Consider the following 130,544-nt stretch of genomic DNA (forward strand, 5'->3'; position numbering starts at 1 on the left):
CGAGTGTGTCCACAGGCCCTCCTTTCCAAAGCTAAAGAGGCAGTTTGAGCCTCGGCAGGCCTGCCCGTGGTTTAAATGGCGCTTTGAATAAGTCACAAGGCCTTCACCGACAACCCTCTCTCCGGCGAGCGGGTCCCCGCCACTCCGGGTTAGCGCTTCCAGGTAGAGGTGACCGACTCAGCACCCTCCTTCGGTACCTGGGTTGGTCAGCGGTTACTCGCTTCCTTGACCGAATTTCGTCAAATTATTACGCGATCTCGACCTCCGTCGCGGGGCTCGGCTTCCATCCCCCGGCTGCAGTGGCTGCAGGCGACGCCATTCCGTCGCGCTGCCCTCGCATTGCCCGCAGGCACAATGCAGCCAATATGGCCGAGGAGTCGGCAGTATCGGAATAGCTGGCCTCGTTTCCGCAGCCTCATGGAAAAGTGGAGAGGCGTTGCAGTCGATGCAGTGGGAAACTGCCGACTTGCCCTGAGTACCAAGTTTCAGATGCCGTGAGCGCCGCGCGCCTCAGTTCAGGTGTCCGAATGGGCAGCCAAGATGGCTGCATGTCAGGATGGGTAGTTCTTACTACTGACGCGCCGACTTGAGTGACAGCCTCCGCGGGAGTGCAGCGACCACACACAGGTGAAGAGGTGGATTCTTGTGAAGTTTACCCCGCTTGCGCGCAATTCTTTCGACAGCTGAGGACTTGGACTCTCAAGGGATTCGTCTTTATCTACAATCATACATCCACATAAATCAGGGAAACAACTTGGAGGGCGAGACGTGGTCCCGCCTTACCTGCACTAGCAGGGCCTTGCTGGCCCGGTTCGAGGGAGGAGGGTGTTTGAAGCGGAGAGGGACTTTTCCCCCAATTCATTTCCGGAGAGCGTCCAGTCCAGTGCCGGCAGCAGTGGGTCAGTGGGAGGAGCGGGCGGCAGGTGCAAGAGGTGCGAATGCCTTTATTTTTATGCCGAGGGGGAACTTTGGGAACACGGAAGTAAGAGACCGAAGTACCGCGAATACGAAAACACGCACCGGGACAGCCAACCTGACGTAGCGCAGACGAACGCCCTTTCCGATCGGCGAATGAAACCGATGCTGGCATTGCTGGCCGCGTGGGCGCCAATTTATCGCACAAAGTGTAATTTACGGCGCGCAGGTTGGCAGCACCGAAAGGGTTGAGGAGGAGATAGCGCCCCTTTTTGCTGCTGCACGCGCTGCCAACCTAATCACGGAAACGTTAAAACAGCTGGACACGGCATGGCGAGGCAGGGTGCGTTCGCGGTGCGGGTCCCGCATACAAAGTCCGACTAGCGCACTGTTGTAACGCGTGCGCCAGCTATATCGGGCTGCACCGGCTTATTTGTGTCGACCGCTTCCGTGTCGCACCTCTGCTTCCCCCTTGCCTATGTAGGGTGGCTCTCTCGCCGTCTTCCTCCTGAATACCTGCAGTGTTGTTCCACCCTGACGCATCCCCGCACTCGAGCTGCTCTTCATCGCATCCTTCGCGCACTTTTTCCTCCCTCCCAGTCGCTCTCTCTCCTTCTCTTTGTTTTTCAATTACCGTTCACTCTCTCGGCCTCCGCGCTCCGTATTGACTCTCCCTGTTTTCCCTGGCGGGCTGGCGGGCGGCGGGGCGGAGAGTCAAAATAATAACCGAATGCGCGCGGCGCTCGCACCGTCTCATCCAGCGGGCAAAAAGGGGTTCCTGCAGGGAAAGGAAGCCGGAATGGATACGGTGCACTGCATTGCCATGCAGGCCGCCCCACCTCGGTGTGTACCGTCGGCGGAACGCTCAGCGACACAGTAAAACGCAGAGCGAACGCAGAGCGAACGCAGCAGGTGTGTGCAGCAGCAGTGCGTCGGCTCTGCGAATCCACTGCGCGCTGCTGCGCCCTCGTTGAAATCAGGATGCAAACGGCGGCGGCAGGGACGCCGCAGGAAATTGCAGAGCCCGCTGTAAATTCACAAATTTTACTCCAAACCCTCACGCAGTCAAGAGAGTGAGCAATCCCGGGCGTGAAATGAAGCAGAGTGGCTGCGTTGCGAGGCGTCGTCTGCTTAGTCGGCCGGGCGATTCCTTTCCGGACAAAGAGAGGAAAGTGAACGGAGCGCTGCTGGCGGCGGTTTGGTTAGCAGCGCCTTACAATGTAGCGCCGTGCGGGTAGCCCCGCTGCCGGGCACTGCACCCCCGAGCGATTTCTTTCAATTGGAACTGTCTCCGCTGAGATGGAGCGCAACCCAGCTGTTTGAGGAATAGCGAGAAAAGTGCACTTCAAAGTCGTCAGAACTTTTTTCTAGACCAAGTTGCAACGACAAAATTTGAAAATTATTGAACAGGAGGAAGAATTTGAAACGGCTCGGATTTGTTGCCTCGAGTGCCGTCTCGCAGAGTGGAAGAATGGCGTTACTGTCGCTAATGCGAAAGACGTCCTTGGCTGGGATTCCCTTCGTCACTCCGACCGAGCAGCCCCCGGCCTGGAGCCTCCAGCTCCAAAACAACGGCAGCGTTTAGGCGGCGTGCCTCACATAGCTCAGCACGGCTGCGCGCAGGCCGGGCCCGCCGGCCCGGCCCGACATGCATCGTTTTATGAGATGATTCGGCCAGACAGACGACCTATATTCAGTGTCTCGGAGCGGCGGCCCTAAATCTCACCACATGACACTCCCTCATCGCGCCGCAAATATGGCCGAGCCAGCCATGGGCCCACTTCCTGCTTGCTCGTCATTCCCGCGAAAAATGCCTCGTTACAAATCTCTGCCGAGGGTTGGTGTCCTCGGTTCGCTATCTTCGCAGGCTGCCGCAGGCCTTCAACCCCTTTCCCGGCAACTTGCTCCGAATAAGGTCACCACAAAGGCGTCAAGTTTTTCGCCGAGGGCGGCGCTGCTCTCTTATTTCAGCGCCTCGCCACTTTACGCGAAAAGTTTCTGCGAATAGGAAGCATTTAGTGCGCGCATTGTATACGAGCCGCGTGCATGTGTGTGCGTCCCACCGCGTCTTGCCTCGCTCCGCAAATCAAGTCCGGAGTGAATTTTGACTCGCTGCGACTGATTGCGGGAGTCGTTTTCGTCGCTCTGTCTCTCTCGCACCCGTACGAGAATCCTCAAGAGTGCGAGAGAGACAGAGACAATCGGCCTGGCGCGCTATCTCGCACGTGTGGCCAGTGGGATGCGCTTAGCGTGCCGCCAACGTCTCGTGCATAAACATGTGCACTAATGGCGGGCAGGCCAGTCAGGCCGCCGGGCTGGGCCACCTTCCACAGGTGTGCCAGTGCCTCAATGGCCAGATTGTTTTTGTTGCCCGGGGGAGGGGGTAACCTACCTGCCCCACATTTGCGGCAAAAATAAAGCAGCCTCGGCTTTTTTTGCAGCTCACGCCGTGTGTGCCCTGGCGATCATTTTCCAGCGCGTGATGTGCAAGATTGTAAACACCGTGTATGTAAACTGGCCATAATTCGCGCCATTCGTCAGTTTCGCGTCGGCCGGGAAACAGCGAAGCTTCTTTTGGCCGGAAATGGCCGCCGACCACGCGGCGCGGCTTACCAACAGCGGCCCCCGGCGTGAGCAATTATTTTGCTGGGTAAGTATCGGAAATACAACTGTCGATGCGGCGTCAATGCAGCCCGTCACTCAACTTTCACGCCGCCAAACTTTTTATGCTTTTACACACGCTCACTACCCCTTTTTTATGGAGTTGTGCGCGAAAAGCACGGAAACCCGGCCAGTGCAGCCATTCGCCTGCTTTGATTGTGTTGCGGGTATTGTGAGTTGACTAGCACGCGCCGAAAGTGACTGGATTTTTTTCTCTCTCTCTCTCTCTCTCTCTCTCTCTCTTTGCGTCTCGGAAGAGTACGAGCAGGAAGCAAAATACAGGACAACGGGTTCCAGGATGTCCCCCGGGAAATTTCTGAATGAGCGTGGAGGGCACATTAGAGCGCGTAGTTGTACACGATAATTAGTCTCGGAGTGTGTGCCTGCAGCAAATTCTGCAGCAATCTCAAATTTGTGCAACCACATTGTGCAATCTTTGAAATTGGTGTGTTACAGCTTTGGAAATACCAGTAACGGCTAATGAAAGAAACGAAAATAAAAGTTCAATGGCACCCGAAAAAGTCGACTCAAATGTAAATTTATGCAGTCATGCTTTATGGACCGACCCTGCGGCCCTCTCCCCGGTCCCCTGGCGTCCAGGGTCACCCCACCCCCTCCCTGTTTCCCGAAACAACACTGCGACTCTTTTACCCCATTCCAGCAAGGTTCCAGCCAGCCCACACGTCTCTCCTGTCGACTCCAGTTTTCGCCCTCATATTCTAAAGCTTTCTCCCGCACCGCCATAACGCGCATTTCCTCCTCTAGGCCCCCTTTCCTGTCGCCAGCCCACGCCGCCACCACTTGGCGTGCAACTTGGCCCCCGCACCACGATACCCAACGCACTTCCGGAATACAGGCTGATTCAAGCAACGATGCTCTGTCTTTCTCGCGCTTCTACAGGACTCCCCACGCGTGCGAGAGAGGCAGACAGTAGTTTGGCTTGGAATCGGTCAGTAAGTAGGGGGACCCAAAGAAACCCAGTGTCTGATCCAAAGTCTCCAGCTCTGACCCAGACAAGATTTGAAGACATTTGGCTGTTTCTCCAGTAGAAGGTTTTAGGATGGAGCGTTCTGAAAGAAAAAAATACGAAATAAACAGGAGCCGAGGCCTCAAGGTCATTGATACACCTACAAGGTTGTTTATGGACGTGCCAAAGTCGTTGATCGAAACAGACCAAGAAAGAAATTGAGTAATGTGCGTAACAGCCGTCACCACGCACTGCGGCGCGGCGCGGCTCGGCACGGCTCGGCACGGTGCGCTCGGTCACGGCCCCCTAACGACACCGCCAAGGCCATCCAGAGACGGTCGTACGCCACCCTTGTAGCGATTCAGAATTCATCAGACGGTCATGAATATGCATCACTCTCCCTCCGAATTCATCAAGGTCAATAGCTCTCCTGTGGAGCGGTGGAGGCTGTAGTGTTGCCGTGCAGTGGAGAGGTTTCCATGTTCAATCAATATTAATGAAAGAAGTGGGGTGGTTACGCGGTGAGGGTGGGAGAGAGAGGGAGATGGGGATGAAATTAGGCGGGATTGAAAACCGCTCGGACTAATTGCAGGCCGCATTGATCAACCTTGGCCTTGGGCAGATACCAGCAACATTGTTTACAAATTGAACGCAAGAACATAACCTCAACCGCTTTTATTTTACCTGAAATGAGACTGATTAGTAAACAATGCCAAACATGTTGATTGAGTCTGTGAAATGAATAGATAAAGTCTGCATCTCACGTAAAGGTTTGTCAAGGTGGCTTCAAAGGAAAGTCCCATTCCACTTGGGTAGGTCAAGAAGGGTCCAATCGAGTATCGAGAGAACCAAGTCGAGTGCATTAAAATTGAAACCCGCTTTCGCCGGCTGCTTTGTTGACGATGTGATGAGCTCGGGCGAAGGCGGCGGCGCCCTTCACACGCTTTCGGGTTCCCTCCCTTGACGTGCCGTTCAAGTTTACCCCGCGGTGCAGCGAACCATTAAGACGGGGCGCCCCAACCAATCTGCTGTTCGAGAAGCCAACGCCGGCCCCAACAGCAGCAGTAGCAGCAGCAGTAGCAGCAGCAGTCAGCAGTAGCAGCAGCGGCAGCAGCATGTCCTGCGGACTCTCGCACATCATTAGCGCCACAGCAAGGGACCGCGGCACGGCCGGGACGTCCACTGGACACTCTCCTGCGTAACATCAAGGAGTGCGCGAGGCGACCGAGACGAATCAAAATAAACTCTTTTGAAAATAACCTCGCGTCCCGCCGACCTGTCTAATTGCCCGCGCTAGTTGGGTGTGGCGCGTGATGTAGTGCACATGATGTAGTGCCGGCCGCAAGCACCGGCAGCTGCAGCCTGCAGCCGCGTACCAACGCCAAACTTCCCTAATGCACATTTCCACCGCGGGGTGGGGCGGGGAGGGGGACCGGGTCGGCGTCAGGACTTGTGACAAGTCCCGCCGCAGGGCCGCGGGGCCGCGCAGGGGGTGAGAATGGGTGGACGTAATAGCCCTCGCAGGGCTGATTGGATCCTTCCACGCTCATTTCGTCAGTCAAATGTTCCTGGCCTCAGCTTGTGGGAAGTGCAGTCACAGACGGTGCGAGGCAGCTAACGATGACGCTGTGACTTGGCGACAAAAACGAAACGGATACCTTTCGGTTGAGTAACGACCCAGCGGGAAAGGTAGAGAGCTGTGGCACAACGTTGATACAAGCCTTGTCGTTCGAGGCTTGTGCGAGCCCCACTAAATCCGGTCACCGCCGCAGCCTGACCCATTTGTACTGCAACCTCCTCTCCCTTAGAACTGCTTCCTACATGCAACACAACCCGACCCCCTCAACGAGACATTTTCTTCTATGGGCGGCCAGTTACGACCGGGCCGGGCCGCACGACACTGGCAGGGAGTCCACCCTCCTCCGTCTCTCTCGCCCGTCGATTCCACGCCAGAAAAACGCGGGGCAGAGAGAGACGGCAACACCGATAAGGGAAGAGAGGGCGCCGCCCAGAACACATCTTCAGCCACCCACGCAATGCAGCCAAGTGCCCTCGACAACGACACCTGTACTAGCTCGACGCCGGGCCGTGCCGAGGCAGTGGCGTGGCAGAGGCAACGACCGGGGCAGACAGATCAATAGTGTACTTAAAACACTCCTCCAAGCAAAACGGCCAAAACTTGGCGAGAGCGGCGAAGGCGAGAGCAGAAATACAGAAAGTGTGACGACCCAGAGGTGCTCATGCGACAGATATTTTCTCTTCCGGACGTTGATGCTTATTGGCCCTGGCCGAATCGAACCCAACCACTCCACCTCCTCCACCCCAACTCCAACCGTCCCACAAATTAAATCAATTCAAACTTATCAAGACACCTTCAGCGAAAGGCGTCGGCAGATCTGGAAATAATACCTTCCCCGGCCCCTCAGCCTCGCAGGGCAGCCGTCATCCCACCTGACCTCTCGAGTGGAGGAGAAGGAGGGTGTGGGGAAGGAGACGAAACCGGGGAGGCATCGGGAATCGACGTCGAAGTCGACTTCTTCTTGGCCAAGAATGGTGATAAGTCGGCAGAAAGGAGTGGCAGCGCTTCCGCCGGCCTCGAGGCCCGGTGACTCGGCTCCTAATTTCATCAGACATGGCAGCAACTTGGGTTATTCGGGAGAAAAATATCCGCTGTCGCAGACCAAGAGGCTCGTCAACGGCCTGTATACAAATATAAAAGAAAGTCCGGCGTCGAGCCACTCGTTTTTCGGGACAACCCTTATGAGATTTACTCCGTCGCAGCCACGCACGCGGCACCGGGCGCCCTTGGGCGAAATGAAGCAAGAAAGGGCGTTAACTTTGCAGCGCGAATTTTGACCCCCTTGTCGCGTTCTGTTTACGTCGCGAGGCCTTTTCTTTCACGTCTGGCCCGCCATATTGCCGCGTGGTCGCGCAGCAAGACGCGAAAAAAGGAAAAAAAGAGCGCGAAAAAAGGTTGCAAGGGTGGCGGCCGAGTGTCGTGTTACTTTTGATACCGTTGAACCCCTCCCGCGCGCGCCCCTCCCACGGCAAAAAAGGAGGCGGCTGGAAAACGTTGCAAAATATCGACAAAAACGGAGAGTCTTGATAAGAAAGGCCGCCAATCTCGTCAGCATGGCGAAGCAGGCGCCGCGGCAGGCTCATTCCGAAGTCCACCGTCTCTCTCCTGCACCCCAGCGGAACACACCGTGAGTGCGAGAGAGGCAGCGCGACGAGACGGGCCGCAGGACCGCGCATAGGCCGTCGACAGGGCGGTACGGCGGGGCGGTACGGCGGGGCGCCGAGTGGGTCGCTAACCGCTCGGGCCGGCCGGCTGCCACGGTAATTTATGACTTCGCAATAATCCATCTCTCTCTCTCCCGCGCAGGGGATGATGGTGACAGGCCGGGCGTAGGCATCGGACGACATACTGCCAAATGTGATCATCATATTGGTCCGGCGCCGCGCGGCCCCCACCACCAGTTCCCAGGCAAAGCAGCCTAGGCCATGTTTTTCCATGGGCCAACGGACCAAGGCACCCCTCACTGCAATTCCGTCAGCACCCCCACCCCCTCCCACACCCCCTTTGTCCGGCGTGGAGGGCTTGGCCGGGCAGGGGGAATTCTCGTTGACCTTGGCGCGACGCACCCCTTTCGCTCCTCTGATCACCCCCCCCCCCCTCCCGTCGTTCCTCAACGTCGGTCCTCCTCAGCAGTAAAGGAGCAGCCACACACATCAAGCGCGCCGATAACTGCTCCATAACCTCCCTGGGAGCCACCTTTCGTCCTCTAGGAGTAACTCGAGGTAACGGTTGTGTTTACGCCTCGCCAATATGTCATCACGCGGGGAATATAACAACATTTGAGCCACTACGCCAGGCATGTGCATTTTTTTTCTTGCCAAAATCCAGCCCCTGATGCGAAACCCCATTTTTCCTCAAGCTGAGAGGAGCATTGCGTCTATAAGTACCGATTTGCAGCGGTCGAATCGTGACAGTCGCCAACCCGGGCCGGTGACACTTTTGGTCGAGAAAGCAGCTTTGGCCGTCCAGTGGCCGCGTCGCCGCGTCGCGTCACGGAGGCGATGCGCGATGCGATATGCGCGGCGCGTCTTGGACGTCTTGGACGCGCTGCCAAGTGCCTCCCGGTGACGCCCTTCCGCGTGCCGTCATCGCACGCACCACACTGTTAAAATTTGTTGTCACTTTATGACTAAATCGCGGATGATATTTTCATCACTTTCAAATGATGACAATCTCATCACAAATTGATGACATTTTCGTCAACGTGGACCCTTGTGTCCCACCAGTGCAGGTGCGCACTGCGTAGAAGCCTGCCGCCGTGCACACTGGGTCATTTGAGGTGGCATTAACCGTTGACGGGGAAAGGGGGAGGGGTGTGGGGGTAGTAACAGTGCGCCTGGGTGAGCATGGATTTTACGGCGGCAGACAATTTTGTACGAGTTTAGATCGCGCGCCACTTAAACGGAGCGCAACGCCCCGTGTGAAAGCACGGGTGCAACGGACGCAGCGACTGCACCGCGCGGGCGGACACACACACACAGGCGCAGGCACACACGCACACACACACAGGTTACGGCCCGGTGCAGTGCAGTGTGGCGCTAGCCAACCAGCCCATTGGCTTAGCCCAACCGTAGTGCACACAAAGAAACAAGAGAAGATCTCCCAATTGAGAGATAAAAGAACAAAACCAAAAAGAACCAGTCCGTTGTTTTTGGTTTTCTTTGCGTCTGGGACCACGTGAGCCGCAGAGCTGGACTGCCGGGACGCAGATTTCCAGCGGGGAGTTGAAGGCAGCCAGACTGGGCCGAGTTTGACACAGTTTACGATCCATCGGCTCCCCTTCTGCCCCGCCCCCCGAGCTTCCTGAAACCGATGCCGCCGCCCCCGCCCCTTCCTGACTGGCACACTGCACTTTCGGCGGGGCTGCGGCAGCGAAACGCTAACGCACACACACTGCCCGAAAACCGGTACGGCCATGAAGAAGGACTGACCTGTGTGGCTGATGTGGATGGTGAACTTGACGCTCGCGGGCCCCTGCATGACGGGCCAGGCCAACTGCAGTCCGTGTCCCAGGAGGTGCACCACGACGGAGCAGGTGATGACCACCCAGCCCCAGCCGCCCTCGGGGTAGTAGTGGCGCCCCAGGGTCGTCTTCTTGCGCGAGTCCAGGGCCAGCACCGGCGACCCGGCCCGCCGACGACGCCCGGCCGCCCCCGCCGCCGTGGCCCCGGACACCAGGTCGGCGGCGCGCTCCACCGCCGCCTCGCCGCCGCCGTTGGCCAGCACCAGCACCGGCAGCACGGCGGCGGCGGTCGTCTGCAGGGGGATCTGCGTCCGGATGGTCTTGTCGGAGGCCGCGCCGCTGCGGTGCCGGCCGTTGTGGTGGCGATGGCGATGACGTCGGTGGTGGCGGTAGTGGTGGTTGCTCTGCGCGTGCAGCTGCTGGATCTGCGACACCTGCTGCCGGATGATGTCCGCGTCCAGCGGTGCCAGCACCTCCTCCTCGTTGGTGCCAGAGTCTTCCTCGCTGGAGGCGGACTTGCGGGCCGCCGGCAGGGCCATGGGCTGGGCCATAGGCAGGGCGGCGGCGCCATGGCTTGGCCATGTGTGGCAGCGCGTCAGGGGCATGTCCGTCAGCGCACGTCCAGGTCCACGCCGGGGTCCACGCCGGGGTCCTCGCCGGCACTGCAGCAGCGCCAGCCACCGCCGCCACCGCCACCGGCGGGCGCCGTCGCCGACCTCATGGCGGCTTCAGTCACGGCTGCAAAACGAGAACAAAGAAACCATGAAGACACAAAAAATACGTAGTCCCTGTCTACTCGCTGAAGTTCCAACTCCAGAACACACTGCAATATTTATAAACTGGACCGACAGAGTGGCTACGCGCGGGTGCGTGAGTGCACGCCTTGCGTAACACCGCAGTGGCCGTCTCGTACGAAGTTCGCTACCGGAACTCCTTCAGCAAGAGCTTTCCCTCCTACTTCCGGTTCAAATTTGCCGGCATCCCCTGTTCGCCCGGAAACATTCCTTCGGGGAAGCGGCTTTCCGAAGGGGATGAGCGACCTCCGCGGTCTTGGCAGCACTGTTAATGGCCCCCGACGAGTTCCCTCCGGACCCTCACGCAGCTTTCGCTCAGGCCCCGTCCGCACTCGACGCCAAACGAGCTCCACTGACCGCGTCTCGGCCGCCATGCCGCTCAAACTGACTGACCCCGGTTCGTCCAGGTCCGCCGGTCGGTCCAGGACCCCGGCCGGCCAGGTTACTGCGGCGGGGCCCGGCCCTCGGCCCGGCCGGCAGGGCGCACCCCAGGGGGCTGTAACGAGACGCCGGTTTGCGTTGATTTCAGCAGGGCGGTGGAATCGATAGCGCGTCGGCTGGCCTTTGGCTGGCCTCGCTGTCCAACGACCCCGGTACCCGGCAGGACCCGGGCCGGCAGGGCGGATACTGCGCGGGGCCGCCCAACCCGGCCGCAGGCGTCATTCTGCAGAGTCAATCGTTTCGTCCCGAAGTTAATCACGTTTTCGATTAGAGAGTCCGTTCCTTCCGGGAATTCCTCGCCATCGCCGTGCCGGGGTGCATTTCATTCGCCGGCGGCGAGGCGACCGAAAGTCGAGGCAGTGCAAACAAAGCCAACTTGCCCAGCTGGGCAAGCTGCGAGATGGAAGGAGAGGAGCGGCGCACTGGCCGCCGGCAGAATGATTCTAACCTAGAAATGAACGTCGGAAACGAGGGGTCTTGAAGCAGCCTGGATTGGGTGGCGGGAAAAGAGGTCTGTGTGTGTCGAATAGACGCCTTTGGAAACCTCGAACGAAGAGGAGGATGAAGCACCGGAAACAGCGAGGAGACGTGCCAGCAGGCTGCATTGGTCCGTGATTCGCTCCGAGATCGCGAGAAACGAACAATCAGGCAATTGTGGCAATCATTAGAAATTCTACCGCTTAGACCAATCATAGCACGTCTTGATCTCATGTGGCTCCATGTTTACATTCACAAATATGTGAAATTGTTATAGTGCGAAGAATTTCTCAAGTTTAGCATGATTGAGTGATTGCTAGTTGCTCGCGATCTCTTGGCGTAACACGGCCTTGCAAAGAGGGGCCGAGGGTTTTTAGTCGGTGAGTACCAGCCCTCTGCGAGAGAACACTTCCCGGAGCCAAACGCAGCTACAGGCCTGTTACGCAGGAGTTGATTGGTCGTACCTGAGCCTCCACCTGTTGTTTCCAGTGCCGGCACTTGGAGGTCCAGGCTAACGTGTCTGCTCGGCTAATCAGGCTGATGCACCAATTATGCAAATGACTACAAGTGCGCCGTGTCTGCTGCACGCCCGTGGCGACACACCCTACGACGTGACGTACTCATTCGCTGCCAGGGGCGCTTTGGCTTAGCATAGGACACGCTGGGACACGTCCGGGCTTTTCGACTGTCACAATAACGTCACGCGTGACATGTCTACGGCACTGGGAACACGAGCCCCGCCGAGAATGCTTTCGCAAACACCTTCCGCTGGGAGCGCACAGACACTCGTCCGCGTTCTTTTTTTCTTGTTATTTCCGCTGCCCGTAAAGAGCAAAAATGTAAAGAGAAATAGAAAAATAGCAGAAAGACCTGCCTTTGTTTGTTATCCTGGGATGTCCCCACCACCCCGCTCCGCGTGGCTCCGCGAAAGCGACCCACATTTTGGCGCGCGGCGAGCCCTCGCGCCCAGCGAAATAGGAAATCCGTCTTTCTCTTCTTTTTTTCTTTTTTTCGTATCGAGGCCACAGTCCTCCAGTGAGGACGGCGTCAGGTGGCTCCATTCTGGCCCCACTGAGCGGCCCGCCCGCAAAGAAACCCCAAATGGAGCCCCGCTTCGCCTCGCAAAGTGACGCAGTGGCTGAGATACCCCCGAAGTAGCGCCACAACGTCTCGCCGCGATACCAAGTACGAAGAAGGGACTTACCGAAGTGACACGGGGACGACGGGGGTGGGTCCAGGGGGGTAATCCGAGCGCGAGGCCGCATTACGCCAAGACATGCTCATTTGCACTGCACCGCATGCACTCACTCCGTATCACTTCACTCACACACACTCACACACACACACACACACATCCTTGACTGCAGACAGATACAAATCACGCGCGCACCGATTGAAACGCGGCGAGCGGAACGACGACGGTGCGACACACACACGGAGCCATCTTTTGCAAAATCTCGTTGAACGCGCTGCAGTTGTGACGGGCCGGGCGGGAAAAGCGATTTATCACACAACTTTTGGAACAACTGCGAGTTTGTCGGGGCGAAGATGAACGCGATTCGTGCGATTCGCGCGAGCGGCCGACCGGCAGACGGACGGACGGACGGAGCCGAGGGCGAGGCGAGCCGAAGCAGCCGAAGGCAGCCGGCACGTCGGGCGCGCGGAACGCGCCAAACGGAACTAACCGACGCGCCCACTGCCTGCCTGGCTGCCTGCCTGGCCGCCTGACTGGCTGGCCGGCGCGGCGAAGGTGGGGTAGGGCAGGGCTGCAGCGCGCCGCCTTCAAAACACACCCCGCCGCATCAAAAGGCACAGTGCTGCCAACCGCGGGCGGGGAAAATGGCCGCGCTGCACGGATGCGTTGCGATTCGTCTTGTCTACTTAATGCCTATGGTACCTGGCCCACCTCGATGTTCACATACCTACAAGGATTTCGTCTGCCCTGTTGGCAACCCTGCAGCTGACTAAAGGCCGCGTAGCAACTCGCCCCCGGTTTTCCAATGCATGAGTTCCGGCCGGCGGAGCGCCTGGAACGGGCTGGCCAACACCGCGCTGGTGCGCCGAAATTGGGCCGAAACCACTTACTCTTGATATTTTTGACGCCGTCAGCCCCGCCCGCGAACGCGGAAGCCTGACCTTGGACCCCGTGGTATAGCCCGCGTAACACACACTGGGCCAAAGGGGCAGGGGGGGGGGCGCTTTCACACGCTGTCGGGCGCAACGCGACGTGAATGGATCATGTCTATGGAATTCCTGTCTCGCGCGCACCAGGTGGTGCCAACCCAGGGCCTGCCCATAGTCCCGTGTGCATGAGACGAAAGACCAGCACCGCGGTTTCTTGTTTGTGTTCTGCGAAGGCGAAACATTTTGAGGGATCCTTTATACGCGTCTTCTCCTCGTCGCGGTCTGCCCTTCCACTACACTGCATATTTGGCAGGACAACGTGTTTGAGTGGCTTGTTTACAGTTCGTGACGCCGTGCCCGGCCCGGCGCCCTGGCTGCCAGCCCCGTCAGCCCGGGCCGCGCCACTCTGCATTCCATTACACGGCAAGCTGGGGAATGAAAAGGACATCACGGGATGCAGCGCCTGGCAGCCCCCCTCCCCCCCTCCCTCTTATCACTTTCCGGGCATCGGAATCCCATCCCGGTTCACGCCAAGCCGATGGACGTGGCTGCACTGCGGCGAGGCTGCAAGGCGGTGACTTGCGACGCAGCCAGCCTCGTCCCGAAAGGGTGCACCAAGTCCCCGGGGCACATAAGCGGTCGGTGAGGAGGCAGTGTGGTGAACTATGGCGGCGCCGTAACAGATGGCTGTCCTGGAACCGAACGGGGATTCTACGGCCGGCAGCGACCCGCAAACGCCTGTCCGTCTTCCTCCGGGACGTTCGGGCAGGACACACCGATGCAGTTGCCCGCCAGGTCGCTCGCCCCGCTCAACCGCAATCAGAGAGAGAGAGAGAGAGAGAGAGAGAGAGAGCTGCGCCCGATGCAGCACGCGGTCACTGCGGGAGTCGTTCCCGCACGTTATAAATCCAACACTCGAAACTCCCGCAGTCGGCCAAATCGAAGCCATCACCCCGCGGCGGTGCTACTCTTTCCTCGACCCTCACGCCCTCTCCGTCTTTCTTGCCGTCATCCACTTCGTTGCCGTCCGTCGGGGACCCGTCCAGGACCCGCCCCGGGGCTGGGTTAGCAGAGGTGAAGCCTTGATGAGCCTTGGTGAAGCCTCGCGACGTTCATGACCACCGTCAAGTGCAGCTGGCTTTCGGTCATTTGGTTGGAATGATCAACCGATGACCCTTGGCATTGAAAATCCCTTGGTAGGTTCGTTCAGATACCAGCGTTACCTCGATCTATATCCAGAACTACGATTTTTCGTTTCCGGCCGGGGACGTCAAGTATGAAACATTTAAATATTAAGTTGGCAGCCCTGAGATACGGTTTGTCTTTGGCCTGACTTTGAATGCGACTTCCTTTGCGCCAACCTAACCCCCGCAGACGCTTTATTTTTTCCCCTTCGGCGTCTTGGATCTGAATATGGAACGGCCTGCCATTGCCGGATGTTTTCATGTTTTCGTTTCGGTGGGTTGGCAGTATTCATGGCCGTGCCGCCATGTGAAGAAGAATCGGACGCGCTTTCCCTCTTTCTCGCCATTCCACGGCCGACTAAATGTTGTTTCCAATACTTGTCTGTCCGTGATTGGGGCTGCGGGAGAGAGAAAGAGAGAGAAAGAGAGAAAGAAAGAAGGTTTCGTCAGTCAACACGGAGAGCTCTCCGCAGGGCCGGGGTCGTGGGAATGACAGCACTTTGGCGAAACCAATTAAATACCAGCACTCTACTCTTTATGGTTCGCTTCTGAGTACTTTTCGGGCAGCCACTGGCCACGAAAATGCAGGCGGTGAAGTTGGCAGGGGTGCGTGCATAGGCAGTTTGCCTGTGTATCTCCGAGTTGATCTTGTTAGGTGACTTTTCCCTTAAGGAATTAACGCCGATTAACGTTTTAAGGGCCCCGTCTTGTTTCTATTGAGGAACCGAACAACTGCTAGTTTGTCCCTTGGGGTGGCTCGACCACTGCCCTTCGGGAAGTCGCGCCACCAGAAAGCCTCAAACAAACCGAATGCCGTTCGTGCCTGGCCGCCCCCGCCATTGTGAATTAATAGTGTGGGGGCAGCGGCGCCGCGGGGTGCATTGGTCGTGTACGTGCGGGTCGGGCACGGTGCGGGCACCACGGTGTGCGAGAGAGACAGCGCACAGGCCTCCATAATTCACGCACCTCGAACGTGTCCCGGCCGCCCTCTCGCCCGCTCGGGCAGACCCCGACCTAGTCCCACATCAACCTGTGGCTGGGCTGCGTGTGCACAGTTTGCACAGTGTGCACGCCGCCTTCATCTGCACACCCAGCCCATGGGCCTGCCTGGGCTGCCTGCGTGCGCGCCGAGATACGCCCCCGCGCCCCTGGAAACCGTTTAAACTGCGTCCGAATATGCTGTTCCGAGTGAGACATTTGGCTGGCCTTTTCAGAGGCGGCCCGCCATGCTGCCGGCGTCGCTCTGTTTCACAGCGTTATTTCATCCGGCTGCTGCGCCACCCGGGACCCTGACGCCGCCTCACACCCTCGCACTCAAATCGTCACTCGCCCGGCAGCGTGGACAACAATGTCGCGCTGTCTCTCTCGCGCTCGTGCAGCGTGCCGCGGCGGTGCGAGAGAGACAGCGCCACGACGCACTACTGCCCTCGATCATCCCCGAATGGCCACCGTGTTGTAGCGGGCGTTACTGTCGCCGCGGAGTAATGCGACTACACTGATGGCCGAAAAGAACTTCCCTGTCGCATGTTCCGCGCTGCGGTCGGGCTGCCCGCAAAATTGAGGGGAAACTAATTTCAACTATTCGGGGCGCGACCGGTGGTTTCGCTAGCGCACTGCTTTTTTTCGCCGCTTGTCACGGCGAAGTTAAGTGGCGAAGGGAGGGACAGACGGGCGGACGGCGCGCCGAGAGATGAGCCACCGACCTGGCGCGGGATTTAACCAAATTATTCCCTTCTGCTTCCCTGTTCCTTCTTCGGCCGCGGGCGAGAGGTGGCTCCTCCCGGCGAGTTAAACGGAGCAGAGACTTGGTGCCGGTTTTAATATGCATTGTCGGCAACGCGTCCTCATCTTGCTGGGGCCATAACAATTACTCAGGCAGGGGTGTGTCAGTGGGAATTACCTCCAGTCACTGTATCAGTTCGTAATTCAAACCCAGCGGAGTTTGACTTAAGATGCCTTGAGTTAAGACTTCAAAACAATTAAGAAAATCCCAACCAAATATCGGACATTTATTTGCGAATTTTAAATCCAGCTAGCCAAGCAGCCAGCTCTTTAAATAATTTTTTTTCTCCATATTTTTTGCCTGTATTTTTTGTTAGTTTCACTGCTTTTGTCTTGAGATTCCGGGTAACCCGCGGCATTTTCCCTTTCGCGGCAGGGCCAGGCCCAGGTCCAGGACTCCCTGTGTCGCTGAGGCTCGGTCAGGTTCGCGCTCAGGGATGCAAATCCCTGCAGATGTGGGCCAGCCTGGCAAGCCGGGCCAGCGTGACAGTCCGAGCAAGGCAGGAAGGCAAGCCGAGGTGGGCCTGCCTTTTTGTTGTGAAACGGCCAAAGTTGCCGCGTCCTCTTTGCTCATCTTACTTTCCTTCCTGATTCCCCTTTGCCTCCTTGTCCAACACATTCACCTGGTGGCGTTGTGCCCCGCGTGGTGTTCGAAACAAAAGCGGAAGTTTCTGCGGGGCTGCCGCCTCGGCTGCTGCGGCGACGCTGAGAACCTCGCCGAGAACGTCGCGCTGACACGGGATGTGACACTCTGACCCACTCGCAAAAGTAGCGTCGTATCTTTGTGCCTCCTTGTCCTGCGGAAAGGGTTGGTTCTTGAGGCGCTCTTGTTTGGACCAGGTATGAAATAACCATGAGCGGAAATAGACGCGTTGTCTTTCATAAGGATTCCAGACAAAAATAGTGAGTCACAGAAAGTACTTTTGAAGCATTCCAATCAAAGTCGTATTCTGTTTTAACTGCGCTTCACTGCGTTTTGTTTCGCACTTCAGCTCTTAATTTTAAATCATTGTGAAGTGTCATTTACTCGGCCATTCATTTCTTCATAACTTGCAAAACATGATTTATTTTGATTTTTAAAATGAAATTAGGCAGTTGAATGATTTTAAAGTTCCATGGGCAAATGCTGGAGCCGTCGACTCTCAAACAATCAAATTCGATCGAAATGAACCTCCTTATTTGGTTTCATTCGTTAGGATACGGTTAAAACTCTACTCGACCTTCACCATTTTTATTTTACTTTTATCTTTTTGTGAGAGTGTGGTCACTTACCCAATTGACTTGACGCTGTGTTGCGTGACGGCGGCGGAATCTCACTGCACCATAAATCAGACGCACTATCACCCCGACGAGCAGGGAACGCGGCGGAACAATAAATGTGCAAATGGCGTTGCAATCCTCGGCCAGCCCTCGGCCCGCCCTGCCTGGGCCCTGACGGCTTGGCTTGGCGCGCCGGGTCGTATCGCGGCGTACTGGCGCTCGGCCGGCGCTCGGCGAGGCAGGTCAGGACGTCGCGACGGTGAACGAACGAGGCGCAGCGCTCCACCAGGCTGCACAGCAGCCAGTGCGGCGTCCCGGACGCCACTGGAGCCGCGCGGCCGCGTCCACCCCCACCCCCACCCCGACACCCCGACCCCCACTCTCTCGGTAAATACTCGTGCAGGCACTGAGCGAATGCAACGGGCAAGATAAGCTTTCGGACGGAAAGAAACACAAGGTGGACTCGTTCAGGGAAGCGCTGCTCTCACTCTGTCTTTTTTTTATTGGACTTATTTTCAAATTATTCTTTTTTAGTAAATGCTTACAAAACAACCAAGTTCGACACGAAGAGTAATACTAATCTATCACAATTGTATAGCTCATTATCAACCGGGTAGTTAGACAAAGCATACTGAACCCCAAGGCATTACGTAATAAGCAAACGGGAGCAGCAAGTATCAGTACAAAGGCTCCTTCTGGTTCTGGCTATTCTGCGCAGTACTGTTCAATGCACTCTTGCCGTTGCCATTACTCTCCCCAGAGCCCTCGAAGCCGATCGCATACGGACTCAGCGGCTGAAACTCTTTTAAAGCGTCCTCTAGCTTTTCCTCGTCGGTCTTGGCCTTCTTTACAGGTTTGGTCGACCCACTGCACTTGAAGATGAACTTGAGTTCCTCCCAGAGTTCCCTCTTGAATGAGACCTGGAACAGATTTGGCACGGGGAGTTAGCAACGTTTCCTCCTGAGAATGTTTGGCGTTCGTGTTGACCCGCTTACTTCTCCGGCGTGTGCTCTGACGGCCAGGTCCCAAAGCAGCTCCCCGAACGCCACGACCACGGCGATGCCCACGCCCACGCCCAGGACGAGGAACACGCCGCCCACGTTGGCGAGGCCCAGCTCCCCGGCCGAACTTTCTTCCGATTGCTGGAACAAATAATCCATTTTTGTAATGATTCATAAGTTGGGCCCGGCCGTCGAGGAAGTGAAACAACAATCTTTAAGCGACAGCCTCACCCCGGAACACTTTCCTCCGCCTCTTCTCTGTTCCCACCAGCGCGTCCTCAGTTCGGACAGTTTGCCGCTCTCTTGCAGTTTGACAACAGCAGCTGACAAAGCCGTCAAGTAAGGTGCGTCTGAAAGAAACAAAAAGCGTTACATTGGTCCAACAGCCTTTGCCAGCGAAAATATCCAAGAGCAGGCTCACTTTTCCTCATTGCAATTCCATATCCCTTTTCGTCAAGATTCAGACCGACTTTTCTCACGTCGCACTCGCGTTGCGCTTGGTAGTCGATTGAAGAAGACTCCATGAAAAAAGCGTAGTCTCCCCCGGACTCAATCACACGCCTCACGCCATAACTGTTTTCCGCCATGTTGTCCATTTTGGAATACATTTTTTGGAAAATGGGGTCCTTTGAGTCCTGTTTCAAAATGACACATTTGTTATGTTACAGAAACCAAAAGCTAATATTTCATATTCTACTTAAAATTACATACCCTGAAAAAGTTCAAAGTGGATCCACCTTCCTTTGCACCGTATTTGACTCTTGGGTGGTCAGCGAGTTGCTTTGGGTCTGAGATAATTTCTTGAGTTGGCTCCACAGTCAAGAAGGCAGCCAGGTTAGCAGTGTAGGATGAGACCATAATTAAAGTAAAGAACCACCACATTCCGGCCACCATTCTCGTCGAAGGAGCAATGGGTGCTATTTCAGAACCTTGCTGCATAAGGGCTCCGATAGTAAACCAGAATGCATTCAGCACGGTAAATTGATTTTCGAGCTCCTCTGGTTCCTCAATACAGGGGTACGGGTTCGTCCATTCTCCGGGAGTAATTCGGGCCATCACGTAGAGCTCGAGAGACACGACAACATACGCAGCAAGCAAATACACCCAAACCTCTCCAGAGAAGGGGTCCAAGAACGAGAACAGACTTGGCTGAAGTTTCGATGGTGTTGTATGCAACAGTGCAATGCCTAAGTTCATAAAGGGCTTGGTGAAGTCTACTCCAGCGGCTCGATCGTAGGTAATTGTTAAATCTGTTATTGCCAAATCTGCTTCCTAAAAAAACCAGAAAGTAGTAAATGCAATACACTTTTAAATCCATAAAAAAGAACTCGGTCTTGAAAATACATACGTCTGTTTGTACTTTGCCCAGCATTCCGTTGCATTTTTCCGTGACAATGTCACAAGAGCCGTATTTGTTATCTGGCTGTTGAATGAATGTATAATTAAATCCAAGCATTTGTGCCAATTCTTTGATGAGATCAATGCAGAACCCTTCGTAACGGTCGTTTCCACTCAGCTTTTGGGCAGAGTCCTGAAGCATGTTGTACGGTTCTGCCTGCAAAACAAAGCAAGATCCGTTTTTGGGACACTGGATGATAAAAATTTGTCCGGTCCTTTAGACAATAAACTTACGAGAGCTATCATAACTCTGAAGGTTTTGTTTCGAACGGACTCAAGTTCCTTCCTAAACTCTTCCTTTGCGCGCTCAACACGAGTAAGGTTAAAGGTGTTGACATCAACGTTACCGATGGTTTGAGTGCTTTCGCCTTCAGCACTCAGCTCCACGATGTCCAAAGAGTAATCCGTGCGGAAACCCTGGTTGTCGAATCTTATCGGCCCGGTAAGACCTTCGATCTCCGTCTTAATTTTAAAAAAAGATGAATTAATAATGTGCGTAATATCATTGTGCCTTTACTTTTCATAAGAGGTAAACATACAGTTTTCATAAAGTTGAGCAAACTGAATCCATGTTCCCAGCCTTTCTGCTCTTCGCACTGAAGCCCAGGCAGCTCCACCTGACGACTTTCGTCAAGTCGCTCCAGGGCACGAGCAAACAGGTGGACAGCATCCCACATGAGCGCTGGGGCTACCTGAACAGAAAAAAATGCCATTTTGCTGGTGCCATTTTTCATAGCAGTTCAGTTTGCCATTTCGGATACGTACTCTCAGATTTCCTGGTTCCAATACAGATGTCTCGCCTGCCATGGCTGCAGCCGAGGCCCACAACTCTACTGTGGACTGGACCATGGCACTACCTGGTCGAACAATCCTCAAGCCTGTCATGTTCGTTCCGGAGTAACGATATGGTTCCAAATCTAGTGTATGGAAGTCCTGACAGTTAAACAAAATATTTGCAATATGAAGCAGTGAATGTCAAACCTGGAAGAATACTCGTTCCCCACGCTCGACCGTTTGTCAACTCACCAGATTTGTTATCAAGAAATTGAAGGCATTTCCCATGACACCGATCTGCTGAGCCTGCTTAAGTGCTTCAGCAAGCGTGTCAATACTGCAGTCTATAATAATGTTTTTCACTTTGTCGGTGATTATCTCTCGGAATATCGGCCTGAAAACAATGTAGGTTCTTAAATTGCTTAAAACAAGAATAAGAATCAATTTGCGGTACTCACTTCATGTCTTCTTCCGGAAGCTGACGCACCGTCACAGTGTAGCCCTTTGGATCGTACTTCTCCAGTAGCTGGCTTACTCGAACGAGGCTGTCATCATCTTCGTATAGAATCGTGAAATCTTTCCAGCCGTACTCGTCAACAAGGCGCAGTAAAATTTGCGACAAGGTGCTGTAGTGCGGGTACAGGTTGATCGAACATGTCTCTCGATTGAGGTAGGGGTTGAAGTGTGTTGTATGTGCGGCACTTCCATTGTGTCACACACTGCCTGAATGTGGCTACTGGTGGCTTTTGAAGATGGCCCAAATATGCCAGCCATGCCAGAAGTCATCAACTCGCACACTGGAATGAAATTAGCACGTATTAAAACGTTTTATTCAGAGAAATAGCACTAATATTTTGTCACTAAAATGTTACCTGTGCGTGCAGTGCCAAAGCTGTCAAACATTGAAACCGACATGGGATTTGCAGTGACTTCTACTTCTGCCAGTAAATTCGGGTCTGCGTTAACGGCTCCGACTGCCCTCAAAAATGCGGTCTGCACTTCATCTTCCTTTGCATTTTCAAACAAACCACCTTTAGCAACAAAAATAATTTCTCTATATTCTGTGCCTTCAACTTGCGTCATAAATAGTGGATTTTCTTTTGACAACAGTACAAGTAAAATATGACACTTTACAGAGTATACTCAGTAGTCATTCATTTGTCATGTATCTGCACTGTCCAAAACTTACCGATGTTTACTTGTTGTGGGAGTGCATCTGATTTGGGGAAAGCCACTATGAAGGCGGCAACAAGCGCCAGGGCTAGGCTGCCTCTTCTAGGCTCCATTATTTTCCCCTCAAATTTATCGCACTGCCCGCGATACAACTTTCCTCTGCGAAACAAATGGGCGAGATAGACCTACAGGTATGGCGTCTCACATCACTGGCGTGTCCTCTTCGCCGCCTGCCTACGCCGTCCAGGCTCCCGCTTGCTGGCTCTGCCTCATGACCCACTGCGCCCCGCTGGACCGTCAAACCGTGTGTTAAAGTCGCGCGGCGGCCATGGTGACCCGACGCATTCCGTGTGTGCGCAGGCTGAACTGAGGCTTGGCTTTTGACTTGGCTGCAGTGAGAGGCTGACCAGCCGGCGGGGCCGCGCGGCCGCACGGCGACGCGTGGGACACAAATAGCACGCGACCTGGTGCCGCGTGCCGTGAGGGGAGGTTGGCGGGGAGGGCCCCGTGGAGGGGTGTGGTGCAGGCCCCGCGAGTCAACGCTCGTTTCCCGCGACTCGCCGCGACTCGCCGTGCAGGCACGCAAGCGTCATCCGCAACGTGCGCGGGCCAAATAGTGTACAATGATTACAAACTGAACGCAGCAGCAACGCCCGCCTAGTTTTGCGGTTTTAGTTGCCAGAGGCTTGGCATGGCTCAGAGTGAGACGGAAGAACGGGAAACTTTCGAATATGCAAATTCAGATATGCGCGTCAACGGCCTCAGCAGAGGATTCATACTGTAATCACTTGACCCTTTCTTTGTGATTTATAGTTTTCTTTCAGTGTCAGGGTGTTGTTCTTTTGAGAGGACCAAGGGCGATGAGTAAGCACACACGGCAGGAATACTCCACGGCCCGGGCGGCAGTGTCTCTGCCTGCTCACAGTAGCGCCGCATGCGGCCGCTAGTTTGCGGGGGGGGGTAGACTCTTTGATCGGAGCAATGAAATGGTGCTCATTCTATTGCTAGTTTGAATTTTTGTGGTTTAAAATAACACCAACTATACCCCGCGATTTTTGTATTTGCTTTGTATTTACTTTTAGTCGTAAAGTGTTGAAAAGTGTAAAGTGGGGTTTATAAATAAGGTTGAAAAGACGCATCCTTTAAAAAAACAGGTTTTTATTTAGAACCACATTGGCACAAGAAATTGAGTATTTATTATGTTCAATGTTTATTCTTTGACAAATTTTTCACCAATGACTTATTTTATTTATAAACAGTAGATTCCAGATGAATACAAATAATTAAAGATAACACAGGAGCATAAGTGTCTCGCAGGTGATTAATTGAGAGACGCGTCTTCGGTGTTTTGAAGAACTGGCCTGTCTTACCCTATTGCCTAGAGGATACCAACATACGAATATAAAGTTTTACTTACATTATTTTGTTAAATCTACGGATTTGAATGGGCTAAAATGACATATTTTTGTTTAAATAAACAAACTGGTCTTGGAACAAACGACTCCTCAAGGAAGTGACAAGGTTTTCCGCAAGGGTTCTCTGGAATTTCTGACATAAAGCAAACCATTGGAGGAGACTGGAGTACAATGGTAACAAAATGTAAGGATATGTGACGCCACAAACCCATATTTTACTAAAACTATTGAAACGTGTTACACTAAAACGTTGTTCTAAGAAAATAAAGGAAGGCAGTGTGTTTTCGTCAGATTCCCAGAGGGACACAATTTTTGTAATACCTCACGATGGTTACACTTATCAGTAACAAACATTAACATGGCATTCGTGCTCAATGAAGGCTATGAGAGACATGCGTGGCAGTCTTTTTCCCAACATTCGAGGGAATAAAGCCCTTGAATAAAGGCGGTCTATGAAAACCAAGTCCAATTGAAAGTCCACCGTACCGACAGCTTATTCCTACTTTTACAAAGACTAACATAAACGAGTGTGGCAGTCCAATCCATACAAATCTACAGAAAAAAATGGGCTGACAGTTTGAAATTCCTAAAAAGTCTCATATGAATCACAAAAATCACAATTGAATTTATTTTGGGCCACGACACAAACCCAACCTCACGGTTTTTAATCCACTAACAATAACTCAAACGTTCAACGGGACACACAATAATTGAGATTCTGTCTTTGATCCGTACGCTTTATCTTCTGACACGTGTACAGCTGACACTGCATTCTCTCCCATTTTATTGTCTAAAACGGTTACTCGGCTCGTGAGAGGGCGTGTTTGTCTGAGTACGGCTTGTACGTGGGGACCTGCTCTGTGCTTTGAGAAGTGCAGGCTTGTCCGTCCAAGGCACCGCGAGCTTGCCCTTGGCTGCCGTGGGGTCCGTGAGCATTAGTCAGCACCATACACGGTGGGGAAAAGTGCAAGTGGTCCAGCGAAACTTTCGTCTCCAGCGACTCCTGTGAACACATCACGCCGGCTGTAGCAGTGTGCCGCACTTCCGGTCGACGGGCGTGGCACTTCCGGTGACGCAAAGCGGCAGAAGAACAGTGGCAGTGGGGGTCACATTCCGTGCGGGTGCATCCCCACCGTTTACGGGTTCAAAGAAATGTGGAAACTGTTTACTGCCAGGAAAGGAAAACGTTATTGTCTGAGTGATTTGTTGGCGCTGCATTCATGCAATGGAGCTGCGGTCCTTGACTATCTCCGAAATGATGTGAGGAGGCGGCAGCGATCCAACAGGAGTACTCACTTTCTATCGTGCCAACACGACGCAGGCATGGGCAGTGGACGGGAGCAGGCGTGGAAAAGAAAAAACAGGTGTAAGTTTTCGTTGCACTACTAACGTCCACTAAGATGCGTTTTCCGGTCAGTTCGTTGAGCAAAAGGCTTCATTGTTGAGGTTGTATCATCATGCTGCCTAAACCAATTCTACAAGCGACATGGTAATAAACTAATATGAGATTTGAACCAACCTCACGCTATGAAACGGGTGGCAGTCTGCTAGCAGCGCAATTCTGGAGGCAATTCTATATCCCGCATCAGTGTTTGTTGCTGCTTTTCCTTGGAATCGCACAGCTGGCAACAAAGCCACCAGTACATGTCAGTCGGACAGGCTCAGATCCCATGCCACTAGGCTATTTCATTTAGTCACAAAAAATTGAGGTAAGATTCCGGTAAGGGGTGCCAACGCATTTAAATGTGCGTTTTGGTAAACAAGGTCAGGTTAAACTCAAGTCTCACTCTTTGTGAAAGCAGTGCATTGTTATGTTAGAAAGGATGTGCACAAACACCAAAACTAATTCAAAGTCAGTCAGTAGCAACGATACAAAACGCACCATGGCAGAGTTCGCACAGGATCCCCACATGCATTTGCGGTCCACCCGAGACACCTGGTGCTGATGACGCTGACTTTGGCTATTTCACGCTGAGCAAACATGCACTTGGGCCTCACGCTGATGACATTCACATGTCGCATGCATTTTTCTGAAGGCTTGTACCATGCAAGAAGCTTCAAACCGAAACTGGGTTCGAACTGAGTTTTCCCCTCACCCGCTCTTCCACGGCCACTTTGCGCGCCTTCCACACGAACTCGGCCACGGCGATGACGCATGCCACACCCATGCCGCCCAGCAACACCACAAAGACGCCGCCGACGTTGGCCAGGCCGAGCTCGTTCGCGGCAGAGCTGCTCTTGCTGGGGTCGTCCTGGAACACGGCAGCGTTGAGTTTAGGACAGGCAGAACGGGCGAGACTTGGAGCGCTTTCCCGCCATTAGGTTGGCAATGAGTTCTAGAATAATTACCCTGCACGAGCCACCGCCCCGCTTCTCCTTCCACCACTTTGTCTTGAGGATGTGCAGTTTTCCTTCTTCTTGGAGTTTGAGCACCGCGCCACTGATGGCAGTCCGGTACGGCGAGTCTGTAAAGGGACGGTATTTTACATGCGTTCGAACCTAAAAGTGAAGTTTGAAAACTCGTTGCGACTTACTGGGGGGCATGGCGATGCCGTAGCCCTTGGAGTCGAGAAGGCCTCCGATCTGCGTCAACTCGCAGTTCCGTTCGATGACGTACTCAATGGACGTGGACTCCATGAGGAAGGCGTAGTTGCCCTTGCCCTTCACCACGCGGTCCACGCCCTCCCCGTTGGATGACGTGAAGACGGACGGCCGGGCCGACTCCATGAAGGACCACATTCGCTGGTACGTCGAGAAGTTGGAATCCTGCAGCGGGGTTTGAGGGCTGAGTTTGCGGTGGGTGAGTTGAAAGGCTAGCTCAGGAACGCAGTGGTAGTTACCCTGAAGAAGGCTGCGGTTGAGCCCCCGCGAAGAGCGCCGTACTTGATCTTGGTCTGCTTGGCGAGGTCCTCTGCGCTCTCGATCGGCGAATCCATTCGCTCCACCGTAAGGAAAGCGGCCAGGTTGGCAGTGTAGGAGGAGATCATGATGAGGGTGAAGAACCACCACATGCCAGCCACCATTCGAGTCGACACGGCCCTGCACAGACAAAACGGAGGTTAAACACTTTCCGTAAGCACTGTACTTGTATTAGTGAGTCAATTCGCGGGCGAAAATAAAGACTGGGTCGAAAAAAGTTCCAATTATTCCATTAATGTAATAAATTTTATGAATACAGAGATTTTGTTGGGACAACCAACTGTTCGAGAAAATTAGTGCAAACCTTTTATTAAAATCATTCCGCCTCTCACTTACTTGGGGGCTATGCCTGAGCCCTGTTTGAGGATCGAGGCCACGTTGAACCACAGAGAGTTGACCAAGCCAAACTCTCTGTCTACTGAGTCTTTGGAGTTGTTGGGGTAACGCAACATGCTGCAACACAAGGAGAGAGACACGCAACACTTACTTGGGGGCAATGTCCGAACCCTGCTGCATGAGTGAACCAATGGTGAACCAAAGCGAGTTCATGAGGCTGAACTGGTTCTCTAGGATCTCCGGTTCGTCGTTGCAGGGGTGGGGGTTGTCCCATTCGTACGGGCTGAACCTGGGAACACACAGAGACAGCCCACATGCCAGCTATGCTCGCTAAGGAAGGACCTTGTTGGACCTCGTCTCAACAGTTCCACTGAAACGGCTGCGTTTCTGCGAAGACGAAGAAAACAATGCCTACGCAGTACTTCCAAAGGGGTGGCAAGGACGTCTACCTTTGACAGATGTAAAAATAGTCTTTTTGACAAAACTGCATTTTGAATGAACTCAAAAGTGAAATCCAACTTTCAACGAGTGGCAAGAGTAAAGCTGAGGGTGACCGCGAGCCGACCAATAACAAACAAAAAACGAGTCGGTAAGCAAAGGGTGGCGGTAGAATTTGAAAAATTTAGTGGGCTGTCTCCATTAACCCCCTAAGCCTGCTTCATGCAGCATTGAATGCACGGAGCAAAGAAGTTGAGATAGAGAGAGAGGAAGAAAACATGAAGAGTAAGAAAAATAAGAAAGTTCAACAATAACTTTGAATTGTGTGCAGAAAACAAAAGTGGTTTGAATATGTTCTGTGAAAATGTAAACTGCATCATTGTATTCTGTATTGGGGTATACGTGTTTGCTTTGACGCTCGTTAGATTCCTCGGCCATGTGGAAATGTCAAATATTTTTTCCACTGAAGCCATCAGAAGTAAAGAGCGTTATTTAGTGTTAACAAAAGTAAAAAGAGCCCTGGTCTGCCCTCAGCAAAGCAGGCCACTTGCAATTAAGAATTTTGGAAGGCAAAAAGAGTGTGCAGTCTATCAAGAGTAGAGAGTTCACCTTTCTGTGGAGAGTATCTTGTGAGATGCTTACCTGGCCAAGATGAAGAGGAGGACGGATACGCCCAGGTAAGCCGTTGCCATGTAGATCCACACATCCAGGGACAATGGGGACAGGAAGGAGAATAGGTTGGGAGGCTGTTTGATTGGCTTGCGGTACAAAATGCTAATTCCTGATGACAAAAGTTGATAAGTTTTAGTAAAACAATCGCGCATGTTTTTACTTTGTTTTTGTAAATAGGAAAATAACCACTTCGTACCCAAGTTCATGAATGGCATAGTAAAGTCCACTGCCTGCTCCCTGTCGTAGGTTATGGTTAAATCTGCTATGGCCACGTCAGCACGCTACAAAAAAGTAAACACATTGCTAAAAAAGAAGGCTAAGGCAAAATTATGTTGAAAAAGTGTTCCAAACACCAACCTGGTCAAGTAGCTCTCTCATCATGCCGTCCCACTCCTTTGTCTCCCTATTGAGCGACCCGTAGCGCCCATCTGGGACCAATTTGAACGTGTAATTGAAACCTAGTATCTTCGAGATCTCGTGGATCAAGTCGATTCCGTAGCCCTCGAACTGAGCATTGCCAGTCAGCATCGCACTTGAGTCTTTTCGCATACAATATGGGGAACTCTGCAAAAAATAAGCGATGATTGTAAGTCAAATTCCTCAAGAGAACAGGTCGGAAAACCAGGACCAGGTGCTTTACAAACCAGAATAGTTGTGACGATCATGGTTTTGTTGTGCAGGCTCTCCACGATCTGCGTGTACTCCTCCCCGTAGGTGCGGGTGAAGTTGACGCCCGACGTGGAGTTCCAGGTGCCGATCTTGCGCAGCCCCTCCCTGGAGAGGTCGATGATGTCCAGGACGAAGTTAGTGCGGAAGCCCTGGTTGTCGAACTTGATGGTGCCGGTGAGTCCCCGCATCTCCACCTGCAACCGCATGGTTACCACGCCACCGTCAGGAGGGGGAAGTGTGGAATAATGATAAAACACAATTGAGGTCAAGTCCATCGGCCTCTAAAAGGGCGCCTAAAAGGGCTGGAAGGGGGGTGCTCGGGGCGGGCCGCCCACGAGGGCCCGAAGGGCGGCGTTCGACGCGGCGCGGGGCGGCCTGGACCGTCCTGGCGGAGAGGGTGGTGGCGGCCCGCTTCGGACGCCCTCGCCCCAATCTATTCCCCCGGAGGCCCGCCGCGCCACGCCACGCCGTGCCGCGTCACGGGCGCCATCTTTCTCAAGTTGCCTCCGCTTGAAAGAGTCCCACTAACGATGTGACCGTAGGGCGCTGCAGCGAGAGCGATGCACAGCGGAGCGAATGCAGGTGCACAAAGCTCTTTCTGTCTCTCTCGCTCGAGAAAGGGGGCAGCACCGCACTCCGTGATTAACTCCCCAAAGCCGGCGAGTTCTCGCAGGGATGCCGCTCCGCGTTCCCTCCGCGAAGGGAAGAGAGAGAGAGAGAGAGAGAGAGAGAGAGAGAGAGAGAGAGAGAGAGAGAGAGAGAGAGAGAGAGAGAGAGAGAGACGCACCGCGTGCAGAGATCCGCCAGACATTTGATTAGAGCGAAGCACGAACCCGCCTCCCACTTACGCACTACCCTGCGCCCTCGTCGGCGCGCGAGAGAGACAACGCCTCCCTTTCCCTGCGTGCGAGAGAGACGGCGCGACGCACGTCATCCGACTGCATAATTAAGCAAGGCTGGTTGCGCTCCGCGCGAGTGGGCGTCTGTGTGCGCGTGTAAGGGTGTGTGTGCACATCCTGGCCAGATTTCTTTACTACAGCGGTACACAACGTCATGTGTTGCGTGTTCGCTCCAGGGGTTGCCATCACAGAGACAAGTTTCCCCACGTGTGTTTTTGGTGTTTTTTTTGGTTTCCCAAAGGGCGCCGAGGGTACGTACGATCTTCATGTAGTTGATGAGCGAGTAGCCGTGCGGCCAGGTGTCGTCCGAGTTGCAGGACAGGGGCTTGATGTCGATGCGCTGGCTGCTGTCCAGGTCGTGCAGCGCCTTCGCGAACAGGTGCACCGCGTCGTACATCAGCGCCGTCTCCGTCTGGAAAAAAGGACTCCATTTTGAAAGGCACTGCGCCATAACACAGTGAGCCAGTAGACCGGTGAAGGAAGTCAAAATTCCGGACGCGTGTTGAGCTCCAGAGCCACTGAATTAGACTCGAACCACGTGTGGCCCCACCACTGGATTGCACTCCAAATGAGGAATCCAGTGGTGGGGTCACACGTTCAGTTACAGTCCTGATTAGGGACTCTGGAGCTCAAAACGCGTCTAGGATTTTGGCCGACGGCGTCGGTCCTCTGGCCCACTGTGCGTTGAGCACTGAGAGCGTCAGCACAGTGCACCCACCTTGACCTTGGCGGCGTCCATGTCCAGCTTGCGGCCGTGCCGCGCCTCGCCCTGGATCCAGTCCTTGACGGCCTGCTGCACCTCGGGCTTCTCCGGGTCCACCAGGCGGAAGGCCGTGATGTTGGTGCCGCCGTACTTGAACTCCTCCAGGTCCACGCTGTGCAGGTCCTGGGCACAGTCACACAAGTCCATGACGTCGCGATTTGGATGTAAATAGGCCCAAACAAAAAGCCACTATGACAGGGCCAAATTTCCTGTCTTTGAACTATTTCAACTAAATGCAAAAGTAATGAAACAGTACTCAAGGAGTAAAGCAGGGAGGCCACTGTCGAAGTCTCACCAGCGAAGTGATGAGGTACGAGTGGTAGTCGCTCATCATGCCGATCTGCTGCGCCTGCTTGAGGACGTCGTAGAGCCGCTCGGTGGAGCAGTCCAGCACAATGTGGGACTCGGCCGAGTTCTTGATCTGCTTCAGCAGCGGCCTGCGACACCAGACAAACACTGTAGCAACAATCTTGCCGCGCCGCACTGTTTGTGGGAAGTATTACTCCGGCCGTCCCGAGGTCTGCAGGCCAAATATTAGCCAGGGCGGCGGGGTGGCGGGTGGCGGGGCGGGACCGCAGGCGTGCGGGGAGCCCCCGGTCTCTCTCTTCGAGTCAAACTGGCGAATCTGCCAGCGGACTCGCCGAAGCGGGCCGCTCCGCCGCCTCCGAGCGCCTGTCAACCAGAGGATAGGCACCCCGCCACGCGGCTGAGTCCACTCCAGCGCGGCTGGCCTACCGCCCGGGCGCTAGCTTCCAGCGTTCCAGTGTGCCTCGCAGGCTTCCAGGCGGGCGCCATAACCCGATTTGGCCGCCATTACCGCCGAGGTAAAAGGGAAATGACCGAGGCGGCGAAGGTCAACTCATTTCCGAAAAAGAATCTCTCCTCTCTCTTTTTTACCCCTCGCTTGACCTTTTTTTTCCCCCGTCTCAACGGCTGAATTCATCTCACGAAGGGAAATTGTCGTCCAAATGAGGGGAGTCGGCCGGACAAACTCCGTCAGCCCGGCAGACGTTGCCTGTCAAAAGTTTCTTCTCCGACGGCGACCGGACCGTCCAGGGGTCCCTCCTCGGGTCCCTCCCTCTCGGATGCCACGCCGGGTGATGTATGACAGCGAAAGCAAAGTCTGGCCGCAGTCTGGCCAAACATTACCGGCGCTGCCAAAGCAGGGGACCAAACAAAAAATATCCCGGGTCCAATTACTTCAAAAATTTCTGGCGTTTTTGTTGTTGTTTTTTAATCAGTCCCGCTGTTGCCTCTTTTGATTTCATGGTTTTGTTTCCAGTCGCAAAGTCGAGTAGCTCCAAGCACCTCCCCCGGGGCTCGGCTTGTTCTGCCTCATTTGGGTGCCGGCTGGAAAGCAACTCGTTTGTCCTTTGAGCTGCCGCCGTCTGTGTGGAGGGTTCTCAAACGCGCGCCCCGGCTCGCACCCTTTCCGTTCTTTGCTTTAGACACTGTATGGTGCTTGCGACCTGGGCTCGACAACCACCCTCCTTCGTTTTTTCCCGTTAGCGGTGGCTCTATGGTCCTTACGTTACTTACCGCCAGCCCCGCCCCACCGGCGTCCCCCAGGACCCTTGACCCGGGCGGGGGCGAGCGGGCACGTCCTGTGTAAGCACGTTACACGGAGCGGGGGCACGGAGTGGGGGCTCGGCTTCGGGGAGCAATGTTATGATGGAAGCTGGCAGATGGAAGTGGGCCGAAAGTTGCCGCCAGCAAGAACCGCGCGGCAAGTCGCAGGCCAAGGGGATGTTGACTCGAAGCACGGCGAAGCACGGCGCGGACCAAGTTGGACGCGAAGGTGGAACCGCTCGACTTTGTTCGAGACGCACAACAGACCGTCGCCGAGCAACAGTTTTATTAATGCCGCAGGGCAGTGTAGCGGCGGAGCGGCATCGAATCGAGGGCTGCTCCAATATGGGTGCAGGTGGGTGCCGTATGGCGTGGCCCGCCCAGAAAAAAAGAGACAGCCATTGATTTATGCAAGACCCGCCTGCCTTTGTGCAGCGAGACACAGAGACAGGTGCTGTTCCACTCCACTTGGAATTTTCTGCAAAAATATTATTCCGACTGTTTCGGTGATTTTGCAGGGTGCGGCGGGGGTCTGATGATTCAGATAAACAGACTCGTAAAACTAGTCCCCCCTCCCACGTGCGGACGAGTCCGGGCGACTCGCAGTGTCGTAAACCGGAGACGCGAGCTGCGCGAACACAAACGCGGCCGGATGGATCGGCGAAGGACGCGAAGGAGGCATCGCTTCCGGCGCCCGCTTTGCGTGTGCGGCCATTTCATCAGGCAGGCAAGCATGGACGCGAGCAGTGGGCAGAGGGGGGGGGGGGGGGCATGCAGTTGGCGGTTGCGTTACTTATTTTCAATTCGGGTCGACCGCACATTACACAGACAACGGGTCTCATCGCAATAAACGGCGTGGCGCGCTGCTTCGCGCTGCTTGCCCGGCGGAATCGATACCCGGCGCTACGCGGCTCTCCGGCAGTTTGGCGCGTGGCCAGAGAATGACCCCGCAGGGTGTGGGCGTGCGTGCGAGAGAGAGAGAGAGAGAGAGAGAGAGAGAGAGAGAGAGAGAGAGAGAGAGAGAGAGAGAGAGAGAGAGAGAGAGAGAGAAAAGGTAGGGGAAGGGGCCGTTCTAATGGATGGTGATGACGGCGGTGCGGGACTCGGAGGATTTCATCATGTCCAAAGATGTCGTTCGCGATAATGGAAGTCAAGTGCGACGCTGGAAAGTTGCTGCAAGGGGGGGGGGCGATGGCTTTATTAGAGCCACGGGCGCGTGGGCGCGCACACACTCCTACCCTCCATCTGAAAAATGACCGCACACTTTTTGAATCGGTCGCGTCATCCTCAGCCTTCCCTTCTCTCTCTCTCTCTCTCTCTCTCTCTCTCTCTCTCTCTCTCTCTCTCTCTCTCTCTCTCTCCCCACGCGAGACGGGCGGCTCCTTGCTGCTTCCGATCGATGTGCATGTTGCGCTGGTGGCGTGCTGCCAGGCGTGCTGCCATGCGAATTGAGGGTGATGACAGCGCACAGTGCGACCGGCCGCACTGGCCAGCTCAGCCAGCTCAGCCAGCACAGCGCTGGACTAACTAACTGTCCCTCTGGGAGCAACAGTGCTAGAGCAAGAGTCATGACTTTGCCTTCGTGTTTGGCACGAGACCCCCGAGTGACCCTTAGGGCGTCATTGGACAGACCGCCAGGGCGGCAAAGCAAAACCGAGTAAACTTTCTTTTTTCTGAAGCTGACTCGATTAATTGAATGGTGCGTACCGGTAGTCGTTGCCGTCGCCGAGCTGGCGCACTGCGATGGGGAACTCGGACGGGCCGTGCGCCTTGAGCAGGTCCTGGATGCGCACCAGGCCCTCGTTGTTCTCGTAGATGATGGTGAAGGTCCGCCAACCCCAGGCCCGGACGATGTCCACGTACGCCTGGAGCCATGCATTCATTAGTCTGGTAACTTTTGGAGCGTGATGGATGCGCAAAAGAGTGGCTGCTCACCTTGGACAGGGCGCTGGGGTGGGGGTAGAGGTTCACCAAGCACGACTCCCTCCTGATCCTGAAGTCCCACCGCGTCTCGAGGTGCGGCACCTCCATCGTGTCGCAGATGGACTGCACATGGCTGGCGGTCTGGCCCGACTGCGGGCCGAAGATGGCCGCCACTCCGGACTGCAGCAGGTGGCACACTGCGAGGGCAACAAAGAGTTTCACAGTGTGCACTCATTCTACCTGCCCGGCAAAATACGAGTGGTCCACTTTATGGCGAGACCGCGAAATGAAATTATGAGGAGCGAGGTCCGGGGTTCTGGAGATTGCCCTTGCGGGAGGCGTTGCCGAGCCGCGCCGAGGCGAGGCTGGCTAACAAAGTTACAGTTCACGAGATGCCGCCATGACCCCAGGCCGCCCCAGGCCGCCCCGGCCAGGCCACGCGGGAGGTGTTCGGTGGCTTGTTTAAGGCGTGTCTCGTCGGAAGCTTTCTGCTCCACAAAAAAAAAATCCCGACCTGTTTCCTTGATGAAGAGGAACAGCCTTTATGATAGCAAGTCTCTAAAAGTACCCTTAACCTGCAATACTCGGGTGTGTCTGCTGAGCGAAAGCTTCTCCCCACCGGTTGAACGCGATTTCCCCGCTGCCGACCGCCAATTGCAGCGCGAACTCGAGTAAATTTTGCGGTGCTGTGAATTCTGCCAGACCATCCAGGAATCCCGAGAGGTCTGAGGCTGGCCCTCCGGGCGGCATTGGGTCAAGAGAAGCACTAGATCAAGACTGCCGGTTTTCCGCTTCTGCCGTCTGTCTCCAGACTGATTCCGAGGGTCGTCGCTTTGTCTCTCTCGCACCTCAAAGGGGCGCCCTCGGAGTGCGAGAGAGACGGGGCGGCGAAAACGACTCTCGGAATCAGTCTGCTGTTTCGTTTGGTTGCCAAGTCCTCCTGCCGGAGAGGGCTTCCGCGAAAAAGGACGGAGACGCTCTGCCGGAAGTGGCGAGCGACAAGGACGGAAGCAATTTAAGGGCATGCCGGCGAGGCTGGCTTCATCCCCACCTGCATTCTGCAGGACGAGGGAGAGAGACAGAGGACTCCGTCTGCGCCATCGTTTCCTTTCTCCCCAACCAGGAGTCTGCTCACTTTTATCACGAAAAAAAAATATAAGCGTGCCGGGGGATCTGTCTGAAATTTTTTGCTTGACTTGGGGACTGAAACTGTATCTTTACCCGATCTGACTTGACACCTTTTCGACAGTGCAGGCCGCGCTAGCTGCGCTGGCTGCGCCAGGCCCCCGAGACAGGCACCACTCACCGCTCTTGGACGCTCTGAAGGAGTCCTGCGGGGATATCTTCTCGATCTGCCCCGAGAGGCGGGCCCGGGGCAGCAGCGTCCGATCGGCATTAATGCGCTCCACGGCATAGCGGAAGGCCACCTCCTGGGTGTCGTCGGCCGGATGGAACAGCCCGCCTGCAACAACATTTTGTGAACAATTCCTGTAGAAAAATAAAGCATTGTGGCAGTGGAAGAAAAAAAATTTCGGGCGAAAGTGTATATACGCTCCGTTATTTTCTATTTCTTTTTAAAGTAAAGGCCCTTGAAAAAAGTTGATCATAGGAGGAAAAAGTAAAATGAAAACTAGGTTCTTTTTCTTCCACCCGAAAGCTCCTCTGAACACGGTTAACTTTTCCGAAGATTTAGGCCAACGCTCCCGATTCCGGCCCGTTTGGCCCGGGGGGGCGAAAATTTCCCCGTTTTCCTTTTCCTAAACCCGGGGGTTTTGGCGCTTTGCAGTTTTCCCGGCGGGCGGGAAAGTTGGGGCCCTCGGCCGGAAGGTCCGGGGGGCCCAAACGCCCAATTTTGCCCGTTCGCCCGGAGCTTTCAATGCCCCATTTTCCCCGGGGGAAGGTGGAAACCCCCCCGGCCCTTTCTGGATCGGCAGCCCCGTGGAATCGAAAGCCAAAAGCCCCCCGACAGCTTTTGTTTCCATGGGGCCCACCGGGGCCCTGGGCGCAATTCGACAGAAGGGACTATTGGGGTGGCCCCCAATGGCGCGGTTTTTTTTGGACAGGGGGGCCCGACCCCAAGGTTACCAGAGGGGCACTTGGGGTTTTTAACCCCCCCCCGGTTTTCCACAATAAAATTTTACCCGACCGCTCAGCCCCGAACCGCTTCCGGGAAAGTGCAAATCCCCTTTTGGGGGCCGTTTTGAAACGGCCGAAAAAGGGTATGAGGTCTCGAACCCCCGGGGCCGCCGCTCCCCACAGCTTTAACCCTGGCCAAGGGGAATTTGGGACCCCCCGGGGCGCGGTCCCAAACTTTGTGGGACCCCAAGGCGCCCCAAAAAGGGAACCCCGGGGAAACCCCCGGGGCCCCCCCCGCGACAGCTCACCGGGGGCCCCCGGGACGCCAGGGACCCCCCCTGCCGGCAGGTCCCTCCGTGGAAACCCCCCAACAAGGGAAAAATCGGCCCATGGTGTCCCATGGCGTCATGACTCATGGGATGCTCCATGGTTCTTTTGGCGTTTTGGGCCCGCCGAGATCTTTCCAGGACCGAGAGCCCCAAACATTCCGAACCGTCCTGGAAACGGGTGACAAACGTCGCCAATGACACCCGTTTCCAGGACCAAACGGCAAACTGGTTGAATTTCGCCACTCCCGTCCTGGAAACGGGTGTCCGGCTACCTCAGGGACGCGTTACGGCCCTGAATCTTTCAGGACCAAGTCTAACCGTGAACTGAAGTCCTTTATCAGTTTTGCCGAGGTACACGATCACCATCACGGCCACGCTGCCCCGAATTCCCGCTGTTTGTTTGCCGGAAAAGCGATTCTCTGGCCATCCATCTATCCATCTATCGCGGGCCTTTGTGTCTTTGCATAAAGCTTGGCTGCAGCGTCGTCATGATTCAGCGCGGCCCTCGCAGTGCCGCAGGGCTGCCAACCACAGCGCTCCACTTTTCACGGCCCTGTCAGTCCGAGGCCGACGCGCTGCAGGTTGCCTGCACTGCGGCGGCGGGAGTCATCGGCTGGAAACGCGCCGCCGCCGTCTCTCTCGCACTCGGACGCAGCGCCCCGTGAGTGCGAGAGAGACAGAGCGACGACAGCTTTTGTTTCCGAGTGTGTTGCTCCGCAGCGGAAGCGCGACGTGGAGCGCACTCAGACAGACAGGGCCGCCAACTTGCGCGCAGTTGGCGCCAAAACTTGGGCAGGTGGCATGCAAATGCAGGGCGGGGCGGGGCACGCCCGCAAGTTGGCAACACGACGACGCTACTCGCGCGGTTAAACACGCCTGTTTACATCACACAATGAAAATCAACCACGGCCAAGCTCGTCACGCGGCTAAACGCCCCGGAATGTGTGCGCGCGTCTTTCCGCGCGGCGGCGTAGAACGGGGGCGGAGAGCAGAGGCAGTTTAAAGTTATGATGGAGTCTGCGAACAGCGTCGCGCCGCTGCACGCCAGTTTCACCACCTCGTCGTGCAAGTTGTTGGATTAGGTTCACCTCTCCGGCGAACGCTCGACTCACCTATCCTGATGACGTCGGGCAGGGCCTGCACGGCGGACAGCAGGAAGGCGACCCCGAGGGACCAGAGCGGCGCCCAGCCCGCGCAGCGCATCGCGGAGGCACGCACAGCCACGCACAGCTGCGGCAGTCTTCACGGTCCAGGGTGGCGGCAGGCCCGGGCCCCACGAGTCGCATCACACCGCAGCGCCTCTGCGGGACAGAGAGAGAAAACACTGTTAATGTCATTGCATTAGCGTTGGCAGCGAAAGAGGGAGTCGGCGGCCTTTGAACTGCAGGGCGTGGGACTCGCTTTGCGCCCCCCTCCCCCCCAAAAAAAAATCCACCAGCGACGGACACGTGTCAAAATAATTTTGGTGCAAAACCTTGAAGTTCAGTTTTACGTTTGGATAACTCATGTTTGAGCAGCTAAATGGCCAGAAGAGTCTCCATTTAGAGCTGGCAGAGTCAAATGCTGAGAAAAAAAAAACTGACGGAAATCGGAGTGTGTAGACCAGAATATGACCCCTTGTGTGAGGTGCTTTTTTTCCTGTTCTTCCGCTCCCCTGATTTCATACGGTAGTTCGCAGCACCGACCTGCGTCGACGCCGTCTGCACGCCCGCCGTGCTTACTGGCTTTTCAAACTCAATTATCCCGGCGCAACTCAGCAGGCGCTCTTCGGTTCTCTTTTTCCCGCGGGACGCAGAACTAACTTGGCGCCAAAGTCACGGGGAGCTGCTGCGTGCACGCCGTGCCGTAATGCGCTCTTTTTCCTCGTGTCGTGTTTTTCGCCAGACAGCTCGCGCATTCGTCCCATTAGCGCGGTTTCCGGCGCCTTCTAATGCATTTGCAGAAATTGGGGCGGACGATCAGAATGCAGTCGTCTGCGTGGAGTGGTGTGGAACGGCAGGCACCGTGCCATTAGGAGCTGTCATGGCGAAGTGCACACTGGAAAAATTTCTCTGGGCGTTCCCCAAGGGGATATCACTGTCAATATTTCGGTGTACAGTTCCAATGAATTTCCAGTCAAATTTCGATTAATTTCAGTCGAATTTCGATCAAAATTCAATGAACGGTTGGACATTGAAGAGGAATAGTATTGTGGATCAAACAAAGTGAAAACGGCTGCCCTGCCTCTTTTCTGTGACTGTACGGAAAATCAATCTGCAGGGAGTGACGCAGGGGAGACTCGTTACAGCGATCCTACACTGCTAAACGTGGAGGGTGCTCGTGCCCGGCGGTCGCGGCATTGCCTTGGCATTGCTGTGCGTGCGTTCGCGCGCGTTCGCACCGTCCCAGGGGCATCACACCCCGTCGTGTCACCAGGGCCGGCTGGGCCGGCGAGCACGGGGCAATAGGCCTCCGCCACTGGCCGATGGGAATCGGGCTGATGAAATTGCCGCCCGGCACCGCACCCTAAAAGGATAATGAAGGGCAGAAGGGACGCAATGAAAACACGACGGCGAGGTCATGGAAATGAAAAAGGCAATTCCAGGGAAATTCGATAAAACTAATAAAGTTGACGCGAGTGGACGCATGAGAACAGCGACACAGAAAAATTTCAGCTCTCTTCTTGACGCTTCCGAGAGATTCAGAAAAGTGGTTCTGTCTCTCTCGCACCCACGCGGAGAGCCCCACGAGTGCGACAGAGACAGAGCGACGAAGCGACCTTCGGAATCGCTCGGCAGTCGGGATCACGTCGCGGGAACCCTTGCACGCATTATGCAGGCTCGGCTGCGCCATGGCTGCGCCCCGCGCACACACTACGAGTGGCGCGCTGTCTCTCTCGCACCCGCGGGGCGTCCCGAAGGGGTGGGAGAGAGACGGGGCGTCCCGAAGGGCTGGTGCAGGGGGCGGCTGCTCCGCGCGACTGCGACCGCGGTGGTTCTTGCCGCGCCTCAGGCTTAGTTTGCGCAGACTGGCGCCTGCTCGCCTCGCCTCGCCTGCACTGCCAGACTGGCTGCGGGTCCGGAGAGGATTCCAATCCCACTCGTGATCGCAAAAAGCTTCTGATGCGGTCTGGCGGGAGGGAACAATCTCGCCCGACGTTCGCTCCGTAATTGTCTCGCTCCCCAGACGACTCCCAGCGAGCCAAACTCGAGCGCGGCCTCCATTTTCCCGCCACGTTTGGAATTTGGCCGTTCTGTGCCCAATGCCACTGCACTGGACTGGGGTGTAACGGAGCTTGGACTAATGGCGGCCGGGTGCAATGATAATGAGACAAGGCGGCGGTCGTCTGTTAGATCGATCCATCGACCCATCCATCACTGCTTGACAAACGAAAGGGTTGGCTTGGCGCGCGGCCCACAAAAACACCATGCACGGGAGATTCCGGCGGGAACAACGGCCATTCAAATGAGCGTCGGAAAAACAGGCGGCGGCGCTCTTCGTGGGGGATTGTGGGCGTAACTCCCGCGTCAGTAGATCATCCGGGGGAGCGACCGTCCGAGTGAGGTCCGTCCCGCACTAAACGTCGCCACCACAGCGGCTGTCTGTCCGGAGTTCAGTCCAGAACCGCGACGACAGAAAAAAACCAACCCCTCGATCGCCTGCCCGAGTGCTTGCAAACTTCATTGTTTCGCCGGAAAAGCGTTTTTGATTTTGCCCCGGGTCGAACAGCTGCTGCTGTTGGAGAAATGATTCATAAAGCTTCGCAGAGTGTTTTCGTTTTCCCTCCCATGGCTGGGACAATTAATTTTCCAGTGAGGTCACAAGTTATCCGTGCAGCGCGAAGCGGGAACGGTTGCCCGCTGTTTCACCGTTCCCACTGGATTCGAAGAAAGGGCATCCGACCGGAACGGTTGCTGCACTGTGCTGTGCTGCGCTGTGCTGGAAGGATAGCAGACGATGCTCCGTGTAGCAGGTGCCCACAGGGCCCCGGGATGAAACTTTAATGATCTGATAGCGGCGTTCCCTTCGGAACATATCGAAGTGGTCACGTAGCGAACTAAGTTTCCCTGGCAAGAGGGGGATATCGCATCGCTGCTCTTGGGAGAACCAGACGAAAAGTGTTGCCAGGGCGACACAATTTGTTCCCCTCTATGAAAGAGCTCGCGTGTGGCACCGCGCTGCTTTTGTCCGTCTCCCGTTCGCCGCCGCCTCATAGAACCCTTCCGCAAACTGGAGTAGTGTTTGGCGCAAACCGCAACTCGCGAACTCCCTCCGCATCGTGCGCACTGTGAAGTTGGACCGCACTCCGGGGCGTGATGGAAAGAGGGCTTCGCGAGGACCGGCGCGGCGGGCCAAACTCGAACGGGGCGGGGCTGCCACACTGCATAACCAGGCGGGGCTGAGTGACGGCGTCGACCGTTTCACACCTCCACGGAGCCTTGTCCGCAGCCCGGAAGTTAGTTGGCGAGCCACGCAGCCCCAGGCACAGCCCAGACAGCGCGTCGCACCTCGAAGGCCTCGACGCTTTTCTGGCCCACGACTTTCCCAAGTTAAAACAACTTCCTTTCCAATTTTTAACTCTTGGCGCGCTGTTATGATGGCGCCTTTCCCAGTGCACTGCCCCTGCGGCCTTTGCGGCAAGGCTTTGCCGTGTCTCATTGACTTCTCGATAGAAGTCGCCAAGTTTGCCGCCAACTTCCCTCTCCCTCCACTGCACTGCCAGTACGCGGCACGACGTGGCCGACCGCCCTCTATCCTCTGTCCCTATCGCACTTGGAAGGAAGATGGACCGGGATAGAAACAGAAAACGCTTATTGGGTTCCCGTTTCGGCGTCTGGGGCGGTCTGGGGTGCTGTGGTGTGGAGCACTGGTCAAGACACTGTGAACCCAGCGGAGCGCTTTGCGTTCTTTCCCGGAGCGTGTTTCTGCAGGCTGCTCGCCGTGCAAGGTGTCCCTTCCCAGCTGCTGCCGATCGAATACATGTGCCCAGAGCACTGAACGCAGATGGCCGCGGACAAGGCATTGTCGCACGTAATCCTGGCCTTTGTGCAAATTAGAGTGAGTTATTACCATAACACAACAGCATACTAATGGAATACGTGCTTCCGTTTGCACGCACGACGCGCCCGTTTAAAAAGGCGACAAATTCGCCTTTGTTTGTGCAGCTGCACCTCCACCATAAATCGAAACGCGTTTCGAGACTCGACAACGCCATGCTTAATGGCGCAGTGCCGAGCAAGTCCTGCTCCCAGCGCAAACACCGACCGAATCAAAAGCCGGAGGCGCGAATAGGACGCGGCCCGAAAAGCCCCGAGCGGGGCGCGCCCGGGGGCGGGGCGGGGCGGGGTGGCGCGGCGGGGGCAATGCCTGGTGGGAGGCAGGACGGTGGGCCGGGCCGGGCCGCCGGGCCGTGGCGGGGTGGAGGACCCTGCCCGCCGACTCGGCCGAGTCTGCACCAACAGTGTGGAGCTCTGATATTGAGCGCGGCCGAGCCGGGGACCGGCACGGCGGCACAGCGGCACGGCGACGGGGGGAGAGCGAGCGGCGGAGAGGGGGAGCGGGGCGCACACTGGGGGAGGGAGGACCACGGAGGACCGGGGAGGACGGAGGGAGGCGGGTCCGAGAAGGACAGGGACAGCCTCGCTCTTGCTGGCGGGGAGACGGAGAGGGAGCGAAGCGGGGGAGCGAAATTTACGAATATGATTCGGATGAAGCGAACGGAGGGCGAAGGGGATCACAGTGCGGGCCCCGAACAGTTCGGCAACCCAAGTCTTATCGACGCCTTGGAAACGGACCGCTGCTGATTCAGGTGCGGTACATCGCGCACTGTCTTACGATCGGAGGGCCCTGCCACCGCCAGCCACCTCGGAAGGCTTTTCCGGCTCGCCCCGCCGCCACCAGACTGCTAGCAAATTGTCACTCGTGACAAAAAAAAAATAGTCGTTCTAAAGTCACCTGGCTGTTGAACATCTTTTTTAAACGCCAAGAACTCTCTTAAATGTCGTAAGAAGAGATAAACCGCACTGTAATGCAAATGGGGTGGGAAACTAGGAAACAAAGCTTTCAGCCAGTGGCTGAGTTGATGAAGTGTTGTTTGTGCAAACTGGTACAGGGCTGCTCTCCGGGGGCAAACCTGATCCTGACTGATGATCTCAAACAGTGGCTGGCTCCAGGATCGGTTCACCTCCTGCCCCCGGCGAGGCCTGGAGCCGCCTGGAGTCCTGGAGTCCTGGAGCCGGGTCCCAGGCAGTCTCTCAATAAAGGTAGTTTCGATAAAGGAGAAGCAAAGCACACCGGGAGCGCCAACTCGGGAGCAACAGCTGTGACAACCCCCACCCCCACGCGGTCAGATGCAAACGACCCCCAATATGCAATATGCAGGTGTCTTGATTTGCATGTGGACCGGGCCAGATTACTCCGACACCGCGTTCTCAGCAGTCCAACTTTTCCCTCTGTTGGGGAAAAAGGGGGAAGGGGGCGAGAAACCGACTCGAGACTGCGAGACCAAAAATAACGTCCCGTTGACTCAGTGAGTGGAAAGGGAGGAGAAAAATTGGTGGCAGTGTCGCCGACGGGATTGCCCGGAGGAAATACCCGGAAAGGTTCGAGTCACAGAAGCCGTGAAAGAGGCAGTGCTGTGGGGAGCCTCGCGGGCCGGCCGGATCGGAGGCACGACAAACACCTGGGAGGGACCCAACCCACTTCTCCAGCCCACAGAGGCCGTTGGGGACGGTACCACACTGTGGAGGCTTCCAGCACGGCGTTGTGGTCAGGTACCGTGGTAGCCCTGCCCCCTCGGTTGGGTCCACTGTTGTTGCAACATTTCCGCGTTGCAGACCGTTGGAAAGTGCTCCGGGCTGCGACTGCCGCTTTATGAAGACCGAGGCAAATTGAGTTAAAGGTGAGTTTGGAGGGGGAAAGCACGCATCGTAATCTCTTCCTCGTTCTGACCCGTGTCCGTAATTGAATGCTGAGCGCAACCAGAGGCGAGCTCCTGCTCTCGTCGTTCCACCTAGCCGGCCTTGAACCCATATTTCATTCTTTATCCCGCTTTGTTATGCAAAGTCGAGTGAAGAGGCCAAAGTGGCGCGGCCTGGCAGGTCTGGGCGGTCTGGGCGCACTGCGGCAGCGAACCACAACACAACGAGGAAAAGAGAGATGTTCTAGTGTCCCAGTGGGAGGCGACGGCAGGTTGCTCGCCCTGTTTTTGCGCCACTCCAACGGTCACGCGGAACCAGGGCCGCCAACACCAACACGAGGAATTTTCAACTTCCCCGTAGCAAGAAGGCACAAAGTAATGTTTATTGAGAAGCCAATTTTGCATCGCTTCTTGCACAGCAACCGAGGAAGAACGTAATCCAGTTTCTTGTTTGCAAAAGCCGCGAGACCGAGGAACTTGTTCCAAAAAAAGGACGCGATGGTCAAGGCATGCGCTGTGCGGCTACAAATGACAGGATTTGGCCAAGGAGTCTCCAGATACAAAAGAGATTCCCCCATCCTCCTCCTGCAGCCCGACAGAGATAGATGGAGCGGGCCGAAATGAAAACGAGAGACGCGGTCCGAAACAGCCCGGCCCGGCCGGTGGCCAGGTGTAGGCGGTCCCGGCCCAACAATGGGGTCAAGGAATTCATTTTGCCGCCATTGCAATTGTTAGCGTCCTCTTGGAACAATGGGGGCGTTCTCGGGGCTCCGCGGCCTCCCTTTCCACGCTTACTAGCCAGTATTAATTATGGTTTGAGATACACATCGGGCTTAAGAGACTCAACCCCGCACTTTTCGGGGGAGTGTGGCGAGAATTTGGTAATGCCGCCAGAGGACGCCGCCTGCGAGGTAGGCAGTGCGACGACACAGGTGTCCGCGAGTGGCCTATGCTCCAGGCGTTTGCCACGACTCGCTGACGCTGCCACGCGGCCAGGCAGCCAGGCGGAGAGGCGAGCCGGTGTTCCCCCTTCGCCAGCCCTGCACGGTGGAGCGCCGCCGCATCCTTCTGCCAAGTTGGTCAGAAAGTTAGTTTCACCTCCATAAAGCCCAACTTTATCCAGTTCGTATGGCGCGAAGAGCGACTCGGCGCTTGACAAGGAGATATGCTGTTGCGCGGGGCTGTCGCACCGCCGGTGTCCCGACACTACTGTGTTCCAGCGGGACGGGCTGGCAAGGGCCCGCGCCGACGAAACGGCGCCGGAAAAGCCACCCGCGGGAAAAATCGGAAAAGCAGAAAACGGTACCGGGGAAACGGCATCGGGAAAATGGAACCAGGGAAATCCTCGCCTGCACTATTTCCAGCTACTCCGTGACGGACGCCCAGATTTTCCACTCGACCGCACCCACCAAATCGGCGCTATCGAGGGTCGCGCCGTCCACCGCTCCACCAATGTGTCATGCGCTAAGTGTGCGAGGCGCGCGATGGATTCGGCCGGAAGTCGCTTTTTATAGCTTCCCCGCGCGTGATGGACGGCTGGCGGCAAAAAAAATAAAAATGGAGAGCACTAGCAGCCGACTGGAACGGCGAGAATCGAACCGGGCAACGGCCGCTTTGGGGAGCTCACTGGAGGCTGCGAGAACCGCGGTAGGGTTGTTGGGGTAACGGAGGGGAAACTAGTCATCTTCGACCAGAAACCCTCGCAAGTAGGACTTAAATTAGTGAAAGCTGCGGGGCGGGAACTTCATTAACTGCACCAACGACGTTTCAACAAACGGAAGTAAAAATGGCATGGTGCAAAGTTTGCTGTGCAACTTGAGTTGATGACGTCATTTCCAGTCACCACATTTCCCCTGACAGCCTACCGGCCGCAGCCTCGCGGTTCTCGTCGGGCACGCCGGTCTGCGGAGCGGTTCCGAAGGGTGCCTTTGTCTCTCCGTCTCTCTCGCACCCCTGCGGGACGCCCCGCGAGTGCGACAGAGACAGAGCGGCGGAACGACGCGGCCCCGACTTTGGGAAACTCCACTCCGCTCCACAGCCGGAACAAAATAGTTGGCACCTTGTTAGACATGTTGCGCGGCCGCGTCGCCGCGTCGCCGCGTCACCGGGACGCCAGGCCGAGGCCGGGCCGAGGCCAGGCACCTTGTTAGACATGTTGCGCGGCCGCGTCGCCGCGTCGCCGCGTCACCGGGACGCCAGGCCGAGGCCGGGCCGAGGCCAGGCACCCCGCGCCATTGACGGACGACTCCGCGGAGCTTCACGCCAAACTGTTGCGTGGCGGAGACGCCAGAGCGCGCCACAGTCACCAAACCGACGGCCAAATCGCGCGTCATCGGTTCGCGAAGCATAAATCAGCTCGGCGGCGGTGGCGTGGCGGCCCGGGACAGGACGCCACCGCGGCCGCGCCAACGACCTCGCCGACGGCCACCTTGGAGGCGATGCAATATTTACCGCGGGTACGCAGGGCTGGCCAGGCGGGGCAGGGCGGCGCGGGGGCGCGCAGACAATGGCTTGTTTGGGTCCAGGACTTCCAGGCTGGGCGGGCGGAGCGGAGGGGCCTGCACTGCTCGCCCCGGCTCGGCACACTGAGGGAGCCAGCAGCCCCTCCAGCGAGGCAGCGCGGCAGCGCGGCACCAGCGCCACCCACCGTACCCAGCATCCCCCGCGAGCGCAAAAGGGAGAGAGAGAGAGAGAGAGAGAGAGAGAGAGAGAGAGAGAGAGAGAGAGAGAGAGAGAGAGAGAGAGAGAGAGAGAGCCACCCCCACGGCAGCCCGGCGCGGCCCGCCCGGTCCATCCCTCTACGGCCAAGATGTATCTCGAGCGCCGTCAACGCGCACTGTAACGTAGCAGACTTTTCCACAAAAATACCGCTACCAGCGCTTAGCTTTCTTACCTTCCAATTCAAACTGATCCATTCCGCTGTCGTTTCCCGCTTCTAGAAGTAGTCTTGCTTCCTTGCACCGCAGCTCTCATGCCGTTCCAGCGCGGCGGGCAAGGTTTGGTGCTGTATCTAGGAGGGTGTGCTCGACTACGCGGTGCAGCCTACTTCAGGGCCGAGGGGCCCCCATCCCCACAGTGCACTGCACGCATGCTGCACGCAGGGTCCTGGTGGGCCGCGGGCCGTCTTCAGTAACAGTACACCTTGGTGTCGCGGTGCTCCGTCTTGACCACCTTGTCGCGGCAGCGCACCGTGATGTCCTCGGAGAACTCGAACAAGATGGTAGCTTCGTCGTCGTCCTCGGCGGCCGGTGGCGGCGGCGGCGGTGCCACGACGTCGTCCTCGGGCACGGCGGCGGCGTCCGGGACCGCGGCCACGTCCGGCACGGCCTGCACCTCCTCCTCGAGCGCCGGCATCACCACCACGTCGTCGTCCTGGGTGGCGGCCTCGGCCTCATCGGCGGCGGCCTCGTCCGCGGCGAAGCACAACAGCAGCAGCACGGCGAGCAGGGTCGCGGAGGCCATCCTGTCACAGCCACACGCTCGAGTTGCGGCTCGTCACGAAGACGACGATGGCGTACGTCACGAGGAACAGGAACATGAGGAAGAGGTGGAAGCGCTCGAGGCGCGGCAGCGCCGCGGCCATCGTGGGAACTAACTCAAATGGTGACGGCGTAGGACGCGAAGAGGCGCGCCGCCAGCACGGCGTAGAACAGCACCACCACACAGGTCGTGGCGAACAGCAGCGAGCGCAGCGACACGTTGCACATCGTGGAGGCCCTGACCTCACCCCACCCTATCGGCGCCCTTGCGGTGGCGTGCAGGTACAGCCGCCGCAGACAGTGTGGCGCCTCAAGAGCCTGCCGGGGGACACCGGCTCGGCGGGGAGCTCAGGCGGGTGCGGCGCGGCGGTCAGCGGACGCACTCCTAGGCACTGCGAAGCGCGGTCGCCCAACCAACTGGGTTGAACTGGGTTCAGGTGCGGCCGGACCCGCACCGCGGTGGCGCGGCCTGGGCCGTGGCCTGGGCCTGGGCCTGGGCCTGGGCCCTGCTCGGACTGTCCTGTAATCCGGGAAGCCCCACGACTCGCGCTGTCAATACACTCTGACCCTTGCGGCCCCAGCCGGCTGCAGCCCCAGGCCCTTGCGGTGGAGGAGGACGGGTCGAAGGGAGCGCTCATCTCGGCGGCCGGGGCGGCCAGGACGGCCAGGATGCAATATGCAGGGCTTTGTTCACGACCCGGCTCCTCCCGGCTTTCCCACTGTCCAGCAAGACTCGGTGGCTGGACCAAGCAGCGCGTTCGAGTTTCATTCGTCGACAGGCAACGCTATAGTGGTGAAAGACTGTGTTTTCGGGACAGGCAAAGTAACGCACGCACGCTTCTTTAATTAATTTAGCTTCAGCCAGTGGACAAGCCGCTGAAATCCTCCTGAGTACGCCTTGCGTAACGCCCTATACTCTGACCAGAAAACGAAGAGCCCACCTCACGTCAGGCTACCTGAAATGCAAGCGACGGCGGAGATGGGGGCCATAAAGTCGCGGAAAGGGTGAGGGCCCTTCGTTGCTAATGGCCAAGTTTTCGACCCCCCCACGGAACGGGACGGGAACGATATGCAGGCCCAATCACTGGTTTCCCTGAAATGCAAGGCGCGGCGGAACGGGGGTCAACCGGCGGGGGGATTTTAGAAACGCCGGATCTTTTTGCGTCCTCTGCGGGTTAGGCCGGGACTGGCCCAAATTTGTCGGCCGGTCACCCAATCGCGACTCGGTGTGGGGATTTCGGGAACGATATGCTTGGAAAGGGTGCCGAACAACGCGTCCGGGGGCAACGGCTGGGGGCAAAAAAAGCGGGCCGCACATTTAGAGCCTCCCGATTTTCGGTCCACTGCGGGCAATTTGATCGTGGCACTGCGAACACGGCCGCGGGCTTGCTCGGCTGTAACCAACTTTGGCGGTGTCAAGGGGTGTCGCTAGGAAGGGCGGACGTACCCCTGGTGCCGCGGCCGAGGCCGACGCTGGAGCACAGGGTTCACCAATGTTTTTCGGGCCACTGCATTCCCCTTTCGCTAACGGGGGACATTTGCCCACGGAACCGCGGAAGCCGGTTGGCCAACTGCAGGGGGTGTCAGGGCCGTCCGCACCAGAGAGGGGTGCGAACCTCCCCCTCCGCCGCCCCCGCCGGCCCCCCACCGATGCCCCGCCGGCAATGGACGCAATATTGCGCGTTTCAAACCAATTTTTTTTTTTCCCCCCGGCAGACGTGATTCCTTTTCAAAACATTTCGGGGGGAGAGACCTTCCGGATGAACCCGTTTGGAAGCCGTGTTGGCGCATGAGCTCGCGAGCGTGTCGTATCAGGCGCCGCCCACACCAGTGCACTGGCTGCCTGCGCCAAGCCTCCCCCCCCCCCCCCCCCCCGACTTTGCAACCCCACCACCGTATGCCTCAGCAGCGTCCTGGCGTGGTAATGGTAGGCAAATACTTTCTGTTTGAGAAAAGAAAAAAGTTTTTTATTTACATTCTCACACCCGGCAGAGCGTCAGATTGTTTTCAAATGCATTTCCGGGGGCTTGACGACGACCTCCAGGATGAAGGCTGCGGTCGATATGGCAAGGCCGTACAGGAGGATGGCGAATGCACTCCACAGCTGCGACACTTTGAGCACCTAGAGACCAGAAAATGGTTTTACGGCGATTGTTTGAAATTTTTCAGTGTGGCTTCGCGGAAAAGCTCTGACCTGCGGGCCGTCCCGATTGATGGTGTCGATGAAAAGGGACCGGACGGCGGCCCTGCCCTTCCGCCGCACCACGAGGCGCTGCCAGTATTCTATCAGGCCAGCTTCCTGGCAGGGAAAAACAATTAGATACCGGCTGCACCGAGTCACAGTGGGCCAGAAGACCATCACTGGAGGCAGCCAAAACTCTAGACGCGTTTTGAGCTGCAGAGTCGCTTGACAGGACTCGAATCGTTCGGAGAGCAATCCATTGGTGGGGTCACACGTTCGGTTCGAGTCCCATTTAGCGACGCGAGCTCAAAACACGTCTAGAATTTCGGCTGCCTCCACTGATGGTCTTCTGGGCCACTGTACGAGTTGTTGCAACATGTGGCTCACCCTGATCCTCTCGATGGCCCTGCTGAAGGGCTCCAGGAGGGGCGAGTTCTTGGCCACGGCGATGGCGACGGGGTACTGCGCCAGGCACGACCTCATGAGCCTCATCTTGCCCAGCGTCTCCGCGCCGAGGTTGCCGCCGACCCAGAAGAAGTAGAACGAGTCCATCTTCTGTCCGTGCACCACGAACCTGCCCGAGGCCACCGTCGGCTCCCAGGACTGCGGGTCCACCAGCCGCATCCCGTCGGCCAGCCTTTTCTCGGATGCGTTCTGCAAGACGTCCCCGACGGAGTCTAGTTTGGTGTGTCACAAAGAGGCTTCGGGGGTAACCGAGGAAAAACCACCTCCAAGTTCAACATGACGTGGAAGTTGGGGACGTAGGTGGAGGCCCACGTCAGGCCGTGGTCCACGATCTCCTTGGCGGAGTTGATGGGTGGCTCGAATGACAGCATGGTGAGGTGCGCGATGAGCCCCGAGGAGAAGGCCGTGGTCATGAGCACCGAGTACACGACCCACCAGGTGATGAGGTGGCGCTGAGGGCCGAGGGATGCCTTGGACGGCGGCACGTACGCCACCAGGGCCAGGCCCAGCAGCACCAGGAAGCTGTCCAGCAGCGAGCCGAAGCCTGCAGCACCGCCACGCACAGCGCGCCAGAAGACCGGTGGAGGCGGTCAAAACCCCGGACGCGTTTTGAGCTCCGGAGTCGCTAAATGACACTCGAACCGAACGTGTGACCCCATCAATGGGTTGCTCTCCCGACGAGGAATCGATTGGTGGGGTCACAGGCCCCGTTCGAGTGCCACTTAGCGACTCTAGAGTTCAAAACGCGTTTAAGTCGCAAAAAGTCGCGTCGCCTGACCCTCAAAACGCAGGGCACCTCACCTCCGGCCGTGACGGCGCCCACGCGCCTCGCCGTGCGGTCCAGCAGGCGGGCGGCCACGGTCACCACCACGATGGACAGCAGCCAGGCCGACCAGACCAGCTTGTCCAGCGGCTGGAACACGGCGTCGGCCGTGCTGCCCAGGATGTGCGGCCGTGGCACCATGAACGTCAGGCAGGATATCTGCGGCACGGCAAACACTCAGATGGCCGGCTCGCGTGCGCAGAGCCATCGACCCGCCAAATGGTGTGGATTAACAGGGCCTAGTTGGCGACGGAGGGTGGGCACAGTGACACCGGGCCCGGTTGATGAAGTTTGCAAGTCGTCTGTTTAGTTCGATCTCTCGAAAATCAAACCCCATCGCATGACGTTGACCGCTCACCCGGGTGGGCGTGGTAAAGTCCACGACGCGCGACTGGTCCAGCTGCACCCACACGTTGAGGCTGAGGTCCGCGTCGCCCTTGGCCACCGCACCCAGAGTGCCGCCCCTCCACGACGAGTTGCCATCCGGCTTGCCGAAGTGGTCCCTGCTGTCCAGATGCACCACGGCCCACGTGAAGTTGAGGTGCTCGGCGATCATCTCCAGCACGGCCCACTCCGTGCCGTACACGTTCGCTGCCAAGTACAAATTTGTTTGGAGTCCTCGACGCGTGCCGGAGTTTTCCTCGTTGTCGAGGACTCACTCAGATTTCTCGGGTCCTCGATGTAAACAAGCGGAGGCTGGTGGAAAGCCGCGACCTTGAGAGTGCGACCGCGGAAGTCGTGGTTGGTGCTCTCCTCCCGGAGTGCCGGCAGGTCGCTCCTGATTGGCTGCCACAGTCGCGGGCGGCGATAGGCCGCCGTGAGCCGCCAGCACTGCCTCGAGGGCCACAGCAGCAGCACGGCGTCCGCGCCGCCCAGGTCCTGTCAACCACTACGGGGATTCAGAAAACATTGAAAAAGAAGCGAGAGGAAGAGGCAATTTTTAAAAGCGCGCAGACTCGCCTGAATCCCATTACTGGGCGACAGGGCTGCGTCGTCCGTGGTCCCCGTCACGCTCCCCGTCACGAGCAACACGCTCTGTGACGAGGTAAGCCCCGCGTGCCTGCCGCGTGATGACGTAATCTGGCCGCCAACCACGGCGGCAGCCTCGGCCGCCTCCTGGTAGGCCTCGGCCAGAACGAGGATGCCACCGCATTTCAGATCCGCAGAGCCGCAATCACTGGGGCCCTGCGCACGGGACGGAGTCAAAGTTAGCGCGCATGGAGGGCCTAGCAGCGTGCCAGCAGGCCATCCTGTGCTTATAATAAGGTGCTTATAATTTCCCCCGTTACAATTTCTCTACGATTTTCAAAGAATTTGTTTGCAGTGTAGCCAAACCGAGGACAATAATAAGAACGCTTTGCTGTTTCCCACGCAATGCCAGGAAAGGTTTTGCGCTTGGCTGGGCAGCGTATTGACTTATCGCTCACCTCTCCGGTTCCCGTTGGCAGATTACAACGGGAAGGACGGACGCCTCCACCAATCTGGCTAATGGCGCTCCCGGGAACGTCAAGTAGATGACGAAAATGCACTTGTGCCTGGGCTTGAAAGCAATGTGCAAGGCTTCCTCCAACTCCCTCTGCCTGTCGCTTTGGCCCTGCGGCACGGCCTCGAACAGGGTCTTCGTGTGTCGCGGACGACCCTTTTCGATTCTCCCTCATGGTGAAGCCTCTATTTTGGCCGCCACACTGCTCTTCGTGCCCCACGAGCTGTCCCACTGCGAATACCAGCGCCTTCAAAGCAGTACAGAAAAGAAGGTTAGAATCGCAAGGGGCATGCTTTTAGTGATTTTACTTTGAAACGTTTGTCATCGCTGTGATCATGCATGTTAACCATTTATCGAAACAATAAAAGAGTTTTTATTGACATGTCACTGCGTCAATATGTGGGAAATTCGCAACAACTTTTTTTCCCTGATGTAAGGGAACGCTACGCCCTTTCCCGCTTTGGGTCTTCCTGAACTACTGCCGAAGTCGCGGACTCGGAGGCGACTCCGTGAAAGGGGCTCCACAAAGGAGTTCGTTAGGGGGGACGCAGCGTGAATGGCAATGCAGCCGATCAGCAGACTGAGGGTCGCCCTGTCCCTCACGCACTCGCGGCCCGTGGCGTCGAGGTGCGACAGAGACGAGACGACGCTTGGAAGTCGCTCGGCAGGCGGGTATTGGCGAATCCCGGTCGTGTGGGCGTCCTGATACAGACGAGTCTTACCACCGCCAGCGCGCCTTTGAAGCCGACATGGCCCATCTCAAGGCACGGACAGCGTCCATGCCGCCAGGACGCGTCCACGGAGCAGTGCCACACCACTGCGGAAGAAAAGGCGCTCTCCAAAGGAAACGAAACATCAGCACCACACGAGGGATTCTTCGTGGCGGTGGAACCGTTAAGACGAAACACGAACGGGAAAGAAAGGAGGCTCCGCGGAAGACTTACGTGCGACGAGGTGGGCCCGAGCCGCGGCGGCAGGCAGCCATTCTTTCCGACGCAGTGAAACGCACCTCGGCCGCAGCGGCCTCCAAGTGAGGCAAAAGACCGTGCTCGCAGTGCTCGCCTGACCACACCGCATTAGCGGCCCACCGCTCGCCGTCCCAGCAGGGCCGCGGGGCCCCGCCGCCCTCTGGAGTCCCCCCCCCCCAGAATGCCCCACCAGGGCCCACCAGGGCCCACCAGGGTGCCGCCTCGGTGGCCGTTTGGCCACGCAAGCGTAAGAGCGTCCGGTTGTGTTTGCTGCACACCACACCCGCGTCATGTAGCGACCCTTGGTGGTCTCGGGACTAATAGTCCATTATGAGCAGCATTAGCCGACACTAGCAGTGCAGTGCCAGACCTTCCAGTCCCTTCCAGTCCCTTCCAGGCCGAGGTAGCCGCACTCCGCAGGCAACCCCTGCGTGTGCCTCGTGGCTGCGTTTTGTGTGGAAGTAATGGCGAATGAGTTCAAAGCGGATAGGTAAATAAAACTTTGTAATTCGTTTCACTGGTTAATTTGACTCGTGCAATATTTGCACGTCTAACAAGTACATGACTGCGCCGTCTCGGAGACTTACATCGCAACGTTAACTAGACTAAGAGACTACACGTCCAATGACATTTTGCGCTGAGAAGAACACATTGTTTCGTCACATTGTAACTGGCAGTTCGATCACAAAAGTAAACGAGGAATCTTACAATTAGACAGGACAGTCAGTTTTATGTTACTATCACAAGAGCATTAGACAAATGCATGCAAAAACACATTAAATGAGTTTTTAGGTACGACATTTCCTATTACTAAATTAAAATCTTACTTGACAACACTGACATTGGGCTTCAGCCAACAGTCATAGTCGGAGTCAACTAACATCGTCTTCTAACTACAGAAAACAAACTACAAACAAGAATTTCACTCTTGCTTGTGTGGATCCACATAGGGCTGTGGAACATGTGTCTCTTCGAACGGAGACTAATGCTTTTTTTATTGATTTGGTCACCGTGAGATCTTGGCTACTTAATCAGTCTTTGAAGCGAGCCCCGGGGGCCGCCATGGCGCGCCAGCGCGTGTCGAGGAGGTAGCCACGTCCTCGACCGGACGCCTCAGGCAAAGTGGAGCTGCACGGAAGCGTCGTTCCACTTCCTGCCGTGCTTGGGACAGTCCTGGTTGTACTCGGCGCTCACTTCCAGCGCCCACTCAGAACTGTCCCCTCCGTGCTATTTGTCCGGGTTCGCCACCAGCCGCTTGAAGTTGTTGAGCTGCACCACCGACTGCGTGTCGGCCGAGCTGGGCGTCGATTCCCTGTTGGGGTGGACAGGCTTCGTGGTGCCTCGGCAGCGCAGCGCGAACTTCAACTCCATCAGCAGCGCTTCCTTCGGTGATATCTGGTAAAAGACTCATTATGAGCAAACGTCAGATCAATTCACGTCAGGTTAAACTATCTGACGTACCTTATACTCGATCGCCACTTTGCGAGTGTTGAGGATAAACTCCAGTACGGCCACGAGGAAGGCGAAGGCACATCCGGAGATGAGAACGACGAAGACACCACCGACGTTGTCCAGCCCGAGCTCGTTTGCCGACGCCTCGCCAGCAGATGCCTCCTTCTGCAACAAATTAAAATGTTTTCAAGCATTTCTGCACGATATTTTAAATTTGAAGCAACCGACCAGTCAAAACGAATCACATATCTATTTTAAAAGTCCAAAAATGTTGACCACCAAAACTCTGTCAAGCCACGTTTTTTTTTATTAAATTCTACGGCACCCTTTAATTGGTTTCAAAAGTCCAGGTGGAATTTGACTTTTAAAAGTATATGATTCGTTTCGCCGCAGAAGGCATGTTTTTCGTTTCCACGAAGTACTCTGTTCAAAATCAACATACACCGTTCCGTCTTCTTACCGTCTTTCCGGTCAGATGCAAACAAAACGAGACAAACACAAGTTAAGCATGTGAATTACGAGAAGTGCTCACTCAATCACCCAAACCACACACAAAATATTCACCTGGCATTTGCCACCACCATGCATTTGTTTCCACCACTTTTCTTTGAGAGCGGCTAATTTTCCAGATTCTTGCAGCTTCAAGACAGCGCCCGAGATGAGCGTTCTGTACCACGAATCTGAAAGTAATTCAAACGGGAACAGTTAAAAGAAACTGGCTTCTCATATTTGGAAGTGACCGCAAAAACGAGTCACTCACGCATGGGCATGGCGATGCCGTAGCCTTTGGAATCCATGTGGTTGCCGATCTGCATCAACTCGCAGTGCCTCTCCACTTCGTACTCGATGGACGACGACTCCATGAGGTAGGCGTAACTCCGCTTGCTCTTGAGGACGCGGTCCACTCCCTCGGCGTTGCTCTTCGGGAACACGGATGGCCTCGCCGCTTCCATGGCGGCCCACATCCGCTGGTAGTCGGAGAAGTTGGAATTCTGAAAAAAAATTAGGGGGAACGTTACAGGAAAGAAACAAAGTGGTGGGTCCAGGATCGCTCCATGCACTGACACGCACCTTGAAGAATGCTTGCGTTGATCCTCCTTCGATGCAGCCGTATTTGATCTTGTTCTGCTGGGCGAGGTCCTTGGCGCTCGTGATCGTGTCGTCCATGCGGTTGACTGTCAGGAAGGCAGCCAGGTTGGCGGTGTACGAGGAGATCATGATGAGCGTGAAGAACCACCACATTCCGGCCACCATGCGCGTTGACACGGCCCTACAAAACGTAGAAGGTTGTGATTTAGGTATTTTTCACAGATGAGCGTTTCGTGCCCCCCCAAAAAATATATGGCTTGTCTACAGGTTTATCTTAACGTAAGCAGCTAATAGGAGTAGGATTGTTAGAGGCTCGAGTCATTTCAGATTCAAAATTCCAGGGGTAAGTTAGATGAAGATGTCAAGGCTTATTAAAAGTTTTGTTAGTTTGATTTTCAACTGCTAAACCACACTGTTACTGATTTGGCACGCAGGTAACAATAGCCTTACTGAGGGGCAATGTCAGAGCCTTGCTGCATAATGGAACCGATATTGTGCCAGATAGAATTGCTCAAGTTTAAAGTATTCTCTAGCTCTGTGGGTTCTTGGTTGCAGGGGTGAGGGTTGCTCCACTCGTACGGGGTAATTCTGGAAGAGGATTTAATCCAGATAACGATTAGATAAGGTAAAGTTTTCCTCCACAGAACGAATGGCAGAGCTCTGTACCAACACATAGATTGATTGACCTGTCCGCCGGAAGTCCCACTACGTCTGGTCAGACAAATGGAACCTGGTAAACTCAACCACATTGTGCTACTGGTAGTATACAGATAGTTTTACTCTACTTTTTTTAAAAGAGCTAAGTGCCAATTTCGTCTGCGGAGGTTTTGCTTACTTGGGCAGGAAGTCACATCCTTGCTGCAGAAAAGAGCCCATAGCGAACCACATACTGTTGAAAAGAGTAAATGTGTTCTGGAGCTCCTCTGGATTCGGATTGCATGGATGGGGGTTATCCCATTCGTATGGAGAAGTCCTGCGAAATATTAGGTCAACGAGACACGTGAATCACACCAATTTAGCCCATGAATGTGATTTCAAAATCCTACTTTTCAATTTGCTTTATGATTATTTCTAGTCAAACAAAATTCAACGACAATGTATGGGTTAGAGCAATTCTGTCGTACCTTGCAAGCACGAAGAGGAGGAGTGAGACACCGACGTACGCTGTGGCCATGTAAATCCATACCTCAAGAGATAATGGAGATAAAAATGAAAACAAATTTGGAGGAGGTTCTTGAGGCTTGCTGAACAAAATCGATATTCCTGCATGAAGAGAGCGCGAAGGTATGAAGGCTGGTTGTAGGCTAACATTTCAGTCTTACTTTCAAATGAATTTATTGATCTAAATACTTACCCAAATTCATAAATGGCATAGTAAAGTCCACTGCTCGTTCTCGGTCATACGTTATCGTAAGATCACAGATTCCAAGATCGGCTTTCTGAAATGATACAAAGATAGATTAGTTTAAGAAAAGGCAAAAATATTATCAAAGTAGAATATTGACAACGTTTCTGACTTACCCTGTCGAGTAAGTCCTTGATTATTCCATCCCATTGTTTGGTTGTTGGATTCAAGCTTCCGTACTTCCCGTCTTTAACCAGGTAAAATTCATACTTAAAATTTAAAATCAATGAGATTTCGTGGATCAAGTCCATAGCATAGCCCTCAAGGCCGTCGTTTCTGCTGTCTTCGGTCCAGTTGTCCAGCTTCATTAAATATGGAGCACCCTGGTAGTAAAATTGTAAAATTTTAATTGAGAAGCGGTGCTTTTGAGGCGCGTTAATCTGTTAATGACACGATGTGGCACTCACAAGGCGCGAAACGACTCGCATCAGCTTCTTGGACAGCTTCTGCTTCTCCGACCGCTCCATCTCCTCCACGCTCCTGAAGAGGTGGATGCCCGTCATGTTCCAGGTGCCCGTCGCGTTGTTGGAGTTGGTCTCCACCAAGGTGAGCGTGAAGTTGGTGCGGCGATACTCCGCGCTGGGGTCCAGCGCGATGAGCCCCGTCATACCCCTCTCCTCGTTCGCCGGGTTGCTGTAAGTCTGCAGAATAACACGAGGATCAAACATTTTTTTTCACACTTAAATTAACGTAAGTACAATTGACGTGTTTACCATTTTCATGAACGTGATGAGCCGCTCGCCGTGTTCCCATTTTTGGAATCCGTCGCACTGCAGCGGGGCTTCGTAAATTTCCGGTGCCGTCTGGTTGAGCCGGTGCAGGGACTTGGCGAACATGTGCACGGCATCATACATCAGCGCGGCGGACGTCTGCAACACAAAGAATGCATGCCGGACCACGTCTTGCGTAACAGACACCGCCCTGTTGTTCGCGGCGTACCTTCACTTCCTCCGGGGTGATGTTGATGGTGTTGCCCCGCAGCCTCTCGCTGAACACCCAGTCCTGCACGGCGTTCTGCACGTCGATGGACGTGGGGTCCACGAGACGCATACCCGTGATGTTGGCGATGTTCCGCTTGTCCGTTATCCAGCTGTTGACCACGGAGAAGTTCAGGGTGTGGGCATCCTAAAGCGGGAAACAAAAACAAAAGTTATGTAGTTTTTGTATCGCGTTTGGCGAAACGCGCCCGGTGACGGTTTTACCAGTGAGGTGACTAGGTAGCTGGTGTAGTCGCCCATCATCTTGACCTGTCTGGCTTGCAGGAACAGGTCCACGATGCGCTCGGTGGACACGTCGAGCACCAGCCGCGACTCGGACGTGTTGTGGATTTCTTTCAGCAGTGGCCTGGTGATAAAGAAATCGACCGTCGGCGTTAGAGGACACTGTTTGAAGGCAGCTAGACCCGCCAAGTCAGTGCGTCACCTGTAGTCGTCGCCCTCCCCGAGCTGGCGCACCGTGATGGGGTTGTCACGCGGCCCGTGCACCTTAAGCACCTCCTGCAGCCGCACCAGCCCGTCGTCGTTCTCGTAGATGATGGTGAAGGTCCTCCAGGCCATGTCGTCCAGCAGCGCCACCAGCGCCTGCGCAGAGCGGCGCAGAGCGGTCAGTCACAACGCGTCGCTACTCCGCGCTCCGCAGCGCGTGAGGTGCGGGACTAACCTGGGACAGGCTCTTGGGGTCCGGGTGGATGTTGATCTGGAACTTGGCGGGCCGCGGCGACGTCTCCCAGTGTGTCAGGATGTGGGGGATCTCCAGGGTCTCGCAGATGGACGTGACGATGCCGAGGGTCTCGGAGCTCTTGGGGCCGAACACGGCGGACACGCCCTGCCGCGTGATGTTGCACACTGTAAGGCAGAACGGGAGTCACGGCGTGCTTGGGGGCCGCTAGTGGAGCCAGCAGTGTACGTACGGCGCTTGCCCGTGCTGAAGCTGTCCACCGGGGACACGATCTCCACGATGGGCACGAGGCGCACGTGGGGCAGCACCAGCTTGTCCATGTTGATGCGGTCCACGGCGGCGCGGAAGGCCAGGATGTCCTGCCAGTCCTCGCGGTGGAACAGCCCCGCTGTGGACAAGGACACAGAGCTAGAGCAGTTCACACCTGGCGGCGCGCCCGGCGTGGCCGCGGCCAGGGATTCGCCCGGAGGAAGGACAAATGGGTTGAACCGCAGCTGTCCCTCGTGACAGGCGCGCACAGTCGCCGAGGAGGTGGCCGGCCAGGGCCGCGCGGCCGCGGACCGCCGCGCACCGGGACTACCCGGCAGCGCAGTGCCTCTGGCAGGGCGTAGCTGCGGACCGGCAATACTCCGCGACCGGCGAGGCCCCTCGGCCCCGGCGATACCCCGCGCGACCCTTTCGCCTCTCTCCTCCGAGGCAGTCGCCTTGTTTGCGTCCGTCACGTGGTGTATCGCGGATGTTTACGTCCGTCTGTCTTTAGAGGGGCGCCCGAAAAAGAACACGGACTGAGTTGCTTTTCTCGCCAGCGTTTCGGCAAATATGATGGTTAGGTATTCAAATATTAAGAGAGGCCGTGTGTGTGTGTGCGAGGGGTGTGTGTTTGTGGGGGGGGGGGCATTTTTATTTCACAGTGTCTGCGACCTCTACCTGCACCCAGCCTGGCCCATGTAACCTCTTCGTTACCATGGGAACGAGTTTGAACCGCGTGCAATCATGGAACCGCGCCGTCTGCGCTTTTCTTTTGCAACCTGATTTTGCTTGCAAAGCGTACGTGCTCCCGATTGTCAGTTCGGAGCGAGTTTCTTGCCTGCCGCTGCGCGCTGCGCGATGCGCAGTCCCCGGCCGACTTCGTTGACAATCCTGGAACCGGCCCAAAGTAGTCCCTGCATGCACTCCAGGTCGCAACTTCCACAATGATTCATGCCATCCCGGGGCCTCGCTGAATGCTCGCGCCGGCGGAAGTACCATAGTCGCCCCATTTTTTCATTCGAAACATTTCTGACTTTGACATGCGTATTTCTGGGCAGTGGCGGCTCTTTTTAATTTGCCCCTATATCCGGTTGGCGCCGGCTGGCGGTCGCGATGGTGGTTACATTTCCCAGTTTACCGACAACGTGGGTAAGGGGGTGCATTGAAGACCAGGAGGGCGGAAATATAAATACCCCCACTACACATTAGCCCCCCCCCCTTCCCCCCCGCGGGTCCACGGCCCCGCACGCCTCGGCGACTCCGCCAAGCTTATTCCGCATGGCTTTTTCATCATGTGGCCACCAAATTGCGCAGAGCGACCGGGAGGGGACGCTTTAAAACACACCGAGTGGTTTGTTGCCCTTTTGGCCCACCTTTTGGCCCTGCCTTTTCCACGGACGGGGCTCGAGAAAAATAAATATGCCTTGTCGCTGAGTATGCTAAACTTGACCCCGCCCCGAAAATTCACGTAAACAGGTCGTCCACGGCGACTCGACAAGATCGCTGAAATTTTAACTCCGAACTTCCCTCAGCGTCGTCAGAAAGACATCGTCTCCAAGGACGCTGTAAGCTAGTCGACCGCGGGAGGAGGAGGCCTTTCAGGTAAGGCCGGATTATAAAGTGTTGACTTTGACTGCAAAGTCCCGCCCTGGTGAAACTGGCCCGGACAGCGCCGTGTCTGCCGTGCCGCGCCCCGCCACGCTCAGGGGTCTTAGCGTTTGCGGCGCGAATTACACAGTGCAGGTGCCACTTCTAATGATCCGACCCCTCACCTTGCCCCGACCTCTCCACGCCGCCCCGCGCCGCCCCGCGCCGCCCGTCGACTCCACTGAATTGAGGGAACAAGCGCTGCCCCTGTCTGGAGCAGGGTTCAGAGTTCCATCGACCAATTCTGGAGCGATAACCATTCCTCGGCGCTGTCTGCTGGGCGTTGATTACTCCCAGGCGAAGAGAGAGACTGCCACACTGTCCTGTCTGCCGAACCATTCTGTTTTTCGGCCTCGACGTTCACATCGAACGACTTCCGTAAAATGGCCCGCCGTCTTCCTCCGTGGTTCTCAACAGTGCGTCAGTCTGCTGACCTCGAATCCAACGGTAAGCGGCCGAACAGATCGGCCGAGCTGACACGGCACGGCGGCGCAGACGGTTTTAGCAGTGTTGGAACTCTTGGCGCCCCTGTCGCAAGATCTCGCTGGCAGCGCTAGGGTCTTCAAAGGATGGGCCGCACCACCCTGCCACCCCGCCACTGTTCTTGTATTGGAGTGTGGCGGAGAGAGAGAGAGAGAGAGAGAGAGAGAAGACCATCCGCGCGGCTTAGAGAGAGACAGCACCACAGTGTGGCCGGCAAGAAGATCCCCGTTCAGGAGGGCAGTCCGGCTTGAGCCGAATTGGCGGAGTGGGGCCATCAGACTTGCGGTGTGCTGGGCACGGCGGTGGCACGGCGCGGCTCGGCCAGGCTCGCCGAGGCACCGTGGCGTTACTGGGGTAATAAAAGGGGGTCCGCAGACGCGGCGATGAAGGGCACGGCCAAAGCCTTCGAGACCGCGTCCCTCGTTCGAGCTCTCGTTCGAGCTCTCGTTCGAGCTCTCGATGGAGCCTGGACTTGGACGCGAGCAGCAGCAGCAGGCAGTTCCAGGGGGAGAGCTTACGGACGTTGCCCGGAGAAGCGGCTCAAGTCACCAGTTGGCGTTTGCCCGGACCTGACAAATACTTGAGCCACGGCGCGCTGGAGGCAACAAAGTGCGCCATCGTTGTGGCAATTCACGAAGCGAGAAGGACGAGAAGCCCACGTCTTGATCCCTCTCTCCATCGGGAGTAAAGTGCTACCCGGCCTTCGCGTTGCGTTTCCGATCTTTCACGAGTTTGTCAATTCCAACTCGTGTGTGGGTGCGGCCAGGTCTCGCACATTTATCATTCCGTTTTCCGGGAAGACTCGAAGCCAACTGGGTCAAGCAGCGTCGCGGTCGAGTTTTTGAAAGCCGCGGTGTTGGCGGTGCACTGGGACAAAAGACCCAATTATGGATCCATGAAGAGGCCGCAGTCATTGGCCGGGGGTTCAAAAGCGCGCGTCAACCGAAAAAAAAATGATCACCCTGTCACGGCCCGCGGGCGTGATTCCTTGCGGGGCCTAACCAATTTACAGTGTGGCCATAAAACGCAGACGAGAGCAAAATGGAAATGTGGCACTCGAATTGACTCGATAATATTTGGCACAGTCGGGAAGGGTAATTTTTGACGCTCTGTCGAATGTTGTAGTATCTACATTCTAGCCCACAACCCATAACCCATATCATCACGAGGTGATTGTGTTGGGTTCGCCTTACTGAACCTAACAAAAACAGGTTGATCTTCCCTAATAGATTGGCGTGTCGGTTTCTGGTCCGTTTGCCAGCATGACAATTAGACAGAAGGGCGGAATCTGTTCTCCAGGCTTGGCCCCCATTTTCGCGCCCATTACCCTAGACGCGACGTGTGCCATCGCGGCTCCATATTGCACGGCTCACTGCCGTTACATTAATGGATGGAATAAGTTTAGCGGAATATTTGCAGGCATCGAACGGTCGGGTGAGCTGGCAAGGCCTTCGGAACGACCCATTACCCGCCGGTCCACTCACTGGAGGCTCGGCGGAGAATCCCTGCTTCACCGCGAGCGTTGAAGATACGTGATAAGGGAAATATTTCGCGTCGGTGAGTACTTAGCATTCCAAAACATTCACCCCCAAAACTGATCTACCTGAGCAGCATTGTGAGGCCAATGCGATCCGTTCCCTTCACAGTGCGTCCCCGCAAGCCGAGCGCTGTTGCAAGGTCGCTCCGCGTCTCTCGCACCCCTAAACGACTCTTCGCACTCAGCCTCCGGGCCGCGCTTCGCTCGAGCCAAAATGCAAATCCGAAGGCCGTGCCGACGGCAGCCGCGCCACACCTGTGAGGCCCAGGCAGCCCCACTGGAAAAGGGAGGCCCTTTCCCTGATCGCTGCCGGACCTTCCAAGAGGCGCAGTCAACACTGAGAAGGGCGGGCTGGGAGTAGTTTGCCCAACAGGGGTTTTCTCATGAATCCCAAAGCAGAATATAGGAAGCGAAAGTAAAGAACGCGCGGAAGGAACAAACACACGGCTCTATGGTTCCTTGCTCTCGTAGCGCCGCGGAGAAAATCCTCTGCTTATTTATGTTCATATCGTGATAAAGTAGTCCGCAACTTCCGTAACTAACATCGTTACCCAGGACAAATCGAACGGCGCAAAGCTTCGTCTTAAAAGGCAGCCATAAACCAGCTGAGCTGTGCAGTGGTTGTCTACGTGCCTCCAATTAGAAGCCTCCTCCAGGTGACAGATGTATCGCACCCCCGGTGCCTCCGAGCTCCCGTTACGTGCCTGGAGTGCACCCTGGAGACAGCCACTCCAGGCGAGGCCGCGGCCTGGAGTCAAGCTAGCACTGACAAAATTGTGGCGAGTTTGAAATAAAGACAGTTTCATTCTGGCGGAGGTTTCTTGGCGCGCTCTGGGATCGGGCCCTGCTGCATCCTCCAGTCACTTCAGCCGTCCTTCAATTGGACCTCTCTCGGATCGGAGACAAGGGCCTGGCCGGGGTAACTTTACAGCTGGTCTGCCTGTCTGTCTGTCTGTCTGTCTGTCTGTCTGTCTGTCTGTCTGTCTGTCTGTCCGTCCGTCTGACTGTCGGTGTCCGTGTCCGTCTGCCGCCAAAACAAAACCCCGGCTGCCCTTGTTAATTCAGACTTGTCGCCACGGCTGACGTCACACCGACCGCGCCAGGCGCTTCAGGGAGCGCGACGCCAGCGGCAGGGCTCGCCACAAGATGCTCCGGTCCGGCTGGCTGATTCCCCGGCAATTAAAAACTTACAGTGACTGTCGTCGACTCGTGTCAGGTTCGGGCGTCATGGTGGCTGTGTTGACGCGGGGACGCGGCGTCACAAAGTTACGGAATCTTGTTAGGACGAAACGGCATTTCGAGTTGTATAATTTAGGCATCGCCGCTGTACAGCCCAAACAATCAGACTGAGACGGGGCGGACCGACGGCCAGGGGGTGGGAAGGTCGAGGCTATGCATTGTTGTCGCTAACAAAGTTTAAGTCCGGCGCCTCTGTGTGTGCGCGTGTGTGATGTATCGTTTGTCGAGTGAATTTCCGCCTGCAACTGCAGCGCTCTGCCTACAGTGTAGGCCCTACACCAAGTTCAACTCACCTATGTGCAGTTCCGGCAGCTCGTCCCGGGGGTCGCTGGTCTGCCTCCACGACTCCGCCATGGAGGCAGCACAGCAACACAGCAGCAGCGTGCGAAGCGACATCTGTGGGCAGGACGAAGCGACAGTCTTGAGGCAGTCGGAGAGAACTCTAAAATAGCCAGACGCTAATTGCAAATTGCGATATCCGCGTACACTGTAGAACGAACAACGCGAAGGCGGTGCGGGGATGTGGCCTGCAGGGGAACGCGGTCCGTGGAGCAATTCATAACAGCGGATCATTAGCAGCACCACCCCTCGCCGCGCCTCGCCGCCACACCGCCTCGCTCGTCCTTTTGGCCCGGCCAATCAGAGCGCTGCGTCTGTTCCAGTCTGTTCCAACGTGTTCCAGGCACTTCCAGGCACCTCCAGGCACTTCCAGGCTATTCCAGGCGGACGGCCACGCGACCACGCGCCCATTCACCGGCATGCAGAACGCTGCGCGCCACGCGCCGCCACGCGGTGGAGTGGCGGTATATCGGTGGCCGCCGACGAGAACCAAACTGAAAAGACGGTGGACCAAACAGGAAAATCGTCCATCAATACGGAGGAATGTGGGGCATGCATGGCTGCGCTTCTGAAGGAGAAAAGGAAAAATCAGCGTGACGTGGACGTGGCCTGTTCATTAGAACCTTGTTAGGCCCCGCAAATTCGCGACGCGAAAATTATTCAAAGGAATTTCTCCGAGCTTGTCGTCAACCGCGCCGTCCTTGCCCACATGTGCGCCTCTCTCTCTGCGTCCTTTGTGGCGATGCATAGGCCCGGAGCACCCTCCAGTGGAGTGGGCCGAGCTGCCGGAGGAAAGGCAAGCCCTCGGATTTTTCTCCTGGCGGATAGAGAGGCGTCGTACAGATAGGACAGCACGGCACAACTGGAGATGACACCAAGATAGAAGGCGGCGGGGTGGGGTAACAGGTCATAAGGCCAGGGCGCTAGCAGTGTGCTTGGCCTCGATACTCTACTACCCCCACCCCCTGCTCTTTCTCGTTAGGAGGAAGAAGTGCAGTCGGTCCGGGCTGCAAGAATTCTGTGTAACACGGCCGTACCCCATTTGCCGTGGAACCCGAAACCGACGCCATGGGGCCAGGCAGCCAGGCAGCCGGGCCTCGAGCCAGGCTGGACTCAGCGCGCGCGATGCGTAACCCCGGTACACACTGCCTCTCTTCTCTCTACCGAAAAAATATAACACATTTTTTTGAAGGGTTGGCGCGGTGTGGGAGGCTTGCACGTCTCTATCCCGACCCGCATGGCGCAGCGCGATAGACGCCCGCCTGTTTACGGTGTCGTGTCGCGCAAAAAGTAAGCAGCATTTGCATGGCCCTGGGCCCGGCGGCCTGGCCCTGGGCGGGGCGGGGCGGGGTAGGGCGGGCAAGGTGGGGTGGGACACCGCGGCGTAGGCTAAGCGTAGGCTAAGCGACGCGCGGGGCGGCAGCTCTGAGAATAAATCCAAAATCCCAACTTCACTGACATTCAAACCGCCACCTCGGTGCAGAGGGACTGACGACGACCTTGGCGCCCTCGAGATGGGAAGGAGGATTTGAACCCCAACGGGACAAAGCTCTCGCCGAAACAGTTTCCAGCCCGTCCGTGATGGAGCGAGCGAATGGAAGCCATTCTTGCACAGGCACCGCACCGCCTGCTCTTCGGCCTCGCTGCGGCCGTTCGCACCCCACGCACCTGCACAGCGCGCAGCCGCGCGCACAGCGCACCCCATTCGGACCGGGCCCTGGTTCCCCCCTGACCAGCCCCGCCCGCTGCCTAGCCCTGCCGGCCGGATGTCGATTTGAGAGGATGTGATGAGTTTCCGGTCGAGAGCGTGGCCGGTGCGAGCTGTTTGTGTGAGTGTGTGTGTGTGCGTGTGTGAGTTGCGTGTGTGTATGTGTGTGTGTGTGTGTCGTGTCCGGTACCAGCGCTGGCAGGCGGGTGACATGGCGTCCCGGTGGCTCAGTGGTTTAGAGCATGACGTGGGCAGCGGCAGGGCCCGGGTTCGGAACTGGTAGAAAATACAATTTTTTCGGCGACCACTTGCTTGGGGAGGTATATCCAGAGAAGATTGAGTACCAGCGCAGGCAGGCGGGTGCCATGGCGTCCCGGTGGCTCAGTGGTTTAGAGCATGACGTGGGAAGTGGCAGGTCCCGGGTTCGGGACTGGTAGTATGTACTAATTTTTTCGGCGACCAATTGCTTGGGGAGGTATGTCCAGAGAAGATTGAGTACCAGCGCAGGCAGGGCGGGTGCCATGGCGTCCCGGTGGCTCAGTGGTTAAGAGCATGACGTGGGAAGTGGCAGGTCCCGGGTTCGGGACTGGTAGTATACACAATTTTTTCGGCGACCAATTGCTTGGGGGAATATATCCAGAGAAGATTGGGTACCAGCGCAGGCAGGGCGGGTGCCATGGCGTCCCGGTGGCTCAGTGGTTAAGAGCATGTTGTGGGAAGCGGCAGGTCCCGGGTTCGAGACCGCTCCAGGTACCCTTTTTTCGGGACCAGATTTCTCGAACGGCAGCTCAAGAGGAGTTGCGACATCGCCGCCGACAAGCTGGTTCGGTGGCTGAGCGGTCAGGGTAGAGGAGTTGACTAGACTCGGCACTCGGGGTCGCGGGTTCAAATACCCAATGTGACCCCTCTGAGGTAAGGCCTCTGAATCTGGACTCTCACTGTACCACAGAAACCGCGCGCACTTCGGGTGGGCCAGCCCAATACGAACTCCACTAATCTGTCGAATTGCGCGGCAGGGATGCGTCGGATGAAGGCCCGGTTCCCATAAGAACACCGAAGCTGATCGGCGGGTCTCCTTGAGACTTTCGTATTGCCACTTTTTGCCGCCGATTTTTTCCATGAAACGCACTGCGGGAATGGCGCATCATTGCCCAGCGGTACTTGTTCAGTGTGCAAGCTACCAGGTGCGAACTACCAGGTCGAGTGGTGCGGCCACTGCCACAAAATTTGATTTCCCCAAATCAGGATGCGTTTCTCGGTATGCGCTGGGTGCACCGTCTAGACTGCTCGTCTCGCCCCTTGTCTGGTCGTGTGCACTGTAACGCGGCCTCGAGGCGGCCCAGGCTGCGCTGCACACTGGGAACCGCACGAGGGCCCCTCTCCCCCAGGCTGCCCAAGCTGCCCCAGGCTGCCCCAGGCCGGCTGGGGGCGAGAGGGTCATGCGTGCAGGCAACCTATGGATCCGCACTTACGCCCCCTGCCCCCCTCCCCCCTTGATGCCTTTCCGGCGGGGCCCTCCGCCTCCAGCATGCTGATTGGTGATCCACACGGAGGCCCCCTTCCCCCTCCCCCCGCCTCCCTAAATTCAAAGCCTGCTGCAAACTCGAGGAGGCGCCAGCCCCTCAAGCTAGGGGGGATACATCTGTGCCGCCCGTCCCGCGCCGCGGGCACACTCTGTGTTTATGTGTGTTGCAGGGTGGGTGGGGGCTCGACATCAAATATCAGGCATTATGTGGTCGCCAAGTTTGTCCAGCGTACTGCGTGCACTGCGTGGCGCCGGCTGAAGTCCGCTGTGTTCAAACAGCGCTCGTGCCGTCATGAATTGAGAATGAAACCGCTTACAGCGCGGCCGCGGTGCTCCGGCTTTGCCAGGTGTTTTTGGCAGTGGGCCGCGCATCCGTCGAGCAGAGCTGGTTATGCCGCGGCCTGGCTTGTTCTGCGGCTCAGCCCGTCAGCGCGGCTGTCGTCGCTCCGTCTCCCTCGCACCCACGCGGCGCCGGGCCGAGTCTGCCGAATCAGACCGGAAGGGAGTCTGGCGGGCTGCGCCACTGGCAGCGCTTCGTTGTCGCGCACCCGTTGTGTGCATCACGCAATTTCCGAAAAACCCTCGTAAAATGGCCTTAATTAAATTTAATAAATGTTATATTAAATCTTTATTAAGTTTTCATTAATATTTAACAAATACCAGTTTTATAAAATTTAATTAACTTTAATGAAGTTTCTTATTAACTTTTGTTAAGGGCCCGTTAATAAGGCCAGATTGGTGAAGCAGCTACCAATAATGCATCCAGGTAGCACGTCATAGGCTCTTTCCGTTAACAAAAACTAGTTAAATATTGTTAAAATTAACAAGTTTTAATTCAATTTTTTGGTTTTAATTAAAATCTTTTAATAAAATCCCTTGTTAAAGTTAAAGTAATTTAATTAAAGAAGTTTTGATTAAAATCGGGCAACGTTTGAACTACTTCGATAATTTCGGATGGATGTTCGACAGAGACCCTCTGGCCGGGTCAGATTCCCCCTAGGCACCTGCCTAGAGGATCCAAGTCAAAAATATGGAGATCGGACTCCTCTGAGCGCGACTGGTTCAGAAGGATCCGCCTGCGCACCTTATACTAGCGGCTATGCTAGTGAACTCCGCGAGCTAAGGGATTGAAGTAGACGGCAGCGCCATCTAGCGGCATACAAGTTTTTATTAAATTTAATTAAATCTTGCATTCATAGGAATGACTTAACATTATCGTATTTATTGCCTTGAAAAGCGCGGGCTTGATGTCGATGCTCAATTAATGGAAGCTAGTCCCTTTCCTCGCTTTTGTCCCGTTCAATTCACGCTGTTCACGAAGACAAGCCTCTAAACTTATTGACATGATTAAATTAGATCGTAACATAATCCGTTAACTTAATCCAGGGCAAGTGTTCACTTTAATCAAAGAAGTCTTTAATTTAGGAACATCCGTAACAAACTCAAATTAAACACCGAACTAAACTTAACAAGACCGTCCAATGTTGTTAAAGTAAATTACAAAGGAGTTTAATAAAGAAATATTTTTAACAAACATTAATGTAAGGTTCAAATTAAATTTTGTTAGATCATTTTTTTAATAAATCCAACTAATAAATTTTTGTTAAACACGGCAATTTAACAAAAGAAGTTTAATTAAAGTAGACGATTTAATTAAAAGTTGATTACTCTTAACAAAACTTTAACAAAAATTTTATAAAATTTAATTTAACGTTTTTACGAGGGAACTTTCCTTTGTTTACCCAGTTCGGCCCGATTCTTCTCCATCGCTCTGCGCCGATCACGGGGGCAGCGGCGACCGCCTCACAGTGGGCCAGAAGACCGGCGGAGGCGGCCAAAACTCTCGACCGTTCTACGGAATCAGTCCGCTTGCTCGGGCCGCTCGGGCTGCAGGAAAGATGAGGGCCTTCCTGACGTCCTATCTGCCAAGAATCAAACGTCGAGCCAAAGGGAACGTAAGCCCCGGCGAAGGATTTCTGGAGGGGGGAGGGGGGTGACAGCTGCGAAGATTACTTAAGTCGGCCTCCTTACTGAGGGCATGCATTCGGGATGATGCTGGGAGCGCGGGCGGCGCGGACCCTCGGCCATACCCATAACTGTCACGCAGTCTGCCACTGAACCCCCTTTTTAAGGCCGCTGGGTCGCTCCGAGCTGCTCGCGGGAGGGAGGCAAGAAAAGGAGGGAAGTGGAGAGAGGGGGAGGGTCGATCAGGATGAAAAATACCGGAACGAATATAGGAAGAGGAGAAAAGGTGGGGTTGTGTCCCATTAGCTTCCGTCGTTGCCGAAACTCAAGTCTGCTTAGGAATCGGGATGGATTTTCGCTGTCCTGTAACTGCAAAGGATTTCATGCGATTCAAACAAGTTGCGCAGAGCAGCTAAATCAGGAACCCAACGTGTGCCCGTCTCTCAAAGGGCTTCAGCAGTGTTTCTTTTCCAGCAGCAGTTCTTTTTCGGGGCGGTTCTTTTGGTGCTGGCTGTTACTGCCGATGTACGTTCACCACGAGGCATCTGATTCGCGTCAAAAAAGAGGGGAACGAAGCGCCAGACCATCCCGGCCGTTCGTTATTTGAATCGTGTTCGGTTCGGTCCGCCCGGCCGGCCTGCCCGGGCGGCGCGGCCCACGGCGCGGCGAGGCAGCCGAGCCGGAATAACAAAATTGGGCGTTGCGATGAGATCGTGCCAAATTCGGGCAGCTCTAATCACGGCTGCAGACGAGTGGCCCCCCAGGGCCCGTCCGGGGCCGATTGGCTGTCTCTGTCGCACCCGCAGGGAAAGCCCCATGAGTGCGAGAGAGACAGAGCGACGGTTCGGAATCAGCCAAACGTCCGCTGACCCGCAAGGGCCGCAAGGGGTGCAGTCCGTGGAGTCAGGTGCGCCCCGCCCCGCCCCGCCCGCCCCGCCCCCCGCCCCCCGCCCCCCGCCCCGCCCCGCCACGCGGCGCGCACGCTCTTGCAATGCTGAGAGGCCACAGTAAACACACGGGCAAGCCAGTGCATCTCTCCGACGGCGCCCTCACGTAGGAGCACAGCAGTAGCCATTGAGGACTTCGATCGAGGAGGAAACAGTAAAAGAGACGCATGGCTTCACCGCACTAAGCTGCATTCCACTTTTCTAGTTACGTCCGTTAAAATTTGTCAATGAAAGACATTCTTAACAAGCGGCGTGTTTTTTACTAAACGGAGCAAAACGGTACAAAACGGAACAAAACGGAGCAAAACGGAACAAAACGGAACGAAACGGACCAAAACGGAACAAAACGGAACAAAACGCGCCGGCGGTACAAAGCGGGCCGCGGCACGCCGTCCGGATGGGTTTAGCGCGCCTGGGCCGCCAGGCCGCCTTGTTCTCGTACTCGTCATCATCATGAATAATGTGGCTCGGACTGGACTGGACGGGGCGAAGCGAGGCCCCGCCGGCTCTGTCTCTGTCGCACTCAGGGCGCGCCCCGTGCGGGTGCGAGAGAGACAGAGCGACGGAACGACGCGGCGGAATAGCCCGGCTGGCCCCCATTGCGTCCCGATCCACCATCCGCCCCGTCCGCTCTGCCGTATCATCGCCCCCCGAACACTAGGGCACATTCGCGGAGAGAAAAGAAGGAAACAGAAAAAACGGCATGACGGCGTACCGAAATATTTTTTTTTTTCAGCCACAGAAGATGGTGATAGCTATTTTTTTAAAAGTGGAACTAGCACTCTCCTTATGGTCGTTCAGTTCGTATTCACTTCACACACATTCACTCACACAACCACACACACACACACACACACACACACACACACACACACACCACACACACACACCGCAGCATGTTCAGTAACGAGTATCGGTCGAGCACTTCCCCCTCCCCCTGCCCCGCTATGCACTTGGGGCAGGCCGCGCCGTTTTACAGTATCGGCACGCTGGCGTTGCTGGCGTGCTGTGTGGCGTGCTGTGTGGCGTGCTGTGTGGCGTGCGCGGGCGTGCCGGGACAGGCAGGAGCGCCTCTCTGCAATGCCTCGCCGCGGCCGACGACGAGGAGAGGAGGCGACCCACTTGCGTAACGGGAAAAGAGGAGTTCGCATTTTTGCTGCAAACTTGGTAAACTAAAAAATAAATAAAATACGATAATTTTCATCGTGGTTATGAAAATCCTGAGTCCCCCAGTAGCTGATACACTGTTCCCAAGTATTAATTCCTGCCCTCAGTTCCTTGCTGGAAAACGCACACCTTGCTTGCAAACGATCTCGGTGTCCCCGACAGTGTGGTGTCGCCCCGCGACGCATGCCGCTTGGACCGACCCGCAGCTCGGCCCTCTCGTCAAAGAAACTCCAGTCAGGTCGAGGGCCGTGGTGCTTGGGCAGAGCGAGGGAGAGTGTTTGCTACACCGGAGTTTGTGGCCAAGCTTTATTCACCCTTATACTTTTAGTGTGATCGGGTAAATGCTGTGTGAGCCTTTGGTGCCGACAACATTGTTGTTACGCTAAGGTATTGTTGTGTTCTTGCACGAGAATCCCTTTAGGTTTTATTTAGCAGAATAAATGTGAGCAAGACTAAAGAGCGCTGGAAATTATTTTTGGTCATTTGGGACGGTGGATTTTTCCAGGGGAAACATTAACGTCGCGATATTATGAATAGCAAGTCGCAAATCGCACGGTTTTTTTCCTCGCTCCCTTCTAACGACCATCCTTGTTCTTTGTCCTTAGCCAAGGAAGGGGTGTCTTTCTGAAATATCGGCTCTTTACGCGTTCGTTGCGGGGATGGTCGGCCTTATATCTTGATGAATGACGGCCATCCACACTGGAGTATCTGCAGGCACTGTACTGGGCGCGAAACAGCTAGAGGGGGGGGGGGGCTGTACGCGCCAGTGCGTCTTTTGTCCTTGTGGTTGGCCATTTAGCAGTGAACTTATGAGTAGCTTTGTCGCAAGCGCGCCAGATAGGATTGTTTTATGGGTATGTAAAATGTTTTTTTAAAACTTGCAAAGCTCATTTTTTAGCAGTTTACAAACGCCTAGCTTGGTAGAAGGGTTCTGGGAAATGTTGAATAGTCCTGAAACTCCATTTTTTTGCCGTGTAGGCGAGGTGGTGGGGGTGGTGAGTGTGGAGTGGCCGAGCCGGGTTCAATCTTTTCAGCGAATCTGTTGTGCCGGCGCGCGGGGCGCGTTTTGGCGCGCTCCAGCCGGAGTGAAAACATCCCCTTCAAAGTCCGTAATCCCTGCGAGCCGATGCCTCGACACGCCGAGCCGGGCCGGGCCGTGGCAGGGCCGCCTTGACCGGGCGGCGGCCAGAAAAAAGCCGGTTTGACGAATGGCCGCGCCTTTCCTAAATTAAGCTCTCGCGCCAAAAAGCTCCCCCTCCACTTTATCGACACCGTAAACTTTTTACGCTGCTCGGACTGGCGCGAAGTACAGAGAGCGCGGCGCGCGCCACGCAAAACAACGTGACCCGACACCACGTGATTCGTGCACAACGCCCCGCCACGCCCCGCCACGCCCCGCCACGCCCCGCGGCGCTGTTCTTGTCTCCCTGTCGGCTCCTTGTCGGCCGCCGCCTGCGGGAGCGAGGCTAGGCAGGCCCGCCGAGCGGCCGTGCGCCGCCGCGGGGTGGCGGCCTACCTCGCAGGCTGCCGCGCCGCCTCACAGTGGGCCAGGAGACCGGTGGAGGCGGACAAAGCTCTAGACGCGTTTGGAGCTCAGAGTCGCTCAACAGGACTCGAACCTAACGTGTGACCCCACCACAGCATTCCTAATTCAGAGAGCAATCCATTGGTGGGGTCACACGTTCGATTCGAGTCCTGTTCAGCGACTCTGGAGCTCAAACCGCGTGCAGAGTTTTGGCCGCCTCCGCCGGTCTTCTGGCCCACTGTGCTGTGCGCCCTGGCAAGCGAAACGAACCGCTTCCGCGGCTCCGCGGTCACAGGGATGACAACCCGACCGGCCGAATTAATCACGGGGCTTCGATAAGAGCCGCTCTCCGGCCATCATTTATTTCCTCCGCAGCTTACGTTGGCGAAAAAAGGAAAAAATTGCCGCGCAGGGCGGCAACTTAGCGGAAAGAATTTTCCCTCGAGAAGACGAGCCAAAAGCCATCTCGTCCCGTCCGGAGGGCCTCGTCCCGTCCTTGTTGCTCAAAGCCGCGCTCACGCCAGCACTTAATGACGGCACTGGAGGAGGCTCCGGGCGCGGCCAACAACAACCAACACGTTCAGAAACAACAACAACCAACACGTAGAGCAGCAACAAAAACATGAGAAATCGGGTGCGGCGACAACGGGGTGCAAATAGAGCCGGAACAGTGTACTTACACACACTGAACGCGAGCGATGTAAAACAAAAATGGTCACGCCACGATAAGTGAAACTCGGCAACAAGAACAACAACAGCGAGGGCAGCAACAAGGACCATGACGCGCGGCGGAAACAATGCGTGAGGGATGAGATGCGGCAGGGCGCGCTATCTCTCGCGCTTCCTGTCTCGGCAGTGCGAGAGAGAGAGAGAGAGAGAGAGAGAGAGAGAGAGAGAGAGAGAGAGAGAGAGAGAGAGAGAGAGGCAGTGCTGCCACCTGGTGGCACGTCGCGGTGTTGCCGCGTTGACGTTCTGAATTATTTCTCGTGCAGAAACGCGTCCCAGCCCCGCCGGTCCGCCTCGCGGAAATATGGGTCACCGACACTCGAGCCGAGCCGAGCCCACCACGGCCTCTGCAGCGCAGGTACCCGGCACGACCCCGAGCCGCCTCTAAACCAAGTCAGTGGGGTTGTGGGGCTGGCCTCAGCTTGACCACTCCGCCTCTGCTCTCAAGCACGTGCGTTTGCGAATGTGTTCGTGTGAGTGCGGCCAGTGTGGTGGCGTTGTCGAGTACCTCATCAAGCGTGCTGTGTCCAGGGCCCTTCCCTTGGCCCTTTTTTAACCAGTGTGTCCTCGAGGGCGCGGCCATCGTTTGTACGCCACATCATCCCCACGCCATGTCAGCCCGGCCTCCTCACAGTGGGCCAGAAGATCGGTCGAGGCGGCCAAAACTCTAGAGACGCGTTTTGAGCGCCAGAGTTGCTGAACAGGACTCAAACCGAACGTGTGACCCCATCAATGGATCCCTCGTTCGGAGAGCAATCCATTGGTGGGTCGTCACAAGTTCGGTTCGAGTCTCATTTAGCGACCCTAGAGCTCACGCGTTCTGGATTTTGACAGCCTCCACTGGCCTTCTGAGGAAGTCTGCCGAGGTATCGGAGTAACGGGGCCCGGCCAGTGCAGTCTTTGCTTTTCTGGGTCAGGCAGGGTGTCTCTTTCGCATTGTTTGCGAGATTTCCCGGGCAGCCTCGCCCTCGCGGCACCGGGCGCGGTACGTCTTTCGCGCCACACCTCATTTTTTATTCCGTCACGGTTCGGTGAGGCCTAAAGGGCGCGCTGCCACGCCACGCCACGCCACCCTCAACCGTCAGCCTCCCTGCTCAGCCTTCAAACCCGTCGCGTCTCGCCCCGCCCCGCCCGGGGGGAGCCCTGGAGGCGGGAATGAAAGCAGCAGCCAGGTTTCCCTTACACCCTGCAGAGCGATTCCGAATACTGCCTTCGCCGCTACGGGACGCCCCATGAGTGCGAGGGAGACAGAAAGCAGCGTTCGGAGCGCTGCCCGTGTATCGGCAGGGCGTGCCGAGGGCGTGCCCAGGGGCGTGCCGGGGCCGGGCCCGCAGGGGGTCGCACTCCCTCATGTCTGCACCGCGCTGTTGGAAGATAGTAGTCTCGCGACGGTTTTCCCAGGAGAAATTTTTCAGGCCACCCCCTTTGTAGTGCCTGTGGCGGATTCTGCTCGTTGGATCTTTTAGCTCTTCCATAACTAAACATGGACGCTGGACGAAAATGGCGAAGGCCGTCTTAAATTCGTTTTCGAGTTAGTGGCGCAGTAAAAATTCATCAAGCCGCCGGAAACTAATGCCTTTCCGCGGTGCCTGCGTCCCCCACACCGATATTTCCTGATCCAACTTTGATTCCCTTTCTTCTGGAAACTCACCCTTCCCTTCCCCGCCGACCTCCGCCGTGGACGTCCTGCCAGTGCCGGTGCCTTGCACACGCCGCGTGTCCAAACTTTTTCAACCTCGCCGACGATGCGCCAGTCCGCCGGCCAGGCGGACGGCCAGCCGGGCAGGCAGGCAGCCAGCAAGCCAGCCAGCAAGCCAGCCAGCAGCCAGGCAGCCAGGCTGTTGCTGCTGGCAAAGTTGTTAGAAAAAGATTAGGACGCGCGAGGAAGGCGATGAAGAGCTGGGAGGAGGCATACATCATTACAGTGCACCTCCTGACCCTGATCCCAGCGCCACCCTCTCACTTCTCCTCTTCCCCCTCCCCTCCCTCCCCTCTCCCTTGATAATAGGGGGCGGGCCTCGGACTTTTGCTCGCTTTCTGCCCGTCCCGGCATGGTCCGGCTCAATGGGATGGCATAATGCGTTTATCGCGTAGGTGTGGATTATTGCCAAGCGGCTAGGCCGGCCAGCGAGCCAGCCTCCCCCGCGTCCATTTCGTCGAGCGGACAGCGGCGCGCCAGCACTCCGGGACTTGTTGTGCTTTCACGTTCTGCTGCAGACTTCACTCGGCATCAACCTTTTTTTTTCGATTTTTTTAGCGCTTTACGCGCATTTGTTGGCGATTTCCCGCGTTTTGCTGACTCTGCATCCCGACGCGGCGTCGCTACGCAGCCGGTGCTTGCTTCTTGTCGCCGAAACGACCGGAACCCTCATCTCTCTGAGTCCTGGGCCGGTACGCCGGGCCGGTCCCGAGCAGGGACCAGGTCACGGAGGGGCGCAGAGCGGCGCAGAGCAGAGCGAGGGTCACGGCTCCGAATCCAGGCGGGCGGACATAAATTTGAATGTCACATTTTGACGGAGAGTCACTCTGTACTGACTCGAAACAGTGTCGCTATTTCGTGCCTCTCTCTCTCTCACTTCTGGTGTGCAAGAGAGAGAGAGAGAGAGAGAGAGAGAGAGAGAGAGAGAGAGAGAGAGAGAGAGAGAGAGACAGCTGACTGGCCCTCCCCCACCCTCCTCCGCCCTTTGAACCCTCGGGGGGCAAGGACCACATCGATCAGACCACTGTATGCAGGGCCGAGCCGGGCGGGGCGTGGATTTTGAGTTGTAGTCGTTGTAGCACGCGCGGACTCTGTCACACACCAACACGCAAGGGGACGAACTCTCTTCCGAGGACGCCGAAAGACACTCATGGCAAAACAGCACCAGTTTGAATCGAAATCACACAGCAAGCAAGCCTTCCATAATTACTGGACAACAATAATTCCCCGAGGGGGGGAGGGGAGGGGGGGGGGTCCAGCGAGTGCCTTTTACAATTAGCTGCACTATTCCTCCCTCGCTCCCCCGGCGGAGATTCTCTTTGTCGACCTTCCCCCTTCTCTCTCTAATTTTCCGCGGGGTGAGGGGGAGGGGTGGGGGGAAATTTGAGCGCGCGCCTCGGCGGCCTAGCGGAGAAGGCGCTTATCAGACTCGGCAGTCCGACGGGCCCGACTCGGGCTGGCTGGGGAGGGAGACTCTATTAGTTACTGACAGCATTTGTCCATCTTGATGCGCTCTTTTTGGCGGGAACCTTCCCAGTGGATGTGCAAGTGCAATTCCGTACGTGGCGTGACGCAATTTTGAGCGAGCAAAGAAAGAGATGAAAAATGTCAAGGTCGCGGAGCCGAAAAAAGGAGTGAGGGTTAGGCTTCGCGCCGGCATCACGCTGTTATTTAATTAACGTCACTCTTCGGCTTGTTCTCCTCTACACTGCAACGCCGCCATTTTGCTTCCGCGGGGCCTCCCCGCAGGATTTGTGGAATTAGAAAAGAAGATAACGGGTCAAAGACGAGAAAACGGCCTTTCCCCTTTCTCCCCCGCGAGCTTCGATAACAGCAATGATGATGAGGCTGCGGTGGCCTTGCGGGGAGGCTGGCTGGCTGCCTGCCTGCCTGCCTGCCTGCGTGGCCGTCCAAAGGGAAGGGGTTAACGGCTGAAGAGGCCGCGAGGAAAACAAGAAGAAAACGCCACTGTACCCCAGTGCCCTGCAGTGCCTCGAGCCAAAGGTGAATGAAATGAAAAGAATGGGCCCTCCTTTTTTTGCTACGCTTTGCAGCCGCTCTGGGAGACAGAGACTCTTGTCAACGGCATGGGAATAAGCAGTGGGACAGACAAAGCTTTTCATTAAAATGAAAATTGGGTAAAACAACAAAGTGGGGTGAAAAGGTGAACCGGTTTTCCGGGTACACCCAAAAAATTCGTTCTGAAATCAAGATAATCTACTTGTTACTTTTCAAGTAATTTCACTTATGGCCAGTACATTTCCTTGGTCCCACGAGCGACTTTTTGGGGAGTAGAGGGGCGGTTCAAAGGTGGCCGTAAGTTCTGCCCGGCGAGACTGGATTGTTGGAATGGATTATGACGGGGCACCGTAAAGCGAAAGCTAATTAAGAAAACTCGGCAACTCTGTAACATGACAGCACCGTAAGTACATCGTCGCTGGGAAACTCTCCGCGCGTGGTGTTGCCGTGTTGCCGTCGGTGGATGCGAGGTAAAGGCAGAGAAACCGCCACCGCGCCACCGCGGCCGGCGCGGAGAGTCGTTTCCGTCGCTCTGTCTCCCTCGCACTCATGGGGCGTCCCCTGCACCGGTGCGAGAGAGACAGAGCGACGAAACCGACCCTCGGAATCAGTCGGCAGGCCCGGACCAAGGCGGTGGAGGGAACTCCGGCAAAGCAGTGCCAACTGCGATCGGCTGAAACTCAAACACTGCGCGCGAACCGCCCCACCGTCCCGCCGCACAGTGGGCCAGAAGACCAGTGGAAGCGGCAAAAACACGCGTTTTGAGCTGCAGAGTCGCTAAATGGGACTCAAATTGATCGTGTGACCCCACCAATGGATTGCTCTCCGAACGAGGAATCCATTGGTGGGGTCACACGCTCAATTCGAGTCCTGTCTAGCGACTCTGCAGCTCAAAACGCGTCTAGAGTTTTGGCCGCCTCAACCGTCGTCGTCTGGCCCACTGTGCGTCCTCCCCCGGCTGGGCCGGCCCCTTGCCTCGCTGACGCGTGACTGCGTGGCGGGGCTGGGCTTGGCCGCCCCGACAGTGGCGTGTCGCGTTGTTCCAGCTTCCAGCCCGCTTCCAGCGACCAGTCCCACAGGACCGGCCAAAACTGCGGTCCACATTTGTCCCGCACTGGCAGGGGGAATCCCCCGTGACTGCACGTCATAGCGTATCGATGGACGACCGCCGCAGGCAGGCCAGCACACCGCGAAAAAAATAAATGGTAACAAAAAGTGCGGCAGCCACAAAGAAGACGTTGAAGATTTTTAAGTTGGCGATCCTGCAGCTCCTTCCCTTTGCAATCTCGGCCGGGGCGTTGAGCTCGCCGATCGGATGGCTGTGTTTTAGTGCGTCGCTGGCTGCGATCAGTTTCCCCCAGGGCATCTTCCATAACAACAAAGTGTACTAACTTCACTGATGCCTCGGCATGCTCGGCATAGGCTAGACGCGCATAAAACGAGCCTCCCTCCAATCCGGTGGAATCGATTACCCAACAAAAGACTGAGGCGGGGGCTCGCCACGTCGGTCATAAACACGAATCCGGCCCGGTAATGGATGGCAGGGAGCAGATTTCGGCTCAAAGCGGCAATAATTTGACAGGAAAAGGGGAGGCGTCAAAAAATGTTCTCAAACATTTGCCTATGCCTCACGGCCGTCCAGGACAACGCCAAACTTCGCCGCAACGCTCCTCTCTCTCTCTCTCTCTCAGGTCGACGTGAGTGTGGAGGCGTTTCAGCCGGGCCTCTTAAACTTTAACAATTTTTTCCCGCGGCCCTTTCCACAACGACTTGATCATACACGGTTCCGCGATTAGAAAGTTCCGCCATTAAAACACAACAGCCGCACCGCGGGCTTAAAAAATAACAGAGAAAAAAGAGAAACTTTGCGGGGCGTGTGGCGTGGCTTGCGGAAGGGTTGATAGAGAGAGAGGAGAGAGAGAGAGAGGAGAGAGAGAGAGAGAGAGAGAGAGAGAGAGAGAGAGAGAGAGAGAGAGAGAGAGTAGCGCCGCCACGCAACGCGCCGTCACAAAGGAACGAGACGGCGGGCGATATTCGGAACGCAGAGCCATGGCAGAGCCTTGCCGTTCCCACGAAGTTCGCCTCGCTGCGGCGCGTCTAGCTCGCAGCAGTCGGCGAGAGAGCGGGGCTGGCGAAGCCGATCCGCGGGGAGCTTTCATCCCTTGGGGAAGGCGGGGCGGGGCGGGGCGGGGCGGGGCGGGGCGGTGGAAACCTTTCACTCGGCGTCTAATTTTTAAGAGGGCTGCGCGGCTGCGCCCATCCATACGGTACGTCACGCGCGCCGGGTCGGAGGGGCGGTATGACGATGCACCGGGTGGGGTGTCAGAGAAACGCAGCGGCAACCGCGTGAGCTGAAAAGCTAGCAGAATGAAAGTGCAGCAGAATTGAGAAATGTTTGAAAAACGTCATGGCGTAAAGTCGAACGCTAAAGGTTTAAAAAATAATGAGACAATGAATGAATGGACAAATTATTGAATGAATGCACGCATCGGTAAACGGTAGACGAGGGCGGGTTGCAGTCCCGCCTCATTATCAGTCTGGCCGGGGCCGTCCTTGCAAAAAGCGACCCCCCGGTTCCCGGTCTCTACAGCCGCGGCCGCCGCCGTGATTATATTTTCCTTATTTTCCTTATTTTCTCGAGATCTTGTATTTTCCGACCGCATTATTTCGCGGCGCCGTTCCGATTCCTTTCATGTTGACTCGGCCAGCGCCGCGCCGCGCCGACCGTCCCGCCCGGACCGTCCCGGACTGTCTCGCAGACCAAACAGACAACAAGACGAATCGGCCGCGCGGGCGGCGCGGCGCGGCCCAACGCAAACAACCTTCATGGAAATTAAAAATTGGCGCCGTGCAGACGACACGCAGCGCTTTGAAATTGGCGCGCTCTGGCGGCAGCGCCAGGCAACGCCGGGGTGCGTCACACGAGAAGGACGTGCACCGCGTGGCACCTGCAGAATGCAGCTGCAGCACACAGCCATCTCATTAATTCTCGAAAAGCCCAAGCGGCTCGCACTTAACGCAGCTACCTGTTGTGTCTCCATGCAGGCGGGCGATTCCGCGCATTCGCTCTGTCTCTCTCGCACTGCGACGGACGCACCGTGAGTGCGAGAGAGAGGGGGGAGAGAGAGAGGGAGAGAGAGAGAGCGGCGAAAGCAGCACTCGCCGTAATGACCGTGGATTTTCTGTTTGGCGCCGCCAGGACGCCGAGCCGTTTGTGTGCTGTGCGCCGTGTTCGGGGTGCTCGGCGAGGGGGTTGCCTCCGAACGCCGAGCACGAAGTCTGACTCTGAGCGACTGATCCTTGCCGGTCTGGTGTCTGCACCCGTTAAGGGTCGTTGTTAAGGCACGCCGCACCTCCAAGGTTTTGTTTCTGGAACCGAACCCCCTGTGTAGTCTGGTGGAGCGTCGACAGTTTCTCCCAGGGGTGCGGGAGGGGAGGGGGTGAGTAGTAGGACCGCAAGGCCTGCTCGCGAAAGGTGCCTCCGCGTACCTGCACCTGACGTACTACACCCGCTCACATTCGCCCGATGCCAGTCCTGGCGAAGTAGATGAACCCCCGTGGTTTTCATACGGCGTACACGTGCAGCCGGTCCCCCGGCCGGACGGCGAAGTGGCCAGCGGGCACGGCGGCCACGGCACACTGGGCGAACCGGCCGCGGGGCACGCGGGCGCTCCCTGACGGCCGCTCCATTCCGGTCACTGAATTTTTCATGACGCAGAAGCAATGGCCTACCTTATAGACCGGACACTGCAGCAGCCCTCTCGGCGTGGCCCTCGGCGGCGTCACACCCTGGAGTCCATGGCGGGGGCGGCGGGGGCGGTAGAGGCACGCACGGCAGTGACCTGGCGCAAGCACGTGCTCGCGTGCGTGGTGCGTGCGGGGCACGGCCGCGGACGGCGAGGGGCGACTGACTCGGGCACCGGGTCGGCTCAAAATAAACAGCGCGGCCGTCGCGGCGCGGCAGGCCGAGCTGGCGAAGCTGGGCGTCGCGACGGAGGGAGGGCGTCGGGGCGCCGCGCGGCCGTCCGCGCCCTCTGGTGGGGGGCCGCGCAAGCAGAGGGCTCAGCCTACGGCCTGGAGGGAGCCTACCCCCGCGACACACTGACACACTGATGTGTCCAGCCAGCCCAGCCTCCACTGTCCCAGGGTGACTAGCGCCCGGGCAGTAGGCAACGCGGTGCGCAGGTGCGCGTTGGATTGCCTGCCGTCCGGGCGCTCTCCAGCGCTGCGGGGCCAAATGACTCCAGCTGGAGGACTCGGGCTGAAGGGTCTACAGCGTTCGAACCTTCGTCTTGGCACCCTGAGGGAGCGTCGGTTCATCGAGAAGTGTATCGGACAGTCCGAGGTTCCACGAACGTAGTATATTTCGGAGAAAGGCGTCGTTGATGAGACGGGTAGTCGCATCACCAGAGTTGACTCATAACTCTATTCGTCTCCATGCTCAAGTAGAACGGCGTTGACACCTGACGGAGTGCCGAGTCAGAGGAATTTATCATGAAAATGTTCGCGCCACTCACGCCTGATTGGAGTTCGAAACATACTCCCGGTCCAGAGAGACACTTCGGGGCAGGGGTATCGCCGGGCAGAGCACGACGGCGATACCCCGCGCGGCGGCACCTGCGGTGTAGTGGTTGTCGTGTAAACAAGGCGCGTCCGGGGGCCGGTCATTTGTTTGTTTTCGTTCGGAATTTCAAGAAATCAACATAGTCAGTTTCGTGCTAAGGAGCGTGTGTGGACCGTGATTTAAAGAGCACATAAGGAGTTGCTCATGCAGTAAAACATCACACGTAAGTTTGTTTGGAGGCACGGCGGTAGTTTCCGTGTGGGGTTCATAACCTTTAAGCTCACATGTTTTGGACGGCTAGGTTCTGTTTACAAAGTGTAATTTATGCGCCTCTTGTCTTGTGTTTTTCTCTAACAACCATTTTTACTCCTATTTTTGGTTTCAGTCTCAGAAAATGTTCGGATCCAGTGGGAAGACTTTGTGAACAAGTGCAACCGTATTCCCGAGCGGAAAGCTTTCCTTGAGAGAAGGATTTTTTCGCAAAGAGAGGGCGTTTGAGTTCAAGTGCAGTTCCTACTATAGCACCCAAGTAAGTGACATCTGTTTTATGTCATCTTATTTTTAACATAAGACTGAACTACTGTATTCGATTAGGGTATTTCCTCTCTTCAGTTTCTAGAGTATGCTCTCTTAGAGCAATATGATGATTTGTTATTCTTGGGCCTTTAGTCAATGTAGATTGATAAATTGGGAATGGGGAAAAAAATTGTCAAAGAAGTTTTGATTTCGTTTTATTGGATCAAGGGTGTAAAAGCAAGTGAACAACAGAGTGGAGAATTCGACACTTGCATTCATAATACAAGTATAAATTAAAATGCTAGTTTAACAAAGTTGCAAATGGAAGTTAAGTCATTTCTGTTGCAATTCTTTGGTTTGTTTATCTGCATTCATTGAACAAATAAACCAGTGGTACAGTTGAGCATTTCTATGTAAAGACCAAGCTATGCAGCCAAAATCAAAATTAATAAAAGTATTTAATACATTATGTGGTAATCCTAATGGATGTTTAAGCACAATACCTCACGACTAGAAACTTGCATTCTTACACTACATTGTTTTGGCAGCTACCAATTGAAGTTAAATTATTTGTAGCCTGAAGATCAAACATACAAAAGTAAAAGAAAAAAAGGAAACAATGTAATTGCCAACATACATTCCAGAGTGCAAACAAATATGGCCATATGCAATTCAAACAAAGGTGAACACCACTACAACAAATAATGACTAAGTGAAGTAGCACTATAGGCATCTATCTCGCCTTTGTGATACCAGAATATTTCAGTTAGCAATCAGATATTATTACGACTGTAAAGTTTCATCCCAGCACAGCTTCAGAAAGCTTTGATCGACAAAATAGACCCTATTATAAAACGTATCCTTTGTAAATATACAAAGCCAATCACAAGTTCGAAATTTTAACACACAATATTGAAGACATTCAGTATGTCTCTTCAACCTACCTAGTTAATTACAATGACTTGAAATCTCCATACAAACTAAAGATAAAATACAAATCTACAATTGTAATGAAATTTTAAATGCATAAACCACTTGACACATCTATCCATCTTATTACGTCTGTCACATTTACAAATATTTACATACATATGTACATACATCGTTTCTCTTAGAGTAAAATTTTAAAATAATTAATATAAAGGGACAAAACCTTTCAGCACTTGGTGTAAGGTGAATGACGGAGGCTTTGGTATGTCACATATGTTCCAACCCTAAAAAGAACAATATCTTCTAAGAAGCAAAATGCTCTTTAAAGTTGCCTTCACTGCTTCAGTTGTTGGACAATCCTGTCAGGGGATTGTTACCATTTCTGTGGTGGCATCTTAGCACCCAGGATGCGTTGGGATTCTCATGGAGCACAGTTGTTATGACTGCTGTCTGTTCCAATTGGCGTTCACCTGAAACAATAATATTTTTGTTATGAATCAATTTTCTTGTAATCCCTTTGCTGATTTCACATTACATAGTAGCCTTGTAGAACTAATACAAACCTATATTTCCTCCAACCTCGTACAGAAAGTGGGTTTTCAGGGCAAGCTCTGCATCAGCTGTTGCCAGAAGACAGCTAAGGTTGGCATTGTGGGCAAGCTGCAGGACCCCATTTCCTCTGCTGTGACCAAGCACAGGATTGGTTGCGTTGGAGTTAATCTGTCCGTACACACTATGTGGCCGACGCTGATTCCTGTCATTTCGACCACCAGCTGAAGGTCTAGCTAAAGCAGCGTCAGGGTCTTTTGAAATTTCTTCAACAAGACTAAAGGAGAAATGACAAAAATTACAAGTGATTACAATTGTGCTTAATTGTGTCAAAGTTCAAAGTTGTACTTTTCTTTTTGTAAAGGAACTCACCTTAGCACTACACTGCCAGCAGTAGTTCTGTCATTAATCATGACTGGAAAATCACATAAACCAAACTGGGGTGCACTGACTCGAAGAGCGCCACTAGGATCCAGCCCAGCAGACGGTGTCTGATTTTGATCCTTCGCCAGTGTATTTGACGCATTCCTCCGACCCAGAAGTCTTTTCATCTATCCCAGAAAAATACACAAGTTCATCATAACGGAAAAAACTCCACAAAGGAATACAGAGCCTTTCAATTTGAACTTACAGGTTTGTTTTCTTTGGCTTGTCTACGTTGGCGATCTTGTTCATTTGACCTGCGTACTTGACCAACAAGGGCTGACGGCACGACCCACAGACCCTCCCCCGCCTGGAGGAGGCCCTCACTGACTTGGCAACACATTGCCGCTAGACTCACTTGAGAGCTAAGTGATGCTTTGTCACTGCCGCTGCCAGCAGCAGCTGCGGACTCAACATACCTGTTAAAATACAAAACCAAATATTTAGACAAAATGTTTCCAAGAGTGGAATGAAGTTAGAAGCAAGTCCATATAGGTACTAAAAATTACCTAGGAGGAAATAGGGACGGAGCAGCAATCATAGCAACATTATGAAGAGACATCTTGTTGTATTCCTGGTTTTCAACCACTCTGTTGAGAAAATCGACCAAACTTTTAGAGTTGCTCGATTTTCTGCAGGAAGGAGCAGCACAAGTAAGTTGAGAGCTCTGGCCCTCAAATGGGCGGGAAGTTCATGAGTGCGATAAAACAATGCCACCAATTCAGGAGTTAGCAGAGGCTGAGGTAGATCACGAAGCCACTTCTTGAGAAGAGCAGCCAATTCGTGGACGCTGGCTGATTCCAGGACCTTCTCTACTTGGTCAGGCCTGGAGTAGAAATTCTCTTCCAAATTTCCAGTTAAGGTTTCCACTTTCAGGCGATGAGCAGCAACTCTTAGAACTCCTTCTTCTTGCAGTCCTCTCTTTTCCAGTTGGCTGACAAGCTATTGGAACAGAGTACAAAAAGTCTTGTCAGCGCATCAGCAAATAAGGAAACCATGTAAAAATTAACTCTAACACCAGTGCCAAATACCATACCTTTTGGACAAAAAGGGCACTTTTGAATGCTCCGAGCACTGCTGTCTGTCTCGCTCAAGTAATGTGGGGAGAGAGACTCCAAAAATGTTGCCCTCTAAAAAAATGATGGCTGGTTTTAACATTTATCTTAACAATATCAATCAAAAACAAAAAAGGTTCTCTTGGTTTTTACCTTCTTTTCGCTTTCGCTTGCTCGGCTTTCTTTTCCTAAATGACAGCCCACAGCTATCAAAGAGAGCAGTAACTTCTAGCAGTAATAGAGGGTAAAGCTTCTGGTGGTCAGCTTCACTAAGAAATTCCATCCAAGTTCTTCCACTTTCAGGTTTTTCAGAACAGAGAGATGCAGGGCCTGCTAAAACCTGAAAAGATAAGACAACATGCTTAGAACCAGAAATTTCGAAGACACTCTTTGTTGCTTAAATTCAGATGATTGACTTACTGTAGAGTCTAAGGTTCGTTGCCTGCAGACTTCTTCAAAACTAAGGTGCCCTTGTGAGCCAGAGCGGTTCCTCCTTGGATCCTGCTGCGCCTCTCTTTCTCTTTCATAAACACTACTTTGACTTCTTGTTATTGAGGCATGAGGAATCAGAAGATTGCGCCTAAATAATTGAGAAAACGCCATGAGTACAACATACTTATTTTAAAATAACATTTTCCACAAGTGGCATCACACACTGACCTCAGGCTGGTGTTATGGTTATTTTCAACATCAGCAGTGAGATCATGGTTACTGGAGGGTGCCGAAGAACTCAGGGTGTGATCTGTCGATCTATCTCGAAGAGTTTCTGGTAAACGAGAGCGAGTCCTGTATTTCGACAGGTGCATCGAACCAATGCGCTGATAGTTGATCATTTCCACTCCCTCGCTGTGAACAAAATAAAAACTATGTAAAGCATTTCACTTCTCGATCAGATTAAATCATACAATGGACACGTGTGCAGCATTCAGCCCCGTCGAAGAGTAGATAATTTCCCAAAGGAGTGAAGACAAAGACAGAGCTTCCATGACAGACGCTGATGGCGGTGTAACTCCCACTGCTACTGACCACAGTCCGACGCCACGATGTCGCCGCCGTACAGCGAGCCCCTGTAGGCGCCTCGGAAGAGCTCGTGCACGGGCAGCACGGTCTGGCCGGGCCCGGCCGGGGCGCTGGGCAAGCGGCGGACGGCCTTGTGGGAGCTGAGCGCGGCGCGCATGCTGACCGGCTGGAAGATCTGGACGAAGCTGGGCGGCGGAGTCGGTGGGCTGTAGGCAGTCGCAATTTCATCTTTACCATCTTTTCTTTCTTTTTCAAAGGGAGGGCTGGTATTTGAACCCGGGCTACTTACGATCCGCGGTCCAGGCGGTCCAGGCCCATGGCGGTGGGGCCCGTGGCCCAGTGGGGCAGCGGCACGGAGTGCACCGAGTGGGGCGTGGGCGGCGACCGGTCCTGCGGCGAGCTGTGTGGCGACGACCAGGCCAGGGCGGCATCCTCGCAGGGCAGCTCGGAGTCCAGCGAGTCGGGCGTGGCGCTGCGCGACCGGGTGCCGGTGCTGGAGTTCTGCGGGCAGGGAGCAACGAGGAGTCAGTCAAGCCGAGCCTGGACAGCCTGGTCGTCGTCGGGAGAGCCCGGAGGAGCAGCCCCTCACCGGGACGGGGCTGGCGGGGTGCTCCGTCACGCAGTACACGAGCCTCTGCTCGCGGCGCCTTCGCTTGCGCCACAGCCTGACGAGACCCATGGCGCGGCGGGGCGGGGCGGCCAGTGTTTTGACGGCGCGGACGCGGCAAGCAGGGAAACGCAACGAGGCGAACGCTGACGCATCAGTGAGGCGGTGCGTCAGGTAGGACAAGGATTACGGCGTGTCATACGCGCTGCCCCATTCTAGCGTCCTGCGAGTCCTGCCGAGTCCTGCGGACCGGAGGCAGGGGAGGGGGAGGGGGGCAATAACTGATAAGGCAGCCATCTAAAAGGAGGCTCTGCGTCAACACGGCGTCGCCGCGTTCCTCGGCAGCCTGCTCGCGGACAATGACAGCACCGCGATGACAGGACAGGGGGCGCGATAGGCCGATACCCGGTAGGGCTCACTCGGTGGTCGGAAATAAACCACCACACCACAAAGAAGCGCCTGCGAAGTCCGGGGTAGGCAATCGACGCAGGGGTGCCGAGCGGGTGGCCTACCCGCAGGCGGCAAGGCGAGTATCACCGAAGCCACTCGATATAATCTTCGTTGCAGGGGTCTGTCCCGGTTACTGATCGCTCCTCCGGCCCCACAGTGCACCCACCTCGAGGTCGCGGTCCCGGAACACGTCCCTGATGTCCGGCTTGCGCTGGCGGCGGCGTCCGCGCTGCCGCACCGTGCGGTTCAGGGTGTCGACGCGGCGGCGCACGGCCTCGGCCTGGTGGCGCGGCAGCTGGCGCAGCGAGGCCTCCAGGACACTGTCGGGGAGCTCGCGGCCCGCGCGGAAGGCCGCCACCAGCGACTTCTGCCCCGCCGCCTCCAGCCAGTCCGCCTCCTGCTCGCCATCTGGAACACAACGAGGAGACCGTCAGCAAGGCTTGCTGACACCGTACTCAGTCGCGGGTTCGAATCCCGCCTCCACTTTCGTTTTTCCAAGGGCCGCTCTTGCTTTTTACGGTGGCGTCGCTCGGCTGCGGGAAAGAAAACAGGAAAAGCAGCAAAACTTGCGAGGCGGTCGTCGACCGTATCCGGAGGACCGGAAATGAGCCGTCGGCAGTTTTAGTGCTGAAACCGAAAAGCCGCCGAAACGGTGTGCTGTGTCTCTTGGCGTCTCGTGTCGCGTCGCGTCTCTGTGGCGGCCGGACAGGGCGCACCGCGGAGGCTGGACCGGCGGCCAGACTGATTCCCAGAGCCGTCTGTCTCTCTCGCACCTACACGCGACGCCCCATGAGTGCGACAGAGACAGAGCGACGAAAGCGACTCTCGGATTCAGCCGGCCGTCTGGATAGTCCGGACGCAAAGCAGTCCGACGACCTCGCGTCAAAACGGCTAATAGCACACCGGCGACCCGATGAATGGACGCAGGGATGAATGAATGAATGAATTAACTGTCGGCGGGCTCACCGGGCCTCACGTGGGCGGAAAGCCTCGCCACGCTCTGTCTGTCTCTCTCGCACTCGCGGGCGTGCGGCGTGGGGGCGGCCAGGCTGAGGGCCAGGCCCGGCTCGTCTATCAATACTCCACGCGCGAGGGCAGCGGGGCGCGGCGTACGGACGGTTTTATTCTTCGCCAGCCGGCTGGTTCCGAACGGTGCCCCCTCGTCGCGCTGTCTCTCTCGCGCCGCCACGGCGCGCTCGGGGAGTGCGAGAGAGAGCGGAATGAGAGCGCAGTGTCGTCGCCGCCGTGGCATATATTCACTCAGGTGGCCGTACGGCGTCACAGCAAAGCGTTTCGGGCCGGCGGCACTGAGCTTGCATTTATCAAGGCGGTCACCGCTGCGTCGCTCCGTCTCTGTCGCACCACTGCGGAGCGTCCCGCGGGTGCGAGAGAGACAGCGCCACGAGGCGGCGTCGTTCGGCGTCGGCCTGCAGACGACGCGACGCGTGTTAATTGGCGGCAGGTTCGATGCAAAGGCGAACGATGGCGCAGCAGTGCGCGCGGGCGGGAGGGAGGGAGAGGGGAGAGGTCCAGGGGGGCGGAGCAGAGAGAGAGAGAAAGGCGAATAGAAATGGCCGCTAATTGCCGCCACACGAGCGCGTTAGCACCACGTGACCAAATCACGCCGGGGAAAAACAGAGAACCATCGACTTGCGCGCTGCTCGCGGGACGGGTCGGGTCGGGACGCGGGTTCAAGACCCAGGCTCAAGGATTCCTTTTTGCCCCTTCCCCTACACCGCAAGGCTTTGCCTTTCGGAACGTAACGCGATACGGACGAGATCCGCGACAAGAAAGCCGCGACGGAGCGGCTAAAACAAAGCACGTGCCGAAAAAAGAAAAAAAGGGGAAAAATTATTTCGCACTCACGTCCGCTCTGCTGCCCCGCCCCACCCCCGCGCGGCGTGCGTGCCTGCCCCGCCTGCGCCGCCGCCGTGCCTCGCGATGCGTGCGCGCCGCGAGCAGAGTCTCGGGTTCGCCCGATATTGACCACATTCGGAAGCTTGCCTCACCGGACGCGCGGATCGCTGGCGGATCGGAGATCGAAGCCGAGCCTTGAGCCCGTTTGCTGGAGCGAGCCGACACCGACCGGAGTCCAGTGCCTACACCGGAAACGGGCAAATATGTTGGAAACGCGATCCGCGGCGGTCGGCGCGAGAAATTTAAACCGCCAAATTGGCCCCGCAGCGGGCACCTTGTTTTTTGGGACGAGGGGAATAAAAAACGGAGCCGCAACTAGACCGCTTCTCCGATTCTGTCCGGCCGGCGGGCTTGGCCGAGGGCTTGGCGTTTCGGCTTCGGCCCGGTCCGGTTGGGCCGAGGGCTGGGCCCGCGACGCGTCCACCCGGCGTCCACGGCGCGCGGTACAACGCGGTGGCGTGCCAAATCGGCGGGGATTTGGTTTTCTTTTCGGACACGACACGCGGGGGAAAGGCACACACAAAAGGGGCGCCAAGGGAAAGGAAGGACGGAATAATAGAAAAACGGAAAACGGCGGCACGCGAAGAAAGCAGTGTCGAAGCCAAAGACGGCCACGCGACAAGTGCAGCTCTCAGGGCCCGCTCCGTCCGCAGAGCCGGCAGCGGCAGCGGCACCGGCAGCGCAGGAAGTGAGAAGGACACGATTTTCAAGACGCGATGCCTATCTCTGTGTGTCTGTCTCTCTCTACACCACGCAGCAGGTAATTATTTCCCTAGTTCAAGTTTCCATAGCAACCACTTTCGCCGCGCGTGTCACCGCGAAGTCTTCCAGCCAGGGGCGTAGCCGGGAGGCAGGGCAGGGCCGGGCAGCGGCGTAGCTGCATCAGAAGGACGCTTGGCTGGTGGTCTGCCCCTGCATTGACCCCTCCAGTCAGCACGCCACTGCAGACTGATTCCGAGAGTAGTTTTCGTCGACGACTCTCTCGCAACTACTACAGCGACGCCCCATGAGTGTGAGAGAGACGGACTCTCGGAACCAGTGTGCTGGCCGCGTCTGGTCGCGGCCCACGCCGAGGAGCCCCAAATGGAGTCCCACCAGCCAAAATAGATCACGTCCTGACAACAGGAAGACGGGCGCGATCGCCTTGACAAAGCGCCGGAAGTGCAGCGGGCGGCACACTGTGCGCGGCCCAAAGATCCCCGTCTCTCTCGCACTCACGGGGCGTCCCGCAGGAGTGCGAGAGAGACAGCGATGCCGTGGAATGGCTCGACAGGGCCCAACGAGGGGCGTACTTTTAGCCCACCCGGCCCGGGCTGGCCCCAGCCAGGAGCAGCGGGGTCCCTTCGTTAATGAGACTCTGGGGGGACCTCGGCGGCCTCCCGATAAGCAGACTCCAGCTCCTGCCGGACGGCCTGGACTCCAGTCGGCTCGAGCTCCAGGCCCCCGGCTGCCCCCAGTCGCGCACCGCGCCGCGGCCAACGCTCCCTGCTCTGGATTGCCAAACCCGGCCCACTGCTGAACCGCCAAAGCAGAAGAAAGCAATCATGCCTGGTTGGCATTTCGGCGGCTCGGGCCGACGGCGCCCTCTTGCACGACGCTGACGTTCGCAGCGGACTTAGCTCAGCCCGACACATATACCGTGCGTCCGTCTCGGACCACGTCGCCGACGACGACTCGACCGCCAGCGCCGCGTTCACGACGGCATCACCAACCTACCCGGCAGCCGCGTGTATCGGTCGCGGGCCACGGTGTCCGAGCCCACCAGGAAGTCGACGGCGTCGACGTGCGTGCCGAGTCCGAAGGGCTTGCGCGCGCGCTGCGTGGCCCGCTTCAGCAGCCGCTTCACGGCCGTGCTGATGAAGGCCCTCTTCTTGGTCAGCATCCCCATGACGGCGACGACAACAACAACACTCTCACTGCACTACCGCCATGCCGCGGCTCCCGATGTTGTTGTTGTTGGTCCGGTAGCGCGGGGTCACTGGCGCGGCGCGGTGCTGCGGGCGGTGCAGCGCGAGGGCCTTGCGGGCCTTCTGGGCCTTCTGGGGCGACGAGCTGTTCGGGTGGAACGCCGCGGTGCGTTCATGCTTGGGGTTGCCGGCACACTGGCTGGCTGTGGCTCGGGCCGACACGACACGCTGGCGCGGCCCACGGCCCGGCCCGGACGGACTCGGCGACTCGACCACTGCACGGGCGGGCGTGGCGCGGCGCGGCGGTCGGTCCCCTTGTTCGTTTAGCGATCACATTGCAAAGGGGCTGTTCGCTGTTCCCGGCCGCTCGGCTGTCCGGCGCGCCTCCGCAGTTTCGCGACCAGCCGCCGCCGCTGTCGCTGCTGCCACCACCCGGTCGAGCATCAATTTTTGTTTTTGTTTCGTTTTTTTTTTCCGGCCGGATCTGTATCTGAAGTGATCAGAGATGAAAACTAGCCTCGGCCAGGGTCGCTGCTTCCTTCCTCGCGTAGCCTCGCGCCATTCCGCCGAAGTCGGCGCGGCCGGCCACCCTGGACGCGCTGGACGGACTTCCCCTTCCCGCGGAAAGCGCATGGCGCGAGCTCCGAGCGTGACGCGACGGCCGTGGGTTCGAATACCAGGTAAGCCATTTTTTCCGTCACTTCCTTGTTATGGCCGGGCCGTGTACTTGTCAACGTGTGACGTCAGCGCAGCGGACACAGCATCGGCGCACAGTGGGCCAGAAGACCGCTGGAGGCGGCCAAAACTGTAGACGCGTTTTGAGCTCCAGAGTCGCTAAATGGGACTCGAACCCAACGTGTGACCCCACCAATGGATTCCTCGTTCGGAGAGCAATCCATTGGTGGGGTCACACGATCGGTTCAAGTCCTGTTTAGCGCCTCTACAGTTCAAAACGCGTCTAGAGTTTTGGCCGCCTCCACCGGTCTTCTGGCCCACTGTGCGGCGGACGCCGCACCGCCGCAAGGGTGGGACAAGCTGCCGTATTTGTGCAAAGCCGCTGCAAATCCGGCACTGCCCCGGCATTCCCGCATTACCCCGATCACGCCCACTTCTGTCTGTCTGTCTGTCTGTCTGTCTGTCTGTCCGTCTGTCTGCGAGGTGTCCGCCAAACGGCCGAGCTGGTCCAAGCCCACACGCACACATACACTCGTGCGATACGTATTGGCAAGTGCGCAGTGTAGGCGGCGGCGGACGGCGCGAACACGACGGCACGAGGACAATGAAGCTCGAGGCGGACTCGCGCCAAAAAGAAGTGCAATGATTGGTCAAATATGCATTTGATGCACCTGGCGAGGACCAAGCCTCGCTGTTTTGTCACAGTGCCCCAACACTTGACAGAAATCCTGTTGGTGTTGTTGTTGGAGCTGCCCCGCGCCTGTTCGGCCCCTGAGTCACCGACACGGCTACATTTTGCCCGCTACACACACACGCGCACGCACGCACGCAAGGGGAAAGTCCTTTGACAAAACATCACGAGCGCACCCCGCTAAAGGATCCTGTACTCGTTGTCCTTATGACTGTACGACATTATAACGGATCTGACTCACACGGCGTCGAGTCCTGCAGGACTCCGAAATGCTTTCCCAACGGGGCACGTCTATATGGCAGCAGGTCAAGCGGACCGGGTGGCGGCAACGCTCTTGTTTTTGCTGATCTTGCTGTTGACGGCCACAATGTCGCCGTCGGGAAAGGTCGCCCGGACTCGCTCGATGTGTCGTTGGCGGTTATATCGATAGCACACTTCGATACGACTCGCATCGATGCCATGCGGCGCAGCGGCGCGATCAGACCCACAGTGGGTCAGAAGACCTGAGGAGACCGTCAAAATCCCGGACGCGTTTTGAGCTCCAACGTCGCTAAATGGGACTCGAATCGAACGTGTGACCCCACCAATGGATTGCTCTCCGAACGAGGAATCCATTGGTGTGGTCACACGTTCGGTTCGAGTCCTGTTTGGCGACTCTCTAAAAACGCGCCTTTGGTTTTGATCGCCGGCGCCGGTCTTCTGGCCCACCGTGCGCCCCCATGCTTCCTGATGCACCAGCCCCCCGCTGCCCCCTCCTCCGGCGCGCGGACAGGGAATGGACCGAAAATAAATCGGAGGAAGCAGACGACCTGCAGTGGGGTGTCGCGTGTCACGGGGAAGCACCAGACCCCCTTCCCCCTGCCCCCGCGGCCGGTCTGCAGACGGTACTGCTCCGCCGTACAGTACACTGCCTCTTCCTCTCATTGGCTGCGAAGGGCATCGGCGGTGGGTCCGGCCGCACTTGCCTTTTATAGAGGAAGGAAGCGCGCGCCTTCCCCGTCTCTGTGTGTGTGTGTGTGTGTGTGTGTGTGTGTGGTGTGTGTGTGTGATGGGCGTGAGTCTGTGTGCGTGGGGGCCGCGGACCATTGATGGCTGGCTGGCTTCCCATGGCACACTGGCTGGCACTGGCTGCTCCTATTGGTTCGCAGGCTTTGAATCGTTCGAACGGCGCGCACGGCGCGCGATGCGCGTTGGCCGTCGCCGCCACATCCGCCGCCGGTGGCAACGCGTTACAGTGGACCGTGCTCAGAAAGTCTTCCATCAAAGATTACGGCCGCGGGATTACTATCGCAATCAGTCAAGAACAACAACCGCGGCGCCGCACCCTTTGCGAGCCGGGCGTCATAGGAATCGGGAAGTTCGGGGCGGAAAAAGACAAAATTTCAGCATTTGGCTGACGCGTCTAGAGTTTTGGCCGCCTCCGCCGGCCTCCTGGCCCACTGTGCGTTTGTTGAAAATGGATCTACCATAGTTGAAGCGACTTGGGACTTTGGAAGAGCGTTAGGTTAGCCACTCACCGTCGCTGCCGTTGCCGTAGTCCTCCTCGTCGTGGCTGGGGCTCTTGTCCTGCAGGATCTTGTACTCGGCCCAGAAGTCCTGCAGGTCGTGGCTCACGTCGGCCTCCATGGCGACGAAGGTGGGGACCCCGCTGGCGGAGACTTCAAGTCGGCGACGCCAGGCGTCGGCCCATGTGTCCGCGACGCCGCGCCGCGAGTGAGTGCCTGCGCCAAGGCCTGCGCCGCCCGCGCGCGAGGACGGCGACGCCGCGGCCGCCGGGACGCCGCCGGCCGGCCGGGCCACCGCGCCGCGCGCCGCCACCACGCCGGGTAGCGGCCCTCAGGCCGTCGGGCCCCTCAGGCCTCTCAGTGACGCTGCTGCTGCGACTCGTTAGGCGGCGTCATGTCATCTGGAACAAGCGGAGCAGGGCGACGATGAGGACGGGCCGTGGCCGCGTGCGGAGGCACGAGCGCGGTTTATTTATACGCGAGCGGCATTGTTTTCGACTTTGGCGCCGAATGCGTTGTACCTGAAGCGGGACGGACGGCTACCGCTACATCGGGTGGCTAGGTGTGTTGTTAGTGTGGCGCGATGTTCTTATCTCAAGTGACATTTCGCCGCCGCCATGCCCGCCCTACTTATTGTCAAGTCCCTGCCGCGTCGCAGGCTACCTAGTCACTTCCACGTTTCGAAAACAATGACACTGAAAAAAAAAACAACCAAACGTAATTACGTGTAGCGGTCTCGCCACCGCGTTGCATTTCCATAGTGTAGTGAGCAGTCCGACCACACAGGCCTGCAGACCGCACACCCTCCGGTATTAATAGGAAGGAAAATGGAACAGGTGCGCTTATCCGCAAAGGCGATCGCACAGAACGCCGCGAGTAAGCGAACCAACGGCCAGGCGGTCTGTGTGTTGTAGTGGCGGAGCGGTACGAAAGGGGGACAAAAAAAAGGACTTTGATTTATACATCAATGGCAACGTTGCTCAATCAGCATAATCTAGATCGCCAATAAAAATGGGGGCCAGCGGCTGCAGTGTGGCAGTGGATCGGCAGCGCGCACGGCCGATCAACGGCAGGGAGATCTTTTCCGCGACTGCGTTCTGCGCTCTGCCTTCTGATGCCGCTTTGTCCCGACCCATACTTCAGGGCGCTTCACCGCTTGGCGCGCGCCGGCCGTAAAAAGAGAGCCATGCGGGTAAGCAGCTAAGCGTGTCACCTCGACACTTAATGCCTTCATTCGCCACACTGTCATACGTTAGGATCGAGGAGATAAAAAGATGAAAAAACAATAAATAAAAACGAGAAAACCGAGCCGCTGGGTGCGTGAGAAGACGGTATTCGTCCGGCCGGCACGCAGCCCGGAATACGTTCCTTATTCGTGTCGTATGCTAATTCCCCAAATTGGAGACGTGTCATTGCTCGGGACCGCTTTTTTCTTTTTCTCGCTTTCCGACTTGTTCTCGAAATAAATTGAACGGGACGTCGCGTCGGAGGGATGCTGAGCGCTGAGCCGACGCGGTCCGTTGGCCTCAACGCGTCGACCCGCATGGCGAGCTCGGCGAGCACACTGGAAGGCGCGGCCGTGCCGGCGTCGTGACTCGGTAGTAGCATAAATCGCGACAGCGGCGCTCTGTCTCTCTCGCACCCTCGCGAGACGTCCTGCGAGTGCGAGAGAGAGAGAGAGATGGGGACGGAAGCAGCCGCGCTTGCGCAAGGCCCGCGGGTGCATCATGACTAACCTTCGTCCTTCGGTTCACCTGCTGCTCCAGATAAGACAAGGACCGCCGCGACACTGCCAAGCCGGCCATTGTTTGGTCGCGAGTGCGCCAAGCACGCCGTTCGAATGAAGCGGCGGATCTATGGCGGTGACTCACTGCGTCTGCGTTTCCCATGAATGGCGGCAACAGGCACGCGCCGGGCTTGCCTCGCTTCGTTTGCCCTCGGCTGGCTTCGACTGCCTTCGGGTACCTTCGGGTGCCTTCGGGTACCGGTGCACCGCACAAGTCCAGTCGGCCCGCTCAGCGCAACGCGACACTTTCTTGCTGTTTCTAGTGCGGCGGCGTGGTGCTTCCGGATAGTCGCTGATTTGCGCTGCGAGGCAGACACTGTCAGACAGGTGGGGCGGATCGGGTGTCGCCGCCCGTGCTGACCGCGTTCCGAAAAGTGACCGTTCCTGCCGCATTTATGAAATGGAAAAGAAAAGAGGTGTCTTGTTGGCAGCAGTGGCCTGCGCAGGGCGCGCGAATAGTACCGGGCGGAGGGTTTAGTACTCGTTCATCCGACTCGCCATTCGGCGATCTGGGTTCGCTCTACGCGCTGAAAGTATTTTTCTTTTTCGAGACAGGGCGTGGCAGCACGCGGATAGTGCTGGGCCTGGGAGCGGAGGCTGTGTGTGTGTGTGTGTGTGTGTGTGTGTGCACGCGGCTAAACTGTGGCGCTACGCCCCTGGTCGGCATCTGGACAGTCGTGATACCCAGAAGCACGAGGAAACGAAACAGGCGACCTCCAGCAAGGCCGCCCCGCCCCGCCCCGCCCTCTCAATGCGTTTACAAACAATATGCCAATTAATGAGGCCGGACGGGGCCCTTGCCACTGGACCGTGTGGACCGCGGACCGCCAGGGCGTCGGCCAGACAGCGGGAGGCGTTGGGCAAATCGTGGAGGAAGGAATAATGAGGTGTTAGTTAGCGACGACCGGCAATATTTCACATTATTTACTATACATTATTTATTGAATAAAATGTTGACAGACATGCAAATTTACATAAAGATTGGTTTACAACATTAGTTCAGAAGGTTTAACATATGACAAATTAAACTACATCAGTAAGAGCACCTCAGCTAGCCAACAGCAAAGATCTTTCTTCAACTTCCAAATGAAGAAACAAATTTATTTTAACGGCAAAGCCTTGGGCTTTCAGCCACTCACAAGGTATACCAAGGTGTACTCTCAGGTTTCCACTAGAGTCTTAAATTTCAGGTACTAATGCACTCTGTGCTGGCTCCAAAAGTGTCTTCCCTACATGAGTTCGAACATGAAGTCGAAGATAATGCCCCATACTAAATCTCTTATTGCAAACCGTGCACTCGAAAGGCTTCTCACCTGTGTGAGTCATGACATGAGCTTGAAGACTTTCTTCCTTACGGTATTTTTTATTGCAAATCGTGCAGTTGAAAGGTTTCTCTCCAGTATGGGTTCGAAGATGAAGTCGAAGATAGGCTCCCGTACTAAATTTATTTTTGCAAACCGTGCATTCGAAAGGCTTCTCACCTGTGTGAACCATGGCATGAGTATGAAGACTCTTTTCGTGTCTGTATTTTTTATTGCAAATCGTGCATTTGAAAGGTTTCTCCCCAGTATGGGTTCGAAGATGATTTCTGAGACCACTGGCCTTAGTCAACTTCATACCGCAAACTGTGCACTCAAAAGGCTTCTCCCCTATATGGCTACGAACATGATATCTGAGTTCATTTCCATTACGATACTTCTTATTGCAAACAGAGCACTCAAAAGATTTCTCACCGGCATGACACCAACCATGAGATCTAAGGTTTGACTTAGTTCGGAACTTCTGATTGCAGACTTTGCATTCAAAGGGCTTCTCACCAGTATGGACGCGAAGATGATCTGTGAGACTACGAGTATAGGCAAAATTCTTATGGCAAACTTCGCACTCGTAAGGCTTCTCCCCAGTATGAATGCGAAGATGAACTACAAGATGCTGCTCATTTCTGAACTTCTTGTTGCAAACCGTGCACTCGTAATTTCTCTCTCCTGTATGAGTTTTGAAATGATTTCTAAGACGGGATGTGGACAAAAACTTCTTATTGCAAATTGGGCACTCAAAAGTAGGTTCCTCCTCTGAATGAACTAGAGAGTGTTCTCTGAGATATCCTTTATCGGCAAACTTTCTTTTGCAAACCGTGCACTCGAAAGGCTTCTCTCCTGTGTGGGTTCGAAAATGAACCTCGAGACCAGCAGCTTGGACGAACTTCTTTTTGCAAACTGTGCACTCGAAAGGCTTATCCCGTTCCCCAGTATGGGTTTCTTGGTGACTTTTGAGCGCTTTATCATCCTTAAACCTCTTATTACATTCTGCGCATTCAAAAGACCTTTCCTCTAAATGTGTTCTCATATGAAATCTTATCGCCCCTCTAGTCTTGGCCCTCTTATTGCAAACTAGGCACGCGAAAGGCCTCTCTTCTGAGTGGGTTACAAGATGCATTTTGAGGATGCTTTTCTGGTTGAACTTTTGGCCGCAAACGTTGCATTCGAATGGCTTCTCCCCCGTGTGGATCCTCTGGTGAGCCGTGAGGATGCTTTTCCAGCAGAACGTCTTGCTGCAGACGCAGCACTGGAATCGCCTCTCGGCCGACGAGCTTCGGACGTGTGCGGCCAGCTCGGACGGCGAGGGGAAGGCGGCGGCACAGACTGTGCACTTGTGCTCCATCGCGGCGACCCCGTTCTGGAGGGCCTGGAACACGGGCAAGCCTTGTGACTCCTGCAGACGCATGCGTCTCAGCAACAACCTGTAGCACATCAAGTACGCACCTCAGACGGAGCACCCTGCGAAGTTGAGCTTGCCATGCTCCGCGTTGGACTGGGATCGTGTCAAAGAGACACCTCTGTAAGAAAATTGAAAAACGAACGTGAGTCGATGAGCTTCATTCCGCGATACTGATAGCAAGCAAGCGATGCAAACGCTTCGGAAGCAAGCTAGCGAGATATTGTAAGCAATGTAACGAATTCACAGACCTGCCCCTGCGCCACGGTGTCGATGCGGGGCGGGCCGTCGTCCGTGGAACGTCTTGTAGGCGCTGCGGCTCGCCCTGCCGCCAATGGGTGCGCGGCAGGATGTCTCGAGCACGACAGCGAGAACTCGTCGCCAGGAGTCGATGTTTCATTCCCTACTTCATCCATAGACTTATGCTATTGAATCCCAGCCAGAATATGGTGACCACCAGGCTCGTTGGACCCACCACCGCGTCGAAAACGCCTCGTCGCTGATGACCGTCCGCGCCATCGGCAAGGCCACCTCGCAGCCCCTCCCCTCCTCCCCCCGCTCCAATCACGCCTTGCCAGTGCAAGGTTGCTTTATAGAAGGCAGTGACTGCAGTCTCTTTGATCATGCGGAAGAGATAAATTCGGGCGCGTCGTGGGCGACCGAGGTGCCCTCTGTGGCGCTAAGTGGCACTACAGCCGAGCGCTTCGAAGAGTCGTTCTGTCTCTGTCGCACTCGTGGGGCTCTCCGTAAGGGTGCGAGAGAGAGAGAGCGACGAATCGGGCGGCAGGATGCGGCGCACTTCCTGGTGAGGACGCCTCGCTGGCACCGCGTTGGAGTGGTCCGCGGTAACGCGCTCATTCTTATCTCTGTCGCACCCACGGAGCGGCCCGTCGCCGCCCAGGGAGTAGGCACCCCGGCCGCCAAGAGCACGTGGCCACGGCACTGCCACGGCCCGCGTCAGCAGAAAGAAAGACGATTTGAAGCGCCAGTCCGCGTGGCCACTGGTTTTGCTTACAGCCATGCTAATGAAAAAGTATCTCTGTTTTCGCAACCCGCGCACGCACGCACGCAGAGACACACAGGCGTGTGCAGCCGAAACCCGCTGAGCCGGGAGGGCGCCGCGCCGGGAGTCACCTTGCCTCCCTCGGCCCGCCTACTTTTCCGATTTTAATTTGCGCCGTTCTCCGCGGTGGCCGTCTGTGTCCGCCTGGACGAAATCCCAGACCCGCCGCCGCCGGCACCGGCCCGGCCCCCCCAACCGGACTGCCCCGCCCCGCCCCGCCCCCGCCCCGCCCCGCCCCGCCCCGCCCCGCCGCGGCAACTTCTTTATCAATCAGCGGCGCGCGGATCCGCGGAAAGCTCGACTGACTTACTGACTTATGCCGGGGCAGGCCGGGTCAGCGGCCCATTCCGAATCCGAATCCCATTACAAAAATGACGGATTCAGCGGCGCGCGCGGCGAGAGGCAGGCCGCCTCTCCAAAGGCGCTCCAAAGCCCCCGCGGAGAAACGGGTAGCGTCGGACCACGTCGGACAGGGCCGCGCGGACCACACAGATACGCTGTTTTTGGACCGAGCGACTAGTCAAATGACACGAGTCATTTTTCTTATTTTTCTTCTTCAGCTTTCGGTCCTGTTATCGCAGTCCAGCCGACGGCGCGGCGGCGGCGCGAAAAAGGCTTTACAACGCGATGAATATTCAATGCGGCAGTTGGAAAGGCCGGCAGTACTACCCGCAGTCAATTAGCCTAGTGCTGATTGAAAGACGGGCAGCCGTCATCACACACACACGCACACACACACACACACCGGCGTCCTGATAACGTGTGTCTGCTTGTCCGTCTGTCTGCGTATGTTCGCGTGTGTCATTTCCGCGTGTCCACTGATAAACGACTTGGCGCTGCGTCCTTCGCCGCCAATAATTATTGTTTCGATCCTCCATTTCGGCTCACACACACACACACACACGCCGTCGCTAAACCGACGCGGCCACCGCGCCACCCGAGCGGAAGAGTGAGATCGGCAATGTAGTGGTGAAACTTTCCCAAAACACTCACACAAAAGCCGCCACTACTTCATTAGGCCGGCCCAGCCCGCGGAGGCCTGCGGAAACGGGCGATCTGCAGGCCTGGAGGCCTGGAGGCCCGCAGGCCTGGAGGCTCCAGCCGCGACTCCAGGACAGCAGCGCCAGTCCGGCCGCAGGCCGCTCCGGGGCAGGAACTCGGAGACCATACGCGTACCGACCGAGGCGTAGTATACCGCAACAAAGAACAATCGAGAAAGCGGCGCTGGTCACTACACTGGTTGGCGTTAGCGACGCAGCGATGGCTAACTCGGCTGTGTGGCAGTGTGCGTGCGCAATTGGTCCGATTTTGTATGAATGAAATGCAACGCGCGGCGCGTCGTGCGAAAAAGGCGGCGCGGCGTGACGAGCCATTGACGGGAGTGTTCTCACGGCGAGGAATACACACTGCAAGTGCGGGGCGCACAGTGGGCCAGAAGACCGGCGGAGGCGGACAAAGCTCTAGTCGCGTTTTGAGCTCCAGAGTCGCTTTACAGGACTCGAACCGAACGTGTGACCCCATCAATGGATTGCTCTCCGAACGAGGAATCCATTGGTGGGGTCACACGTGCGGTTCGAGTCTTGTTTAGCGGCTCTGCAGCTCAAAACGCGTCTGGAGTTTTGTCCGCCTCCACCGGTCTTCTGGCCCACTGTGGGGCGGGGGGTGGAGCGCCGGGGCGAGAACCGGAGTCAATGATGGTTTTGGACTGCACTGTAAGTCGGTTGCAGCAGGTGGTGGGCGCCAACAACGCCGGCCCGCCGCCACCGCGCTTCGCCGAGAGAAGCGAAAGTGTTCGGCCGGGCCGCGCCGGGCCGCGCCGATGTGTTTGAACAGTGGAGAGCTTCTTCGGGCGGACTGTACGCAACGAGGTGCGGTAACGCGTCGGTAACGCGTCACGTGTCACACCGGAAGGGAAGCGAAGCGGCAGTGCGGACGCCGGGCTCATTCAAGTGTCATCCAGGTCGGTAATTTCCGTTTTAAGAAACGCCGCCCCTTTTCACACACGTCGCGTCACGCGCGTGACGTCGCGGCGTCGCGTGCGCGTCGCCCCGTCCCTCTCGCACGCACGGGACGTCCCGCAGGGGTGCGAGAGAGACAGGACGACGCTGCGTGCCATCCCCGTGCGAGGCTACGAAGCCAGCCGGCCGGCCTCTGAGACAATGCGGCTCGGAGATATGCTTTCTCCCTCGGCGCATGCGATCATAGCAAAGCCGAGCCGGCCGCGCCGGCCGAGCCACCGAGCGCGAAGCGTGGCGTTTACCCAGCAAAGCGCCTCCAGTTTAATTCTCAGCTCCTTTCATCGGTGCCATTGCCCAACTGCGAGAGAGAGAGAGAGAGAGAGAGAGAGAGAGAGAGAGGAGAGAGAGAGAGAGAGAGAGGAGAGAGGGAGAGAGAGAGAGAGAGAGAGACGCGGCACTCCGACCCAAATGGCCCCACCGCGGAGAAATGAACTGAGGATCCCCGCAGCCTCGTTCCGAGCAGTGCTCCGTCTCTCTCGCACTCGCGAGGCCCTCCACCGCGGCGCGCTGCGTTCCGCACGGGTGCGAGCGAGACGGAGCGCTGCTCGGAATGCAGCTGGAGCCGTGATCGCGATGGAGCCATCCTGCGTCGTGGATGCACTTTCCAGTGGCGGCTCTAGAATAACCAATGCGAGCAATAAGCGGCGCGCCGTGCTTTCCAGATTCGGAGGCGAATCGGGCCGATCCAGCGTCGGAGAGTCCAGCAACCACAGCTAAGACTAGGGCCAAGGGCAGTGAAGAAAAAAAGTGTAGAGAGCAAGTTCACCGAACATATCGTAAGCCACTGGGGACGCTATTATTTACTGAGCAGAAGATAATTTTAGAGAAGACAACTTTTTCGAACCTGCTAATGTAGGTAACACGATCAAGGCAGGCAATCGAGCCAGAAATTAAACCTATCAGAGTAGGCAACCCATAGGTTTGATAGGACAGAATGAACATAACCCTGTCAGAGTAGGCAATCCAACCTAAGTGCACCGCTGCGCGGCCCAGCAACTGGGACAAAGAGACTCAGATAGCACACGTTGCATCACCGCCACGTTTATCAGTGTGATGGAGCGGGCCGTGCCGCCGTGCCATCGGGCACGCTTCCGCGATGCACGCCAGTCGGCCGGTCGGGTCGGGTGCGGCGGAGCGCAGCGCAGCGACCAACGGAGCGCCTGCGACACTCGGGGTAGGCCGCCACGCAGTGCACGCGCGCGCGACAACCCGCCGTTTTGCCTACCTCCAAGGCGGGCGCCGGCGGCCTTCAAACCGAGAAACACTCCCCGTGTTTACGCCGACCAGGAATAGACGCAGGGTGTGATGGCCGATGGCGGGGCCCCACGGGGGCGGGGCCACGCGACGCACCTCCAACCCGCTGCAGCGTGTTGGTGACACGGCGGCCTCGCGACGCCACTGTTTGCCTCGAGATAAACACTGAAATGGAACCGCGCGGGGCGCGTTTACACATCCCAGTGGAAACCTCCGCGGAGTTTACATCTCCACCGGTGGCGAAACCGCCTCGGGAAACGGGGTCCCTGCAAACGCCGCACGCAGACGCCCCGGCCGGACGGACGCCGAAAGCGACCGCCGCGGGCAGGCCGGCCCGTGGCCCGGCGGCTTGACAGGATGTGGGCGTCCTTGGCGGCGAGGAGGGTAGAGCAGAACGCTGGGGCCCCGCCGGCCCCGCGCACGCAGCCCGCCAAGGATTCGCCAGGACTCGCTCGTCGCACCGTCTGTCTCTGTCGCGCTCGTGGGCCACTCCGTGGCGGTGCGAGAGAGACAGAGCGGCGCGGAACCAGCCCGCGGGCAGGCGGCTTGGTGCGGGCGACGCTCCGCAGCAGCCCATCCGTCCGGTACAGAGCGTGTGGCGGTGTGTGTGCGTCTGTGTGTGAGGGCGTGCGTGTGGTGGTGTGCGTGCGCGTGATGGGGTGCAGCTGGCGGGGCGCGCGGCGCAACGCTTTCGGCACTCCTTTGTAGAGTGTTTACCCGAAAGGGTGATTACAGGAGCCCGAATAATCAAGCTTGGCCGCACAGACACACCGGCCTGTTACTCCTCCGTCAAGCTGCGGCGGCGGTCTGTTGGCTGCACTGTGTGTGCATCGCGCACCGCACCGCCGCGGTTTGGATGGCACTGCTGGGAACATGGGAACCGGCCCGAGATGACCTAAGCGAGGCCTGGCTTGGCCTGGCTTGGCTCGGCCGAGCGGCCCCGCCCAGACCCAGCCGCCTTCCGGGTGACGGTCTGACGGGCGAGGTAAGGCACTGCATGACGTCGGCCACCGCGCCGCCACCCGTTCGTCCATCACCGCGAGGCTCGCGCGAGGCGCATCTACTCACTTGGCTGCGCGCCGCGCGTCATGGCCGGACCGAGTACTACGTAATTCGCCGGGGCTGCCAAGGATGGCGGGGAAAACTCGCCTTCACGGTGGCGCGGGTTCGAATCCCGGCTCCGGCTCCTTTTTTTCCGGGCTGCTTCAGTTCAGACTGGACGCGTGGCGCGGGCTGCCTACCTCCGGCCACGCGCTTCGCCCCGCCACTGTGATGTCGGGGCTCCCGCCGCGCCGCCGCGCCGCCACACGCGCCAGCCGATAGACCGTGATTGAGGTATCCACTTTCAAGACCAGCGCGCGGGGCGGCGCGGGGCCGCGGAGGGGAGGGGGCGCGGAGCCAGCGGGAAAAAGTCTATAATTACGGGTACACATTTGCTTACAGGGGATCTGGGCATTCCATCTATCGCCCGCCACAACGCGCGCCTTCCAAAGCGGCTCCCGTCAGCGGCAGGGCACAGTGGAGGGGGGACTGCCCCTCTGCCCCGCAACCTAATGAGTACCTGGTAGCAGACAGAGGCCGGCCCGACGGTGTAGCGGCGGTACTCTAGGCACCGGCCGAGTGGAGCTGTGTCGCGCCTGCTGGCTGGAGTTGCTGGAGTCTGTCGGACTGGAGCCTGCGTGCATGTATGTGTGTGTGTATGTGTGTGTGTCCGATGGAGTCCGCTAGGGAGTCCGCTAGGGAGTCCATATGTAACTCGGTGGCGTTTGAATGTGCGTCCCCTGGAGACTCAGTGAGACGCCGCTAAGTCACACACGGACTGCGTCCAGCACCGCTGCCTCTGGAGGCTGCGGCAATCTGCAGCTGTCCGCCTGGAGGCTCCATGGAGCCTGATGGAGCCTCCAGCGAGTCGGTGCGCGTCGATCCGCCACGATAGGCGCATGATTGTCTTGGTGCGCGAATGACTTACAGTGAGCCTGCCCCGCCGCGGCCCCCCGGCAGATGCTATCCGCTCTGACAGGTGACACTGAGGGGCTCGCGCCTTGTACGGCGCACGCGCCAACGCGCCCCGCCGCGGCGCCGCGCCTCACTCTCGCACTCTCGGCCACGCCAAGCTCCGCGACAGCGAGGATGACGGACGGGCGAAAGCAAGACAATCGGGAAGACGACGACGAGTACGGCGGTGGCGACCGCGCAGTAAACACGGACCGACGGCACTAAAGGCTGCGCCGCTGCACCACTCCGTCTCTCTCGCTCGCCAAGGGCCGCCCCGTGAGTGCGAGAGAGACGGAGCGACGCTGTTTGGCATCAGCCCGCAGGGGAGTCTGCTGCCTGCATGACCGCCATGAACTCGGCCAACGACACCGTCAGTTTATGAGACTCTAACGCGTATCCAGCAAGGCGAAATCACGGTGCAGGCAGGCAGGCGGGCAGGCAGGCAGGCGGGCGGTCGGACTCACAGATCAGTGGAATGTGACGACCTAGACTGGCCGCGGAGCGACGACCACATAATATACCGCAACATGAACGACTAACGAAAAGTCATAATAATTTGGGCGGCGTGGGAAGCGGAAAGAGGGGCCTGCAGGGACGCCCCGCGCGCGCCAGGCTGGCGGAACCGAGTCCCAGATCTGGGTCCTGTAGGCCCTGGCCGGCCCTGGCGCAAGCCTGAGGGACATTTTGCAACCCGCACTCTACTGAGGGTCCTCCTCAGAGGAACCCTACAGACATTGCTTGCTGTGGCCGTTCAAATCAAACCTATTCATGCGCCTCGAGGACACCGACGGCGAGTGGGGACCCTCTCGACGATGATGCCTGGCCTCCACGCCGAGGCCGAGGCGCGGGCCAAGGACGGGGCGACGAGGCGCCTTGACTTGGCGTTTGCGGTTTCCAGGGTGGAGGCCGGGCGTCCCCGGGGCGTCGCGGCGCCGCGGTGCGGTGGAGTGCCGACGCCCCAAACCACAGGGACACGCCCAGCCCGCCCGCCAGGGAGATGCATCAGGCGGCGAATTCCAAACTCCGAGGTGCACGCCGCACAGTGGAGGTGGACAAAACTCCAGACGCGTTTTGAGCTGCAGAGTCGCTAAACAGGCCTCGAACCGAACGTGTGACCCCACCAATGAATTCCTCGGTCGGAGGGCAATCCATTGGTGGGGTCACACGTTCGGTTCGACTCCTGTTTAGCGACCTGGAGCTCAAAACGCGTCTAGAGTTTTGTCCGCCTCCGCCGGTCTTCTGGCCCACTGTGCGCCGGTGACTGTTCTCGGTTGCACGGACACCGCGCCCCAAACGACTCCGAGGGAATGCCCGTGCGTAGTGCAGTTGCAGTGTCCCGTTGTCCGCGCCGTCGTCGTCGCCCCTTCCCCGGTGCATAGACATGGCTCTGACAAAAGCGCCTCGCTGCCAAACAACCGTAATATTGTTCCATACTCATTTGTCTCGCCGGCCGGCCTGCCGCTGCCTCCAGTCCGCCCGGCCGCGAGGCGAGGCAAGGCAAGGCCCGCAGCCTAACGGCACCGCAGCACCGCCAGGCCCTGGCCCGGCCCGGCCGATACACGTTCACGTCAGGGAGGGTCCTGCCTTGGAGTGCCCGGTCCCATCAGCCCGACGTCCTGCCGCGTCGCTCCGTCTCTCTCGCGGCCCTGCGGCCCCTCGAGTGCGAGAGAGACAGAGTCAGCCCGGGTCCCCGCCGCGATCCGCTCTTCGGTGGCAGCGCTACTGCATCATCCCTCAGTCGCCTCACTCAGCGTCCCTCTCTCCCTCTCCACAGTGGGCCAGAAGACCGGCGGAGCCGGCCAAAATTCTAGACGCGTTTTGAGCTCCAGAGTCGCTAAATGGGACTCGAACCGAACGTGTGACCCCACCAATGGATTGCTCTCCGAGAGGAACCCATTGGTGGGGTCACACGTTCGGTTCGAGTCCCATTTAGCGACTCTGGAGCTCAAAACGCGTCTAGAATTTTGGCCGCCTCCACCGGTCTTCTGGCCCACTGTGCTCTCCCTCGCACTTTGACGCGGTGCTCCGCGAGTGCGACAGTGACAGCGGGTTTGTCCTGGAGGCACTAACTACCAGTGCGCTACGCTGCGCATGCGCGGAGGTCTAATCGTCGCGTTTCTTTTTCGTTTTTCTGGCGCTCGATTGCGAAACTAGCCGCCGCTCCGTCGTTTGGTAAGTACGGCCGCAGCATCGGCCGCGGCTCCTGAAGGCTGCAGGCCTTGTACGGAGCAAAGCATGCCGGAGTGTTTTTTTCTAGCCGAGAGATACATACATGCCCAGCAGTGAATGGGGAGTGAGGAGGCGCCGTGGAGAGGGGGGGGGGAGGTCACGGACCCAGAGGCACCAGAGGGATTACAGGCTGCACTAGACGAGGATCCCTACACGACCTGACCCGGCCGGCCGGCCGCACGGGGCTTCGAGTCCTTTTAACAAATTGAATTAGCAGTCACGGCGGGTCGGCTCGGGCTTAGCGCCGCTCGGCGTCGCGAGAACCAACACAGCGGACAAACGGCGATTCAATTTTCAAACCGAATAGAGCGGCCCCTTCGCGTGACTGTCCGTTTTTCTCCGAGCGCCGTGCGTCAGCCGCGCGCGCGGGGGTAATGCAAAGATAACACACGCCCGATTGACTCGATAGGTCATCGATACCTCGTTGTCGATCTCGCTGTCCGTATCGGAGATCGGACGTCCGAAGTGCCAGGCCAACAAAGGGACCACTCCAGTCCAGATAATCTCAGCAAGGCATATGGGTGAGAAATTGGAAAACAATTCCGGTGAGCGAAGCGCGCGGGATATTCTGTTCAGAGCGTCTAATTCTAATTTCTCTAAATTTTTTTTTTGTAGTGTCGACGTCACCTGCGGCTGGCGCCTCCAGATGCACTACTCCGCTCCATTGTACCTCTCGGCCTGCAGGGAAGCGCAGGTGTGGTTGGGGGAGGGGAAGGGGGAAGAAGATGAGCCAAGAGAGAGGGGGGCGGCCTGGGGGGCAGGGCATTCCAGTGTCTGGACCAGACCTTGGCACCTACCACACGGCTCGGCTCGGCTCGCCAAAGCAATGCGTGAGGGCATACACTGCACGTGCGGGGCGGCCAAGCAAGGCAAGCAGGCGAAGCACCTGTCGCCGTGGCTGCCGACCATTAATTATAACGTTTTTCTGCAACAATATGTACGTGACAATATTAGCCCCGCACGTCGTTTGCACGTGGTTTGCACGTGGTTTGCACGTGCGCGATGCCGTGGCCGACCGCGCGTTGAACCCGCAGCGAAACCCGGACCGCCGGTTCGACCGGAAACGAAATCGTTTTCGACGAACAATCTGATAGTCCGGCTGCAGCGACATTGGGCTGGCTGGCCCGCAGGCCGGACAGTCATGGGGACAGCCGGCCGGCCAGACAGACAGCCAGCCCGCACGTCCGCCTGTCGCCGCCCCGGTCGCTCCCCGGCCAGATTCCAGCCAAGCCACAACATCCAGACTTTTGGCTGGACTCCAGCGTGTCTCCGATTATCCTCCAGGCAGGCTCGGCCCTTCCCCCTGGCCTCCAGCCGAACTCCAGCGGAGTGCCGCGCGCATTCTGGAGACACCCCGTCCAGCGGCCAAGCTGGTGATATTCAACCACCCGACTCAAAAAAAATTCAGTTAAGTTTTGGAATGTTGAGAAGCGTCTTACTCAATCCGCGATTCAATCCAAACTCCAGCCAGGTTCAGTCGGCAAGTGCAGAGACTCTCCCAGCGCCACGGCGACACGTGCCCCAGGCTCCAGTGGACTCCAGTGGACTCCAGTCCCGCGGTCCCTGCTGCCTGGATTTCCCTGGACTTCCCTGGCCGTCCCGGGATGAGGGATGAGGCTATGAATACCAAGGCACTGCGTGCGCCGTGCGCGTTTTGCGGCGTTTCTGACGTAACGTGGAAGCCAGTCTGGATACAAAACAAAGACGCGCCGACCACAACAGAGGAAACCGCGCTGAGGCGGCGGCTGGGCGGCTAGGCGGCGCCACAGGCTCATTACAGTGTAGCCACAGCCACTCAGAGGAAGGGACATGCGATCTGGAACAATCGCACATTTTACCTCCCCTTTTCGTGTTTTCATCTGAAAAGCCAGTCCGACTTTCTGGCGGTGTAGGCGGCGGGGCACGGCCCGTGAAGCCCGTGAATGAAAAGTGGCGGCTCCAGGCGGCTCCAGGCCGGGCCACTGGACCAGGCTCTGCGACTCCAGGGACTCCAGGGACTCCAGGCAGCCACGCTGCATAAGAACCTGCCCGCGGACAAGGTCACCACACGGCTGGCCATTTCTCAAAATCAGAGTGCCGTTGCTTCTCATTAACATGGACGCTCCACGCGCATTTTTTTCCGGACGCGTCCGAGTCCAAATCCTTTCCCTGCTTTCAATCAGTGGCCCTCTGTCTCGCATACTGATTCGGGGCGTTTGCGGGGCGCGCCGGCCGATGGGCCGATGACTCCGCGCCGGGACCGGCCGTCCACGGACGCGTCCACACCCCGAAAGCCATACATGAAAAATGCCCGGGGATTCCTCCACGCGCGTCGCACGGTCTGCATGCACAACGCAGAGCTCCATACATCATACGCGTGCGAGTGCGCGCGTGCGTGTGTGTGTGTACACTGTGTTGGCATGTCTTCGATGGTCGGCTGTCGCGGCAGGGACTTAGCCGCACTTTCATATTTCAGCACTGTATGTCCGGCGAGAACGGAATGCGCACGCACGCACGGGTCAGCAAAGTCAACAAACTTTGAATTTCAAAGTTTGGCGCTTCTTCTTGCAGTGGCGTGTCACTCAGAGGAGGCGCTGCCATTGAGCTCAAGTCAATGAATAGCGGGACGCTAATGCAAAGACTGCATTACAGCGCCGCGGGTTCGACTCCCCGCTCCTTCCTCGTTTTTTTTTCTCTCTCTCTCGCCTGCCTGTCCGAACGCACCTGCCGAGGCTCAGCACGCGGATAGATGCACCGGGGCTGCAGTAGTGCGAGAGAGAGAGAGAGAGAGAGAGAGAGAGAGAGAGAGAGAGAGAGAGAGAGAGAGAGAGAGAGAGCACCGAGTGAGTCCGTCGTGAGGTGGGCTCGCCCAGCGGAGCGCGGCCGATGCACAGCGGCCCGGAACGCGGCGCCGCGGGGAGGTCGTTGCGGCAGTGTCTGTCTCTCTCGCACCCCTACGGTACCCTACGGCACGCCCCATGAGTGCGACAGAGACAGAGAGCTGGTCGCCGATGCACCGCGCGTGACTGTACTCCTTCCCCGTTTAACGACGCCTATGGATTCATTATTTCCGCCAGCAGAGCGAACAGTGTTGTGTCGCCGACTCTCTCGCTCCCCTACGGGCAGCCTCACGAGTGCGAGAGAGAGGAACGAGTCCCTAGAGGTAGGCAACCCCTCCACGGCCTTCCTCTTCGAGCCAGCGAACTCGCACGGCGTTCCAGCGTGTCGCTGCGGTAGCCCCGCAGCCCGCGAGGCTCCAGGCTGGAATTTGTCAGCATCGGGTGGAAAGTTGCCCGCAGGAGGGACACCACAGCGCACCAGTGGAGGGGAGAGGATTGCCAGGAACATGTTCACCCTGGGGCATTTCGCTGCCGACGTCTCCCGACGCGTGCACAGCATGTGGGGCCCTTGGTCCCTGCGCCACGGCCAGCCACCCAGCCACCGGCCAGATCGGTGAGGTAAGGCTCGTGTCGACACGACGCGGCGGCGGGTTCAAAAACCGACACCTTTTTGTGTTTTCCTTTTTGCCGCCTCGTTTCGGCCGCGTCGGTGGCGTCATTTAGGAGATCGCCATCATCTAGCTGCGCGGTGAGCGCCTGGAAGCTCCACAGCACTGTAGGCTGGTTCCGAGATCCGTCGCTCTGCCTCTCTCGCACCCACACGGCACGCCCCTAGTGGGAGAGAGACGGAGCGACGAAAGCGGCTCTCGGAATCAGTCTGCTGGCTGGGCTTCTTGATGGCGAGCGAAGAGGGGCAAGGCTGCGGTAAACGAGTGAGCCCCAAAGAAGGAGCATCCAGGCACACCAGCGCGCGATTTGAAAAACAAACACACCGCAGCGCAAAACACGGCCCGGCTAATTATAAGCCTTTTTTTCCCAGCGCGTGCTGCACTGTGAAATGTTGCACGGTGAGACATACGGCACGCAGAACGCCGCGGACGCCGCGGAGCGACGAGGCTGAAAGAAACCGTCGCAGAGCGAAATGCATCGGCTGGCTTCCAGCACGTCTCCCGTCCGATAGCGTTCGAAGGGCCGTCTCTCTCTGTCTCTCTCGCACCCCTACGGCACGCCCCGTGGGTGCGAGAGAGACAGCGACACTCCTTGGGCATCGCCAGGCATCGCTCGGCGGCCCCCACTTTGCTCCCCCCTCGTTTCGGCTTCGGCCGAGGCGAACAGGCGAAGCGGGCGGGGCGTTCACCTTCACCTCCCGGACGACACCATGCACTACGTGTTGCAGCAGAGAAAGGCGCGGCAGCGCGCCGAGGCGTCCAGCCGGCTTTTATAAACTGAAAGCGAGCCGGCGCGGCGGGGCGGGGCGGGGCGGGGCGGGGCGGGGCGGGGCGGGGCGGGGCGGGCGGGCTGGGCGCGGCGCTATGGCGGCCCGCCGCGCTCGCGCTACCGTGGGTCTCGATCATCAAGTGCCAGACCGCAGTCGTCAGGCAGTCCGGCAGCCCCGCCAAGTCGCGCAGCACTGCAAAGACCAACCTCCCCGAAAAGTCGTTATCTGCGACTTGCCGTGGTTTATCTGGTCGCTTGGCATTGCAGTCGTACCCGCCCCGCCCCGCGGTGTCGTTGCAGCCGCGGCTCCAGACGGACGTTTCCAGTGTGTCGTCTCGTCCGGCAGTCCGGCGGCTCTAACGGTCAGCCCGATAGCTAAACGAGTCTGCCGTCGTCCGAGTGCCGGCGGCCGGTGCGCGCCGAACCGAACCGCTAGAAGGCCGCGGAGGAGGACGCCGAACACGCCGAGGACGCCGCCGAGGAGGACGCCGAGCAGCGCGTCCCCAAGGACGTCCTCCTCGCCGCGGACGTCGACGACGGCACGACGGCGGCCTTGGGCGGGCGGGCGCGCACGGGCGTGGCGCGCGGACCGCGGCCGGCCACCACGGCCACTGCCGGCCACTGCCCTCCCCGCGCGTCTTTTTCCCGGTTATCTAACGCGCGTTCTGTTTATTCACACCTCTTTTCGAGGCGCACCGCACCGGCGGGGCGGTAGGCCAGTGGCCGAACGAATGGTCGGTATGGTACGTCGGATGGGCCATTGTGTAACCGGCAGCCGGCAGCGGAGCACAGCGAAGCGCGCCAAGCAGCTCACGCGCGGGGAAAGCACTGCGCGCCCACACTCGTAGCCGCCTAATGGAGACGCACACCAAATACTAGACTCTTCTCTGGAGGCGCGGTAGTGGTTTTACAGTGGCGGATCGATGAAATTTCGTTTTCTGGACAAACCGCGCCAACCAGGTAATCTCGTCAACTCAACGTGGCCTGGTTGTTTGTCTAGGAAGCATTTGATGGGTCTACGAGCTTTGTTTCTGAGGCCTAGAACGTACAAGACCTACACGCCGACCGAGCCATGGACATAAGACAAGGACAAGGTAGCCAGCAAGGCAGCAAGCGTTATTTAATCGACAACAAACGCACCGAGTGCTCCGGCCTGGCGAATGGTGGGTGTCATTACACTGTAAGACCGGCGCTAGGCCGCGCTAGGCCGCGCTAGACCACACGCGCTGCAACGCGTCCACTTAGGCCCACCCTTGGACCGCGCCGACCGAAACGACGGCCTGCATGGCCTTGAGCGCCGCTTTGTCTGCTTTGTCCGAGCAGCACATCCCTATCGGCCAATGCCGCACTTCTCTCTCGCACTCACGGCGGCGCACAGTGGGCCAGAAGACCGGTGGAGGCGTCAAAAATTCTAGACGCGTTTTAAGCTCCAGAGTCGCTAAATGGGACTCGGACCTACCGTGTGACCCCACCAATGGGGTGCTCTCCGAACGAGGAATCCATTGGTGGGGTCACACGCTCACTTCTAGACCTGTTTAGCGACACTGGAGCTCAAAACGCATCTAGAGTTCTGGTCGCCTTCACCGGTCTTCTGGCCCACTGTGCGGCGAGGTGCGAGAGAGACACAGCTATTTTCTAGCTCCTTGCAGAGCAAACACTTTCCCCCCGCTAAAGAGGCACTCTGTAGTCGATGACGGCTCGGCTCCGGCGAATCACACAGGGCAGCGCTACGCCGGCTTCCTTTTTTGCATTCGAAAAGTGAGAAGCGGGCATAGCGGGCTGCCCGGTCCGGTCCGCGGGGTCCGCGGAGCACGGCGTGGCCGGCGTGGCGTACCCACCTGGCGCAGCCTGGCGCAGCGAGTACATATCTTCACACGCAACGCGGGCATATTCCACTTGCAACATGCTCAGCGCGCTGTGAAGTGAATGAGCTGCTGCTGCGCACACACAGACACACGCACCACACACACCACACACACACACACACACACACACCACACACACACACACACACACACACACACACACAAGCGATAAGGAGACAAGGGGGGAGGCTGAGTGCACGTCTGCTCCACTGCGTACAACATCAAGGCCGAGCGCTGAATAGCGAATGGCCCGCAGGCTGCAGTGTAGGCTCCGCAGCAGCGGTGCAGCGGTGTGCAGTCGGCCGGCATCGAAAGTCGGCTGGCTGATCCCGAAACCGAGTTTGGAGCTCCGGCAAGAGTGATTTGGAAGACGAATTGTACTCTTGTCCGCGGCGGTATAACTGCACTAGTGCTGCTTGCACTAGGTTGGCAAAGGACTTCCTCTCAACAATTTTACAGAAAATGTTGAGCAACTTGCAACGCGGCTGTTAGTACTATTTGAAATAGGCATGCAAAGCAAGAAGCACCATCGTCTGAAGCGACTAGCCGCGCAATAATCGATAATTGATTTACTGGAGTCGAATCGGACAAGTCGAATCCGATATGGCGATTCGCAGAGCAAGCAGACTTGACCCTGACGGCCAACGGGTTGGCTCGCTCAATGAAGTGAATGTTGTTCGTCGGTACTCTACGAGTGGTACACCGGTACACCCAGAAAAACGGATGGGATCAACTTGATTCAATTTGACGACTGAGTTTTCCTCGATATTCCAGAGAGACTTTGGTCTCTGCTCTCCCTTTTTCTGTGTTTCCCTTTCCCCGGCCGACAGGACAGGTGGTTCCTTGACCGGTGCGTGGCCGAGGCGTAGCCGGGGACCGCGTCGCAGCGATAAGACATGTCTCGCTGGCCCGCGTCGGCAGCACGGCGGCAGCACGACGGCGCCAGCGAGCCCGGCCGCGTTTTTTGGCGTTTCGCGAGGCCAGCCGTGACTCCGTGACCGAAGCGGCGAAGCACTGCCGAGACTGCAAACAACGTCCGACGCGTTCCGTGAAAACAGCTGCCAATCAGCGCGCCGGTTCATTAGAACGATTGGGCAGTGCAGTGGTTCGGCTCGGCCTCCCCGGTGGTCGCGAGCAGAAATGGCCGCGGTCACTTTCCAAATTGATTTGAGGTAATTGGTAACCTTGGGGATGTCTTGTCATCAGCTCCAAAACTCGAGGCAGTTGATTTTCGCTCATTTGGGCTCCATTTCATTCATTGGAAACAAAACGAGTGAGCATTGGCCACTGTCTTCCTTTTAATCGAAATCCTGCTCCTGTGTGGATTTCTAGCAATCTAGTTTTCATGTCGTACCCACCAAATTTTTATAAACAATTCAACAAATTGTTTTGGGTTAGCTTAAAAGTAGAAAACAACAGTTGCTGCTGGACAAGTTTGGTTTGGGTTCTAAAGTAAAACGCCATCTAGCAGCAGTAAGCACTGAGGATACGTATACGAACGTGCCTCTATCGGACTGCATGCCATGCCATAGACCGCCTTTGTGGCCCGACGATCGGTAGCCAGTGTCAACATCTCGCCATCCATGGAAAGAGGTGAGCAACCTTGATATCGCAGACGACAAGTGCCACAGAGCAATCATAGAACGTCTGCACTGGAACTTGAGCGTGCTTGTGTTTTCTTATGGTTCTTAAGAACAATAGGGACACTGTGATCAAGAATTCAGCTTTTTAGTAATTTCCCTAGTTAACCCGAAAACATTGATTGTGTGTTACAGGGGATCCCTACATGCGTCTGGGTAAGACGTCTGACAACACCGCTTTCAAACTTAAGGTCAAACTCACCTGTCGGTAGTCTGGGAAGATGCGTAATCCAAAAAGTTCCTGAACGATGTCCACACAATCACAGCCACCAAAGTTGTAGCTTATCCACACGCACTCACACTCTCTCACGTCCGCTCACACGCACACAAGTCGAGGAAAACAACAGAAACTTGTGAAAAGCACACGAAACGCGAGCGCGCGCGTCTTTCGGGCGACTGTGCTCGCTCTCCGTCGCACTGCCTCGGTGCCGTATCGCTCTGTCTCTCTCCTCGCGCGGCGGGACGCAACGTCTGCTAGCCGCAACAGGCACCTGGTTACTGGCGGGCTGGCTGGCTGCTGGCTGGCTGGCTGGCTGGCGGCGGCGCGGCGCGCAACCCCCCACCCCCACCCCCTCCCCTTCCCCTCCTCGTCGTGGCGGTGGTCGCCGTGCTCGTGGAGGGGCGGCCTGCTGCCTGCCTGCCTGCCTGGCGTGGTGTGAGGAGGGGTTACCGAACGAAAGGCAGCGAGGCAGGCAGCCAGGCAGCCCGAGGTGCAGGTGGCAGAAGCACACAAGTGGACCGGTGAGCCTGCGGCCCTGCGGCCCAGCCGGACAGCCAGGAGCCGGCCAGCCAGCAGCCAGCCAGCCCGGCTGAGCAGGCTGAGCCGGCTGAGCGGCCATTCAAAACATCGCCCAGCCCTCGAACGCCAATTTGACCGAGTTCGGCTAAATTCGACTACCTGCGTCTCGCATTCGCACTTTCGATGTAACGCAGCGCTCTCATGATCAGAAACCGAGCGACGGGTCGGCCTTGTGTCGACGCGAAGACAGCGCCAGCACAAACGTAACTCAGGAGGCAACGCCAGGAAAACGCGCTCTACTCTCGGGACTCTCGGGCAGAAAAACATGACGATTGTACGAGTTTGCGAATGCACTCAAAATTCAATGGGCACTTCCCCGCCTTGAGCTGGACGCCGCAGCGCCGCAGTCAGCACCAAGGCGAGCCAGTCCAGCCAGTGGACTTCTCGGCGACCGCAGAGAGACGCTGCAAAATCCATCGATGCATCGGCAAGGCCTTGGTGCCTTGGCCGTGCTCGGTGTGGTCCATCACGCCGCGACCGCAACAACGAGGCACAGGGCAGTTGCAGGGGGTCTCCAAAGTGCTGCAAGGACGCGAAACGCGGTAGTAAGTATGGAAGTCCGCTTCCACGGCATCGCGCATAAAAACCGCAGGTTACTTAGCATTCCTCTCCATGACGACCGTCAGTCAGCGAGGCAAGGTGTCATGATGCTGCACCGGCGGCAACAACAACAACAAGAAAACGCACTGGTGCCACCCGAGGCTCGCTGCTGCCGCTTAGGCCGGCTTAGGCTTTACTTGGGCGACGCCAGGGTGGGCACCCCAGGTGCATGACCTGGTGCATGCACTGTGCGAAGAGGCTTTGCGCATTGAGAGCATCAAAGAAGGACGTGCACGACAAAGGCGACACACAGGGGGCGAGCACGCTTTGTTCGCAGGTACACTGAAAGCAAAAACGTAGGGGAAAATGAAATTTATTTTCGAAAGAAACTTGAATTTATTGTCGTGCTGGTGTGGATTTTAGCCCGACATTTGCGAAAAATGGACGGTTTCAGACGGCGACAAGGGGCACTCGGGAATGTTGAACTCAGGTGAGGGGAAGAAGAGACACAGTGTGCAGTGCGAGCCCCTCGCCCCGCCCCGCCCCGCCGAGCCCCGTTTTCGCCGTGCGCGTCGCGGGCCGCTCCGTCCAGCGCTCCGCGGCGCGGCAGCTGTTGGAGGAGTGGAGCGAGTGATCCACTGACCAGGCACGTCTCACTGAGTCTCACTCCCCTTTCCGGTGGAGTGGAGGGAGTGGCAGGGCATGGCCCTCGGCACGGCGCCAAAGTTCCGCTGCGCCACTCCCACCTCCCAAACCGACGATTCCTCCCAAACAGAAAGAAAACACTTTTATTGCTTCGAGGGGATTTGAACCCGGTGCGGCGGCGCGGGGGAGGGGGACTTGCGTCAGCGAGGCTGGCCACGCAGAGGTGTCATATACCCGATAAGACCTCCCTTATCAATTCCCCGAGCGACACCAGACCGACCGACACCAACAACAACAACAATACCAAGAACCGGCACACTGGTCCAATCACCGGGGCGGTTTGACTCAGAAAAGCCAATCAATTCCGAACGAAATTATCGCGAACACGGCGCGTGGGCTGCCTAGTGTATCGGCCAATTTTGTGGAAACGGGGGCTGGACGACCCATTGCCCGCTGCTGGGTTAAATGGTCAAAAACTGTTTCTCCGTCGATTTCCGACGCGATAACCGTTCGGCACAGTTTTTCTTCGCACCTCCGTGTCCGCCAAGCGCGCCAGGCCTTCCGCCCTAGAAAGATAAGTGCCCTGTCGTTTTGTGTGGACCGACTTGATAGTTGCTTTCCGTGCATCTTCCACGTCTTGGAGGCCACGCCCCACGCCGCCTTCTATTGCGCGCTGTGCCATGGCTGTGCCGACGGTGTGCCGACACTCGACGCGTTTCTCTATCCCCGTCTATCCCGCTCATTACGGTGATGAAGACGTTGCTATCCGCAAACGAGCGCGCTGTCTCTATCACTCGGATAGAGAGGCTTTCCTGGAAGCGGCGCCACTTTGTACGGGAACCGCCGGGAACCCTTGAAAAGCGGCAAGGCGGCAGAGCGGCAGGTCAAGCGATGGGAACGCGGTGGAAGCGAGCGGCACACTTTTACAGTGTCGGCTGGATTATTGTTTTTATGGAGTATTTGGAGCTAATTTGTACTTGTCCACGCGAGGGACCGCGGGACCCGCCCCCCGGACAGCACCACGCTACCCCCCCCCCCCCCGCCCCGCCCCGCCACAGTACGGCACGAGGCAGAGGGCTTAATAAGTAGAGTGGTCACTCGTAAAAACGAAGGCGCTTGTCAGCTGTCGACGGTGCCGGGGGGCTGCGGGGGGCTGCGGGGGGCTGCGGGGGGCCGGGGCTCCAGACATCGCGGGGCCCGCGGACTTGGACGCGAGGAGCGCGGCCAAACGAACGGTCCCCCAACGGCCAAAAACTCGACCGGCCACGACGGAAATTTAGCTCAGAAAAAAAAGCAGCTAGAGGAAAAAAAATAAAACATCACTCCGGTGGACAGGTTGTCATATAAAGGAGCTCACTCAATTAAACTCGCCTCATAATCTGCGAATCTCTGAACCTGAACCGTGGCGCCCAATTTTGAAGTTTTTAGTGCTCTTTTATTATTTTTCAATAACTGTATTTTTTTTGTGTTTTTAAAAAGGAGAAGATGAAACTGTCTCAGACGATTCCTTGGACGCCTTCTTTATTCAAATGTGCTCCCACTAAATGGCAACAAATAAGGAACAGGACAAGACACACTTGCAGGAGTGACATCGTCACAGACGCCTCGTGTGTGTGGGGTGTGTGTGTGTGTGTGTGTGTGTGTGTGTGTGTCTGTCTGTCTCTCTCTCTCTGTGACTAATGCCATTCCACTTATTCGAACGGCATATTGAGAGTGGCGAAACCAGGAAAGAGTGCGAATGCAACAAGATCACCACCCAGCCTGGGCGCCGAGCATGTATATGGATGCGGAGTATGTCTGTGTAGTGAGCGTGTGTGTGTAGGTGTGTCGGTGTGTCGGTGTGTGTGTGTGTGTCGGTGTGTCGGTGTGAGACGCACGACTGGTGCATGACCATACGATGCGACAGGTGGCAGTATTATAGTGCGAAAACACACCTCACGCACACACGCGCACCTGCTACACGAGTAAGTACAGGCACAACACAAACACACACACGTGCTCGCTTGTACACACACACACACACATTCCTACGCTTGTATATGGTATCGACTCCGTCCGCCACCTATGTATAAAGCAACAAATGCCGGAAAGGTATGTTGATGACCACACCCCACACACTCAGACGCTTTGCGAAAACGTTCAGAGCATTTGACAAAATTTTCATAGGAATTACTTCACGACAACGCACTCACCATTTACGTATTTCTCGGCATTTTTCTTTCTTTTTTTTTTCGTTTCCATTAACCCCTTGAGCGAGGCTGTGCATGCAAAGAGGTTCACTGCGGCCATTCTCCGGCTGATTAAGTTGCAAGGAGGGGGGGGGGGGGGGCTGGGGCGCCCTGGAACGCCCCGGAACGGCCGGGACTCCTGGACGAGGAAGGAAGGAAGTGAGTGGTTAGTGCAAGCGGCTTCTGCTGTGACTCATTAACACCAGGGGCCTGCATTGCAAAGCAGCGTATAGGGAGCCCCCCCCCCCCCTCTTTTCCACTGGGCGACATGCGACCGGAAGTGTCGCCTTAATTCCTTCCCAGTACGGTGGCGGTGCGATTTCTGTTCGGCCGGCCTGCGCCTTGGGGCTGCTGGCCGCTTTGCTTGGCGGCGCGGCGGCTTGGCCTGCACAACGACACACACCGGGCTGAGCTCCCTTCGGACTTCCGGGTACCCGCCGAGATCGCGGGTTCGATACCCACCGAAGGCGCTCCGCGTTTATTTAATTTTTTACCCCCGCGATGCGGTGAAAACGCACCGAGCGCACACTTTACAGTTTCCAGTGTCAGCGTGTTCCAAAACTCAGTACCCAAAAGTGATAGTAATTCGCCTGCGGTTGCTCTATGAGTACTATCCGAATTCGGGAGGTACACTAGACTCTCGTTGGCGCGGGGAAACGGCGGCGGCAATGATGGGGCATCGGGTGGCGCCTCGCCGTGCCTGCACTGCAAGGCACTGCAAGGCACTGCCTGCTCGATAATTATGAAGCGGGCATTGCGCGAGTGGCGCGAACACACTTTGCCGGCGGTAATGGCGCCGGCGTGCCGCGCCGTGCCGCGCCGTGCCACGCCGCACCCGATGTTTACATCCTCCGTAGGATCAGGCACGACGTGCGTGGGAGGGAAAGCCCAAGCCGGCGGATGCGCGATCTAGTTCGGCCAACAACAACAACAACAACAACAACAACAACAACAACAACATAACAACAACAACAAAACCAACAACAAGGACAATAACAAATAGTTGTTAAACTTCAGAAAAATTGGCAAAAGGTAACAATACTTGGAACGCAAACCTCACGCTGAAAACCTTACGAAGTATTTTGAGCACACAGTACACAGTTTGTGCAGAAATAGTTCGTAAATTACCAAGTATTTTCTTTGTAAGCTTATAATGTTTGCTCAAAATACTTTGTTATGACAAGCTACTCTTGTTTGTAAAGGCGAAAACAGTTTGTAAGGTTTTAGAGTGCACAAAAAAAATTCCTGAAATTTGAAGAGAACCACGCCGACACAGAAACGAGTCATGTCAAGGAGACAAGGAGTTTCATAGAAAATAAATGGTCCCCATTCGGACATGCATTGCATCGGCAGGTAGGCGGGCAGGCTCACGGTGCTCCGCGGTGCTCACGGCCAGCGCACTGCTAGCGGAGACGAGCATCGGATACGAACTCGCGTCGTGCTTCCTGCAGGTGATGGCTTCGTGCAATGCCCCGGGTGCCGCGGCCGGCAGCAGACTGAGGGTCGTTTTCGTCGCTCTGTCTGCCTCGCACTCGCGGAGCGCGCGGAGCGTCCCGGCCGGGTGCGAGAGAAACAGAGAACGACTCTCGGAATCGGTCTGCAAGCCCGGGCAGGACGGGCGCCACGCCACTGGCCAGCTCGGTTGCAAAACAGCGTTTCCCGGAGTAGCTTATGTGCTCGGGGCTCCGGCCGCGAGGTGCAGGCGTGGCGCGGACACACTGCAACTCGCTTTTCGCTGCCCGTTCAAATCGTAGCGGGAAACTTGGGAAAACCCCGAGGGGGAACACCTTCCCACAATCATTGGACAAAATTTGACCACATTCCACATTCAGGTGGCGAAATCGCCTGGAAGTAGGCAACATGCGTTGCAGAAACGCCAGAAATTTTACACACTCACACAATCATTGTACACAAAATTTTACAGTGGGTCGGGGTGGGCACTTTCAGCGGGCTGCGAGAGCACATCTGTGATGCGCATGAAATGCGATGTGGCCTTGGGGTGCCGGCCGGCCGGTCCGAGTGGGAATCGATTCGGAGTGCATTCGACCTGCGTGGCGCGGCTAGCGCGGCTGGCGCGGCCGAGTGCGCTATCGGCGGCCATCTGCAGAGCCGCGAGGCCCCGGCGAGCCCCAGCGAGGCCCCCAAGGGGGTCAGGCGGGCCAGGGGCGGGCCAGGGGCGGCGCGACGCGACCACATCTAAGGCCTGGCAGGCGCGGCACGGCCCCGACGGGCCAGCAGCGCGCCGACCAAAGACAAGGCGGGCAAGCCAAAGGCAAGCCAAAAGCGTCGCTATCGTTATCAAAGCGTGGAAATGGGACTCCCACACCGAGGTTATCTCTGGCGGCGGGACGGCGTGCTGGACGGCGTGCTGGACAGCCCAGGGCAGCGCGATTGCACACGCCGGCCTGGAACGGGGGCGGCCGCCACCGCCGGCCAGGCCAGCCACAGGCCAGCCAGAGGCCAGCCAGAGGCCAGCCAGAGGCCAGCCAGAGGCCAGCCACCGCCACGGCGCGCCACCGTGGCCCAGTCGGGGTATCACTCGCCCCCAAACGACTCCCGAGTGAGTAATTCGCCATCACACCAAGAAAATAATAAAAATTTCACGGCATAAACGGTTTTTGGTTTTCCCAGGAACTCCCTGGAAATCGCCTATGTCCCTGCCATAGGCTTCCTGGGAAAACAAGTACCGTTTATACCGTGTTTAGAAAAAAAAATTATTTAATTTTTTAAAAATTTTGTGGTGAGGTTTTGGTGGACTTTGCGGCATATTTTTTCGCAGATCGCTGGTTTTCAGTCCTAGAAACGCTGGGTTTGCATCGCAGTGCGCGGTCCGAAGACACCACGGCGATTCGATTCTCGAAGCGCGACGCCACACTCTGTTCGCCGTGCCCTTGGCACGCCACTGGCACACTGGAGGCGCGTCCGTTCCATAAGTCATCCCACAATGAGCGCGACACCTGGCCTGGTGGTCACTTCGCGGTCACTTCGTGACACTGGGCCGCGCCCCGCCGACCCACGCCCCGCTGACGGCCCGCTGTGGTGGCTCGTGTGCAAAACGCCCGGACCGCCTGCACGCACCGGTCCATCTTGTTGGTAATTACGGGCTGTGAAACGAAAACTCTGTCGGTCGGTACAGTGGAAGAGTTTTCCCTGCGTCGGACGAAGCCGTTTGGTGGATTTCTCTAGGTCTAGGTTTTCCAAGGAAAATTTACCAAACAAAAGAATCACTCTCAAAGATTCCAAAACACGGGACGAGCATGTTACCACCATTCCTAACCCTCTGATGATCCTGATGATAAGCCAGCGGTTCTCAACCTTTCTCGGCTCGCGACCCCAAATTTGAAGCGAAAAATTTCCGCGACCCCCAGGAAAAATTTCGCGACCCCACGGGACCCCTCCTTTAAGCAGCCACTGCGTCTGATCCGAGGCGGGCATTTTGCTCCCTCAACGAGCAACTGGTCTTTGGACCTTCCTTTAGCATGCCTTTGTTACGGAGTGCAATTATCAGTCTTAGTTTGGGAGCAGTATTGTCTCAAAGTTGGCCAAAACGCTCAGAAATGTCTATGAAAAATCGTGTTTTGGGCTGATTTTAAGCAGCCACAGCGTCTGATCCGAGGCGGGCATTTTGCTCCCTCAACGGGCAGTTGGTCTTTGGACCTTCCTTTAGCATGCCTCTGTTACGGAGTGCGATTATCAGTCTTAGTTTGGGAGCAGTATTGTCTCAAAGTTGACCGAAACGGTCAGCAGTGTCTTTGAAAAATCGTGTTTTGGGCCGATTTTAAGCAGCCACTGCGTCTGATCCGAGGCGGGCATTTTGCCCCCTCAACGGGCAGTTGGTCTTTGGACCTTCCTTTAGCATGCCTTTGTTACGGAGTGCAATTATCAGTCTTAGTTTGAGAGCAGTATTGTCTCAAAGTTGGCCGAAACGCTCAGAAATGTCTATGAAAAATCGTGTTTTGGGCCGATTTTAAGCAGCCACTGCGTCTGATCCGAGGCGGGCATTTTGCTCCCTCAACGGGCAATTGGTCTTTGGACCTTCCTTTAGCATGCCTTTGTTACGGAGTGCGATTATCAGTCTTAGTTTGGGAGCAGTATTGTCTCAAAGTTGACCAAAATAGTCACAACGATTTTTCAAAGACACTTGCGACCGTTTTGATCGACTTTGAGACAATACTGCTCCCAAACTAAGACTGACAATCGCACTCCGTAACAAAGGCATGCTAAAGGAAGGTCCAAAGACCAATTGCCCGTTGAGGGAGCAAAATGCCCGCCTCGGATCAGACGCAGTGGCTGCTTAAAATCGGCCCAAAACACGATTTTTCATAGACATTTCTGAGCGTTTCGGCCAACTTTGAGACAATACTGCTCCCAAACTAAGACTGACAATCGCACTCCGTAACAAAGGCATGCTAAAGGAAGGTCCAAAGACCAATTGCCCGTTGAGGGAGCAAAATGCCCGCCTCGGATCAGACGCAGTGGCTGCTTAAAATCGGCCCAAAACACGATTTTTCATAGACATTTCTGAGCGTTTCGGCCAACTTTGAGACAATACTGCTCCCAAACTAAGACTGACAATCGCACTCCGTAACAAAGGCATGCTAAAGGAAGGTCCAAAGACCAATTGCCCGTTGAGGGAGCAAAATGCCCGCCTCGGATCAGACGCAGTGGCTGCTTAAAATCGGCCCAAAACACGATTTTTCATAGACATTTCTGAGCGTTTCGGCCAACTTTGAGACAATACTGCTCCCAAACTAAGACTGATAATTGCACTCCGTAACAAAGGCATGCTAAAGGAAGGTCCAAAGACCAATTGCCCGTTGAGGGAGCAAAATGCCCGCCTCGGATCAGACGCAGTGGCTGCTTAAAATCGGCCCAAAACACGATTTTTCATAGACATTTCTGAGCGTTTCGGCCAACTTTGAGACAATACTGCTCCCAAACTAAGACTGATAATTGCACTCCGTAACAAAGGCATGCTAAAGGAAGGTCCAAAGACCGATTGCCCGTTGAGGGAGCAAAATGCCCGCCTCGGATCAGACGCAGTGGCTGCTTAAAATCGGCCTAAAACACGACCCCAGCATCGCCGCGACCCCTTAAAAAAATTTCGCGACCCCGCTTGGGGTCGCGACCCTAAGGTTGAGAACCACTGTGATAAGCGCAAAATATTTATAAAATGATAGTATCAGATATGAAATTATGAAAAATTCACGAGGAGCGGCGTGTCTTCGCGCGACTCGTTTTTCCGAGGTCGACGCCCCCCAGTGCCCCAGCTGGCTGCAGCGCCATCCAACCTGGGTGGCAGGCCGCGTCATCTTCGCGCCGCCCCGCCCCGCCACGCCACGCCCCGCCGCCGCGCGATGCACTGATGAATGCGCGTAATTAAGACGTGATTAGTGCCGGCGAATCGGCCGTCTCTTTTGTGCGCGTCGCGTCGCGGCTTGGGCCGCTTGGTGCCTACACTCTGAATCGGCGTGTGCCCGCTCCGCCCCGCCCCGCCCCGCCCGCCCCGCCCCGCCCGCCCCGCCCCGCCCTGCCCCGCCCCGCCCCGCCCCGGTTGCTGCCCGATCCACGCTCCACCCGAACGTTATTGATGGCGAGGCGGGACCTTGGTCCTTGGCTTTGAGGAGACTTGCAGTGGCATGGCGGTGCGCGGCGCTGCGGTGGCGGTGCCTGCACTCTTAATTAACCTTTGCGAGTCTTCCTTTCTCCGGCACCGTCCCTTTCGCTGGAAAAAGAACCGCTTTCAGTTCAAATCCACCGCAACTGCTGCTTTAATTGTGTGTTGAGTTTTGGTGGTGCGTTTCGGATTGAACGCATTTTTTTTCCGGCCTCGACTCGTAAACATATGGCGCGTCAACACACCGGCCGGCCGCCACTCCGAGCAGCAGGCTGATGCCTCTGTCTCTCTCGCACTCACGGCGCGTCCCGTAGGGTGCGAGAGAGACAGAGCGACGAAAGCGACTCTCGGAATCGGTGTGCAGGCCGAGCAGGCCGAGCAGGCCATCAACCCGCCCGTCCGCCGACTGATTCCGAGAGGCGCTCTGTCTCTCTCGCACCTCTACGGGGCGCGCCGTGAGTGCGAGAGAGACAGACTCTCAGGCCGCTGTCCGCGCGACGCCTTGTCTCCGTCTTTCGGCACCAGACCGCGGCCCAGCCCTCTCGCTCCGCGCTTCCCGGGGGAATTCTGATGAATCAATCTGGCGGCCGGGGAAAGAGGCCAGAGGCCGCGGCAGTGGCGCCCTGCTCCGGTGGGCCTCTCTCTCTCTCACTCACTCACGGGGCGTCCCGCAGGGTGGGAGAGAGACAGAGAGACGCGAGGGGCGTGAGGGAACCACCGCGTGCGAGACAAACAAATCGTCAATCAACGGCACTCGGCGGCAATGCGTGTGAACAGAGGCGGACCGAACGGCGACCGAACGCTGCCACTCTGCAACCGCCATTCCGCGACCCTGGACAACGTCCGCGACGTTTTCGACCGCGTCTCCAAGCAGCTCGTCGCCGCCGCCAAGTCCGTGGTCCGCGCGAGCGTCCTCGAGAACAACAAGTCTAAAGTGCTCGTTCCGCCGGCCGGCCGGACTTTGAGCAACATCTCAGCATTTGCACGCAGAAAGACGAGTCGTTCAACCCAACGGGCCTAACAGTCCGCCCCGCTCTCGGTGAGAGAGAGAGAGAGAGACCCGGTTGGCCCCCTGCAGCGCCCTCTATCATTAGAAGAAGTGTGAAACGCCGTGAAGCAGGTTGGCAATCCGAGCAATCAGCCAGGGCGACCTAGAAGCTGTCACAGAATGGAGGCCGCTCTGCTGAAAACCACACTGGAAGCCATCATTCCTCGCTCATAAACGCCCAGTTCCAGGTCAGTGTGTTGCGCACACGCCGCGGACATTTTTATTTTTATTATTTTCACGCGAGCGGAAACGCAGCGGATGGGACGATGTTTCTGCAAAATATATTTATGCCGTTAGGAATTATGACACGTCAGCTTACATACGGACACGCGCTCGCACACTCACACACAAACAGACACACACACACACACGTCGCCTGTTGCACACCTGCATGTTATTTGTGCTTCCAACAACAACAACATTTTCTTACGCTTGCGGCGCGTGGCCGCGTGCCAAACGCGGCACCCTGTGGCGCCCTGTGGCGGTCACCCGAAGGAGCTGTTGACACGTTTCAGGGCGTAAGTGTGTCCGTGTCTGTGTGTGTGTGTGTGTGTGCACCGACGCAGCGCGCTGCCAAAGGCTGCCAAAGGCATTCCGACGTGCGCAGCTATTACAGATTCAGGTGTTTGAGCCGCCGCCGCCGATCGGCTCGCAGTGGACTGGAGGGGCGTTAGTCAGTCGGGCTGTTGACTTCCGCGTCTTTCAAGTCCAGCCGGCCAGCTCCAGGAGAAGGCTGCCTTGCCCAACCCGCGCGTTCCAGGAGTCCTCTCTGGCTGGAGGCAATGTCGTCTCTGTTTGGCTGCGGAGCGCCCGGCGGGTAGGCCAGCATTCCAGCCCGCAACGCACGGAGGCTGGGCGTGGTGGCCCAGGCCGAGGATGGCAGGCTGACAGGCACACTGTCGCAACTTGACTTGAAAGGCTAGATGAGTGTCCTCTGTCGGATCATCTTCCGTCCCTCTCTCTCTCTTCTCTCTCTCTCTCTCTCTCTCTCTCTCTCTCTCTCTCTCTCTCTCTCTCTCTCTCTCTCTCTCTCTCTCTCTCTCTCTCTCTCTCTCTCTCTCTCTCACCTACTCGATGCGGCGGTTGACTCACCCGGGGCGCTCCGCCGTCGACTTTGCCTGTCGTGAGAAAGCAGACGACGGCTTCTTAATTGGCCCACGGACTTTGGACTGCAGTGCATGCACTCGCAGTGTAGTGCCTCGCGGTGGCTGAGTGGAGCGGCACGGCCGGCATCGGCGTGGCCGGCAACGCCACTGTTTGCAAACAAGGCTGGAAACTCCCCGCGGACCCGACGACGCGGACGACGCGGACGACGCGGACGTCGTGGAGCTGATGCTGGCGGCGCGTCGCCGCCACTGCCAGAGGGCGGCGACGAAGAGTCGAGTCCATGTCGCTTATTCGTTTCGCAGTCCACTAGAAAACGACGCTTGTCCGCTTGCATCCGCACCCCCAAAACGCGCGAATGTTTCTCGAAAATGAACAAATAGAAGAAGCGAAGGGCGCCAATTTGTGGCTCGCTGACTCCTTGTTGGCGACCGGCCCGTCGGCCCCTTGGAGGTATGGGAGTCAGTAGGCCACCCTCCGTCCGTCCGCGCGTCCGCGCCCACGCCGCACGGGCCCAAATGACACGGATGGACTTCGGACTGGCGCCCCGCCCCACCCCGCCCCGCCGCGCGTCGCCGACCACGGACTAGTGCGTCTCCGTGGGGGGCCCGGCCCGGCCCGGCCGGTGGGCCCGGCGGTCGCTTTGGCGCCTCGCTGTTCACGGCCAAATGGGCATCGATTTACTTGAGACACACACCGCCGCCGCCGCCGTCGTGGGAGAAAGTACCTCCACCGTCCCTGCTGCTGCTGTAGCTCGCCGCCGACGTTTCGTAGAAGAATTCGGGCCGAAAAGAACGCGACGGTGTGGCAGTGTGGCGGCCTCATGAATGGCCGGCCCGCTGCTGCAGTCGCACACACACGCGCGCACACACACACACGCACATACCGGCACGTGACACGCCGTCGCCGCAAAGCAACCGATACGGTAGCACTTCCGGCGCCGACAACCTGCCGACACACACACACACACACACACACACACACACACACACACACACACAGAGAGAGAGACAGAGAGAGAGAGAGAGAGAGAGAGACACACACGCACGCACACACACGAAACAGCCCTCCTTGAAAGGCACCGCCATCCTTCAGGAGGCCCGAAGGTACGTTTCGCGTGCGAATAAAGTGAGTGGTGTGTGTGTGTGCCCGCCAAAGCCTCATGCGCGGCACGGATACGGGGCGTGGTGGCCCCACACCAGGCCCCACCGGGCCCCACCGGGCCCCACCAGGCCCGACGCCTTTTCAGGGAAGTCGCCGTTAGACACGAACAGTGTCACACTCCAGTTTGCCTGTCAAGCGTTCGCGTCCGCGCGGCGCCGAGCGAACGCCGGGGCGGCCGAGGCAGGCAGCCCCTGGGGCCCCAAGGGGTTTGCGGGGAGCCCGGAAACAATAGCGACGCAGTGCCCTGCCTGCCCCCCCGTCCGCTCCGAGCGCGCTGCGTCGCGCTGCGTCGTCAGTCCCTCTGGTCAGTCCGGCAGGCGTCAGGCGGCGCGCGCCATGCGTTTGCACAGAAAGACCGAAAGAGCGACGACACGACACTACAGTGGTCCGTCATACTAAAGTGTTTCTAGACCGCAAAAAAAAAGTTTAATAAGCAAGCTGACGGAAAATTGTACAGTGCGTTGCGTCGGTGAAAGGCCTGGGCTCGGCCCTTTTGGCTGGCGCCTCCCCCCGTGCGCGCGTGCGGCGCACGTGCGAGCTACACACGTGTGTGTGTGTGTGTGTGTGTGTGTGCGTGCCGTGCGTTGCGTAAAAGCACGCGCGTGTTCCATAAACGCGTTTGCGCGGTCAAGAAACGGCGCCGCTGCGCTGCGCGGCGATTTCAGGTACTATGTGCACTGACGTTCTGTTTCCAGTGCAAGACCGCGAAGCAGAAGAAGAAGAAGCTATTTCTTGGTGTAATTATCTCGGGGTTCTTTGGCAGTGACGCAGCGCGGCCGGCGCGGCAACCCACTGGCCTTTGTCTGCGTCCGTCGTGGACGTCGCTGAGTCGCTGGAGCGAAGGCTGGAATGTGGCACCGCGGCGGACACCGGCAGAAACATTTGCATAGACCGCTTGTAATTAACTGTCAACTGAACGTAGTTTTTCTGTCTCGCCCAATCAATTCTGACTCCAGCCAAAACGTGTGGGCGTCACGTGGACTCCGAAATCGTCACTTTAATTGCAGGTTATTCTTTGAAATTGAACGCAAACTGACGACGTCTGTCATTCACGCGGTCGTGCTCACAGAAAATCACGTGTCTCTGAGATGCTTTTGAGGGCTGTTTGGTAAGAGCTGCCCAGTGGTGCGTCCCTCTCGCCTGGACCGCGCCTGGACGTCCTCGGCGCGTCCTCGGCGTGTCGGGGCCACGATTATCCAATTGAAGGCGCAGCCTCGGAACCAAACCACAAAAGGGGATTCCGAATCACGCTCGTTTTCCGAGGAAGCGTGCGCGGTGCGCGGCGCGCGTCCAGGCAAGCGTCCTTGGTCCTTGTGTAAGCCGCGGCGCACAGTGGGCCAGACGGCCGGTGGGGGCGGACACAAGTCTAGACGCGTTTTGAGCTCCAGAGTCGCTAAACAGGACTCGAACCAAACGTGTCACCCCACCAATGGATTGCTCTCCGAACGAGGAATCTATTGTCGGGGTCACACGTTCGGTTCGAGTGCCATTTAGCAACTCTGGAGCTCAAAACGCGTCTAGAGTTTAGGCCGCCTCCACCGGTCTTCTGGCCCACTGTGCGGCGGCGCGGCGCGGGGTGCATCCAGATCGGGATAAGCACGCACCGCCCGTTCCGGTGGCCTCGCGGCGGCCACTTTTATTGTCACAGCCTTGTCAAAATTATTGAGCGCAATACAGATTTTATCGGGCGGTAACGGCGGCGGTGTGTGTGTGTGTGTGTGTGTGTGTGTGTGTGTGTGGTTACGCGGCGCGCTGGCACCTTGCTCGCCGCAGCCTCGCTTCCAGTGCCTCAGAAGAGCCCTCGTCGGGACTTGAACGCGCGAGGAGGCAACATCCCTCCAGTCATTGTTTCAGTGCAGTCGGTCAACTGATCTACCGCGACCCCCGCAGCCGTTACAGTGTACACATGCACGCCATCGCAACGTCCGTACTTTTCCCCTCACTGCCACGGCCACCCCTTGGGCCAGCCAAGCAGGCCCAGGGCGCGGAGCACCATCTGCCTGCACTGCAAGCAAGCCCTGGGGGGAGGCGAAAAAAATTGGCCAGCACACGACCGCTAGGAAATACCCCAATCGATGTTGTCTCTGGTATAAATACATGCGGGTGCACCCGGCACACCGATGCCGAGAGTCGTTCCCGTCGCTCTGTCTGTCTCGCACCCCCAAGGAGCGCCCCGTGAGTGCGAGAGAGACAGAGCGGCGAAAACGACTCTCGGCATCGGTGTGCAGCACGGCCGCCCAACGGTCCGCGCGACACGTGCCCGCGGCCCCCGGTGTGGCCCCGTGGGGGCCCCGTCGGCAAGGCGGGCAGGGCAGGGCGCCCCCGTGGGGCCTGGGCCGCCATATGGGGAGGCCCCGTTAGGCGGGGCGGGGCGGGGCGGCCCCTGATGAGCCCGCCGAAGTGCAGTGGGGTGACCTTCACACCGCGATACTGCGATACAGCGCGGCATAGCGCACGGCGCACTCCAAGCCGCGCGCCCGGTGGTCCGTCCGCGTTGTGCCCACACTGCAAACCTACAGTGTGCAGGGCGATGCGCTTCGACTCGGCAGTGCGTTTCCGAACGCCAAATCGCGCGCGGAGAATAAAGTAATCAAGGGTGCTTTCTCCTTCTCATTTCGCGGACACAATGGCAGTGAGATAGCACCCCTGCAAACCCTATCCAATCCACCAAACTACATCCTCCTTTTCAAAAGAAAATAAAATGATGTCGTTTTGTTTCACTGTGAGTTTTGTAAATCTGTGCCAACCGTTTCCACCAGTTGCCTCCACTTCCGAGCGATTCCGAAGAATCCTCCCGTCGCTCCCTCTCCCTCGCACCCCTGGGGTGGCCCATGGGTGCGACAGAGACAGAGCGGAGAAGCGACTCCCCGGCATGGGTGCCGTCGGCCTTTTCGACGCCCTTTCCCGCCTAATTCGATTCGTTTGGATGTGTTTTGGAGCGGCCGGCCGGGCGATGCAGCCAGTGCAGCGCTGCAGGACCGGTTCCGTATCACTGTTAGTGGCCCTTGCGTCACTCTGTTGGCCCAACCAGTGGCGTGGCCAGTGCGGCCAGCGCGGCCAAGCCTAGGCCGG

General features: G+C 57.1%; 6 protein-coding genes and 1 long non-coding RNA gene across 19 annotated transcripts; all 7 read right to left on the reverse strand.

Annotated features, from left to right (window-relative positions):
* Nucleotides 1-18,109: 18,109 nt before the first annotated feature.
* LOC117652187 (glutamate receptor ionotropic, kainate 2-like) lies at nucleotides 18,110-22,384 on the reverse strand. Its single transcript, XM_034396906.1, is given in 14 exon segments — nucleotides 18,110-18,567; nucleotides 18,643-18,789; nucleotides 18,880-18,998; nucleotides 19,070-19,283; nucleotides 19,360-19,920; nucleotides 19,997-20,203; nucleotides 20,281-20,508; nucleotides 20,586-20,738; nucleotides 20,812-20,979; nucleotides 21,073-21,214; nucleotides 21,279-21,471; nucleotides 21,474-21,617; nucleotides 21,693-21,851; nucleotides 22,010-22,384. Coding segments are annotated over 14 exon segments (2,775 nt in total). The 5' UTR covers nucleotides 22,107-22,384; the 3' UTR covers nucleotides 18,110-18,324.
* A 750-nt stretch (nucleotides 22,385-23,134) lies between these two features.
* On the reverse strand, nucleotides 23,135-46,145 carry LOC117652190 (glutamate receptor ionotropic, kainate 2-like). Of its 8 annotated transcripts, none has more exons than XM_034396918.1 (20): nucleotides 45,793-46,145; nucleotides 37,114-37,302; nucleotides 34,903-35,058; nucleotides 33,609-33,793; nucleotides 33,381-33,538; nucleotides 30,400-30,541; nucleotides 30,060-30,227; nucleotides 29,601-29,753; nucleotides 28,418-28,636; nucleotides 28,131-28,337; nucleotides 27,970-28,054; nucleotides 27,744-27,882; nucleotides 26,815-26,952; nucleotides 26,249-26,447; nucleotides 25,943-26,174; nucleotides 25,758-25,873; nucleotides 25,505-25,660; nucleotides 24,928-25,030; nucleotides 24,705-24,707; nucleotides 24,273-24,576 (listed from the first exon to the last, which is right to left on the reverse strand). In XM_034396918.1, the coding sequence occupies exons 2-18, from the start codon at nucleotides 37,202-37,204 to the stop codon at nucleotides 24,956-24,958; spliced, it is 2,619 nt and encodes an 872-aa protein (XP_034252809.1). In that variant the 5' UTR covers nucleotides 37,205-37,302; nucleotides 45,793-46,145; the 3' UTR covers nucleotides 24,273-24,576; nucleotides 24,705-24,707; nucleotides 24,928-24,955. The 8 variants fall into 8 exon arrangements, with proteins under 8 accessions (XP_034252805.1, XP_034252802.1, XP_034252803.1 ...); XM_034396919.1 differs by having other exon boundaries at nucleotides 24,284-24,411; nucleotides 45,793-46,144; XM_034396914.1 differs by lacking the exons at nucleotides 24,928-25,030; nucleotides 26,815-26,952 and adding an exon at nucleotides 26,664-26,780 and having other exon boundaries at nucleotides 23,135-24,411; nucleotides 45,793-46,144.
* A 2,217-nt stretch (nucleotides 46,146-48,362) lies between these two features.
* LOC117652191 (glutamate receptor) lies at nucleotides 48,363-50,730 on the reverse strand. Its single transcript, XM_034396921.1, has 7 exons — nucleotides 50,508-50,730; nucleotides 50,207-50,439; nucleotides 49,827-50,007; nucleotides 49,289-49,569; nucleotides 48,948-49,214; nucleotides 48,573-48,677; nucleotides 48,363-48,500 (listed from the first exon to the last, which is right to left on the reverse strand). The coding sequence occupies exons 2-7, from the start codon at nucleotides 50,402-50,404 to the stop codon at nucleotides 48,375-48,377; spliced, it is 1,158 nt and encodes a 385-aa protein (XP_034252812.1). The 5' UTR covers nucleotides 50,405-50,439; nucleotides 50,508-50,730; the 3' UTR covers nucleotides 48,363-48,374.
* Nucleotides 50,731-50,813: 83 nt separating this feature from the next.
* On the reverse strand, nucleotides 50,814-52,415 carry LOC117652192. The gene is made up of 4 exons (XR_004588142.1): nucleotides 52,276-52,415; nucleotides 52,054-52,148; nucleotides 51,276-51,578; nucleotides 50,814-51,033 (listed from the first exon to the last, which is right to left on the reverse strand). It is a non-coding gene; the product is annotated as an uncharacterized LOC117652192 (long non-coding RNA).
* A 371-nt stretch (nucleotides 52,416-52,786) lies between these two features.
* On the reverse strand, nucleotides 52,787-80,557 carry LOC117652188 (glutamate receptor ionotropic, kainate 2-like). Of its 4 annotated transcripts, none has more exons than XM_034396908.1 (19): nucleotides 80,430-80,557; nucleotides 63,371-63,473; nucleotides 58,155-58,310; nucleotides 57,905-58,089; nucleotides 57,668-57,825; nucleotides 57,448-57,589; nucleotides 57,185-57,370; nucleotides 56,959-57,114; nucleotides 56,653-56,886; nucleotides 56,362-56,568; nucleotides 56,195-56,279; nucleotides 55,965-56,103; nucleotides 55,291-55,428; nucleotides 54,823-55,021; nucleotides 54,512-54,743; nucleotides 54,316-54,431; nucleotides 54,212-54,214; nucleotides 53,761-53,916; nucleotides 52,787-53,694 (listed from the first exon to the last, which is right to left on the reverse strand). In XM_034396908.1, exons 2-19 carry the CDS (start codon nucleotides 63,471-63,473, stop codon nucleotides 53,527-53,529), a joined length of 2,763 nt encoding a protein of 920 aa, XP_034252799.1. In that variant the 5' UTR covers nucleotides 80,430-80,557; the 3' UTR covers nucleotides 52,787-53,526. The 4 variants fall into 4 exon arrangements, with proteins under 4 accessions (XP_034252799.1, XP_034252798.1, XP_034252801.1 ...); XM_034396907.1 differs by lacking the exon at nucleotides 55,291-55,428 and adding an exon at nucleotides 55,676-55,813; XM_034396910.1 differs by lacking the exon at nucleotides 54,212-54,214.
* Nucleotides 80,558-81,976: 1,419 nt separating this feature from the next.
* Nucleotides 81,977-90,829, reverse strand: LOC117652416 (rho GTPase-activating protein conundrum-like). The gene is given in 15 exon segments (XM_034397311.1): nucleotides 81,977-83,177; nucleotides 83,271-83,533; nucleotides 83,629-83,807; nucleotides 83,888-84,098; nucleotides 84,189-84,291; nucleotides 84,294-84,621; nucleotides 84,716-84,729; nucleotides 84,732-84,809; nucleotides 84,888-85,074; nucleotides 85,155-85,314; nucleotides 85,395-85,580; nucleotides 85,757-85,960; nucleotides 86,044-86,255; nucleotides 86,978-87,219; nucleotides 90,445-90,829. Coding segments are annotated over 15 exon segments (2,667 nt in total). The 5' UTR covers nucleotides 90,617-90,829; the 3' UTR covers nucleotides 81,977-83,049.
* Nucleotides 90,830-93,796: 2,967 nt separating this feature from the next.
* On the reverse strand, nucleotides 93,797-114,818 carry LOC117652543 (gastrula zinc finger protein XlCGF26.1-like). Of its 3 annotated transcripts, none has more exons than XM_034397552.1 (3): nucleotides 114,530-114,818; nucleotides 98,055-98,128; nucleotides 95,389-97,977 (listed from the first exon to the last, which is right to left on the reverse strand). In XM_034397552.1, the coding sequence occupies exons 2-3, from the start codon at nucleotides 98,088-98,090 to the stop codon at nucleotides 96,472-96,474; spliced, it is 1,542 nt and encodes a 513-aa protein (XP_034253443.1). In that variant the 5' UTR covers nucleotides 98,091-98,128; nucleotides 114,530-114,818; the 3' UTR covers nucleotides 95,389-96,471. The 3 variants fall into 3 exon arrangements, 2 of the variants coding, with proteins under 2 accessions (XP_034253443.1, XP_034253444.1); XM_034397553.1 differs by lacking the exon at nucleotides 114,530-114,818 and adding an exon at nucleotides 98,259-98,513; XR_004588168.1 differs by lacking the exons at nucleotides 95,389-97,977; nucleotides 98,055-98,128 and adding an exon at nucleotides 93,797-93,907.
* Nucleotides 114,819-130,544: the final 15,726 nt, after the last annotated feature.

The sequence above is a fragment of the Thrips palmi genome, unplaced genomic scaffold (genome assembly GCF_012932325.1).
Source record: "Thrips palmi isolate BJ-2018 unplaced genomic scaffold, TpBJ-2018v1 HiC_scaffold_7, whole genome shotgun sequence".
NCBI lineage: Eukaryota > Metazoa > Arthropoda > Insecta > Thysanoptera > Thripidae > Thrips > Thrips palmi.

Excerpts from the sequence above, each read along its gene's own strand:
- LOC117652188 (XM_034396908.1), bottom strand. The coding sequence starts at position 63,473 with ATGTCGCTTCGCACGCTGCTGCTGTGTTGCTGTGCTGCCTCCATGGCG. Across the intron at positions 57,590-57,667 it reads GGGGAGGGCGACGACTACAG|GCCACTGCTGAAAGAAATCC; the intron begins GTGACGCACTGA and ends CTTTATCACCAG. Across the intron at positions 55,429-55,964 it reads CTCCTCTTCGTGCTTGCAAG|AATTACCCCGTACGAGTGGA; the intron begins GTACGACAGAAT and ends ATCCTCTTCCAG.
- LOC117652191 (XM_034396921.1), bottom strand. The coding sequence starts at position 50,404 with ATGATCGCCGAGCACCTCAACTTCACGTGGGCCGTGGTGCATCTGGAC. Across the intron at positions 49,570-49,826 it reads GGGCGCCGTCACGGCCGGAG|GCTTCGGCTCGCTGCTGGAC; the intron begins GTGAGGTGCCCT and ends GCGGTGCTGCAG. Across the intron at positions 48,678-48,947 it reads GGGCCATCGAGAGGATCAGG|GAAGCTGGCCTGATAGAATA; the intron begins GTGAGCCACATG and ends TTTCCCTGCCAG.
- LOC117652190 (XM_034396911.1), bottom strand. The coding sequence starts at position 37,204 with ATGCGCTGCGCGGGCTGGGCGCCGCTCTGGTCCCTCGGGGTCGCCTTC. Across the intron at positions 33,539-33,608 it reads ACCCCAGCGCCCTGTCCAAG|GCGTACGTGGACATCGTCCG; the intron begins GTGAGCAGCCAC and ends GCATGGCTCCAG. Across the intron at positions 30,228-30,399 it reads CGTACCTCATCACTTCGCTG|GACCTGCACAGCGTGGACCT; the intron begins GTGAGACTTCGA and ends GACTGTGCCCAG.
- LOC117652543 (XM_034397552.1), bottom strand. The coding sequence starts at position 98,090 with ATGGCAAGCTCAACTTCGCAGGGTGCTCCGTCTGAG. Across the intron at positions 97,978-98,054 it reads CGCAGGGTGCTCCGTCTGAG|GCCCTCCAGAACGGGGTCGC; the intron begins GTGCGTACTTGA and ends CCCGTGTTCCAG.